We start from the raw sequence: 136138 nt of genomic DNA, 5'->3' as shown, positions 1-136138 counted from the left end.
CAGTTCATATTTAAAAGTTTTTATTAAAATATCTTGATTTATATATTTACAAAAAAAAGATACATCTTAAAGATTAAGTACAGGACGACAAATACTTAATCCATAGTCATCCTCCGATCGAGATTGCTCGTTGTATTGTATTAAATGTCGTTTCATCCGATATGGAGAGAGTATGGCAACACGTGATGGTCCCCACATTGTAAGGGAAACAAAGGCACACATTAAGGGACGGTTCCCGAGAAAATGTATGGCGAGGCATATTCTTTGGTGGGGAAGGTCACACCCTTTTGGGCTTGCTCACGATCGCATAGTCCAGCCCATTGTACTTGTGGTGATCCAATTCCGGGGCCTCGAGTTGTAGCTGCTGCTGCTGCTGTGGCTTCCGTAGTACCCCATACCCCATGTAGCTGTCATCAGCTAGACGACACGCTTGGGTGTCTGGATCTCCGACAATTTCATAGTCGTCACTGCGGGGTTTTGCAGCAGGAGGTGTGGGTGATTTAATTGGGATAACGGTCTTGTAGGTTGCTGATGCTTTACTATTACTACGGAAGAACTCCAAGCGATCGTAGTCACCTTCAGTGCAATCTGCCTCTGGACTGTGCACATCCGTAAGAGCAAGCGTCAATGCGGGTCGTGTAACTTTAGCAGTTGTTTTGACAAATTCAATTAAATCCTCCTCAGGTGTATGAATCTGTTCGGTATGCTTCACTTCATCAATACCAAGAGTACGCCAAGCATCGGTAATTGTCTCTATACTCTCGTAGTCACGTTCTGGTGCCTGTGGTGGCTTGGCATCCGCATTGGCAGCTTCGAGTGCGGGTTTTTCATGAAGGGGTAGTGCAATTGGTTCATAATTTGGTAAATTCCTCAATTTATCCTTGGACGGTTCTTCATGGGCTCCCGGTAGGGAAATAGTTAGCCCCTTTCGTGGGGGTTTATGTGGAATGTGTTTGAGAACTGATATGGAACTGCTTGTGGAGACGTTATTCAGGGAATCATTGGACGAGATGAAGCCACGAATTGATGCAAAGCTCTGATGAAGGGGTGATGTATCCGTATCTTGGGAAGACACCTGATTGGGTGATGGTGGTAGTGGACTACGGGAACCCGCTTCCATGGATAATACGGCACTCAATTGACTCTCACCACAATCCAAACTCGATACACTCTCCCCATTAATCAGCTTCTTCATGCACTTCATTTTGCTGGACATGCACCGAAAGATCTCCTGTGGTTTGGGGTGATCCAAGCGAAAGATACCTTCACCTGTTTCACAACTCCTTCCGGCTTCAAACATGAAATTCCCATCGCGATAGCCGTACTTCCGGATGAAACGATACGGCCACTTTGCAACAATCACCGTTTCATCCTCAAAGGAGCGCAGCTGTAGCTCAACTGTAGTCATGACCAAACGATAGGGTTTCATGGCGAGATTGCAGCGAATTGATGCATCTGACGGGATGAGTTTAACCGTGAAGACACCATCGCTGTACGAGGAACAATATAGATCGTTGTCTTCCTCAATGGCAGAACCACGATTAAGGCTGCAGGTTGATTTTTCCTTGAATGCCACCGTCTGCAGGGCAGATAGCCACTTCTTCAGTTCTTCCTCTCCATGCGTACCCACTGTCACATTCTCGGTTTTTGTAACAATGTGAATTAAATTGGCCGGCGGTGCTTCCGACGTGATCTTCACGCAATTCTCCAGTGTAACAATCCGCGGGTTTTTATCAGTCTCAGAATCAGCAATCTCCAATCGTTCAATCCCATTGCGGCTGGCTTTGAAGAGTAGACAATACTTGTGATTAGATGATTTCTGCAAAGGAAAATACAAATAAATACAATATTTGTACATAAGAAGCCAATTAGTATGGCAAAGATGCTAATTTGTGCAATTTTGACTTGACAAAAACCTTCTTTGAGATGCGATTCTTGGACTGTGCCTGAATTATCACAGATCCCGCACACACTGGAGCATCCACATCCATTTTTCCGCATGGAACGCCACTACCATTCCCTTCGTCAAGCACTTGCGCAAGAGATTAATCACAGAATTGGCACACAGGAAATTTATCAAATACTCTGAAGATTTTTATTGCAAAGAAATGCGTATTTCACGTATTTCACATTTCCTTTCTTTACTTGATATGTCAACAGGTTGTCACACCTGTCACATTTGACGTTTGTACCACTTGGCCGTATTTTTCATATTATTCCGTTACGTACACTGCTGAGAGATTTATTACAAGATGGTAGTGTAATTTCTTTCTGTGTATGTATCTACGAGATGGCTTGAAAAAAATACTTTTTTCTCACTCTGGCATTTTGTGCGGAAAAATTTAAATTTTAACGAACTGATTTTTTTTGTCTTTCCAAAAATGCGATTTTCTTATTTTTCTCTTAAATTTTTGAGCAGAAAACACAATTTTTGGGCTCATGGAGCACTTATGGTTACTCCGGGGACCCCGGGGAGCTCCTCCGTGCGGAATTTGGGGCCCGAGGAAATTTTGACGGTTGGAATTAAATATTCGAAATTTTTTAAATCCTTATCTTTATTTATATAGATTAAAATTAATTATTATATAGATAGAGTTCATTAATTCACCTGTGAATACGGGATGACTCAATAATTAAGTCAGAATCGTTCTAAAACCAATAGAACGTCCAGAAAAAACAAAAATGTCACCTTTATCAAATAATTTTTAAAGAAAAAAAAAAGAGAACGTAAAAGCTTTATTATGTACACATACATAGCTGAAAAGCTCCAGTTACCTATTTTTTTATCAAATTATTCTAGCAAAACATTAATTTTTAAATTAAAATTAATTCTTTGTAATTCCACAAGGAAGAAAAGAAGAAAATTGTTCTCCTTTTTGGTCAGGAATCCTTGGAAAAAAAACGAAAAAGCTTTATTATATAGACATACATAGCTTAAAAGCTCCAATAAAAAATACGATATTACCTATTTTTTTAATCCAGCAAAACGTTAATTTTAAAACAAAAATTAATTCAAATTTGTAGTTCCACAAGCAAGAAAAGAAGGAAAAATGTCCCCCCTTTTTGGCCAGGAATCCTTGTCTTCGATGTGTAGGGGGGAAAGTTGGAGAACATACTCCGGAGCTTCGGGGATTGAGGTTGCAGCATTAAAACGAGTTGTATGTGAGCAACAGCGCAGGGTTCGTGTCGCGACTCTTCTCATTCTCTTTTAAAGTCCACTTTCTCGGTGCATATTGCGCGAATATTGCATTTTCAAGTTTTAGTTCTCTCTCAGCCGTTGCGTTGTGATGATTTCTGTTGGGAAACGAATAAAATGTGACTTTGGGAGGCTCTCCTTTGCCAGTGTGTGCAAAAATTTTCTTTCTTCCATACATTTTTCCCATTTTGGCGAATGTGATGGGGGGCAGAGAAAATTTTAATTAATTGTGCTGAAAATCCCGACAGTTTTTTTTCGGGGGTTGTTGGAATAACTACAACGACTACGACGGTGCAGTGAGTGCGGGGAGGGAGGGTGGTTGAGAAAATGCTCTACTGGATTTCCGGTTGAAAGGAAATGGTAGTTCTGCTGCCTTTGTGAACTTACACTGAACTCTTTTTTTTCTTACCCCCAAAAAAGGTGAAAATTCTGGAAGAAAATCGAGAGAGAAAAAAGGGTTGAAAATTTCGTACAAGTTTTCCATGGGCTAGTGATTGAGTGAAATTGAATTTTCCTTCTGGATTCATCGTATATATAGTGTTGGATTTGTGTGTTGGTATTAAATGCAGAGTCAACGACAAAATGCATTTATAGGGAATATACATATATATATACATATGTACGTTCTTTTTTTCGCAATACACTCTACATCAATTATGTGCATAAAATACTTGGATTATTCATCGTCACCAAGCATTTGTGAGTGGCTATTGCATTGCCTTTTCTGGGTCTTTTTTTTCTATACTTCTTCTTCATCTGCTGACTACAAAAAAAAGTATTTTTATATGTAATGAATAGCAGGGAAAAAGTACATTTTATGTGAAGAAAATATATGTAAAAAAAGCTCGTTTTTTTTAAGTAAAAGAAAAGAACGTTGTGCGCGGAAAAAAGGAGAAAGAGAGAGAGAGAGAAAGGCCATATTTGTTGGAGAGATGTGATGGGTAAAAGTGCACTTGATCGGCAAACACCCAACAATGGATGCACCATGAAGTAAAATTTTGTGTGCGATGCGCCTTGATCCGAAAATGAGGCATACCACAAGCTCGTACATGGCATTTTAATAAAGAAATCTAGGGAAGATTTTATTAATAAATTTCGTGCGGTACACTAATATTAACATTTTACTTGTACTCACCATGCAGAAAATATATAATCGACGTCAATATTAAAAACGGCAACATTAAAATGAAACGTAGTTTTCAAACGGAGCCCCATTGCAACTACATACATACGCCAATATGCACTTTTCCTCGCGGGCGCCCTCTGTATGTGTCAGCATATCACAAAAGTTGCCTGTGTGTTAATTCCGCGAGATACAGATAATTATATTAGCGTTTTATTAATAAAATTCGCGAGAATGCAGGCACATCATTGAATATTTTCCCCATGTTCATGTCGCGTCTCCCATTGACATTCATACTTGCAATACTTTTTTGCAAATTGAACTATTTTAATTTTTCCTTTCCTATTATTTCAAGTCACATTTCCTTCCAATATATTACATACATAATGCACATATATATTGCATCTGATATGTTGAAGAGTTTCTCTCAATTGGGGAGACTGCAATTTGAGACAAAAACTCGTGCATTCGTCCTTGCAAACTAAATGTGTCAGGGACACATTTAAATCCATTTATACACAAATAGTGTCAGCATACAGATTAATATTCCAGCATAAAAATGGCATAAAGCACAAACAAACAAAAAATAAATAAATTTTTGAGAGAGAAAAAAGAGGGCAAATAATGCAAAAGATTCTTTTTTCCCCTTCACACAACACACACCTCTCGTAGATTTTTCATGTTCCTCTTGCTCTAAAAAAGAAAAATAATTAATTCATCTAATTTTTATTCAGCACCCAACTGTGTTGGGTTTATATAGCTCATTGTGCATCATGGCAAATTGCATTTAATATTGACGATGGTGCTCAAATGATTTCCTGTGCAAACTCCACCATCATTGCACAACTCCGTGGCATGAAAATACTCTTGAGAATGTGTGTAGGAGTGATGAATTTAAGCACCAGACTACGAACAATTTAGTGCTCTCTAGCTGTGTGTCTGATGGATGCAGGAGGGATTGCCGGAAAATTTTTGGAGGAAAAACTATTAGTGTCCAAATGTGCTACATAGATCTCTACGACCTTTTCTCCCAATAATGGATACACCTGCCGCCCCTAAAAGTGCACGAAGAAACTCCGCTGATTTTTTTTTTGTATTATTATTTTCTCAACATTTCTTCGCAGTGGATCCTTTTGGGACAAGAAAAAATACATATATAATAAAAGATGTGCTGGCTGCGGGAACAAGAGAGACTATGCAAGATGAGAGACTGTGTATTTGGGGGGGCAAGAAGGGAAGGATGGTGAAAAAAAAAAGAAGAGCAGCCCCATTCCTTCTTGTGATTTTTCTGCATCTTATGTGTGTCTTTTTCTGTGCGTCCGACGGCGAGGCTGCGAATGAAAAATAAACGTAAAAAAAAGCCTCCGGGCATCGAGCTGAAAGCGATAAAAATTGGCGGAGTGCGTGTGTGTGAATCCAATTGGGTAAGTGGATATAATTTGCTATTTTTGCAATACTGATTCATATATTATTGTGTCTGCGTCTGATAGCTCATCTGGGTCTTTGACCTTTCTCTCCCTCCGACCGCGAATAACTGACCATTCGCATGAAAGTGTGAAAAAGCACCACCGAACAGAGACAACTTTCCACGACACAAATCGATTTTCATTGTGAAAAGTCTCTCCTTTCGGATGCTTTCTGTTGCCTCACATGCTATCTCTGTTGCCGGGGAACAGAGATTGCAGCTCTCACCATCAACCATACATATGTATGTACATAGCTTTCTGCACACAACATTATATGTAGGTACGTCTCTCTGGTATAGGCGCAGAAAATGGGGAATGATCCATTCAGCAGTTGCAAGGAGATGCATAAATCTGCAGCAGTTGCTCCTTCTCAGGGGCTGCCCTTTCAATGGATAAATTTTGAACAATTGTGGGTGAAAGATCTTCCCGTCTCTCTCCTCAGTAATGCAAAAGCACAATCAAAAGCTTCCAATTGGAAAATTTTGAGAAAATTGTTTCTCCTCCATATATGTATATAATCACAAAATGCACGCATCTGCGTATATTTCGTGGGATTGGCAATGCAAGTAGTCTCTTCTCTGGGTTGCTCTCCTCAACCAACAACAGAAAGTCCCTGTGACTCCATCATTCTTTGCTTCATTCGCTCCCCAAAAAATCCATCTCTCTGTCTCTCCAAAAACCCTCTCACAGTGTTTCTCCTTCTTTCCCAGCCACGTTTATGCACAGAAGGTGTATATACCTACATATATATATATATATATAGACATGGGGTATATACCCGCTTGTAGTATATAAAGTACGAATCGATAAGAACTGTCTGTGTTACAGCCAGACAGCCAGATACATAATTCTGCACACTGTGCTTCACATATATATAAAGTGGCGGTATATGGCGAAAATATACATGCAGTATAGAAAATATGAATATATATACCTACTCATGTATATATAGGTATGCTTTATACACCATACTCTCATATATGGTGATGTTGGATGTGGACTTGTGCACTGAGTATGGCATTGTGTATACAGTCGTGCTCTCGTGGTAGGACCGTCGTCAAAATGACTTCTCCGCGGTAAAACGGCTTCAGAATGAAGTATTTTGCCTTCGCAGTGGGACAATTAGTACTATTGGAAAGGTAGGATACTAATTGTCCCACTGCGAAGGCAAAATTCCTCATTCTGAAGCCGTTTTACCGCGGAGAAGTCATTTTGACGACGGTCCTACCACGAGAGCACGACTGTATATGGAATGGAAAAAAAGGAACATTTGTGTTCTGCGGGATCTCTTTTAGCAATACTGCCGTGTGCTGCATATCGTCGGGGCACACACAAAATATTTGTGCATTTGCAGCTAAACTCCTTGCTGTCTTGCACCAATTTCCCGTCGCGGGGCAAGAGTTGAATAATCTCTTCAAGCACGCAGTTTTTTTTTTATTTATATTATACTTCCACCCCAATCTCAGTTTCTCCTGTATGCGCGATTGTGGGATTTAAGAGAACCAGAGAGAGAGAGAGAGAGGAGTGCGCGCTCTGAAGATTCATACATACATAATAGGGTGATCACTTCACCATGCAAGAGTCGCTCCAATTTCCCATCAATGTACACAACCTACCTACCTTTGGTGTCCCCCACGCACCTTTGTTCCCAGCTAAAAGCGTCTCCGCGAGGGCGACACCATTCTCTGCATGGCTACATTGTCCTTTTTCAATGCTACCTACCTCCTGTTTTTGGCAAATTACGCCAAATAGAGGAATTATATGGTATCCTTTTCTTTGTCCAAAATATTGATTGAATTTGGCTGATAAGTCAATCATTTTCTCTTCATATTTTGAATATTTTTTATAATTTGTATCTCTGGTTAATTAATGGGATTTTCATGAGTATCTGTAGTTCTAACACACCATGATTATGACTAATTTATTAATTCTTTCATATAGAATTTTTAATTCTAACTCAGAAGATTTACAGCAATTTGCAGAACAACATCCAGCAAATTTTCTTTTTACGTCAATTTATTGGAGCTTTCTTGGCGATTTTTGATTTATCAGAGGAAGATAGAGAAAGCTTTCATTTCCATTAAATTTCGTAGAGCGTAATGAATTACCTACGGGATGCAGATTCACCGAAAAGTTTACATTTCTTGCTACTGAATTCAATTGAAAACTATCCCTTTGGTCTGCAATTTGAATAGAGTTCGAATTAGATTTATTGGAAAGTCATTGTTTTAAACTAAAATTATTTGTAAAGTCATAAATTCATTAGAATTAGAATTATCATGTGATTTGCTGGCTTTTCTATATAGCAACACTAAGGAATTAATTTAAAGAAAAAGCTTTTCTGAATAAATGTGCTTTTACAATTTTCAAAATTAAGCATTGAAAAACATGGGAAATTACTGAATTTCTCTGCTCAATCAGTGCAATGCTTGATCTCTTAACTTGCCATTATATCATTCACATGGTGTCAGTGTTCTTATTACCTCCATATACATACTTTTCTTCCCATCCTATAGCCCACCATTCTTTACTAATTCTCGTGTATCCTTCTCTCTGTCCCATTGCACCCGTCGTCAATTCCGTGCACTGATGCTTTTTCTTGGATTCTTAAACTTTTGTTGCGGGCCCCCGGAAAACCGGTTTCCGGTCAATGTATTTAACCACCTTACCTGGGTGGATGCTGAGCTGTTGCGCGTCTCTCGCCAATCTCATGCCATCATCATAGTTGAGGCCAAATCCAAATGCGCGCAGAGTGCAAAATGCACCACAAGATGAAGAAAACCCGGGGAAGGTGGAGAGTGAGATTAGTTTGAGATTCACGATGACGATGTCTAATATCCACGAAAGCAGAGAGGTTGAAGAAATCATGCAAAAAAAAACCATACATAGAGCGCCTCACCTTTTGGTTTGGTTAATGGGATCGTGTGTATTTGTGCATCGGGGAATGTACGAAAAAAAAAACAAGAAGAAACCCCTTCGGGGTCGGTGAACTTTTAATTGTTGGCATAGGCATCAACAACAAAACATCATATATGTAATATATAATTTTTATTCGCGCACACCGAATATGTATGTACATAACAATAAACAAATGCATATAGGAGAAAAAGGAGCCAATTTCGGTAAAAAAAAATAGCACCCGTCGTCACATTGTACACATAAGTCATCAACTGTTTAATTTTAACAACTCGCCTGGCGCAAAACACTCATCCATTTTGCCACACTTTCATCTCACCACAAAAACCCATCGCGTATCATTTGGGCAAACCGAAATGATTATATTTTTGCAAACAAGTCATCATGCATTGTGCATTCTTCACTACATTACAATTACTTTCTCTTTGTTGGCAACTTCTTGGATTTCATTCAACTCTCGCAGAGAAATCAAGGAAATTGCACGACAATTAGAAATGCAATACTTAATTAATTGCACCAAATAGACAAAAGCAATTTAGATCCTCCTCTCTGTTCAAACTCCAACTTTAGCAGCTACTTAGTATACACTTTGTCTGCTTTAGTTGGTATACCACAATCGTGGCATACCAAGTATTGTAATCGTCGGAAAAACCGACCATCTCAGATCGGGCTCAAACTTGGTATGAGCACGTTTTAGACATCCCACATTACGAAAATGGTGGTGGAAAATTTTTGATCCGGCCGGCCTCTGCGCCAAACTTTACCTTATAACTCGAGAACAATAACAGATAGAGACTTCCGGTTTGAAGTTTTCTATAGAAATGTGGGTGTAAAATTTCATTTTTTTGCATTTTCAAAATCCAAGATGGCTGCCGTCCGCCATTTTGAACTACCGTTTACCACTTCCCTTATAGCTAGAAATCTGAAATTTTAGTATGTTGTAGAGCTCAGTGAGACGTTTTCATCAATAATTTATACTTGAAAATCGGTCAAGCGGTTTATCAAATATGGCGGCCTAATGCAAAAAGTGTTTTTTCGATATATCTCAAGAACGGCTTGACCTATTTGGACCATCTTGGTATCAAATGAAAGGTTTCAAGAAGCCCTACAATTATTTAGAACATTCCAAGTTCCAAAAACATCCGCAAGAGGCGCTAAAATCAAAAACAAAAATTGCCTAACTTTAAGGGGCAATATCTCCGAACATCTGTTATAGATTTCCTTTAAATTTTGATATATTGTAGCCTGACTCAATACCTATCATCAGTCCGAAAATGAAGAAAATCTATGTCTCCGTTTAGAAGATATAGCCATTTGAAAAATTCTTGAATTTGAAAAGTTCTAAGAGCCATATCTCTTGAACGGTCTGTCCGATTTTGCTCAATTTGGTATCAAATTAAAGGTTTTGCAAAACTCTATAACTTTCCGAAACATCAGAAACCTATAGAACCATTCCTTGTGGACAAAAAGTGCAAAAAACTGTTTTGGTAGAACAAAAATCCGCCATTTTGTGTTCTGGAGGTGACCTTGAAATGTATCGCAATATACATCAGATTATAGCTTATTTCAATAGCTTTCCATAACTAGTCAAGAAATTTCTGTAGGTCTAATAGAACTTAAGATATAAGCATTTTAATCTGACAAATTGCTAAATTTTACAAAAAATCGACTTTGCCTACTAATACTACTCACAAATTAAATTACAACGAATAGACTGACCCATCCGCGTTGTGGTATACCAACTCTAATAACTGGACGCGTTATGATTGACTTTTCAATGTAAGTAGTTGATTTACGAAATTTTATAAAACAGCTAGTACAATATAAATTTTCTTTATCGGTTAGAAATTCTTTAAAAAAAATACTTTTTATCATTAATAAATTCATAAAATATTAATTTTGGCTCGTGGTTACGTCACTATGAGGTTGAGCCTCAGAAAAATATTCTGAATCAGTCGAAAATTGTAAAATTATCCTCAAGTCAACCGCTTAACTCTTTTTTCATCATTACATTCATATTCATCTTTTATTTTCGCAAGAAGTAATTCCTAATTATGTAGGTAGATAGTACAGCATGTTCTTCACACCGTAATCGTTGTTTGAAAGAAATAGAAAATGGTTTAAAATTGATCCATGAGCTTTTCTTGTAAACTGATTTTTTTTAAAAAACCTTATGAATCTGGATCTTTACTTTCCTTTTTCAAATTCTTCATTGAAGCTTCTTAGAACTCTACTATTTTTTATTTGAATATTTTCAATGAAAGAAAAATAAAATATCATCATATCCTCAATTGTCCTAAAAGGGTTAAATTTTATGGTAAGAAATATATTACCAGCTCGGCTCTAGTAAGTTAAATTTCATTTTCTAAATTTCTGGATTTTCCTTTAAAAAATTCACATGAATATCAGGGAAATTCTGTTGAATTTTTCAACGAAAAAGCGGAAAATAAATTGAAATTAATTGAGGACTGAAATTAGCTAAAAAAAAAAGGATCGTGAGAAAAGAAGAAACTTGAGCTAATTAACTAACTTTGTAGTATTTTAATCATTTTGATCCACAGACAAAGTTAGATTTGTTTTTAAATAGGCTATACTGCTATAGGAAATTTGCTCCCCTGAAACTTTTGAAAACTTTCCTCAAGCTTTATCTGTCTCTATCAGTGTCGATCCTTCGTTATTAGCTAAGTAGCCTGTAAGAGCTGTTACTTTGTTCTCTAAGTCTTCATCCCATACAAATTACTTTTTAGATTTATTTCAACCTTGATTTCAAAAAGGAATTTATTTGTTAAATTATTTTATTTTGTACAATAAAAAGTAATCCACTTAATCCACCTAAAATGAAGCAACTAGAAGAAAATTCATTGAATAATGTTATGCTTAATTCCTTCTTGCAAGATCGCGCACCAATAAAATGCAAACTCGTTAAATTATGTTGAGACAATTGGATATGTTGTGTACTAAAGAAAAAATAAATAAAATCTATTTCTGGGTAATGAGATAAATAATGTAAATCTCATCTACATATAAAATTGGTATATAATTGGCTGATAATAATGTGTTCGACTGAACTATTGAAAAATAAATGGAAATATCATTCCCCCAATTTTTTTTCATATCACTCTTTCTCCTTTCTCCAGTGTAAATGTTTGCAAAAATATATCGTCGTGTTTTCTCACCCACCATATTTATTGTGCGAAAAATTGTTTGGCAACACTGTGTCAATGCATTATAGCCGTATATGTATGTTGTATTAATATATTTATATATAATTTTTTTTTATAATTATATATGTGGGTATACATGTATAAATAAATACTTGAGGATATCATGTGTGTGCAGAAATATGTTGTATATATTTCAATGCAAGCGTGTATATTCCTCATTCGTAGCGGAGAGAGCTCGCGCGTCCCGGCCACCAGTCGAACTTGCAAAGTTGACTAACCTTTTAAAATCCGAGCCATGCAGAGTAGCTGCAATTTCATACACATATACAACCATTCTTGTAGTCTCCCCCCAATACATGCTAATCTACCTCGTGTGGTGGCGAATTTGCAAAGAGAACGGACCCATTGTTAAGATGCTAAGCCTCGAAATTTCATCTTATCGCACCTTCATTGAGAATTTTCATTAATTTCTCTTGAATATAAAAGAAATTTAATATTTTTTTGATAAATAATACAGACAAAAAAGCTCCTGCGTGCTCTATATATAAAATTACACATAGCGAGAAAAAGCTTCTATATGTAGTACACACATATATAGAATTATTTGGTCAATGATGCAAATATTTCCATTTATTGTGCTGCTTTTAATGACACCGTATCGTTATCATTTGTTTCGCGAGAAATCATACTATATGCATATATTGCGCATGTGCTTCTCATGGAAAATCTTCATCGTGCACTTGTGTGAAATCCTACTACGAAAGCACTCCGTGAAAACTGCTGCACATACAAACGACCTGAAAATGTTTGCAAGGTGTGCGAAAATGTCCAAGATGTGTCACACAAAATTCCAATCAAAATCAATGTAAACGTGTTAGTTGAGTATTATTCAATTGCCAACAATAGCATAATTAATCATTTACCTCACAATCCATCCCCTCTTCCCCTTCGGTTACTACTGAAACGGCTGCAGCCATGTTAATCAAGAGAAGAGAAATAAATAAAAGAGTTTACCGGTTAATAGTTCTCTGAATAAAGATGTTTTTTATGGCAATTTACTATTAGTAAAGTTAGTAGCGTTGTGCTACTGTATTCAACATAAAAAGTTTTGAGAGAGCTTATTATTATAGTTTTGCTTATTATTATTACCTATTTGATAACTATAATTGCTCACCAACAAAATAATAATACTTATTATAAGTTTAGCATAGTTTAATTGACGAATAAATGTTTTACTAATGCAGGTAAATTATTGAAAAAAGAGGCAGCAGTGTAGCCACCAATCTATTCTTGTTAGAAAACAATTATGCAACTTAAACGATCCAAAATTGATTAAAAGGACGATTAAGGACGTTAGGAATATTAAATTTGTTTCTAATTTTTATTTATAGCTGTTTTATTAGAATTAACAGCTAATTCTGTCGATTTGTTTTTGAAAAACAAACGTATGTATAGTCTCATTTCATTGTAATTCTGTATTACTTGGGGCACGAATAAAATTATTATTATTAAATTATTATTATTATTGTAATAGAGAACAATTTATGAATTTAAAATTTGGAATATTTAAAAAAATTTATGCTTTTTATGCTTTTTATGTAGGTTCTAGAATATTTTCTCCAGTTTCCCTTAAATGACGAACTACATGAAAGATTTTTGTAGCAATAAATTGATTTTCAGAGGAATGGTAACAATTTTGAAAAACTTCGTTCTAAATATCCCTAGAAAAACTCTGAAAATTATTTTTAAAGTTCTTTTCAAACTCATAAAATAATTAATAATAAAATAGGGATGAAAGACATTTCCTTTTACTAAAACGCAAGAATAAATGTCGTCACCCTTGACCTTATATCATTCATCCAACAACTATTTTACCTTCAAATGAGAAAGAATTTATTTAGCCAATCGGAATCCATTACAAAACTCTTGACTAATTTTGCCATCTTCAAGAGCCATTCTTGGCACTTTTGTGTAGTTTAGGGAAGAAACTTCCAATACCGTGATGTTGCATTAATGGATGATTTCTTGTGTGCATCGAAATTCATCTATGAGAATGCGCGGAAGCTCTCTTAGAGTGTGGTATTAGTGCGATGGAGAGAAGGATGTAATGTGAAAAGGGAGCATGCACTTGAGATCATGATTGTATTTCAGAGGTATAAACTTTTGCATTCGCGCAATCGCAACGAATGGGGAATAAGAGAACGGAGGAAGCACACCTACGCGTGATCGTGAATGAAAATTATCTCTCTATGCAAAAGCTTCCCACACATTTGTTTAAATAAATATCCTATTGAGCTTTTCCTATACAAATTGTGTCGTGGTCAAGATCGCCCAAAACTTCCATCAAAAGTACCATCAGAAGAATTCCAAAAAGAAGCTTTGGTTGCTCTCTTTGTTAAATCCATTTTGAGAGTAAAATTTCAATTATATATTGCGGGATTCTTCATTGCATAATCTTCCCCTAGTTCTTTGTCTCCATAACCTTGTGCTTCAATTTCCCCCTTTTCAAATCAACATTGTGTGAGAAAATGAGTTAAATTCAGCCAAACACACATATGTGAATGTTATATGAGTACAAAATGTACCTACTGTCTTATTCTCTCTCATTCAGTCAATCAACAAAAGCATATTTTTGCAATATATATGTCTGAGACTGAGAAATTTTTATTATTTATTTCTGTACTTGTAGTTTTCTCAGTTGCTTTGGGAAAAAAATGCAAAAGAAAGTAAAAAGAGCACGAAATGCATGTTAATTGCTCAGAAAATTCTCTTCCACAGTAGAGACACACACCTCAGATTAAAACTCAAATATGTATCTACATATGTTGAAGGTGAAGTATAGCCAGTGGAGGCGACGGGTGAATAGAATTCTCCTGTCTTTTTGGATGTTTTCTATATTGTCTTGAGATCTTTTTCAACTGATTAATGTGCAAAATATTACTATTTAATTTCACATTAGAAGAAAATCGAGAAAATATTTTGATTTTTTCGTGTTGTTGACATAATTTGTTTTAGCTCAAAATTTTGGAAAAATTTAAATTAATTTATTTTAATTTAGAACAAATTGTTTCTATAAATTTACCCCCCTTCATTTCCCTTAAGATCTCTTGAGATTAATTTGAGATCTATTTTCCTATTTCTTTCGAGAGCATAAAAAGCATAAAAGTTCTTATTTAAAAAAGTCGTACAGGGTTGTTTAATGAAATAATTTTATAATTTTTAAACGAATTATTTAAATATTTGAAAACTCTTGCTCATTATCTTGATCTATTTATCAATAATTTCAATTTTAATTCATTGTGTAGGTGTGCTTATTAAAACTTTCAGTTCTTTTATAACTAAAAAAAAAGCAGGAGTTTGAAAGTTCTTTCAACTCCAATAAAACGGTCAGTGTGCAAACTTAAGCAAAAAAAAAGCCGTGAAGTAAGGAGGATGGTGGAGACTTGCAAATTCATTTCGCGATTTGATTGTGAATTCATCATTATGATCTTCATGAAGCTGTTTGGTTGATGGTGGGGACAAAAATCCGCATGTGTTGAAATTTTATTTATATCTCCACAACACATAGCTGGGGTATTTAAGTAAGATTTTGCGAATGAAACATGTGCAAAATACACATGGAAAAAAATTGATAGATACTTGTGTACACTATGTTCTTATTTTTCCACATATTGTATGTATAAAAAAACATATGATAATTTACAAAGATGTGCGATAATATTTTTATGTATTGGCAAAATTGATTTGAAGATTTTTTATGCTGACGAAGAGGAACAAAAAGAAGTATTATTTATTTTATTTATTCAATTCAAATTGATTCTATGTTGACACCTTTCAATATTTTTTTATGCCATTCTTTTCTCTCTCTTTCTCTTTCTTTGCAGATCCTATACGTGGCTTCACCATATGAATAGTTTTTCGTTAAAAAAATCATCAGGAGTGGAATGAAAATGTTCATCAAATGGAAATGTTTTCGGGCATTGAGGAAAAGCGCAGTGTTTTCATTTGCAGAAACCCGTAGATCCGAACTTGCGCTCTTGGTTAAATCTGCCCAAGAACGGATATACGGGAATCTGTCGATGTAAATCCTTCCCGGATTTTCACCTTAACTCTGGAATTATAAAAATAAATTATAATGATTAATTTTTAACAAAGTTTGAAACGTAAAAAGCGTAAAAATAATTCAGAATTTCTTTTAATTATGCTGCAATTTTCAGTTTTATCGCTTTGTCGCAATCAATTGAGTTGCAATTATTTAATTTATTATGTAATTGTATTCCTATCAATTTTCTCAATCAATTTTCCAAAAAATTCAGAGAGAATATACTTTTTAATTAATTTTAATTACCTTTCGTAGAATTTTGTATTTTTTTTCAAATTTTCCTTGACTTACATGGAAGATTGATTGCAGACTACATTGAGAAAATATCAGAAGAAAAATCAAAATTACAATGTATTTAATTTAGTTACCTTTATTAGGTATTAACTCTTTTTATTTACAAAAGCTCTAATTTGAGTCTCCTAATTTGAGGATCACCACACTGCCTATTTCACGCTGAGGTAGTAGGTTGTATAGTATTTACAATTAAAATTTACTATACAATCTGCTAACTTTCCGTGCGATGGTATTACTCAACGAACCTCCTCCAGATGCATTGTGGAAATTAAAAGAGAAAAAAAGCATCATGAATCAGCATAAAAATATATAAAAATTTGGAGATGAACTTATGGTTAGTATCAGCTGTTTCACCGTGTTTCTCCCTCTCTCTATTTCTTTGCAGATTTTTTTTTGCCAATGAATAGGAAAGTGGTCAATGATAGTGAGACATCGTTATCCAGTTGGCAAACATCACTGCTTGAAGAGCTTTCGCTCAGTGAATGGGAATAGCGCGACTAAAATAGCGTCATTGTACGTTGTTTGATGGAAAAAGTTTTCAAATAATTTTTCCAAAATTATTTTTAAAGCTTATTCTTGCTTATTAGGATTTGTTCTCTCAGTCAGTGTCTCCAAAAAATGGATTTATTGTGTGTGAAAAGCATTAATCTCTGTGGAAGCAATTTTTGTGCGAAGTAATTTGTGAAATTTGCAGAGAGAGTACACATTTCTGTGTATTGTAGAAGCAGTATTAGTGCCAAATGGTATGTATCGTGTGTATTGCATATTTACAATCTTTAATTTTAATTCAATTTCAACGTCTTTTGATTTTTTGTCCAACACACAAACGTATAAGTTTGCAAATTGAACAACTAATAAGCTGTGTCAGTTGGCAACTATATACTTCCGTGCACTCAAGCTCTTGATTTTTTGAGAAATTCCTCCTCTCTGGTTACCTTTCCTCACAAAGAAAGGAAGCTTTTACCTGTGATTTCTTTGTGTTTCTTTTAAGGGTAACATTTTGAGGTAATTAGTTAATTTATTTTAAGAAAGAAATCAAGCGAAGAATCTTTTCGTTTTCTTGAATTTTTCTTTCACTCACAAAACCTATACGTCCTATGTAAAATTAAACAAGTAACGGTAAGATGTATTTTAAGTGCACATGTAAAAAATTGTAAGCTATATATACGGAAAAAATATATATATCGACTTGATGTGTACCAAGTCAAGTATCTCTCGGTTGGCGCGAATTTCGTTCAATGAACTCCAAGGAAGCAGGGGCGCTGTGGGTGCGACAGAGACGCTGAAAAGTGAGAGAGGGTCAAGAGAATATTCACGAAAAATATATTCGCAAATTTTCTATATACCTATACTACTTATATATTATTCGCAAAGTCGTCACCGTGTTGGTGTTTGAGCGAATTGGTGGATTACTTTTTTCGCAAACGGTCCGCATGATTTTTGTGGTATTTTTGCGCAAAAAAACGAACGACGAGGAATGGAAAACGATACATATAGCGCGGATTGAGATGGTGTTTGCGCAAAAATCTTCAAATCAGTATTCATGGGTTGAGTAGGTATATCCAAAAAGGAGATGATATTGAGCTGAATGTTAACCCATAGTGGCGTCGACGGTATGTTTTATCTCTTCTGGATATATTTATTTATTTATTTTGACTTTGTGTCTTTTTTTTTAAACAATATTTTGTTAAAATTTAAAAGATTAGTTGTAAAAAAGTTATGAATTTTCATACGTAATTTATTTATTTGCTCTGAAGAATCCCTGGAAGAATCCGAAGAGCTTTCTTAACTTGTTTCCTGTATAAGATGTTCTTAAACTAATCTTAACATAGTTTTATCTTATACTTATGTTTTACCAATAAGACTGTTATTGTACTAAAGAAGATTATTAATTTTTTAAGCTAGCAATAATGGCGAACCCATGAAATTATTAGGTAAAGAAAATCATAAGAAAAAAATGAGAAATTCTAAATATTTTTTTCACTGCAGTGAGATCGAAAAATTAATTGAAAGAGACAAAAAACACATTTTCTGGCTTTTGTCAGAATTGATTGAAATGCAAACCTCAAAATAAATAAACTCCTTTCATAGAAATCTTCTCTCTTTTTGAATTATTTTAGATAGGGGAGACCGGGGTTAAAAAAGTCACTTAAGGGTTTAGAAAAAGCTCAAAATATCATATTTCCCAAATAGATAAAGCGAAATGTATAGCTCATTTCTTTAGGAAATTTACTGCCCTATAACTCTTTCTCAGATCATTTTGTTCTATCTAACAAGGCAATATTATATTTTAGGCTTTTTCCAAACCCTTAAGTGACTTTATTAGCCCCGCTCTCCCCTATATTTTTATTATGTTCATTCCGAGAATTTTATTTAAAAATTTATTAAAAAAAATTGTGATATAAAATGGAAAGCAGAACACAGCCAAACAACATTAATATTATATTTTATACACATCCTGTTTTGCTGTATCGACGAAGCTTTTAAAAGCTTGATAAAGTTGATAGTTTGAATGACTTTCATGGGATGGAAATCAATAGCTTTATAGCTTGAATTTTCTTCTTCGATTGAATTCAATTTTTTTTATTAATTTTATGAATTTTCCACTATTTCTTCAAAGTTTTTCCTTCCAATTTTCCCCCTATTTTTGCGGATCATTTAACTGCTTTAGCTGTGATAATCCTTGAACTAAAACGCTCTATAAATAAATATTTTTTTTTAGGTCAAATGCTTCATAATAAAACAAATTTTGAAACCTTATTTGTGATGGCAAAAAAAAAGGTAGAAAAATTGAGTTTAAAACTTGCAAAATAGTTCTTTGTTTTTCACCATTTGAGTGATGATTGTGAATGGAAATACGATGAGCACGAGGTGGGTGAGAGACCGTGGGCAATGCTCGAAATACTCTCAAACTCACCCCCATAACAAAAATTCTCCTAACTCGTGCCGAAAATACAGAACAGAAGGTTGGTATCGATTTTAAGCTTTCCACCCCATAGAGACACAACCTACCCCAAGCTCCTGACGTGCCGTATTTATTGCACTTTTACATTCTGGCGTCGTTCGTTTTGGGCTTTCATTGATTTTTCTGTCTCTTCCCTTGGAATTGTATTTATCAAGAATTCACAGATTTTGTAATTAAATGATTGAGACATTCTTTTTGAGAATTTTTGATAAGTTCTAGTGAGAATTAAAAGTAAAATCTTGTTGTATTCAAAAGATGTTGTAATTTTATTTATAGTAAAAAGAAAGATAGAGCTTTCTCTCATATAAAAGAAAATTAAAACAAAAAGCTCAATAAAAGTTCTAAGACATTCTAACTTTAGACTTTTTGTTGCAATTGATTAGCCCCTTGGTTGAAAACCCCGCCATAGAACAAACAAGAATCACATAAGCTATGAAATAAAAGAGCTTTTTCGTGTTGGATTCAGCCAAAAAGCATGCATTAATGTCTAAACGGATATTTTCTCATGCAAGAAAATTTATTTGGCTGTCCGTCAGACATTGGCGAGGTTCTTGTCTCCTTTCGGCTGTTCTGGAAAGTAAAGAAAAATCCATTTTCCTCTTCCTGTGATGCCCTCTCACCCCCACGCGCCCGGTCGTCGTCCACCCAAAGCCACGGAAGTCGTTTGCAACTGCTAATTCCCTGAGACCCTAACTTGTGACTATTTGTTAGAGTTTCACAAGTTTTGTTCTCCGGTATTGGCGGCAAACTTTCAGCAAAAATGCGTGTGGAGGATTTCGCGAAAAAAAGTGCGTGCTGTCTGGAATATAATTTTTTTTTTGATTTTTTTGCCAATCGGGAAGAATCAACAAAATTTGCGTACAAATTGCCAAAGTCGTGCAATAAATTCTTAATCTTTATTTGTGTCCACTCGGCGAATTTTTTTTTCGCAAGAAATCAGCAAAGTGAAGGAAGGAATAAAAAAAACGAGAAGTGACGATTACAATAAATTGGACATAAAAATAACGGCCAAATGGGTGAGGCAAGGAGTCAACGCAGGGTTCTTGATCTCAACGAGACGGACGCATGGTGATGGCACTTTTTTTTTGCCAACAAACGAGAGAACCCAACATGCGTGAGAAATGAACACCCAAATAGAAAACAATTCTATTCATCCCATATGAGGTTGTTCCTCCCAATGTGTGACAATAGGAGACCGTCTCTATGCACTATTCTGCATCGCACCCCATCAAGGCAATAAAGAATTCTTCGGGTGTCATTCTGGCGTCATGTTTGCATAGAAAATTCATTTACCAACCTAATGGATTCTTTTAGATGAATATCTTCAGTAGAAGGTAATTTCTTTTCAATTAAAAATAAACTAAAATATTGGGACTAATTCAGCGACCAAGAAATCCTTGAAATCTTTGAATTTTGTACTGAAATTTTAAGATTTCAAGCGAATTTCAAGGGTTTCTTGGTCACTGAATAAGGCCCATTAAAAATTATATTTAAAGTAATTTTATGATTTTTTATAGCATATTTATGACAGTTTTTCATGTTTTTATGCAAATACATTCTAAATAAAATATGAAAGAAGATTCTATTCAAAAGTTTGTGAGATTGGAATATTTCTCTGTTGCTTTAGTCCAGTGAAATTGAGCCTATTCGAGGAAAATTAATTTATTTCATTTAATCAATGTTTTATATAAATTTTTTTCAAAGAAATCTATCAATGCAAAAAAAAATAAAAAAAAATATGCCCAGAAATTAAAAAAAAATTTTTTGCGAAGTCTGATTTCACAAAAAAAAATGTCTAAGAAAGTCTATCATAAATTAAAATTCTTGAAATGTTGCTTTTGAATTTTTTTGTGAAAATTAAAACTTTTATGCAATTTTTATGCTTTCAAAGGACTCAAAGTGATCAAGAAAGATTTTCCGATCGTACCACATATTAGTACAAAAGAAAATTCTGAATTAATTATTACTTTCATGTATCTACAAAATTTTTAATGAATAAACAAATAAATAATTTAACCCTTTCGCGTCCACATGAAACATTAAAACATGAGCTCTTTTTATTGCAATACTTTTTATCTCGATGCTTTCAGGGGACTTTTCTCAATCAGAGAACGTCTTCTTGAGCTCTTTTGCGTGAATTTGATGCATTTATAACTTGGAAAAACAATTAAGTTCATAAATAATTGGAAAAATAAAATGTTTCACGTTTTGGTCAGCGTATGACACAAAAAACGCGAACGGATAAATAAAATGATAAACTAATTGTATTTGAAAAAAAATCATTTAAAGCCCGATTTTCTCTCTCTGGAAAAAAATTGACTTGAGAGTTTTTTCATAGCAGAAATAATACAAACTCTTCGTCTAAAAAAATAAAACTATTCTACCCCAGTTCTCCCTAAAAAATCCTTTTCTGCACAATCCCAAGAGGAGGAACGACGACAGTTTGAGAAGCAGCGCCTAGACAACGCGATAGAAGGTAACATTAGATGAGTTCCCGGAGAACACTTGGCACAATTTGATGCGCACAGAATTGCAAATAGACAAACCATACCCACCCTTCTACACTCCTCGCCAAATACATCTGCTGCTGCAAGGAGATTGTAAAAAAAAGGGGGTAAGTGAATAGAATTATTTGCATACTAGTTGCAGTTTTCTCATTATATTTCTCTCCTTAAGCTGACAAAATACATAATGCAGAGAAAAGAAAAAAAATCAAAGATCTGCGTTAGAAAATCATCGAGCCGGACAATAGAATAGACGAATAAATTTTTGCAGACCAGAATTTCTAGTTTCGCGACACGTTTTCTCGGTACAGCCGCGAATGGAGAAATTTAATTGCTGACCTCTACTCTGTCCATCGATGGGTGCAGTTTTGATTGGTGCACACATAGTACAGTCGCATTTCCTCTTCAGCACGCCGCGTCTGTGCCTGGAAGAAGACCGCCTCTTGGTGCCCGCATTTTGGGCACGCATGATCTTCCGTTCGCGGAAGCGTTGGGTCTGAGATCACATCAGGGACGATGTGTGTAAGTTCACTGTGGAAGACGTTAGATGTGTAAATTAGTCAAAGAAGCTATTCAGAAGCTTTTGCAGAGAGATTTTCTGTGTGCCTCAGGCGAAATTTTAGTATTCAAGTCATTATTTTTCAACTTGTTCATTAAGTTTAAACAACAGTAGACTTATGAGCCCTTTAAGCACCTCTTTGGGAGTAATTTTCGTTAACAAGATCATTAAATTACCTTCCCGGAATGTCCAGGAGCTCTTGTGAATTTTTTTTGTACATTTTCTAAAGATTTTGCAATTATTTCTGCCCTTCTACTGTTAATTTCTTTTAAGTCTATTAGTCTTCTTTAAATTAAAAAGAGACTACATTGAGATGATTTCCTGGACACAGAAACATCATCTTCTCTCTGAACTTCCGGTGTTTGTAGAAATTGCACAAACTTACTCAATTTCGTGCATAATCTTGTTGACATAGATACAATTGGAGTCTGCTACTTGCTTGTAGTCGCAATTCCGGCAGGCATATAGGAGGATTTTGTTGTCCTTATCCTCTTTAGGGTACAACATGTTGTTGCTGGAATTAACCGGAAAATTTGGGAAAATGTAAACAAACTTCTCAATGCAGACTTTATTGGGGAAAAACTCAACGTATATTGTTTCATTACTTACCATTCCTGGCAGAAACGGATTCCTACGAATCCTGGACCATCGTCGTGTGTATCGTAGCCGGACATTTCCGGGAAATCACATAAAATTGTTGATAAACAAAAAGGAGATTTTTGTTTGTTTGGAAGAGGAAAATGTTTGGTTATGTTTATCGTTTCACAGAGTTTCGCCCTTTGCTTTTTTCGCTGCAACTCGCTGTTCGCTAATTTTCGTCCATGCAGCGAAACGGCGAACAGGTGTAATAAAAGATTTTATTTTTGTATTTTATTTTATCAAATTATCCTGTAATATACAATAATTTTTGCCTTTTACCCTTCTATTTCAACAAATCCTTCAAATTAATTTCCTATTTAACAATAATTAATTTATTTCAACGACTATTTTGTATTCAAAACATTTATTACACCACTCTCGCGTAATTTATTATCCATTTGGCGGCAAATCAAAGCAATCGGCGTCTCGTGTTTGTCGCATTTCCTTGTGTTGTGAAAAATTTTGCAGAATTCCGAAGAATTTGTGGAAGAATGACCGAAATTGATTTAACCGCACTCACTGCGGCATTGACCAGTGATGCCGGAAGTGGTGTCTCCTTTGAGGATAAATCCAAAAACTGGGGAACAAAGGATGAAGGTATGAAGGCATCATGCATCGGCATGGTCAGACCTCTTCTCACAGCAAATCCTTTGTATTTGCAGCAAAGGAACTCACGGATGCCATTGATAAGTGCCCAAAGCTTGAGTACTTGAATCTGGCGGGGAATACATTGGGTGTGGAGGCAGCACAGGAGGTGGGGAAGGCCCTGAAGAAGCATCCGGAATTCCAGAGGGCACTGTGGAAGGATTCATTCACAGGACGGCTAAAGACCGAAATTCCAATTGCTCTGAAGGCCATGGGGAGGGGAATTATAGACGCTGGAGCACACCTAACTGTGTTCGATTGCAGTGACAACGCCCTGGGACCCAATGGCATGAAGGGTCTTGTGGAGTTGTTCAGCAGTTCTGCCTGCTTCTCTCTGCAGGAGTTGAAGCTTAACAACTGCGGTCTTGGTATTGATGGTGGCGAAATGCTGGCACGTGCCCTGACAGAGTGCCACCGGGCGAGTATTGAGGCGGGAACACCGATGAAGCTGAAGGTTTTTATTGCAGGACGCAATAGGCTGGAGAATAGGGGTGCTGAGGCTCTTGCGGGATTCTTCGCGAAGGTTAAGAGTCTCGAGGAGGTCACAATGCCCCAAAATGGGATCTACCACGTCGGTATTACAGCTCTCTCGGCGGCTTTGCGTGAGAATACCAACATGAAGATCCTCAATCTCAACGACAACACCATCGGGCATAAAGTAAGTCGAATAAACTTCCAAAAAAATAAGAAGTTTGTACTCAAAATTCTTTTTTTTTTTCGTGACAAATAGGGAGCTCTAGCTCTTGCTGATGCCATGTGCAACATGCAGGAACTCCGGGAGATCAATTTCGGTGATTGCCTCCTGAAGACACGCGGGGCTACGTTGCTGAGCGAAGTTTTGGGTGATCAGCACGAAGCACTGGAAGTTCTCAATCTCAGTAACAACGAAATCGGACCCGATGGTGGACTCTCCTTGGCCGCAGCCATGGCAAATAAGATAAATTTGCACACCCTGCAGTTGGATGGGAATCAATTTGGGCATGAATGCCGGGAGATGATTGCCGAAGAGCTGAGACGATTCAATTTGGAGAATGCTCTGGCATCAATGGAGGAGGATGATTCTGAGGGTGAGGAGGATGACTACGATGAGGGTGAGGATGAGTTGGAAGAGGAAGAAATCGACACGGAAGATTTGGAAGATGTGGAGGATGACGATGAGTGCGGGGATGATGATGATGAGGAGACGGATGAAGCTGCGGAGGATGGGAGGCAAAATCAACCAAATTTGGGACTCTTCGGTGCCCCCATTAAACCCCAAACAACCCCAATTGAGGCTTTCTGCCGGGCTGAAAAGCCCACGCTGGCCATGTTCAATGCCATCGAGGCCAAAGATCGCATTGCAGCCTTCCGGGAATACCTTAAAGATCTCCCTGGAGAATTTTATCTCGTCTACCTCGTTTTTGCCATTCTCAAGTGCTCAGCTCTGAGTCTTCTGTCCAAGGAGGCACTCTCGGTGTCTGATGCTCTCTTCGAGGATGCCCTGAAGTACGCTCAGGACAATTCTCAGGTGAATTCCGTGCGGAATTTCTTCCTTATTCAGCTCTGTCTTCTTCGGTGCGAAGATAAATCCTTCTGCCCCTCCTACGACATTAAAGCCTGTCGTGGGGCCCTTGAGAGCGCCATGAAGAAGGATTTCTTCCCTTCAGACCTCAGGGGTACTTTCCAATGTTTCCTGGATAAATTAGGGCACGAGTGAAGTTTTTCATTACACAATAAAAATTGAATTTGTGAGAAAAAAATCTTTTTCTTATTGTTCCCTTTGGACTGGGCTGAAGTTGGCCGGAAAGCAGCCCAAAAGGTTTGTGTCTCGACTAAGCCTTGTGGAACGTAAAGTTGTATCGTGTTGTCACTGCCAAAAACGCGGTTATAAAACTTAGAAATCACGTTTCTTGTTTGATAGTGACAGCGCGATATAATTTGACAAGGAGCAAATGAGAAAAAAAGCAACGGGTACAGCTTAATGATTTGTGTCTCGGCTAATTTGTGGAACATGTGGTACGTGAATCGGCTAAGTTAAGGGGCTATGTGGAATGTATCACGGATAAATTTGTGGAACTTGTGATGTGTGTTTCGACTAATTTTGTGAAAATATTGTATTATGTTGCTGCGAAGCGAACAAGGGGATGGTTTAACCTCAATTTATGTAAAACAAATTCACTTTTTGTTGAGAAAAATATGAGGAATTCTCGAATCTCGATCAATCTCAACTGATTCCCGAGAAACACTTTAACTTTTTTAATATATATTAATAAGTCGATTCGGATGATGATATAGGGATTAATCGAAAGCTAAATAAATGTAGTTTCGATTGCAAGTAAAATTTTGGAAATTAATCCCTTTGATCGGTATCGACGGATGTTTCACGAAAAGTACTGATTTCTCGGGGTTGCGCATCCCCCTGGTTGTGAATAAATGTGTGTGGAACTTAAAATGATGTGTCACAACTAAATTGCAAAGTTATGTGAACATTTAACCTTTGGAATGCGGAGCGGGGTCGTTGAACGACCCCAGCGCTATATTTCGTGCTATAACTCAATAAATATAAAAGACGAGGTAAATTGTCGCTTCGCTCCAATTTACCTCGCCCCGCTTCGCGGGGATTTGTTGCGCTTCGCGCAAATTTTAGAGGAAAATAAATTGTGATGGTTTGATTGAGGCCACTTATAAATCCCGGAGAAAAATTTCGGAAAGAGAAGAAATCATTTTCATACAACATTTCGCGCGCCAAATTCAAAAATTTGCAAAAACTGCATGAAATCTCTATGGGGGCTACCTGAAGGGGGGCTTTGGGGGGAAAATGAATACGGCCATCTGAAACCGCCTGTTATAAGGAGCCTCTGTACCAAATTTCATCGCGATTGGTCAAACGGTGTGGATTTGTATAGAAAAGTCGGAACGACGATTACCAACAAACAGACCTTTCTTTATTATATAGATAGCGTTCCCATCTTTTGGAAATAAGTTCCTTGGTTATCTGATGAGGTTGTGTAAAAATTTCAGCTCAATCCGACCACCACAAGAAAAGTTATTAAGAAAAATGTAGAAGAAGGGAATTCAAAAATTGGTGTAACGGTCATTCTGCGGAAAATTTCTTAGAGCATAAACAACATAAAACATAATTAGAAGCATGTTAATGTGCACAACAATAAAGAATATTCGAGAAATATTGCCATTTATCACATTACGGGAAGTGAGGGGAATGTGGGGAAGTAGTGAAAAAAAATAGCAGTTGCAGTCAACTTCGTGGCAAATTTCTCAAGAAGAAATTGTGAAAAATGAGTGAAAAATGTTTTTCCCTAATATCTCCTTCTAAGTATTTTAGGGTAGCGAATTTGTGGTGCAGGGTGCAAGAGGACTATATAAGGAATCTATAGGCACTAACCCGACAACTCCAGGTTGTATAGTTTGGGAGAAAATTGGCCTTCTTCTTGGGTCGTTCAATGACCCCACCTTCGCATTCTACGTAACTACCAAGGCCTCCGCATTCCAAAGGTTAAAAATCGAACAGAAATATTTTTAAAACAAAATTGTGTTTTTCTTTGAGAAATTGTGAGTTCCACATCTTTCTTCCGGGAATCCCAAGTGTAGGGTTTTGAAGGGCAAGGATCAAGCTATCCTCGAGCTATCCCATGCACCGTATGAGATGCGTCAATAAATTCGTATTGTCCTGTAAATGACTTACAAAGTTGATGCTCATTTAATACATGAAAAATATTGAATTAAGGGGTACGTCGGCTGCTTTTTGGCCAACTTCAACTCAGTTCTCTTACAGGGTGATCTTCAGGATCCATTTTGATGTATTTTCCAGTAAAATTAATAAATTAATTTAAAGTTTTTATGCGTAGAAAAGGTTTATTTACTTTATTAATTTTTTTTTCTACGTGAAAACAGTGAATTTCATTGCATATATAAGTATATTCTTCATATATCATGAGGAGGAGAACAGCGAAACGTCGAAAACACAACGCGATAATTATGATTACCTACCTAAATTTAGTTATTACTCCATCTATATTTATATATAATAAGAAAGGGATCGTCATTCCTTTATACACGACGCGAATAAATCAAGAGCTTATTTGAAGGGGGGGGGGGGGATGATTAAGCAGAGATGACTGAACTGAACGTGTTGCCTCTATATTGCGGGGGATGCTGGAGCTTCTTTTAGCTCTTCGAGGCGCTCCGCCAGACGATCGAGATTTGTCGTGGACATGCCAGTTATTGTGGCACATTCCTCATCTGTGATATCCTGCTTAGCTGTGACTGGATCGAAATCCTTAGCAATGAGCGTCATGGTTTCGTCTACGGTGACACCGCTGGATACGGAGCCACCACTGGCACCGGAATTGCTACTCGTTGCGGGGGAGTGCGCCGCCGAGGAGGGTGAGGACACCGATGAGGTGGTGCAGAGCTTAGAGACAAAGAACTTTGGTGTAATACGCCCCTCGTAGGTCCCGGAATCGGGGCTGGGGCAAATTGGTGATGGTGTCTGGCAGATGGGTGAGGAGCCACGACTCTCGAGGAACATCTTCTTGTGCGGTGGCGGTGAGCACGTGGAGCTACTGTCGTCGAGATCAAATTTACGCTTGACCGGATACAGCGTACTCGGCCGCATGGCATTGGGTGACATTGAGCGTCGCGTTGAGAATGTCCTACGGGTGGGACTGGGTGACATCACCTGATACCGTAGACCAGCACCACGACTCGTTGGTGATGGACTAGAGCAGCTGAGTGGACCGCCCGCGGGTAGGTTTACGTGCAGGGGATTTGTGAGGTCGTCATTCTACGTACAAAAAAAAGAGAGCAAAAGTTGATGGAATTTTCCATTGGAAGGTGGGTGAAAAGGATGCTACAGCAACTCACATCTCTACTCTTGAATGACCACCCCTCCGTGACTATCCGGAGATCTTCACAACTCTGAGACATCTGCATGGCGCAGTGAATCTCACGCTCGTGATTCACTTCCCGGCTGTTCATGTCTACGCACTCCTCCTGGCGCAGCTGGGAAACGCGTGGCGTTAATCGGGGCCCACTGGGGCTCATGGCACCGGCCAAGGGGCTATAACTAGCAGAATACCTTCGGGTGCGTGCAAATATATTTATGGCTGGAGATGGAGAGATCTCCCTGCAAAGAGGAAGCACAGAGCAAAAAAAAGATTCCAACGAATTTTTACAATTGAATTAACGTGCGAATTAAAGGATTTTCATGCTTCACAAGGTACCTGGAAGACGTGCTGGTGGCTTGGGTAGATGTCATTGTCTGTACGGCTGCGGGATTATTGATAAGGGGGGCACTGGAGCACCTTTTTAGTGTAGAGTCTCCATCCATGATTTTTTTTCTCAACCCAAAAGGAAGATTTCTTTCACACTGTCATGCAGTAAAATTAATTGGCATTTTCAACGGCCAAATCACCAAAATGAAAATTCTTTGTGGATTTTTTTGACTTTTCACTTCTTCTCCTGGCAATTTGCAGGGCAGCAACTTTGAAAATTCACAGGAAAATGGGTAAATTATCCCTTTTCCTTGACTAACTCTCGTTCTCACCGACCCCCTCTGTTTTGACACCTTGAGCGTGACAACTTGTGACAGAACTTTTGCTTCCTCGCGGCGAATTTCAACGGTCATTTTTTTTCAATGATTTCGCTGCGCATTTATGTTGAGTTTTTTCCATAAATTCTCAGTAAATTGCATCTGTTTTGCATGAAGATTTGTCAGTGAAGTGTTTTTCAACGTGTGTGCTGTGAAATGTCTTGCCGGAATACACCGCGTACCCCCAAAAATCCCCCAAATGCATCAACCCCGAAATCCACAAAGCCACCGAAGAGGTGCGATGTTTCAAATGGAAGCAGCACCGGAAAGCCCAATACGACCTTCACGAACGACGGTAGGAGTCCCAGGAAAAGGGTGCATCCGGTGACACCATCAAGGGATGCCTTTCAAACACCCACAGCCCCGCAGAAGCGTGAGAATCCGCAGTACTACTTCACACCGGATTGCTTCATGGATGTCTCTCTGAATGCAACGCCAAAGGTGCTCAAGAAGACCCCCAATGTCAAGGAAAGAGGGGCTGAGGAGAGTAATCTCACTGTTGCTGTTCGGGTGCGTCCAATGAATCCCCGTGAGTTGATCATGCCAGCTGTGCAGAGTATAATTGAGGTGAATGGGAATGAAGTGACGGTTCTGGCGGGGAAAACAGCCGATAATTCAGCAGGAATAACACGTGGATTCAACTATGATCACACATTCTGGTCATGCAATTCCGAGCATGAAAACTATGCCGATCAGAAGGTGATTTTTGACAAAATTGGAGCCCCACTCGTGGATAGAGCCTTTGAAGGATACAACGTTTGTCTCTTCGCCTACGGGCAGACTTCTTCCGGGAAGAGTTACAGCATGATGGGAATTGATACAGGTAAATTCAACGGATTCTTACTTCAAATAGTTTGATTGTCATCACACAGACACAGCTTAAGAGTACGATTCGCCGCGTAGCTTTCGACCGAGAGTTTGGCAGCTCTTGTAATCCGTGCTTCTCGGAGGTCGGGTTGTGGATTGATTTGAGGTCGGGGGCACTGTGTACTGGACGGGTCATGTTGACGGGACGTCCGCACTAAGCTCGCCATCAATATGGGCGCCATGGCGGAGGCCGAGGCGTTCAGGTTGGCTAAGGAGGGGCGCACCGGGCCAGGGGTGAAAACCAGCAGCCAAAAGTCCCCGTGGTCAGCAGTAGTGGGATCGCGTCCCGGAGTGAGCTCCCAGTATCAGCCTGATCAATAGAATCATACCATAATCTTTTTACCAACCCCTTGATGCTCCCTTTGACCTTTCTCACCATTTTTTCACGGATTTTCTCCCATTTTCCTCGATTTTTCCACATTTTCTTCAACCTCAATTATTTTTCCAGACAATTCCATTGCAATTGGAGCTAATTCGGAACTGGGAATCATTCCACGCTTTTGCCATGAACTCTTCAGACGTATTGAGGATATGAAGGACACAACACTAGCTCAGGTGGAGGTGAGCTACTTTGAGATCTACAATGAGAAGATTCACGACCTCCTGAGCGTCACCACCTGCCACAACACGAAGAATGTGTTAAAAGTACGTGAGCACCATATCTATGGACCCCATGTTCCGGATCTGTCTGCCCATCCGGTGGACTCGTACACAGCCCTGAAGAATTGGATGATTCTCGGGAATAGCCAACGTGCCACAGCAACAACAGGGATGAATGATAAGAGCTCCAGATCGCATTCAATCTTCACAATTGTTCTCAAACTCTGCGATAGAGGCACCGGCACAGCGGGCCAAACACGACGAAGTAAGATAAGTCTCGTGGATTTGGCAGGGAGTGAGAGGATGAGTCATACGGCGGATAATGGAGAAAGGCTCAAGGAGGGAATAAGCATCAACAGAAGCCTCCTGGCCCTTGGGAAGGTTATCAAAACTCTGGGAAATGCTGGTGAGAATCAAAAGCACGTTCCCTATCGAGATTCCGTGCTCACGTGGTTGCTCAAGGTAAGTTTATTTTCTTTTATGTATCATCTTAATCTTCAGAGAATTCCTTAATGGAAGACAAATTGGCCGGGGGAAGTTTTAGAAGCTTCTATTATAGCAGAAATTGATCTTTATTAGTGTTAGATTGGCGTAATTAAATACTTCCTCTTTTATCGAGGACTCATTAAAAGGTTATTCAGATAAGCAATAGATAGGTAGGTATGTTCAATTAGTTAATTAGAAGCATTATTAGAGACTTGAATTGTGAACTTTTAGCACAAATTGATGGGTTCATGAATTAATTGAATTTATATTTTATGTATTTTAATAATAAATTAACCAAAATGAATTTTATCACAGAGATAAGAATTTAAAGGAGGCTAGTCAATTTTATCCACAGTTTTAGAATTTTTCTTGTGGCTCTCAACGTCTCCTCTAAAATACTTCTATTAACTTACCTTCAACTCCAAATTCATCTCAAATTGTTAAAATTCAACAACAAAAAACCCTTTATTTCTGAAATTATTTATTCAACATTATTTTTATAAAAAAAAATATTTAATTTATGTTATCTTAATGCAAAAAGAAAATCATAAAATTCTCCAATTTGTGCTTGAAAAACAAAGCGATAAAGCCAGGTCTTTTATCATCCAGGGTAATCTGTCTGTTTAAGTTGACTCTCAATTCAATGTTTCTGATAGGAGGTTCATCCTCAGTGGGGATTTAATGGTTTTGTGATGTTTGCACTTGCACTCCTCAATGCACTTACATCCGCACTTTAATCTCGTGCCTCTCCTCTGTGTGTCTGCTGTGCGAATGTTTTTCTTCCTCTTTTAACGTGTTAGGATAAAGGAAATAATTTTTATAAAAGAATTGCTCATACCTGAACTTTTGTCCTTTGAGGAAGAACTTTGGGATGATTTGAAGAATTTAAACATCTCTCTGGTAGATTTCTTTGTTGCACTTCTTCACTTTAAGGAAGGGAATTAATAAATGAAATAAATGAAAGACAAGAGATTGTTTAAGCTGCACAAACAGTGAGGGTTCGTCATGGGGCTTCCGTTTCTGATAAAAATTGTGGTTTTCCACGCAGATTGGAAACCATAAACCAAAGTTAAGTTTGAGATTATTCCACGAGAGTTTATTATTCTCGAAGTTGGTTAGTTTATGTATTTGTTGAATTTCCTTCCAAAAGGATTAAAGAAATGCTTAATAAGAAATTTCTAACGGCAAAATATCAAATCTCTTCTTTTATAGCACAGAATGTGTCTTAGGTAAAAGATTTTATCCATGAATTGTAAGAAAAGATTTATTAAACTATTAAATGTAAGAGATAGAAGTCAAATTTAATGAATATTTACTCAAAGGTGTGAGATTTTCTTTTAGAATCTTATAGGAGACACATTTTGAGCCATAAAAGTTATATAAAACTGAATAAAATTAAAAGTAAAATTCGTTAGAAAAATTCATCAATTTTATACAAATCAAAAGAACATTCGTAGATTCTTTTTAAATCTCATCAAAGATTAATAAAAGATAGTAGGGGAGAGCGGGGTTAAAAAAGTCACTTAAGGGTTTAGAAAAAGCTCAAAATATCATATTTCCCAAACAGATAAAGCGAAATGTATAGCTCATTTCTTTAGGAAATTTACTGCCCTACAACTCTTTCTCAGATCATTTTGTTCTATCTAGCTAGGAAATATGATATTTTAGGCTTTTTCTAAACCCTTAAGTGACTTTATTAGCCCCGCCCTCCCCTATATTAATTTTACGGCGTGTATCCACCAGAGTGCTATAAAAAAATTCTACCATAATACAGAATCTTGGCTACTAACTTCTATCAAGAAAAACCCTTAAAGCGGAGAATCCTAAACAACTGAGCATCAAGAAGAGAATAAAAGATATTTTATTTTCTTAAGAAATCCCATTTTTATTTATTTAATTAAATTCTTGAAGATAATATTGAACTTTGTATACAAATTAAGTACAAATTAATAAATGTTTATTGTTTACAAGTTCTTAACATTTTCTTTTTAGCAAAATTCCAATCAACTTGTTTTCTTCTTCAATTCTTTCAGTCTTTCTTATAACAAAGGCAATTGATTTTGCTGGAAAGTTCAATAGGATGTTAATAACATTTTTTTTTAGTATAAAGTTTTATTTCTCATTTGCATTTAACATTAATATTTTAATTTAATAATCAATTTATGTTTAATTTTCTTATAAATACATTTTAGTTTTATTTTTTCTTTTAATTTTCTGTGTTTTTTTTGTTTGTAAATACGTACACAATATTAAATCTCCCTTATACACAGTATAATGAGCCAAATTTAAGTGAATATAATTTTTGTATCAAACAAAATGTAGAATTGGGCAGGAAGGAGGGAATATTTTCTTGTAGAATTTATTCCTCATGCTCATCCGCCTCGCAGATGGATTCCTTCTGCTGCCGATTCTCACGCTTACGCATGTAAGCAACTAGTGGACGTTTCTTTTGCTCTTTGCAAAATGGGCAAGATTCTTTGCGCACCTTATCTACCACTCCTTTATTACCACCAGCAGTACTCTTGCTGTGACCACCTGGAAGAGATAGAAACAAAGTAAATAAATAAATTGTGTTGTCTCTATGTAAATTTTATCTTCTAATCAGGCAGAACTTTCAAAGTGATTACATAAAAGTAAAAAAATAAATATTTCTCTCACATCTTATGTACTCTGAAAGAGGAAATATTTACGATTGTGGTAAAAAGATGGAAAAATTGAGTAATGTGGGTAATTTTTCTCTCTCTACATTGAGGGAAACCACAGAGTTGAAATAATTATGAGTATTTTGATAGCCTATGGCTTTTCTATGGGGTACATATTACCAATCAATCTTATCTCGCAGGTTGTTGAGCAACAATCTCATAAATTGAGTTTTTTCCTTCTCCTCGTAAACACTCCAGCATTAACTTGCGCAGAGCGACAGATAATAGAAGTTTTATATAATTTATCTCAACTATGTCAATTGGTTTGGTTTTCCTCAGTTTTAATTGCTTAATGCATTGGTTTTATCGCAACTTTGGCGTCTCATAAGTTGGAAAATCTATTTATAAATCTCAACAAGATGTATTTTGCAGTTGAATAATGTCTCTGTTTTTCTCGTTTCATTCGTTAAAAGGTTTTGTTTCTTCTGTTTTTAATGATCTTCTCTACAAATTAAATAAGGAATCCGAATGATCAGTAGAAAAATTATTCCTTTTTAGATGAAATAAAGGATATTTAATTTTGATAAGAAAACGAATTTATTTGAGTGAGAGAACTTTCCACTTTATCAGGAAGATGCGGGCCCTGATTGAAGTTTTATAGCAGCAGGGAAACCTTAGAAATAACCATTTTATGGCACCCTAGACACAACAGGTTCTATACAGAATTTTATCATAAACAACTTCCTTTACGTAAGAACAAGTTCTTTAAGATTTTGTTGAAATGGTTAAACTTTAAGAAACTTTTCCTGATTTTTTTTTACATTTTATTTTCAAAACTTTTTTAATAGACTTCCAAAGTTTTTATAGAACAAAATTTGTCTTGGCTATGGGGGTTTGGAAAAAGACTCACAAGTCAAGTTAAGTCGTTAACCTCTTTCAGATTTGGAAAGCCTAATTTAACATCTTAAAATAATCAAGAATCTTTCTTTTGAAATTAATTTATAAATCAAAGAAAAAGAAAAGTTAAATGTAAACACGAAATTTTTATCAGCTTTCAAGAAAAGTAAAGAATAAATAACTTTACACGTGCTTTTATGATTGTTCCTACGTGAATTCTCGTCTCTATGTCTATGAAATTTTTTTATGAATCCAGGAAAGGTTGTAAATCGTGGAACGCAATAAAAAAAAATGAAAATTCCCTCCTTTAACAGACTGATAAAGAAAAACTTGAGACGTTTCTGATAAATTAAAAGAATAAAAGAAAAACAATGAGTTCTTATCAGAATGAGCCACGAGGTTGGTTTTTATAGGTTGATTTTATAACAGCCGCATACACACAATTAAATCACTCTCACACCTCTGCCCGAAATAAACAACGCAATTTATTCTGCCTATTTCGCGGGTTGTTTCTCCTATAGAGATGTGTTGGAAAATCAACAAACTATGGAGCATTTTAGAGGATACTGGGGAGAAGTAGGGTACCAGGGGGGAAGGTACTATAGAGAGACGTGTACTATACTAACTTTTAGCCATGAGAGGCATCCGATTGTGTGCGAATGGAGTCCGAATGTTTGTATGGTTTTCACTCATAAATTGCGCGTTTTTTCTCATTCTCTGTGCTTCTCTTTTGACTTTCCTGTCCTCGGAGCTCGTCTTTTTTTTCACAGTGTACCCATGCCACGCCTGAAGAATGCAGTTCTCATTTTTCTTACGTAGAATGAGGAGGATAATTAGGGGGATGTTGTGGGTAGAAGGTAAATGCACTTTTGGCGCATTTGCATTGATCTATTTTTAAAACTTTAACTGCTTTTTATCTGCTCTTGTTTTGAGATATCACGTTACGTGAGCGACGAGAAATTAAATATGTATTTAAAAAAAATCCATCAAATGGAGTCCCCACAAGGTTGTCGCACAAAGAGAGATGATTTTATGATGGAAAAATGAGTGAAGGGAAAGGCGCTAAATGATTAGATGCTCACCTTGATTGTAGTAGGAATTGGCAGATGAGGATGCATTCGCGGTGGGCTTGAAGGATGACTCAAGGGTGCCATAGGGGAACTTCTCAAAATCCCTGTAGACTGGACTCCGCATTGAGGAGTAGCTCATGCAGTCACCCAAATATACATTGTAGACATCCATTTTTTATTCTTCTTTTTCACTTCTCGTACTCCCACACTTTGCTACAGTTTTTTTCTCTGCCCAATGGCGATGTTGTTAATTTTTTTTCTTCAATTTGTATTTTTGGTGGATATTTTTGTGAATCTCGTGCTTATTATTGTTACAATTTGCAGAGCATTTCTGGCTTTTCTTTCCGCTGTTTTTTTTCTTTGTATTTCCTCACGAAACTTTGTGGCTTTTCACACGTCTCCTTTTTTTTATTTGTCCACCAACTCTATACTTTCATTTTATAACAACCCAAAGGGAAGGTTGAATAAACTCACTGGCGTCTCTTGGATTTCTTACTAATATACTTGATTCACAAGTTGACCTCAATTCTTGTAGATATGTTAAAAATAAACCAAATTGGATAACTTCTTCAATACAAAACAGTTCAAAATTGAATGGAAGAATATAAAATTCTCAAAAAGATTTTTGGGCTCTCAAAGATAGGCTCAAACTACGTGCAAGTTGACACGTCTTTTCTCTTTCACGTTTGATGTGAAACTGAAATTTATTAATATAAAAGCCAAAAGAGAGAATGGAAGAACGAGGGTATTACTACACAACGTACCAACGTGTGTGTTGGTAAAAGACGCGCTTTATTTCCTCGACTCAAGCTCTGTGTTTGCAATATTCTTCTTAGTCGTGGTGTGGATTGTCCAATAAAAATGTACCTCCACCATTGAGCGAGATTATTTTATTGTGGATTTTATAACGCAAAAACGCAATTTGATATTGCACTCGTGTCTCGTGACTCAAAGCGGTGCTTAACCGTGTTTTTCGCAAATGCTCAGTTTTTTTTCTTTAAATCTATGATTATTTCAGTTCTGACGTTGTTGGGAGTTTTTTTTAAATTGCGTAGATTTTCTTATTTGTTTTGTAAATAAAATATAAGATTATAGTCTTTGATTGATAAGATTGTGGACGGTTAGATTAAGGGAGTTCTGATGAAGGTCTCAATCACGATCAAAGCGTCAACGGTAATATTTTTGAAATTGAACTGAATTTAAATAAATTATTGATTTAAGCTCTTTTTTGGTTTCTTTTAAGTTTATATTTGAGGATTTTTCTTCATTTGTTAACACATTCATTGAATTATTTTCTAATATTGTTTTTCAAACAATTTGATGCCTGATGAAGGATCATAATCACGATCAAAACGTCAATGAAAATATAATTTTAAAAAATAATGATGGAAACTGAGTTTTAAATTTTTTAATCTGTTTGTAATTATTTACAAAATCGCTTAAAATTTGGAAAATCTTTTAAAATAAAACGCTCAGAATTGCCCCAGTTTCCCCTAAACTTTACAATTGCATGGAAATGCATGGAAAATCGTGATCAGCGCAATTGCAAAGAAAACAAGCTTAAATGGATGAAAGGAAAAATTCTAATGAAAAAGAAAAAAAAACCTAACACTTATTTATAGCACTTAAAAAGAAACTTTAATTATAATTAAAATAAAATTGAGCTGATTTGTATTAATAATAAGATAATAAGGTATGACCGATACGACACTACACGTGCTTCACATTAATTAACAAAAAAAAAAACGGTTTATTTGTTAAAAAAATTGTAGACAATCTTTCTTTGTTAAGAAAAAATGTAATTTAAACATAAATTTTTAATTATTTTCTCCGCAATTTATGTTTTTTAAAGTTCTTTCCCAGGTTAATTTTATTTATCAAGCTTCCAAGTTTATTTTTAAACATATCAACGTCATTTAAAAAAAAATTAAGGTTCATTGACTAATTATTCTGTAACTAAAATGTAATTTACTTTTTATTCGACGCAGTTAAAGGAAATTTAGAATACAAAAAAATCGTGTGACGTGGAATGAATAACTTTTATTGCTTGAACTCGTTTTCTTTCTTGATAACTTATCACTTGTGCTTTTTTTCCTTTTTTATTATTCTGATTAACTACGGAGAATCCACGGAGGTAATAAAAAAATAACAAGAAAAAATCTAGAAATAGTCCTAAAATGGCGATGAAGTCTTGAAGAGGAAAAATAAAAATGTTTGCGATTAGATAGGAAATTGTGGGTGGTTTGTAAATCAAATGAGATCACAATGGCAAACATTTGAACCTTGCCAAATGGGAGGAAAAAAAAGTTTGAAGAAAAAAAAAGAAGAAAAAATGAGATTATTCGATGGATAAGTTATCGAAATAATCCAAGTAATTAAGATAAATTATTAAATTGTTTGCTAAAATGGGTATGAATAAAGGTTTTGTGGACCTTGTAGGAAAATCTTGGAGGAAATTCGAAGACTGTGATGTTGGCCACGATATCCCCAGCTAATATTCACCTTGAGGAGACCTTGGCCACATTGCGGTATGCCTGCCAGGCGCGTACTATTGTGAATCGCGTGAAGGTGAATGAGGATCCGCAGGATAAGGTTATTCGTGAGCTGAAGGGAGAGATTGAGTGCCTGCAGATGCGTGTGCAGGACTATGAGCGTCAGCAGAAGAGACAAGCTGTCACGGAGTCTGGAGCCATTCGGCATATTGTCATTGATGTGCAGAGCCCCCAAGATGGGCAGAAGCTCGAGAAACTCCGCACTGAGCTGGCGCAAACGAAGCAGGAATTGGCGAAATATCAAACACCTTGGGGGGATCGACTGCAGGAGGGGAAATCGATGCAAATGAAGGAAATGGAAAGTCTCAAGCGGAAGGGATTTTCCCTGGACACGGGAGTCTCACGCAAAGAGCCGTGTCTTGTGAATCTTGATCCGGATTGTAGTCTTTCGGGGACTTTGGTGTTTCGTCTTCCACCGGGTGTCGTTAAAATTGGCAGGAGTCATCCGACGTCAAATGATCAACCGGATATTGTCCTCGAGGGTCCCCTTGTGGCATTCAGTCATTGGTAAGTTTTTTTTTCATGCTTTTGAATTCATTTAAAACTCTCTTTGAGAGGAATTGACAAATCAATCCAATACTCACTGATAATTCTGCGAAAAAAAATGATAAAAAGCGTCAATTTAAGTGTCTCTGATAAGAGTCAAGTTGTGGTTGAAAATAATAAACTTTCACACAAGTTTGTGTAAAGAAGAAAAAAGAGAAACATCAACTCAAAAATATTATTGCAGCAAACGAATGAGTTCAGCAGAGATAAAGCAAAACAGAGCACGTAAAAAGTTTAGATTCAAGCGCAAGGAATTCTGTTTTTTTTAACAAAAAATGTTAAAAATATCCATTAAATTCCCTAAACCGTCCACGCATATTAAATGGTAAGAAATCCTTTAAAAATAAAACATTTAATGCCATTTTAATTGAACTATTAAGCAAAGTTACAAAACAACCCAAACAAACAGAACGTTTTATTAGTTGAATGTGTGCAGAAGTTGGGGCTTCCGCAAATACAAAATGACGTAGAGGTCAATGAAGTCTCAAAAAGGTGGCCCAATTAGCGTGTTTGTCGCTTTTTCTTCTTCTCAACAATCGCGTGAGAGAAAAAGAAAATTCTTCTTCCAATTGAATTAAATTGTAATAATTTGGAGAGAATCTTTCTATACAAATTTTCTGGATTTTAACGGTTAAAAAGACATTTTTTAAACAATTTTTTTCTATAATAATTAGGTTGTGCTTTGACTGAAATTATAATAAAGCAGAAAGTCCCTGAATACAATCAAAATTTGCTTCAAGTCAAACGAAATCCAAGGAAAAATTCACATAAAAGCCGAATTAACGTTACTCAGGCAAAAAAAATGAATTTATTAAGCGTATTTGACGAACTATAAGACACAGACAAATTTTTATTTTACAATTTTGAGGGGAAGAATATGTTTAAATAAAGAATTAAAGTTTGTTAGACAGAAGAAATTTATTTTTCTCGTTAAATTATGATTTTTATAATAGAAAAAAAATAAATCAATAAAAGAGACAGAAATGCTGAGAAAAATTTAGAAAAAAAAGCTTTTCGATTCATTTTTTTTAACCCTTTGACCCCACAAAATGTTCTTTTTATATATTTTTTTAAATATTTAAAAAAATAAAAAAATATCTTTTTCTTTTACTAAAATCAGATAATCCTTATTCATTTAAACTTCCTAATTAAAATATTTAATAAATCAATAAGGAGAAAGGCAGATGACCTCCCTTATCATTGATGATTAAAAATAATTTAGAATATTTTTTCTATCAAATATTCTATTTTGTTAAAACTCTGTATGGGAGGACGGATGAATTCTGGAGAAATTAACTTATCAGAAAACTTTTATTGATCTCTCAGAATTTTTGAAAAAAAGTTTTTACATCGATTTTAATAAAAATTTCTGCCTGCAGCTCAATAGAGAACAATGCGGGATGTCTCTCACTCAAGCCCATCTCCCAGGAGTCAGATACCTTCATCAATGGGCAGTTGATTGACAAGGAAATGCAGCTGCATCATGGTGATCGGGTGGTTATTGGTGGATCGCACTATTTTCGCGTTTCAAATCCCCTCGAGAGTGGGCGCCAGGGGGAGACTGTGTGGGACTTCCAGCAGGCACATCAGGAGATTCTGCGTGAGCAGGAACGACGTTTACGTGAGGAATTGGATGTGGTGAAGAGGAGTGCTGAGAAGGAGATGCGAGATGAGTTGGATAGGCTGAAGAGTGATGTGGAACGTCTTGAGCGGCGCAAGGATTACGTTGAAGCGGAATTGGAGGTTCTCAGGACATGTGCAACGGAGGCGGTGGAGGTGGTTGAGGAGCCGCCGAGTCGCTACAAGTCGAATATTCTGAATGATTTGGAGACAATTCTCACGCACCCGAGTCGCGAGAGTCTCCATGAGATTAAGATGCAGGTGAAGGAGGCAACACAGCGATGTCGGGATTTGGGGCTGGAGGATTATGCCTTCCGCCAGGGACAGGTTTGCGATGAATCCGGCGTTTCGAGGGCTATTGTCAATATCATTGATCGACGGAAGCGCCTTGTGGCTGATTGGCCACCAGCACGTCTTGAGGTGTGGCTGGAGATGATGCGTGAATCTGAGGTGGATCCATCGTGTCCCTTTGGCGTCCTGCCCGTGGAATGGAAATCCATTGAGAATGCCCTTGAGGGCAGCTTCAATGAGTCTCTCATGAATTCCAACAAGAGAATCTCGCTGAATTGGAGTGGATGCCTCGGGAGTAGGACACCACCTTCGCGCAAAAGTGACGGCGTTAAGCCCGTCCTGAGGAAATTCAATCCGTCGGCGCAAAAGAATCTCTTCCCAGACCTTCAGAGCACCCCAAAAGAGAACACTCCGCTCGCTGATCGTTCTCAGACACCCGGAGACTTTGCCACAAATGCCCGGAAGTACGTTAAGGATATCAATTTAGCCAGTAGCTGCCTCAGGAATCTCTGCCATGATGCTCAAATGTCCCGACGTGGTCGTCAAGTCTTTACGCTTATGGATGAAATGGATAAAATAACGTGCCAACTGATGCAGATGCTGAAAGAAGAGAATTCAGCGCACAAAACACCGCCAAAGACCCCCAAATCTGTGAGATTCTGCCTCGATTGATCACAGTTTCACCAGTTTCATTGAATTTTTGTGGAGATTTGTTCGAAAACTTAATGAAATTGCAGTCAAAATCAACTTATTGGAATTGATCAAAAATTAAAAATCAGAATTAGAAGTTCTCTGATTGGTTAAGAAACTCAAAAAGAGGATTCATTGGTGAATTCGATCAATTCTTAATTAACTTACTTACCTTGTAGAGCTTTGGGGGAAAGTCTATTTGAATTATTTGAATAAATTATATAGTGAAATATGACGCCAGTTTATAATTAAAAAAAAAAAGCCTTTATAACTAAAAATTTCTTCCAAATAAGTTTATCTAAAGTTGTGAATTATTTAAAAGGCTGCGAAATGGATTTTTGTAAAATCATTTCGAAATTGAATCTTTTGAAATAATAAAAAAAAATGTATTTTGTATACTGAAGTGCTAAATAAAATATAATTTTTGAAAAATAAAAAATATCTATTTAATTAAATTCAATTTTGGAGATTTTAGTTGCTGGAAACACAAAAACTAAATTTTCTTATAGAGATTGTGATTTAATCTTTGGGATTCTCGAATTCGACTGATTTTTAGATCAATTTCTTGAGCAATAGGATGGAAGAAAAATTGTTTTGTAAAGCAATTTTTATAGCACATTTTATGTGTCTCGGCTATAACGTTTAAAAGTATCTACTGATTTCTCAGAAATATAAAATTAACGATTATTATCAACAGAATATTGAAAAATTGTTTACTTTGCAAAAATAATTAAAAGATTTTATCTATTTGACTACATTTTTATAAAAATAAAATTTAAAATGTGTCTAGGCTAAATGGTCTAAAACACTTTTTTGCATTTTCTGGCTCTCCTGTTGATTTTAGAGCAAATCTGAATGGATTTTTGGGTCATCCCGTACCCGCAGGAACATCGAATCCATATTCTCTTTTAACTGAAAATTATACAAAATTACCCACGAAAAATTTTTGATTTATCTTACCTTAAACTAGTGCAGATGTCTAATTTTTAGACTAATTTGACAAATTTACAAATGTGTCTTGGATAACTGGTCTAAAATCCCAATAAATTTAGAGAAAAAAACAATTATTCTTTCACGTAATTTTAAGAAAAGGAAATAAATATTTTTTAAAGAATCGACCTCAATCAAATAGTTTTTCACACCAGAGGAAAAATTTGAAAAAAAAGTCTTCAATTCTCACATTTTATTGGCATTTTATGAAATAAGTGCTCATCACTTTTCTTTTACAAATATATTTTTATATTATACAAATAACTATAAGACTAGATTAAATAAACTTAAAGTAATAACATTGTTTTCACTAAAGCGTTTTTTTAACATAAATTTACGCCACGTGTTTTAATAAATTATTCCTTAATTTTTGTTTTCTAATAATTTTGCTTTTAATGTCTCAGTCACAAAAAAAATGAACACATTCTTTTCCCTTCTCACGCTTGAGAAAAGAAAGAATTTCAGTGAGATTATCCGTGTGTGAGGAGAAAGAAAAATGAGAGAAGATGAATGCGAAGAGCAAAAATAAGGAGTTTCACTGTACAATTTCAATGGGAACTAACTAATGCGTGGAAAAGTCCACGAGAGCAATTAGACGAAAGAAAAAATTTAACACCTAAAAACAATGGCCTAAAAAAATCATTTTCAACAATTTGGATGAATTTCTTTGAAAACAGAAAACGTCTTTTTCCCCTTTAAAATACTTTCTTCAGTATCCGCCGGAAACTTCCTGTTTTCTTTATCAATGGCTCCTCCCCTTGACTTGGATGACTATTTGTTCCATCCTGCCCATCCGCTCTGGCATTCAGTTCGGCTGTTCGGGAATTTTGGGCTTTCTGCTTAACTTTGTGATTGTTGCTCGTGGAATTTTGTTTAATTTCTTTGGGGGGCTTTTCCGCAGAATTGGAATGTTGACTCCTATTCCGGGATGTCTTGAAGAGAACTGGTGAGGAGAGACGTCGTGCAATTGTCTCCCTCAGCGGAAAGCTAATACTTCGGCTCTTTTCACTTCCCGCTGATGGAGATTCAATGTGATTTGTTTGGCTTTTGGGCAATTTTTTGCACTCAATACTCAATTCTAATTCACTACTTGTTAAATCCTCAACTGGGACATCGTCCTGACTCTGCTTCTCACTCAGTTCACTTGCATTTGAGCCACTAACCTCCTCAGCATCCCCACCACTAGTTGTCCCTTCCTCATGAACACTCTCATCCTCCTCCGTGATCTCCTCCACGCATCTTCGGGAACTTTTTGCATTTCCATCAGATGCTGCTTTTGTTGCACTACTGCTGAGCTCTTTTGCCTCCTTAGCCTCCTGACCTTCCTCAACAATGCCCTGAGAGCGTTTTATGCAATCCATGAGCATCTTACAGCGACGACTTATGCGCTGATAAGCTCTCGAGTAGAGATAAATGATGAGAATCTGCAGGCATGTAAAGCTGACGCCGAAAACAAAGCAGAATTTGCAAATTTTATCCATAATATCCTCACACTGCACACGCAGAGATTCATGTTGCGTCAACATAAATTCCTTTTTCTCATCAAATCGTCGACTTTGCTCCTCAATTGACACCAAAGCCTTTGCAAAGGACGACTGAAGTTCCTCAACTTGCTTCTTGTACCTCTTCGAGAGCTCCTCCAGATACTGCCCAGACAGGGACATGTTGCGTTCAAGAGCCTAAAACAAACAGAACATCGAGAAAATCTCAATTTTTATCATTCATCGAGGTTTTATGTACATTATGCAAAATGAAAAGAAATCATTGTAATTTGTTATTGAGGTTGCAATCGCTGAAAGAATAAAATTTCTTATCATAAACTCTCAAATTGAAGGATAAAGTGAAGGTATAGGGGAGACAAAGGTCATGAGGGAATAATTTTTCAATTTCTCTTCATTCTTTTAATTTAATTTCTCAAAAAAGGGAGAAAACTCAAAATTAAGGCAACAATTTTATTTATTTTTCAATATTTAATTTCTAAGACTTAAAAAATCAAATTATGGCACCTGAGACACAAACCAAAACTAACTGAAAACGAATTCTATACTTTGTGCTATAAAAATGTCTTCAAGCATTAAATCGAGATTTTTTGTTTGATTCTATCAAAAATCTTTTGATAGAAAGATCTTTAAAGAGCTCTGAAAAAGTAATTTTCCATTAAAAACATCTGTCAAAATCTTATAGGATTATTAAGGAATGTCTAGATAAGTTACATAAATTCTCAATTTTCTTGAAATTTTACGAAAAGGATTCTGAAACTATTCCTTTAATGGAATCTTTTCAATTTTTTTAAATAAAATTTTTTTTATGACATTTTTAACGAAAAAATCTGCATTAAAAAAATTAAATTATGGCATCTGAGACACAAACCAATGAATTAAAACGGTTTCTATCTTCTATGCTATAAATTTTTTTTAATTTTGTTTTTAAGATAACATACTTTATTCTCTACAAATCAATATTAAAAAAATGTTTTATCTTAATTAATTCCCCTGAACCTATCCTCCTCTATATAATCCACCTAATCCAAACAAATCTATAGCGTATTGTGGCGAAAATTAACACGGAACTTCTTGTACTCAATTTAGCTCCTGGAATGCTCTGGAATGTCTATTAAAACACACAAACAAATGATAAGGTGGCCCCATAAATCTTCATCTGTCTTCGCAAATCCCCCTCTCACTCTCAATGTTGGGATAGTATCAAAATTTTTCCATTGCCCCCCACCCCCTCTTATTATCAGAATTTTTCAAGCTTGTGGATTAATTTTAAATAATCATTCAACAAAAGAAATATTTGACAAACTTCACGTGTTTCAATAAATTAAAAGAAAAGCGGGAAAAACGTGTTTTTTTTTTTCTTTTCTTTACAAAATTGATCGATGTTTGTATTTCATCGTGAATTTGTAAATAATTAGCTGCTATCGGTTTATTTTCAAGGGGATTTCACTCTTTGGGTGTATTATCACAGAGAAATCGTTTTAATTTTTAAAAAAATTCCAGAAAGTGTTGTATTTATAAATAGAATTCGCGTTTCAAACACAATTTGATAAGAAAAGTAACTATATTAGGTACACATAAATGGTTGGAGTTGGATGGAAAATTATGTGCGCGAAAATGATAAGACCAATAAATTCATTTTTAAAAGAAACGAAAAAAAGAACTAACCTTGATACGATTTGATAGTCGAAGGAAGACACTTTCACTGTGAGCTGATGATTGCGTTGGGAGATTGTTCCCTGCATCGTTGTTCTGCGACGCTGTATCACCTCCATTTGTTGGGGTATCCTTACCATTCTCTTGCGGTTGCATTCCATGCGGGGGAATGGCCTTAGAATCTACTTGTTCGTGCTCATCCATCCCACTATCTGTGCTATTTTCATTAACTTGTGACACCACCTCATCAATTTGCTCACTTTGGACTAGATTATTGCCACCACCATTGGCAATTTCTGGAGGAACTTCCTCAGGAGAGGGATGAACACCATTTGAAGGAACATTCTCATGAGCTGTGACCTTACTTCCATCACCTCCTACTTGTGGAGATTCTTTCTTCGGTTTTTTACTCTCTTTTCTCTGGTGTGTGGATTGCTTCTTGCCATTGCTGTCTGATTTGTGTTTTTGATCACTTTTAGGCAGTTTCTCTTCCACTTCGGGCTTTAATTCATCTTTTGATGAATTCTAAAAGGATATTTTTGAATGAAAAAGATTCCTTTTAATTCAAAGGATGCATAGAATGGAATAAAAACACTTAAATAACTAATAAATATGCTGGTTATATACGAATTAAGAGCTCTTTAGAATTGTTTTTAGGTATTCTAACGTTTGAGATTAATTTTTTTAACGTTTGACGTTTCTAAGGGCGAAACAAAAAGTTTTTGTTTCAACAAAATTTTTGACGTTTCATTTCAAACATCTGATGCTTCTTATTTTAATGTTTGACGTTTCTTTTCTATCGTTTGACGTTTCTTTTATAATGTATGACGATCTTTTTCTAACGTTTAACGTTTTTATTCTAATTCTTTCTTCTGATGCTTCTTATTTTTACATTTAATGTTTCTTTTCTAACGTTCAATGCCTCTTTTCCAATGTTTGACAATTCTTCTCTACCGTTTGACGTTTTTTTCTCTAAATTTTACTGTTTATTTTCTTACTTTTGTTATTTCTTTTCAAACTTTCAACATTTCTTTCCTAATACCTTTTGCTTTTAATTCGAATGTTTAACATTTTTTTCCAACGTTTTTGATGATTCTTATCTTACGATTGAGGTTTTTTTTTTACTAATTGTTATGTTTATCATTCTTTAACATAATTTGAACATTAAAAAAAGTTTAGGATGATTCCAAAATTAATTAATAAAATTGAAATATTCGGTCCCATTCAGCGACCAAGAAATCCTTGAAATCTTTGAAATTTGTCCTGAAATTTCAACGATTTTAAGGGTCTTTTGGTCGCAGAATACGATCCATTAAAGAATATTTTTATTGAGATAACTGCCGCTTGACTGTCGACTAATTTTCCAACGTTCCGATTAAGTAATAATTATTCTAATTTAAAGTTAAAGCTTGCATTTTTTTTAAATCATTTTTATACTTTTGATTAAAAATTAATAATTAAAGATTAGAAAAAAAACATGGTTAGACTCAAATCAGACTTGCAATAGAGAGGCAGAATTTTTTAAGTAAGAACGTGTAAGAATATTGATCAACTTACCCCATTTGGGAGGATTGTACTCTCTTCCAGGGGAATCATCTTAATTTTATCACCATTCTGATCGAATTTCTCCGAACCAATTAGCCCCTTTTCCGTCTCAGGAATGGAACTCGTCACTGAATCATTCCAAATCTTCAGATTGGGATTCAATCCAATGTGATTCTCAACGGCAGCTGCTAAATTGCACAGTGCTATTAAGTATTTCCGCGGAAGAAGGTGGGAAAAGTAGTTGATTCTCTTTGGATTTACTTCCCCACCACCCTCTTGGAGGTCAACATCAATAAGATGCTGACATTCACTTGACCCGTAGACAATTTCTCGAACTCGCGGACGCTGAAGTAGCTCGAGCAAGAAGGTGTGCTTGCAATTCAGCATGGTTGTCACATCAGCCACCAATTCCCTGGAGCAATTTGCACAGTTTATCACGTAGGCAAATGTGAAGCAACCGTGGGGGGGTGTGAGGTGCATTTGGGTTTGTGCTGTGGCATTGGTGGCTGCTGAGGAATCACCCTTGCTTAGAACTTCCGCTGCCTTCTTGACGATCGACAACACAGCATCACTGGCTGATTTGAAAATGTTGTTTTTGGCATTATTCTTGGGGCTGTCGGGTGTCTCGAGATCACCCTCATCATCGAAGACCCCCTCACTGATCTCTGGGTGATTTTCCGCCGTTTCAAATGCCTCAAATTCCGACGTTCCGTAGACACGAAAAAGCGAAATGGGGCAAAAGTGTTCCTTGCTGTAGTGCGAATTAATCTCCACGCGTATGAATTTGCCAAAAACAAGCGGATGGAGGTTGTACTTTTGCACATTTCGCTCATCTTTGGCCGTAAATTGACCCACATTGAGCCATTCCCGCGTCGGGAAGCGATTACTCACGGAAACGCTAAAATCTCTCGGTGAGGATGAGTAAAGTTCAAAATTTGCCAGTTCAACGTTCTCCGCACGTATTGCCTCGCAGAGTTCCACAACAAACCATATTTTACTCGTACACGGACTCAGTAGATACTCATCCTTGGACGCCGAGAGGACGGAACTGGAACTCTCAGCCTCCGGATTGGCAATGATGATTTTTGCACCACAATCGGGTGATGCATAATTTTTGGCACGTACTTTCACTTTGAGCGCAGAGCTCTGATCTGTGGCATTTTTCTTCGTTGCCGATGAATTCGTTGCCTCCTTCTCCAGCTTCTTTTCCGCCTCCTCCATTTGCTTTTGCGTCCACTCCGAGAAGACGGGAATTATATTCTCCTCAAGGGGAATTTCCGGCAGCTCAAAGGGCTGCGTTGAGGGTATTCCAAGAGCCGGTTTCAAGTCTACCTTCACAAGAACCCCATCCCTTCCGGGGGTTTCATTGAGCACCCCCTGTGTTCCATCTACGTGGACACTGTCCCCCTCCTGCCCACCCACAACCTTCTGTGGCTCCTCAGTCGTTGCATTTGATGCTTCATCCTCCACCAAATGCAATTCAATGGTTTTCTCATACTCCTGCCTTAAATCAAGATCAACAATCTCCGATTTTTCTCCGTAGAATGATGATGAGTCTGTTGATGAATTACTAAATGAAAAAAAGACAGAGAAACAAGAACAACATTAAAATTTGTCTTGTTTTCATTTCGCAACAAAAATCTCGCTTAAATGGCGCCAATAAATGGTGACAAAACCAGAAAAGATCGAAACAACTTTAAACTAGATCACCTTTCAGCATTTTTCTCATTTTTCTCTGTAAGAAAAAAATTCCCCTTTGACCAGTTCTTTGACTCAAAATCAATTTTAAATTGTAAATAAATCTTTGATTTTTTTTTGTTAATCAACTAAAACTAATATTGAATAACGATCGAGTACAATCAAATATGTAGAAAAATGCTCAAATACCCAAAATATTATGAAAAAATGTTTAACTTTTCAAAGTTCAAGAGATATTTCTGCAATTTATCATCACATAAATAGGAGGAAAATAGATAAAATTTGAAATGTATAGAAAACAAATAAAAATAAAAGAAAGTCAATAATGTTATTCAATGTCTTTTAATTTTTATGAACATTTTATTCCATTTCTTTTTATTAATAATTTATTATAAAGTATGCAATATCTAGAACAGTCAAGTGGTAAAAAACTTTTATTTTCCCACATTATTTCATAACTACATAATACTCCAGAGAAATTGAAAACGATAAAAAGAAATGATTTAACAAATTCGAGGCCATTAAACGGCTAAAAGATTTAACTGATATTATTTTAATACGCCGTAATAAATCGAGGTGTAAAAATCATTTGACAGGTTTTACAATTACCCGGCTGTCAATGTTTTACACTAAACTTTAACCCTTTTGCGTTATTTGGGACATTTGGGGCATACGTTGACCCAAACATTTTACTTTCTCGATTTTGAATGAATTTATTTTTTTCTTTGGTTAGAAATACATCAAATTCATACAAAAGAGATTAAAGAAGACGTTTTCACTGAGAAAAATCCCTTGAAAGCATCTACAGAATAAATATCGTGATAGAAAGAGTGCATGTTTCAATGTTTTTATGTTTCACGAGGACCCGAAAAGGTTAAAAGATTTTCTTCTAGTTTCCCATCTTCTGAAGAAATTATAGTTTTATTGAGAGTTTTCTTTTTTTACGCCTTATAGAATTTTACAGGATTTATTGGCTATTCTTAATTGCAATCAATTAAACGTTTCATGACAATCAATGTCACTTAATTTTTGTACAGACGGAAAAAAGGATTAAATCGAATCCTTTTTGAGGTGAAAAAATACTTGAATTTTCCTTTATTTTGAACGTATTAAACACACGGTAAAAAAATGGTGTAGAAAATTATCAATGGTCCAACCGGGTAAACTTTTACTACACATCAATTTTTTACATGTCGCGTAGAAAACAATTCCGGTGTATTTTATCGATCTTCAATGTGTTAAACTATATCCAATTTTTATTCACAGATTTTATGACCAAACATTAATATTTCTTTTAATTAACTCAACAAGTTGGACGAGGAATTATTGAACTCACAAATAAAAATTGTTTCTATATAACCATTTATCACTTTCTCAAGCCGCGTGATAAATAGCTCTGGAGCCATGTTAATCAACTGAAAATACTGGGAAAGCCTGATGACAATTTGTCGCACTCAAAAAAATATTCTTATTTGACCCGAAAATTTGATTTTTATTCTTTCAGTGTGTGACAACTTCCTGGATGTGCAGATAAATAATTTATTTCTCGTGGAATTTACATAAAATATTATTTAATTTGAACGAATGTTGCAAAGCTGTTTACCATAGAATGGTGAGAATGATAAACTGCTCGAGGAGGGATACGAGCGACATTTAAAGTATTCCAAAGCACAATATGCGCGATCTTAATCACAGAAATAGTAACTCTATACTGTCGCACTTGTTCAATGTTGTACTCCACCAAAGCAGCAGCAGCAGCAACAACAAAAAACTACAGTGTGTGAAGTTTTTAGTTTAAAGAGTGAAGAAAAAAAATCTATTACAGCACAACACAAGTTTTTCCTTCCAAAGATGTTCTCAATCGCCTGTGTGCGCTGCACCACAATATGTGTATTGGATTTCGTAACAAGGTGTTGATTTGGGGGAGGAAAAATATTAAAATAAACTCTTTATTTTCACCCAACGTCACTCTTTAGCAAATCACTACGCACTTGTGGATTTCCTTAATATTTCTGCGACTAACTTGAAGGCAAAACGTTGACTTTGAAGTTTCAGTTTTTTTTATCAGTTCACATTTAGAACTTTTCGCCGCAGACACGCCAAATTTCCCGAAAGAATTTAATTTTCTCTAAAAAAAAGTAGCGACAGGTAACTATTTTGCATTATCACTGCTCTAATAGCTGGATTTATTTTTGCATTTACATATTAAAAACATTTCAAGGCAAGGTGTGCAAAAAATTAGGAAAATACATTCTGGATTAATTATCGGGTTGATGAAAATATTCTAGCATGTCGATTTAGCTGTTTTTTCTAGCTTCCTTTCAAAGGTTTTACTTAATGTTCTTAATGTATTTTTTTTTAATTTTATTAACCCTTTCAGGTCCGTGATCAATCTAGCGAGTTGATTGAACTAAAAATAATTTTTATTGGTTCCTTTGAGCTCAAATAAGACATTTTTAGTAAAAATTCCCAACTCAAAAATTTTCATTTTTTCGTCCTTCCTGACACCTTGGGAATGTCCTTTTGTGGTCATAAAATGATCAGGGATTGTAAAGACATAGTCTTGTACTAATTTGGACTCAATATTCATAAAATAACTATACAAAATAAAACATTTTCAAAATCGAGTGTTTGGGTCAGCGTATAACCCAATTGACTTTAAAGGGTTAAGTAAGAGTTTTTTTTTATCTTCTTGACGTTAGAAATTAAACAAACTGAATGAAACTCTTTCAAACATTTTAATTGTAAAAGAGTCTAAAAACAATAAGAAACTCCTAAAAAGGATTTTTATTATCTACTCGAAATTAGTGGCAAAAACTCAGCAAAAATTGATTAAAAAGGCAAAAAGTGACGTCATTATTCTATTTTTTAAAACTTTTTCAATGCATGATGCATAAAAATACTTTGTAAAAAATAATATCGATGAAGCATTTGCATGAATGCTTTATGGTGCTATGCTTATGCATTTTTAAGAGACAAAAAATTGATTATTTTTTTCATGCGGAATCGTATAAACTCCTTCAGTAGAAATGCCTCAATTAGGGGAGACCGGAGTTAAAAAAGTCACTTAAGGGTTTAGAAAAAGCTCAAAATATCACATTTCCCAAATAGATAAAGCGAAATGTATAGCTCATTTCTTTAAGAAAACTGCCCTAAAAATCTTTCTCAGATCATTTTGTTCTATCTAGCTAGGAAATATGATATTTTATGCTTTTTCCAAATCCTTAAGTGACTTTATTAGCCCCGCCTTCCCCTATACAGTCGTGCCTTGGCATAAGATAGTTTAGGATATACTCTTCACACTCATTATTTTCAATACGCGAGAGCAGTACATCCTAGACTATCTTATGCCAAGGCACGAGTGTATTCAATTTAATAGATCAATGAACAAAACAAGAATTTTCTATGTGACTTGTCTCATGTTATTGACAGTCTGCAGTGTGGGGAATTCACACCGCGATAAATCCAGCAATTGCCAATCGGCGGTGAGCACGTGGGTATCTACATAGCTGTACCCCGCGAGCATATGGCTTGCACACGCTTTTTTTGAGCAATTGCCTGGCGCTATTTCGTCATAAAAGCAATGGGAGCTCCATTAAAATCAAATAGAGTGGATTCTCCAAACAAAATAGCAGTTCAACTGTTAAAATTCTCTCCGTGGGAATTTTTCTTGATACGATTTGCAACAATGGGAGGAAATTGTGCAATCTCTGAGGCACCAAAAGGCACCCAAATACATCCTCTACAACAACATTAATTTTCGGTTTATGAAAAATCAATTGGAATTAAGTAGTGCCTTTAGTTTGTGGGGGCAGGCAATTAGTTGTGTCCCCGGAATGGGCGAGATTATTGATTTTCTCCGCGTTAATTCATAAATTATTTAGTTACCGCCTCTTGTCCACGGAAATTTCGGAGAATTATTCAATTTTAACCCTCTCGTGTGTTGAATTGAAATTACTTGTGAGGCATGAAATTCTGGGATTCTTTGTAAGTAGAGAATATTTCCTTCCTTACCCTTCTGCAGCAGATCGTGAAGGCTTCTCTAAAAATAGCAACTCCTTTATACTTGATGCATCTCTGAAGAAACTCCGAGACTGCGATGAACTATACTTGGAGATGAATTCACTGGATTTGTTCTCCTTTGTCCATTTGGCCAGAGAAGGGGCTTCTTTGGATGCTGCATCGCAAATGACGAGGCTGTGCAGTAAGAAAGGAGGAGGAAAACACAGACAGTTTGTTTTTAGTCAATTTTCACGCAGTTTAGGGGTTAATTTGTATGCGGACTTACCTCAAGACAATAGCGGCTAGTATAAATTTACACCACAAACAGGAAAATTTATTCTTCATGCTTATTTTTCACATTTTCCACACAGGATTCCTTTTGCGTAAAAGCACCACCAACTTCGTCATCAAAATGACTCAACTTAAGAGTGTCACTGATTACAGAGCATCGGCCCTGTGTTTGCTTCGGGCAAATCCCCACAAGATAATCCCAGAGCCTCACTGAATTCCTCTAAATCACTTCCGGGAGAGCACTTTTGATGGAATCCCCCAGAGGAATTTAGGTCAGGATTTTTACTAAATTTTCCCGCAGATGCGGCAAATTCTGACTTTTCCTCAATTTCTCTCTGACGTGGGATAGTTTTCGCCCCACAGAACTTCCCAGAGAACTCTCTGTGGCAATCTCAGAGGAGATTTAAGTACTTTTTGCTGGTATTTTTCTTGGCACAGCACTTCCGGACTTTTTGTTTACAACAAAATTCTTTATGGGAGTTCTGTCAAAAATTCTTACGATCGCGTAGTAACGGAATTTCACAATAATTTCCAACTTCCCGACACAATTGAACTCCCGCACTCAACCACACGTGCACCACGACTGAACTTTCTGTGGAAATTTCTATTTTCCCTTTGCTTTTTTATCAAAAATCACGCTGATTTGCAAAAATATTAAAAATATTCGCTTGTTGTGTTATCAGCGTACGTAAATGTTTGTGAATGAAAAATCAACGAAGGTGAACGAAAGATGAACGAAGGAGAAAAGGTTGGTTTTTTGAATATTCTCATCGAAGTGTTCGTTTTGTAACGGACTACTTTTCTGAGTTTGGGAGAATTAATATTTTTTTGCTAAAAAATGTTATTATAAAATAAAATAAGGCAGTTTTCCTGAATAGTTTGTTTTTCTTTTCATGAAATTTTTCTTCAGGATCACATAAATCTTAAGCGTAGATCCAAAAGAGGCATTTAAGGATAATTCTAGAGAGATTATAAATGAATTTATTAAGTATGCTCTTTAATACAAGTCCCCATTCGCATTTTAATCGCAACAATTTCTCGATTTATCTCATCAAAACGCCTCAAGATTTCCTCTTCCATCTTATCCAATTTCTCCCCCAAGTTCGTTGAATGATTCCTCCTGTCGTCATCTGGGTCAACCTGCAGGGCAATCGGGGGTGGTGTTGATCGGGGATTTCGACAAAATATCCTCGAATTATCCGAGATGGTTTTTGGGCGAGGATTTGTGGAATTTTGCGTTGTATTCTTCCTCAATTGTACGTGATTGAGTTTATCCGCAATTGACTCTTTGAACATGTTGTAGTTTTGGTAGTTTCTCTTCCGCTTAATACTCTGATTCCTATCACGTCTTTCAGCTACTAATTTATATATTGAAAGCATAAGATCTTTGGGAAGCTGCAAAACAAGAGGAATTTTTGAAAAATCTTCTGAAGGATCTAAAGGAAAACGGGGCACATACTCTTTTCTCTCTAGGATCATTTGGTTTAATGCAAAACTGCAGGTGCCACCGTGATGTCCGGAGGAGGGCACTTCGTTGGCATATTGCAAGGATCCTTGGTGGGAGTTTAATGAGTAGCTTGGAGAAGAAGAGACTTTCGAGACGTGAAACAAGTTCAGCTTGTCGTGAGAGACGATCCAACCCGGCAGAAGCTTGCAATCCCTGAATATCACTTACAGCGAGACCTACCAGGAGATTCGTAAGGATCACCGTGACAAGGAGGACAAATGCAAGGAACATTGCATGGGATGTCACAGGGTAATTCAGTGGTTCGTCTCTGTAGAAGATATCCTCAAATTCCAGCTCTCCCGCCATCATTGTTATAGTTTTCAGGAAAGCCCTTAAAAGGAATTTTTAATTTTTTATCTCATGTTTAATTGAAGGAAGCATAAAGAGCCCCAACAACATACCATGGAACTGTGTTAAAGGCAGGATAACCAACGAAGAGAACATCAAAACTTAGGCTAAATGCAATGAGAAGGCAACAATATGCTAAGAGGAACTTGGAAAAGTTTACAGCAACTTTTGTGAACATTTGCACGTAGAGGCCAAAAATTGGGAATCTTCCCACAAGCATCATCAGTTCCACCCACACAAGAAATATTGCAACAGCTGCCATGTGATGTTGCCATTTGGGTACAAGTCGAAGATCCTCAGAGAGCAGAGCTTGAGGTGTCTGAAAGCAAATTGACGAGAATTGTTTAAAAAACTTCAAAGGAAATCATTAAAAATTAATCCTTTACTCACAGCACAGAGAAAGGCTCCTAGAATTATGGTCCATTGCAACCAATTCTCCCAGTACTTGACGTAGGAGCTAAATCCGTGGGCCATTTGAAAGAGTTCCTTTGCCAAGAGAAGACAATTGAGGATGAGCACCAAATATCCAATGGGTACAGCATACGAGGGAATATTGCAGTTAATATTGCTGCTACTGACGGTTGCAGCAGTATCCACAGGGCAGTTCTTCGTATAAACCCCCAGAACGTAGAGGGTAAAGAGGAGGACGAAGATTGAATGAAAAAATAAACTGAAGAGGAAAAACTTTCGAATACGTCGCCATTTGAGGAAGAGAAAAGTCTCACAGAGAGGATGCTTGAGGATACGCTTCTGCCCAACTTCAATGAATGCCAACAGGAGTTCCGTCTCTCCGCGCTCATTGTTGGGCACAAGGAGTCTAAAATCCAGCTTTATCTCACAATCAACATCACCAATTTCATGCTCATTCACCTTAATTGAGCTATCGAGCTTTGATATGTACTTCGGGATGACTTCTGGAGTACGACGAACAATGAATGAGAGTGCGCTCACGCCTCCATTCGTACGGGATGTTATGTCTGCGCCGTGCTCTGAAAAAAAAAAAGAACGAAAACAAGAAATTAATCCAACTGGCGGCTGTTTGATCATTTATGCATACCAATGAGCATGTTAACGCAAGAACTGAATTCATTGAGAGCGGCTATGTGAAGTGGTGTGTAGCCATAGTTGTCGGGGCGATTAACATCAACACCCGCACGAAGAAGCATCTTGGCGCAATCCCATGATTTGTTGTCTTTTACAATTGCCGCATGAAGGGCTGTCCTGCCGTCCTTATAAACTGTATGAACATCAGCACCACGCTTCAGAAGGAGCTCCAATGTTGCTGTAGCCTGACTCAGACAAGCAAGAATCAGCGGTGTCTGATCCAGGTGATTTCTCACGTCAATCTTTGCCCCAGCATCCAGCAGCAATCGCACGCATTCAGTGTAATCATCTTCAGCTACAAGATGCAGTGCTGTGAGACGTCTCTTCCCAAACTGCGATCTAACATCAGCACCATGATCCAAAAGGAGTTTCATACACTTGTCGTACCCTAAGCTGGCAGCTACATGCAATGGGGTTTCCGTGTAAACTTGCGGGGTATTGGGATTGGCGCCATATTGCAGTAGCATTTGAACACAGTGCACATGATTCCTCTCAACAGCATAGTGCAAAGCTGATCTTCTCTCAATTCCTGCATTCAATTGAGCACCGTTGCGCAGTAGAAGTTGAATACATTCAGCACTACCAGCGCTGGAATTAAAATTGAAGATTTAACGTTATAAAAAATCCGAAAAGTTCAGTTAAAATTTAAATTCAGCGAAATTTTTGAAAGAATCTGGAAAGAGACGCCATTTTGGAACACACAGCGTGGTGAATTAAATGCTTGAAATATTTGTGAATTAATTAACGTGTTTTTGTTGAGATAAAGATCACAAAGAATGGAAAAGCAGATTTAGATGATTTTTAGGATATTTAGGCATGTTTTAGGAGGAAAAATTTCTAGTTTCGTATTCATTTTTGGATGAAAAAAAAAAAACATGGCGTCAGGGCACAATCGTTTTGAATGATTGGAAGAAATTTTTCAAAGAGCCAACCTACCTTGCAGCACAATGAAGTGGTGTAGCTTTCATACTTTCATCCCAATGATGTGCCTTCGCGCCATGCCGCAACAGGACTTTTGTCGTGAAGAAATCTCCTCGGGAGCAGGATAAATGAAGTGGAGTACGTCCTTTGAGGTCAGTGGCATTTGGGTCAGCATTAAACTCATTCAGCAGGGACACCACACAACTCGGGCGTTGATGCCACACAGCCAGCAACAAAGCAGTATTAACATCACGCTGAATGTGGGCTAAACCATCTAAATCGCCGCAATCAATTAATTCGTAGATTTTTTCCGAGTTTGGCAAATTCTTGAGGGAATTGTCAATTTCACACGATTGCCAGATCTCCTGTTCACATGGGGTGTGATGCTGCCGATTTGGTATGCTGGACAGATCAACTGTTCCACCTTCAACGCTACTCTCACTTGAGATGCTCTTATTGTCCTCCTCCTCCGCATCGATGGTGTCCTGATTCTTTTGATTCCACTTTAAATCATTTTCCTACATTAATTATGTATTATGCGTAAACATTATGTTGGTATTTAATTGTATATGTGTTAGCATAAGAGATTGTTACTTACAATGATTGAAAATCTCACTGAATCCATTTTTTATCTTTTTTTTTACACAAAATGTATTTATTTAATTATTTATTTCTTTTACGCGGATTAAGCTAAAGGTATCTTTTTACATTTAATCTGTTATTTGCATCCTTTGTCCATAAATAGCATAAATCTTTAAAAATTCTCCATCAATGCAATTGCAAAATTTTTTAATCTTCTTCATTTTATAGTTAGAAAAAAATTGCCAAAATGATCCCAAAAAACTCTTAAATAATTTATTGATAAAATTGAAAGAAAATAAACACGGAATACTTAAAAGAAATAATCTCTCCCAGCATCAAGTATCAGTGAAAAGGCGATAAATTGTACGGAAATTGAACATAAAACATGGGGAAATGTGAATAAAAAATTCTTTTACTGCAATATTATTGTTTATATCTCAAACACGAGATTCGTTGGTACAAATACAGTGAACAAGACGAAAAAAAATCGTGTTGATATGCTTACTGTAGTGTACTATAATTAACCCCCGTGCCTCATTAATGTGTGCTTCGAATAATATTGATCTTGTGGTCTTGTGGCTAATTTCTGTGCACAACATGTAAAAAAAATTGTAGGTGATCGTGGCTATATGGAAACATAAGTATATGATGAAAAACAATTGAGATAAAGCGTGTAAAATGGAAGTTTTTTTTTCTTTCATTTAGCTTTGTTATGCTCTAGAAATGTTTATCAGCCTCCATGCATGATAGCAGGAAATACAATCCCCGTTGCTGGTTAAACTTTCTTTGCTAATTGATAGTGTAATATTGATTGGGAAAAAAAGAAGTTAGCATGATCAGTCGTTGCGCCCTTATTCCGGCACAAGATATTTATTCAAATGAATCTTTTTGCATTTTGCGGTGTATAAACTTTGTGCATAAATCATAAAATTCGCGGCGCGATGATGGAGTGAATTAATCATGCTGCACTCCTATAATAAAATCTGCGTGAGTTTTTATTCGTTTAAAATTCTGCTAAGTTGTTGCATCTGCTTCTCTTAAAGTTTTGAGAATTTCATTCAATTTTAGGAATTAAAAAAATTTAAAGTAATAAAAAAAAATCATAGGTTTCATTAAAGGACGTTATGCACAATATATGGAAAATTCATTATGTTTTATTTTAAATAGTTAGAATAATCTATAAATTCTCTCTTGAAAAGTCGTAAAGAATTAAATGGAAATTTCATTTATTCTATAAAATTCTTCCAAACAAATTTTCTCATTTTCTCAGGTGTCATTAACCCACTGAGGATCACAGAGAACTTCTCAATATAGTTGCAAATGTATAAAATTCTCAAGACTTTGTATACAACCAATGCAATGTACACAAATTGAAAAGTGCGGAGCTTTGGAAGAATCTGTGAACTTGGAAAGTGTGGCACGGATCTTATTTTGGCATTTTTCTTCTTATAATTTTATTTTAAGAACAAAGATCCAAATAGTAATTTTTTTTCCTATTGCATCTCAATAAACAGCACGTTTTTTGTTGATTGGTATTCAGGTGAATCACACACACACACCTTCAACAATTTCTTCAATTTTCTTTTAGAACAAACACTTTTTTTTCCTTTTAATTGTTTATTTTAAATCACCAATAAAGTTATTTATTTTTATGAGAACACTCCAAAATAAAAATAAATTTTAATTCCAGATCGATGAGCTCATCCTACAACACTGTGTCCTTCTTAATTAGACATGGATTTATTTTAAGTAATTAATACTCTGTGTGAATTTAATGTAAAGCACGCATAATTAATTCACTACACGCATATTCTCATAAATCATTGATAAAAATTCACAATTTTTTAACTGAAAATTGTTCACAAATTGTTTTTTTTCTTGGAATGTGTTCTTTTAATAAATTTCAATACTATTTATGGTGAATGAATAATATAAGAAAAAGTAACGAGAGAACGATCTCAATTTAAATTGCGTCCACTTCGATGGGTTGATGATCACAGACTGAAGGAAAAATTCACACTTAAGTGATGAACGTATTCGTAGGAAAATTTAAAATATACAGAAGTAAAATGTTTATAGCATGTTTATTCGAGATTCCCCGCGAATATCGTACTCATTTAGATCTGCTTTTCTTTCTCCAACATGAATTTTCTGTAGGTGATCTAAATGGACGGTGGTATGAATGTATTTTTCGCGATTCCTTCTTACTTCTATCGTATTCTTGTAAGGCCGCAGCTATTAGTTGTGGTTTTACTGTTTTGTTCAATCGCGTTCTCATCGCAGCCACAACATCATTATGCAAACTATTTGTGCATGATGTGAGCATAAAAAATCAGTTGTTTTCTTAAATTTAATTTATTTAATTTTTCTTAATTATAAAGTGTTCCAGAGGCATGATCTCATTTTTTTTCTTAATTTATAAACTGTATTCAGAAGAAATTTAACATTAACCCATTTCTGCCAGATCTTTGATTTTTTTTTGTTAAATTTTAAAGAATCTTCCAATCGTTTTGATTTAAATTCTAAGGTTTGGCGTTTCTTTTCTAACGTTAAAAGTTTTATTTTCAAGCATTTAACATTTTTTTCTCAATACTTGATTCATTTTCTAACGATCTACATTTCTTTCTTTCAAACGACGTTTATTTTCAACTGTTTGAATTTTTTTTCTAACGTGTGGTAATCTTTTTTCAAAGTTTATGTAGTTAATTATTCTTCATACGATTATTTTAATTTAAAATTAATTAAAAGGTGAGTCAATATGTCCGTTAGGAGCTTTATCAATTTTCCTAACGTTGCCTGACAAACCTCTGACGAATGGGTAGTCCGTCAGTACACAACAAATGCCGCTGGTCCCACCGGGGAGGGCGTTTTCATGATCTGTCATCAAAACACACATACAAGCTCAAGTTTCAATAAATCGCATCAACTTAAAAACTTTAAGCGTGGATTTTCCCGAATTTCCCTGTTTTTCGTGCCACACATTCCAAAATGCATTCCAAAAGTGCCTTCCTTATTGTTTGTGCAACAATCCTCCTTGCCGTGTGTGTGCAGCAGGGTAAGAAAGCCTCCCATTTGGGGGCAGGATAAACTTTCCCTGCATTTGATGCATTTTTTGTTTGAGGAAAATACAATTTCCTCTCTGTGTCACCGGAAATTGGTATAAACAATTGCCTTTGATGTCTTTTCAGGTCTTTCGATAAAGTGCTGGGAATGCCGGTCGGATGAGGATCCCAAGTGTGGTGATCCATTCGACAATAGCACACTCTCAATCACCGACTGTGCTCAGTCACTACCATTGGAACACCTTCCTGGGGTCAGAGCAACAATGTGCAGGAAGATCCGGCAGAAAGGTAAATTGCACATTCATTGAGATCTTTTGTGAGGAGTTCTCTTTTCTTTGAATTTAAAAGTTATTCTTCGTTGCAGCTCAAGGGAAGTGGAGGTACTTCAGGAGCTGTGCCTACATGGGAGAACCCGGAATTGAGGGTGATGAACGATTCTGCCTCATGAGGACAGGAACATACAACATCTTCCTTGAGTATTGTACGTGCAACAGCAAGGATGGCTGCAATACAGCTGCTCTACCACGTCTTGGAGGCGCCACAGCTTCTGCCTTGTTCCTCGTGCCACTCCTAGCCTGGAGGTTTGGGTAATGATGATTCATTAATTGCAAGTTAATTTGTACAAGAAACGGGGTGCTCTCATTGCGTTCATTTAGTTAGGACTTATACATTTGCACGATGAGGGACTAATTTTGAAATTTTGGGATTCGTTGTTTTTAGTGTTTCAGTTGGGTTGAAATTAGAGTAAATCCATAGGTCGCTGGTTCGACTCCGGCTTAAATAACCAAAATTTTCTCGAAAACGTTCTAAAATCCGCGGATTTTACTTTTTATTTACGGAAAAAAAAACCTTTTTGAGTCTGTCTCCTTCAACATATTTGACAGTTCTAATTCTCACCGCCAAAATGCTTCATTTTCACCACCCGAATTCACCACTTCTTCTCTGGGTGGTAAATTAAAGTTAATTTCGTACCAATTTCCAGAAGATTTTCTTTATTTTATTTTCTGCGTTTTATCAATGATAAAAATGTTTTTTTTCTATTTCTAAAAATTCTGATAAATATTTCAATCAATACTTAATTAGTTTTAGAGTTTACATTGAATAAAAAAAAATATGGTCCTCTTGGCCATTTTTTTAACTCCCAAAATTTCAAAATTATCTCATTGAAAATTTCTTCATAGAAAATCAAAAGCAACATATTCCTTAAACATTAATAAGGAAGATCTTGGGGCTGAAAGATATGGTTCAATAGTTTTGAAAACTTAAGAAATTTTCCTATTTATTCTAAAGTGAGTTTTGGATTTTTATTTAGATTTAATCACGTAATTGTCTGGTGGATTAGTTGGTTAAAGCTCCATCTTTATCCTTCCAAATAACCAGGTGAAGTGAGATTGATTCTTGATTCACAGATTATCTAAAAAATTATTAAATAGTAAAAGTATTTGGACGATTCCTCAAAATTTTATTGGACCATTTCTTATCTCAGCTAACAGAGTCTCTTTGCACCATTTTATGTTGTTGTGTTCATGTAAATTTTGTTGGAGAGCACCCTAAGTAATTAAGAATCTAGCGCATAATATGTAGTGCCTTCTTGCAAAGCGCACCTTACTCCATGAGAATCTCATGAAATTCTTTACTATAATACAAAATGAGTAAACCAACCGTCCAATTTTGTACTTCCATATCAAATTTTTGAGGATAGAAGTCAGAAAGAGAGAAAATGCTGACATTTTTTTCTGTAATTATTTTTAATAGTGAGATTTTGGTATGTCAAAAGCAGTTTTACATACAATATAATTAATATAAATTTTTAAATTGATTTTTATTTGTTTTGGAAAAGACGTATTTTTTCTTGTGTGAAGCTCTGAATCTACTTTTTACCATTGCGCCGTCGTGCATTGCCACGGCAGTAGTGAACTGCATCGAGGAAATGCATTTTCCATCCATTTTCGGGGATATTTTCATGACAAAGGGGGCACCTTACGGTTCCAGGTGGTAATTCCATGCAGTACTCCTCGAGAAGGTGCAACTGGTACAGCTCAATGTGGACGGCTTCGGTGCACCTCTTGCAAATCACGTAACTCTCCTTTGCCTCACATTCATCTGCAAAACGAAGAGATTTGTTTGGAATCCTCAAAGAGAATTTTTATTTTAGCAAATTCTACTTATTAGATGATGTGTGTAAGCAGATACTTCCAGGACGCACTGGCACTGTGGGCATTTCATGAGAATCGGACAAGTCTTCCAGTAGTGTTTATCAAGTTGTGTTCCATCTTTTCCACAAACCCAATCACAGAAGGAACATTGCCTAAATTAAGAAAGAAAATTCTTTAAAAATCATCCCAAAAATTCTTAAAAGAAATTTATTAGTTTACACTGTATCTTTGCATCCATTTTTATCTCCATTCGCCATTCCTGGCAGGGATGTCTTTAGCTCTTCCATATCCCATGATTCCCCAAAGGCACCCTCCTCCTCGTCAGCAGCATCATCCCGCATAGACTCGAGCATTTGATTGCGCCTTGCCTTGTCGATTTTGTCGAATTCCGTGAAAAGCTGCCGGTACAGCAAATTGCGTCGCGTAATATCATCATCTGGGGGTAGTTGTTTGCGTATGAGGCGCGGATTGATGCGGTAGACTTGCAGTAGGACCCTCTCGGCTACTTTGCGAACTGGTTCGGACGGGTGATGAATACCGGAGCAGCCACATTCAGTGAGGGAGCGGCACGTAAGACCACTCTGCTTGTCTGTGCTGATACCCTGACTGAGTACCAGCTGCTCCAGCATTTGGATGCGACTCAGTGCCAGCCGGGGATGGGTGCCTGATCCCACAGGACGTGATAGGGCAGGTGCTACGAGATTCTGCTGACGTACTTCGGCACATGAAGCAATACTGAGAATGGTGTGCTGCGCCAGGGTGTGAATACGCGGTGAGGGATCCCCACTCTTGGCCAGAAGTTCAGGGAGAAGGCGATCAACGCATCGTGACACCTCATTGGCGGAAATACGCTGGGGGATGAAGTCCACAAAGAGAGCCCTCACTGTTTCAGCTGCTTGACTGAAGACGGAAAAGACGGCATCGCGAACGGCACGATAGAGGAGAAGTGTTGAGCTCCTGGCCACTTTATTCGGTCCAATTGTTCCATCAATCACAGTGGGATTCTTCAGGATATTCCTCAAGCGCACGAGACCCTCCTCACGATCCTGAAACTGCTTCGAATAGAAGAGTTCCACCTAAGAGACAAAAATTAATGCTATAAAGGTTCCGTTTCGTGGTAGCACAGGGCAGCCTCACCAATTCCGTGCCAAAGACAAGAAGAGGAAGAGCAGCTTGACGCTTCTCACGGTCATTCATAACTTTGAATCTGCCACGACTGTTCGCCTCGACTTCCACGGTGGATTGGCATTCCCTTAAAAATTCATTAGTTTGTGAACTGAAATTTAACATTACGAAGAAATGGCATCACATCGAGAAACACAAATCACACAAAAGGTCACATCTTACGTCCTGAGCGTCGGTAGAGTTCGCTCCTCGTAGTCCTCGTAGCTATTCCTGGGTGCACTCTTATTCCTCCGCCGCATTGATCCCGTATTTGTGGGTGAATTGCGACTGGGGCTTCGACCAATTTTGCTGAGTTGCGGTGAGAAGTACGACTCATCCTGCTTCCCAGCATCACTGCTCTTCGGATGCGGTGGCTTTGGGCTGTGTTGCTGCTCTTTCGGGTCACTCAGGAGGAGTGTTGCCACCTCTTGGAGACTCATTGGTGACGGAAGGATTGGCTTGGAAATATAAATTGGGGACACGAGATCATTTTCCGGCAACTGCCCACCCTTTTCCAGCAACTTCTCAACTTCCAACTGCCCAAAAACGGCATTTCGGTACAGCTCAATTTGTTCCTTGCGTAGGCGTGCCGTTGAGAAATCCTCCTGAGTTACGGCTTGTCTCTTTGCAAGGGCATACCTCCCAAGACGTTCTCCGGCACTCCGGAGGGCACTCATGCATAATTTAAGCTTCCTGGCGTACTCAAATCTTTCCTCTGAAATTAAATAAATTATTCTCAAGGGGAATTTATCTGGCAACATAATGGAATTTTTTAATCGAATATTTATTAGAATTCTACGAATATTCTTTGATATTTTAGTTAAAGTATATAATTTTGAAGAGAATCATAAGATTTTTTAACTCTTGAAAACTATTCCGAATATTTGTGCATGGAAATACGAATATTTAAACATTTTTTATCCAGATAAATGGCCCTTGGTGATTTATGTATATTGAAGGAAGAATATTCTGTAAATCTTGGCATGTATCCGGCAATTAAATGCTTTTTATGGTCTACACCCTCCCTCAACATACTTCAATGTACATTAAAATGTTACATTCAGAGGTGAAGTCTTTTTTGTTGCGTCTTTTGAAATTCATCCAACAATCGATTAACTTCTTATAGGCAAAATCTCTGAATAATCTCTTTAAAAATTCTTCAGAAAAAAAATTCAAAAATCCTCTTAAATCTCTCTTTAAAAAATACCTTAAAAAGGATTTTTTAAATAAGAAAATCTACAAAAGAAAAATTAAATTATCCTCACCAATCACTGCACGACCCTTTTTAGCTTCTAATTCCCTCACAACGTCACAAATGGTCTCTTCCACGTACATGGAGAAGGAAAGGCAATCACAGATGGAAGCCAGAGTTTCGGGAGCACCAGCTGGACCAGGTGCTTCATCCTCTGATTCCATCCCCAGGACATTAATGCCAATCAATGCAACCTGATGAGCATGATTGAGATCATTGCTGTAGGGTGCTCCCATGCGGAGCTTCATGTGTGTCCCCATGCGGGGATTCACAGTGACACTCTGCAGCTCCCTGGACTTGTACTGTGATGCTGAATTATCCGACAGTGCAATGAAGCCCAGGTACTCAAAGTTCTGACTCGATGGCGTTGTGGGGGAGTCCTTTGGGGCATTGTGGAGCCACAGCTCAATGCGATCGGCTTGTTTGGATCAATAAAAAAATAATTAATTAATTTTATATTGGAAAAATGATAAGAATTGCAAGAAAACTCCAAGGAAAAACGTACGAATCATAAATTGATGCCCCAGCACCTGGATGCGACACACTCGTGCTGGATGATGGAATTTCAGGATAATCTCCTGGGGGTTAACCTTTGAATTTGCACTTGAATGCCATCCCTGAACTGTAGGTCCGTGGCTATTTAGCTCACTTGCCGGAAAATTGGGGTCCTCATCTGCATGCGGGGGTGGGAAGCTTATAAATCATTTTGCGAGCAATTTTTTTTCACCTGCCTACCTGTGGCAAAAATTACACTAAAAGGTATCTTCCTAGCCATCTTCTCACACCACAGAACTATATCACAGAATTATGCCGGAGGCAGAGAACGGATTTTAGCCTGAATATGTGGCATGAAGAGGTGAAAAGGTGGAAAATGAAAATTTCCACACGGGGTGGTTGTGCACCACGAAGATCTATTTTATCGATTTTGGTTTCACAACCTGGTCTGTCAGGACAATACGATGAGTTTGCGCACACTTTGCAGGAACTTCCTTGTCCTGACATCGCCGTGAAAAATAAAATCTCATTTCTTTTTTTTAAGTTTCCTTGTAGGATTTATTGGAAAGTTTCTTTATAGATTAAGAGAAAATTTTATGTTGTAGCAAAGAGATAGAGGAGATTCTTTGCAAATTGAAAGATCTCCGTTCCACCCAGCTTGGATTGTCCATAGACACGATCCACAAAGGTGATGGGAACTTCGCCAATTGTAAAGTTGTTCTGTCGCGCCCTGATGAGCATTTCCATCTGAAACACATAACCCTTCGATACGCACTGGGAGATTAATTTGGTCAGCACCTCCTTCCTGTACAGCCGAAATGATCCCGTGAGATCAGAGGCACCTGGGCGCAGGAGAACTTGCGACAGATAATTTGCACCACGAGAGATGAGCTTCCGCTTGAAATCCCACCCGTAGACACCTCCATTTGGACGGTAGCGTGTCCCAGAGACAATGTCCAGATTCTCTCGTTGCTGCAACTCAATGAATTGTGGAATGAATTTTGGCTGAAAGAGAGAGAAGTTTCTTTGAATCCTTGAGCATCCCGGCAATTCCCCAATCACACGATTTGCTTACGTGATGACTCAAATCTGCATCCAGAATCAAGATAAAATTCCCGGTTGCGTGTTTGATTCCGTGAATGTATGCCGTTCCCAATCCCAGCTTCTTCTCACGCGGCCGCAGAACAATTCTCTTCTCCCCGTAGATCTTCTGCAGATCCTTGGCCACCTCCAAAGTGCCATCCGGACTTCCATCGTCAATCACAATGATTTCGTAATCGTATTTACTAAAAAAAATAAGAAAATAGAGACGTGTCACTTAACCCTACTTTCTTCCTTTTAATTTCTCTTTTTTATGCTCTCACTTTATGCTCATATGCTTCACAATTAACCAGATGATTATGGGGAGATTGTCCTTCTCGTTGTATGTTGGAAGAAGAATAGAATATTTATCGTCCGGCATTTTTTTATTTTAGGAGAAAAATAATTCTAATTCTAAAAAATTGGACGAAAGCAAAAAACCAAAATAAACTGATTGTAGCGCCACACAACAATAAACGGCGACCTTCAGAAACTTTTAACGACGGCCAAAATAATAAAATTTTGAATTTAACGAACTGTTTTTTTTTGGTTTTCGATAAAATATGTGATTTCTTTGTTTTTCCGCTAATTTTTTGGCACAAAACACACGTTTGGGGCTGCTGGAGTACTTACGGGTGCTTCGGAGTCCCCAGGGAGCTCCTCCGTGCGAAAGAACGTTATGCACGAGGTTCAGTGTAAGTCCCCCGCATGTAACCAAAATTGGCTTTTAAATTATTGTAGGGGATCATTAAAGATTCAAAATAAGCGTGGTCATTTCCCGGAAAAGCGCTGGGAAACCTACGAATTTTCCGGTTTTTGGTGTAACCTATATTGATTTATTTCTCAATTTCTATCAATTGTAGAATATTGCGATTGGTGTCAAATGAAAGCTATATCAATGCTTAATATTATATATTAAAACCATTTTCCAAAATGCACAAGAAGGTGAAAATTCGGAAAGATTTTCCGAACACGCATTTTTCTTTCGCCTCCCATTTCCACAATATTGCATGGGACCACCTGGAACATCCCTCATTTTGTAGCTTTTTTTATCCCCTTTCATTTGGTATAGCACTTGCTGGGGAAATCTGCTGGGAAAACTGTTTTTTTTTTTTAGTGATTTTCAATGTTGGAAAAACTCACTATTCGAAGGCTGCAATGTTATACAATGTCATAACATTGTATAACATTGTATTGCATTGTTAAATCGGCTAAGTCGGTGTGAGCTCCGGTATAACATTGCAGCCTTCGAATAGTGAGTTTTTCCAACATTGAAAATCACTAAAAAAAAAAAAAAACAGTTTTCCCAGCAGATTTCCCCAGCAAGTGCTATACCAAATGAAAGGGGATTAAAAAAGCTACAAAATGAGGGATGTTCCAGGTGGTCCCATGCAATATTGTGGAAATGGGAGGCGAAAGAAAAATGCGTGTTCGGAAAATCTTTCCGAATTTTCACCTTCTTGTGCATTTTGGAAAATGGTTTTAATATATAATATTAAGCATTGATATAGCTTTCATTTGACACCAATCGCAATATTCTACAATTGATAGAAATTGAGAAATAAATCAATATAGGTTACACCAAAAACCGGAAAATTCGTAGGTTTCCCAGCGCTTTTCCGGGAAATGACCACGCTTATTTTGAATCTTTAATGATCCCCTACAATAATTTAAAAGCCAATTTTGGTTACATGCGGGGGACTTACACTATGCCTCGTGCATAACATTCTTTGGGGCCCGCGGAAATTTTGACGGTTGGGGATTTTACACGCACTTTTTTTTCCCGGAAATGCATTTTCGCGAACTTTTGGTATTTTTGATGCCAATCGACGCGGCGTCGCTTCCTGATTGCAAAAACTTACTTCCGGCCGGAAAATTCGGCGGAAAACGCGAGAAAATTAAGAAAAACTAAAAGTGTGAGGGAGACGGATAGCGGGGAAATGCATCCGTCTTATTTTCTCTTCAATAAATGTACAAAAAAGGGTGCCAAATTCAAAAAGTAGTCAAAAAAGCATGAAAATTATATGGGGGCGCTACAAAGGGGGGCTCTGGGGGAAAAATGAACGTCGTTGGTGAAAACCGTCTGATATAAGGAGTCTATGTACCAAATGTCATCGTGATCGGACAAACGGTGTAGTAATGCAAAGCTGAAAAGGAACGAAATCCTTTCTTTAATTTAATAGAAATAGAAATAGAAAATAGGAAATGGGAAAATAAAACTGTGATCTGAACGCCACGAATAATGTATAAAGTGAGAATTGAACATTTTGTGCAAAATGGCATTTGGAGAAATAAAAAAAAGGAAAAAGATGAAAAGGGAGAAAATTAGAATATGTGAGTACTCACGTAATATGAAAAACTTTTATTCACGTAATTTTGCAAATTGCTCGTAATATTTTTTCCATAAAGTTTATTAAAATGTTGCACCCTTTTTAATAGGATGGAGCAATACAAAAACGCGAAATTGTCTGAAAACATGCAATACAGGGGGAAAATGGGGGAAAAATTGTGTCCATGTTTATTAAGAATATTTCATATTTTGCCTTGGAGGAGAACCATCCACACACAACCTCCCCCACCCCATCCACTACACAGTATATATCCTCGAAAAAGTGCTTTTAATGTATCTTGTCCTCAATTTTGCGATAAATATGTTTTCTATATGAATGGATGTTGTGTGTTAAGGAGAAAGGCGGGAATTTGAGAATCCATTTATTTTCTGCCTTTCAGTGAATTTTCTCGTTTTTTTTTCGCGTGTATCGCTCTTCAAATATCCAAAGTGTGCATTAAATGAGATTGATTGATCGCCTCTATATCCCTGTCGTGTGTATCTGGGTGTCCAGCATTACTGTCCGCTCATCCATCTCTTCCTCATCATCTATTTTTGGTTGAAGAAATCAATAAAAGTCGATGACAGGCTGGCCCCCCGATTGCCAAAATTCAGCGAGGTCCATATGGAGGTACTCATGGGGGCATTTGTGGACAAAAGGGTGTATGTGTAGACCATCCAGAGCAACCAATTCAAATTCAATCCGCTTTTACTCATTAATCATTTATTGTCGACAGCTTTCACTTTTCCAAACCCCATTTATACCCACACCGTGTGAGGGCTCCTCTTGAACCTCATCACTTTACTAGTTTATTTTCTTTCAACAGGAAGTCATTTATTGATAAAATTTCATTTTAATGATTTCTCAATTTATTTGAATTTCGGAAAAAAATAGAATAAAAATTATTAGTAAACTTTCGTGATTAATTGATCAATTAATTAATTTATAATTAAAATAATTTTGCCAGAATATTTGCGGTGGTGGACTGTGGAGTAAATTAATATTTCAATTTTTGGACAAATTGCTGGCATATATTTTATTCATTAATCTACTTTATTTGATACAAATCATTATAGCGAATTAGCACAAATTATAGTAATTTGTAAAAAAAATCCCACTTTGAGTATTTCCTGACAATTAAAATGCTTTTTTTCACATCAGCGTGGGGTCCTTGTTTAATCCATTTGTAGGGTAAAATGGCAAAAGTGAAATAAAACAAATTATGAGACTATAATACGCACATAATATTGCTATTAAATATTTAATTTGCAATCACGTCTATTTTCAAAATGGTAACTCATAAATTATTTTTGCTCCATTTAGTAATATGATAGTAAAGCTCATACGGATATTTAATTACGAGATAATTCAGCCTTAATGCGCATTGTGATGAAAATTTAATAAATTCTCCTGATCTGCCTTTATTGTATGTAATACAATATGTAATACATTCTACATAATTTTTGTAGATTAAATTAAACCAGTAAGCTGACCAGTTACAAGAGCAATCTTTCTTTCTTTGAAAAGGGATGAAAGGGAAATGGATTGAAATATTAAACAAATAGGAGTTTCTCTAATTAAAATTTTCCAAGAAAATTCAATCTTTCTTTTACCAATATCGTGTGCGCGACAGATTAATTTTATGCCATGCTTCTTTTTAAACATTAAACATTAAAAAAAAAAGATAAATGAATTATCAATAAAATGTTGTAGAATTTATTGCCAGGGATTTAAAAAAAAATCCATTTTACGCGTATACAGGCATCTTTAGGCATAAACTCATACATCCCTCAATTTATTCTAATGGATTTTATGTCACAAATAAATGTGCCAAAGAGATGCAATGTTGAATCTACATAAAAACATCATCTGCAAATTAAATGTAAAATTTTGATGAGTTTCTAAATTTGGCCAATTTGGTGTTAAGAGCGTTGAGAGATAAAATCTGGGAAATCCCTGCCCAAAATGTGCTGCTATATATTGTTTCTTTATCCATCACGAAGTATTTTAATGGATTCAATAAAGGCGTACAATATGATACACTCTAGCGCCATTTTATAATTTTCTCCAAACTTTAATATTTTAGTTAGTGTTGACAATGGCAAAGTCGAAGATTAAATTTAGAGGATTTTAATCAAGCGAGCACATAGGGATGGTGGATAGGCATGGAATTGAGAATGTTTGAAAGGGACGTTTTTCCAATTATATGAGAATGTTGGCTCTTGAGATTAAAACTAATACATTTCTCGGAAAATAGAAATTCCTTTTTTTTTCAAAATGTTTAACAGAAAATGAGAAAATGTTGAAATGAGAAAGAAATTCTGTCTCTTTGACTACTTAAACTATTCTTAAATTGAAAATAAAATAAATTCCTTTAAATTTCCTTTAAAACAGATCCCAAAAACAGCAACATATCATAATCCTTCAGGGGAAAATTTCATGGAACTTTGACTTTAAGCCGAAAGCTCCCTTTTATCCTATCGCAACGTATTAGTGAGTATAAGCATCCTTTTGCGAGGGATTTCTCTCATTAGCCCCAATAAAATGAACAAAAAAAAGTGAACGTACGCATGCAGTGGACTCAACATTTCTCTCTATATCTTCATACAACGTCCAACTATATATACATATATTTGTGCGTACATATATAGCACATACGTCATTCCAAAGTTGGCAGGAAAGCTCAAATTAAATAGGGGTTGTTAAGATGATTATCACGTAATTGGAAAAATTAAGCACATCTCGTAAAATATTCATGGGGTGTGTGTGTGTGAGGTAATACGACGCATGAATTTGTGGATGAGGGTTGGTTAAATGAGAAATCAATTCAGTCGATTTTGCTGATTTTCCTCCTGATAATTCAATTTAATTTTATTTCGTGCGCTCCTCGACAATATCTTTCCATCATTCAAACAGGTGGCAGGAAAATGCTCTATTGCGAATGGGAAGACGACTCTTATCAGGAATGCGTGAACATTTATTATTCGCACGAATCCATTCACGATGGAGCGCACAAAAAGTGGTGAAGAAGTTGGAGGTGTAGTCTCTTTGGTATTTTCCCCCCAAAAAATTTTTTTTCACCCAACAAAATGGTATGGGAGGAGCTTTAGAGAGAAGAGATATGTATATAAACTTGAAGCGCATTTAGGAGCATTGAAAAAGTTTTATTCGGTTCCAGGTGTGCAAATCTCGTGGTGGGAAAAAAATAAATAAAAAAAATTAATTAATTCCCTCCCACATAGAAATGTGTGGTGGTTGGGTTATACCCTAAAATACAAAATTGGATGAGAAAGTTTAGTTTTTGGCGAGGAGAACACGTAGAAAATATATCCTCTCGGTTGGCTCACGATTAGATGAAAAGAAATTTTAATTAATCCAACCCCAGATATCTTTGTCGTCGACAAGCCCTCATAAGCACACTTTAATGGGAGTTACCTCTCCGTATCTTTATTGTACCAAAAAACCCACCACATCCACCTAACTCTCTGGGAAGTGAGCAATTCTACTTTATACGACGAGAGCTAACTTCTCCATTTCCACGTGATTCACATCATACATATGCATAGGATGGCATCGAAGAGACAATTTGCTCATCCGGGAAATTCGATGGAAATTTCAAATGGGTTATGTATAATAGATTTGGCATTGAGAAATGCATGTGAAACTATGGCTATGTGAAATGGAACAGGTGCGACATAACTGTTTGGAAATGATTAAAATATATATATCCATCCTGTGACAAGTGTTAGGACATGGGACTATATATGTTAGAATTATATACTTACATATCGTTTAAATGGGAGAATAACTTTTTCTATACGGAAATGTTTTACCAATTGGAAATTCCAAATCACCAGACTTTTCTTCACTCTGTGTGTAACTTCACCCTGATTTATTTTCTTCACGATAGAGACTTTCTTCTCTCTCTTTTTCTAAGAAACTTGATTTAAACTTTTCGACTTTATTGTAGGAAAATCTACAAAGAAGTCTTTGAGGGAGAAAATCTTCCTAAAAAGTTACATTTAAGATTACAAAATGAAAAAAAAATAAATAAATTTGATTTTCATGGAAAACATTGTAGAAAATTGCAACACTTTTACAGTTTCTTTCTCTTTTGGTAAAATTCTATATCGTAAAAGGGAATGTTTTCTATAATTAAATATTCCACATTCTTATGCTCGTTGTAACCTATATTTTGTAACGTGTAAAAAGACAAGGATGGGGGGAAACCTCTTTCTTGGTTTTACATTTTCTCTGTGAATTTAGGAGTTTTAGTTTATATATCCTTGGGGTTAAATTTGCACAATAAAACTCCAGGGACATATTTGCAGAGGTGTGAAAAGCGTTAATTCTTCAATGGTATGTGCGGTATCACCTGAGGATAATTTCACGAAGATTCCAAGATAAACTTGGAAAGTGCAGAATTTTCTCACCTTTGCTCACAAATGCAGAAGCTTCCTGCTGGGAAACACAAAGGAATATTAATTTCCCATAAGCTTCTCTTTCATGAAAAAGCTCATCTTTTCGTCATTTCTGCAGCATATATTTTTGCACATCAAGGATTTCATTGGGAAATGAGGAAATGTGCAGGATATATTTTTGGTACATATGTATGTGAAGTTATTCTTCATTTTCAAGTGGAAAAGTTTTTCGATCAGAAAATTATGTTTTTCATTTGAGGTGATTTTTCTATTTGATCAGCAGAACCTTAATTCAGTCAGCAAAATGTTTCATTTGATCAGAAGAGTTTGAGATTTCACCAGAAATTTTTTTTGATCTTGGAAAACGTATAGAATTGAATATTCCTTTGCAATAATAATATTTCCTGACCAAATGATTTATTTTCTGACTAAAAGATGAAACCAATTTGAAAGAGTATTTGCGATGATGAAAATGAAAGCTGTATAATATTCCAAAATCCATAAAATTTTTTTTCTTGGCTTTTCTTTTAAATTAAAAATGGCATATCTGGTTTTATAAGATTTTTTTTTATAATTTCACATGAATAATATTGCAAAACTTTCCCATTCGATATCCAATAACAAATTTAAAATTTTCCTTTTATCAAATTAAATTATAAATCTCTTCGTGCTTGGTGAATCTGTAGCATATATAGCCAAATATATCTGTATGAAGAAAGGACTACGAAAGGGAAAGGAAAAGTGGAACCTTCAGTTGTTGGACGGATATTAAATTATAGTTAAACTTTGTTATAGATGATTGTTTGAATTCTCAATTACTTTCTAAACTGATGAATCCGTTTCACTTTCCTTTTGTGATTCACCCGACAATCTTGTTTTTTTATTTTGGGACTTTCGTGGTTTCTTTCCGCACGTTTTGACGAATGAATTGCTTTCGGAAGTTTCCTTATGGTTTTCAATACGTGTGTGGTCCATAATATTGATTTCCAAGAGGCCTGCCGTTGAAATGGGACCACCATGCGCTATGTATTCGAGGATTGTAAATATTTGGGAAAGTCTTATAAAGAACGCCCAATGTGTGTGCTGGGAAAAGGGAGAGGATATGCTAATGAGAATGATTAGCAAACAATGTCCTTTTCTTGGCCGATTAAATGAGATTTCGCAAGGATTTATTGCGCCTCACTCTTAACAAATGATTTTTCGGTGAAATTTGTACGGCCACCCATAGCTTTTGGGTGGAACCATTCATTTCTAATTCCATTTCGTCTTGTTCTCTCTTTGCCCTACTTTATTTGCCATAAGGCGATTCTATTAAAGTACATATACCACCATGAACACAGAGCGAATAATGATGAGCTTTTTTAGGAAGAAAATTTCAGGATAACTTTTTATAGTGAAGATGACAAAAAACAAAGCATAAGATTCAGAATCAAAATGCGTATCTGTTGCACTTTTTGTCACTTTGATGGATACTGCGTGTCTCACCTAACCATTCTTATTTCTTTTTTTTTCTTCAACTTAAGAACATCCATCAATCTCTGTCTCAGCATGTGCTGCCACAGTAAAGCGCGATATGTAAGCTCGAAAATTATTATCTATGACATTTATTATCTTCTTTTCACAACCATCCAACATTATATCACCCCAGAGAGGCAAGGAGCATGACTTCTGTCTCAATGGCTAATTACTTTAATTTTGCACAAAATACTAATAATCTTATGGATTTAATGCTTCAGAAATTTTGTGAAAATTAACACAATGAAATTAAAGTTTATTAAGTAAGTTTCTTATGCAGTAACTTTGGCTGAGTACCTTAATATATGCAGCGAAGAAAATTATTTGTATCTAACACTGTATGAGAGGAAAGTGTGGAAATGACAGCTAAATTGTTAAGAATATTTTTGCAGAATACTTTGGGAATTATAATTGGTAATCTCACAATGCAAGGACGAAAATTTTACTCGTATGTTACCTTTTCAAAGCGAAATGAAAGACTTTAAAATAAAATATAAATAAAATAAATTTTAAAGTCTTTTATTTCGCTTTGAAAAGGAAACTTAATAAAATTACCTTTGTTCTAAATTTTATTTCACAAAAAATACTAAATATCCACGTATTTTCATGACATTATTCAAGAGTAAAATTTTCGTCCTTGCATTGTGAGATTATCAATTATAATTCCCAAAGTATTTTGCAAAAATATTCTTAACAATTTAGCTGTCATTTCCACACTTTCCTCTCATACAATGTTAGATACAAATAATTTTCTTCGCTGCATATATTAAAGTGCTCAGCCAAAATTTCTGCATTCATGAAAAAGCGCATACCTATGCTTATTCAATTAGGGGTGAATGTGAATTCACAAAAAGCCTTCAAATTATATTGTGGTGTACAGCCATTAAACTTAACTCCAAACTTGGGGGCAAAAGAGGAAACTAATAGTTCAAAGTTTTTATTTTAAAGAATAAATTTGAGAGAAAAATGTCAGTTATTCTTTAACGAGACTTTCTCAAACCTCAGGGCAGGTGGAAGAAAATTCAACTTTCAGTATAATGTTTAAAACATACAGAATTTGAGATTTTTGCACCTGTAGGTCACTTTTAATGATTTTCATAATCACGGGGTATCATGTTAAATCTTTAAGTTTGAATTGCATGAATAATGCAATATTTTCCTATAAGCATTGCGGATTATTTTTGTACAAAAATGTATTTGAACATATAATATTCTGCTAGTACATATGTATGTATTTATGTAATATGTACGTACATAGACGAGGATTTTTCGTGTGCAGCGCAAAAAGAGGGAGAAATATTCGCATAAAACTTGATTTAAAAGTCTGAAAGTAAAAGTTTAGCCATCAGTGTTACAAAACTTAAATAAACCATCTCACGGGGGAACTGACTTGAAAGTTTTTTGTAAAATATGTAAGTTTCTATAATGTACTGTAGAATATGCATCCATGTAGATAAGAAAAGATTCCACATTTTTTGGGGAAAGTTTTTGCAGGTTTTTTTTCTTTATTTAGGGAATTCTTTTAATTGAAGGGGTGAGTTTGAAAAGGGTATCACTCTATTATGCATAATAATTTAAATTTATGTTGTTTTGGAATATTTTGTGCATAAAATACATATTTATTTATATGGGTACATAGCTATAAGTTGTATCTTCCTATAATCTTCAATTTACGAATGCAGTAACACGCCGTATAAAGGTCAAATAAAGTGTAAATTGGGTGTGAAAGTTCGACAGGGTAGCAATTTTCTCGATTGTGCCTATATAGAGAAATATCATTAACAATAAAATTTATGATTTTTGTTTCACCACACACCGGAATATCAAACCAATGGGAAAACATTTATTTTAAGGTATTCTTCCCAATTTCGCTTCGCAGTATTAAACCCAAACCGCACGATTTAGGAGGTCATTCAGTATAAGCTTTTATCACGAGAATTATTCAGGTCAAGAGAGCCAAGTGGTATTGTCAATCCCCTGAAAATCCCAGTTGAATCACGAGCTTAACACCGATATATATTTTTTCCCCACAATTATCTGCACTTCCTGACTCCATGAGCACGTGTGAATGAATTCTGTCGAAGATTGTGAAAAATCAATTTCTTAAAATTTTCCGTGTGAAAGTTTTTAATTTATTTAATTCACTCACTGCAAAAAGCTCTTCTCAGCTTTCCGTAGTGAGGAAGTTTCCTGTTGAATTTTACAATTTTCAGCCATTTCAGCTATCTCCGTGTGATCTCAATGTGATATAAATTGTTTAATTTCCCCTTTTGAAAGTTGGTTCAATGAGGGAAATTAAAATTCAATACAATACTTTATATTACATTGAAAATACTCGAGGGGATAAAAGGATAACTTTTTAAGTTCTGCAACAGTTGCAATTGCTTTCCACGTATACATAGCTAAAATGGTAATCATGAACTTATATGGGCTATAATGAATTTCCATTGCAAGGCACAAATGGTAACGATTTGAATCAGAATATATGAAGCAGAAAGCAATTTCTGTTGTCGTTGTATAAACACACTAATCTGCAACGGAAATCTGACTCTTTGGTGTATGAACTCTTCACAAACCATATCCCAATGTTACATTGTGCGGAAACTGAAAGTGCACACTGCTAAATGCGTCACATTTACCTCCTGCAGGAGTGCAAAGAGAAAGTCAAATACCACAGTTTAATAACATAATACTATTTATTAAATAACCATGAAGTGTTTCTGCTTAATATTTATTTTGTATTTTAATACATCAAAAAGGGAATTTATTTTAAATTTATTAAAATTTTATTTTACGATTTAGGCCCAGTCTTGATCTAGGATCTAGTTTCTAGATTTTTAATAAACACCTCATTATTTTTTTCTTTTAATTTCATTTAGCATTATTATGTTTTTTTTTGTTTCATAACAAACATAATGCAATAAATGGACGTAATATAGAACATTTAGCTATCGCATGGAGAAAAACATTCTAAATGTGAAAATGGGTATCATGGGAGTAACCTTAGGGTATACAGGAATTCCCAATTTATTTATCAAGTCTTTTTCTTTCTCTTGTTAGCCAAAGATGAGAAGTAAAACATCGAGTCCATCGTGGGGTATTTTGTGTGAAAACTTAATGACTCATGGTTAGATACACAAGTCCCAATGGTCATAAAGTCCAAGTACAACAAAGGTACAGGGAAGCTAGGACGACCTGTTATGAAGTTATGAACTTTGGGCTCTCTTCATTTCCAATTGACTTACATATATTACAGCTATTTGTAATCTTCATTGAACCACCTAGTAGAGAATTATTCCAGAGTTAGTTTATAGGGAATAGAAATGTTGTAAAGATGCACCCGGAATGGAAGTTTACAACTTTGGGAATCTCTGTGGTCTGTGTACCAATTAATTCGGAATATATAACACGATGATTCTAAGCCTGATCTGAAAATACCATAGCAATGAATCCAAATTCTCTCTCAACGATAGGAAAAATTTATATAAGTAAAACAACACTTTAAAGAAAAATAAGAAGGAAATTCAATAGGTTACAAAAAAGCGATAAAAAAGCTTCTAAATAATTGCTATTCGACAGCATGTCCAAGATTTCCAATATCAACACATGATGGATGGATGGGAGGAAATTGTGATGGTGTTTTCGATACGCAAAGAACCCATTTGCGCAACCAAGTGCATCAAATTTTCATAGCAATATTGAGTATAAATTCCCATGTCATCGTCTCATATTCACCTCATCATGACCAAGGGTAGTGTGTACTCTGGGGTAGCAACAGTTCGTTTTTTTTACTCATCTCCTTAAGAATGTTATTTCGCTTGTATTGATATTGCTATCAAATACGATGCATTGAGTGGAAATGGTGATGCGCAAAAACTTCCGTGGAGATGATGATGATCCCATTTGCAATACACCCCCATTCTTGCCCTCATTCATCCATTTGAGACGAAGTAAAAGGGCGTCGTGAATGGGATGGAGGAAGAGTAATAAAATATACTATACGTCATAGTAACTAAAATTAATGTTTGCGTAATTTATAATATTAAGTAAAAGGAAAAACATCTTAAATTCATTTTCATAACATCGAAAATATTTTAGAATATTTCCTTCAAAGGATAATAATTCCTTAAATGGCTGATGGTAAATTTCTCTCTTAATCATCACAAAATGTTACTAGCTTTCATGAAAAAAAAGAATTTTCAATTAGCCTGAAATTAATTTATTTTTAATTTAAATCTTCACAACTGAAAATTGGCAGAAAATTTCTAATAGAAAAAATAGCGTTTTTGCACTTGAAGATTCTCAAAAAGTTTCCCTTGAAATAAAATTCTTCTAAAGTTTTTTTTTAAAAACAAATAATCAACCTTCTGAATTAAAACAATAATGGTTAAATTGTGTGTCTTCTAAATACATAGATACATAAAACTATAAATACATAATATGCCCACAAACAAGGCTGCTAAACCAAATCGAATCCGTGAAACTCTCATATAAATCCTCTATATAGGTATGTAGTTCACGTTCACAGCACATAGGACATTCCAAATGAAATACCTTTTAGGAATAGATTAGCATGTGCCAAGTGAGTAATTCAGTGTGCATTTAGTGTTTCCATCAGAGGAGTAATAGGACGTAATTGTGTGAAATATATATAGGTGTAGGTTGTAGTTGAATGTGATACGAAGCGAAAACTTGGAAATGTAATCGAAATATTTATATAGGTTTGTATTGAAGTGGAGGAATCGGAGGAATTGAGACAAGAGCGTATGGCGGAGCTTTTGACTGTCTAAAATGGGAAATTGTTATGTAGAAAATCTTTCTCCATATATGTGTGCTTTTATGGAAACATGGATGGCGAATATTTGACAAAAAAAATGTAAGAAATATATACGGCTCAGATGGTTCACCATCTCACATGTGGATGGGGCCAATGAAAAGTGTGTGGTGTCACCAAATTAAATCACATTTCCATTCATCCCAGACTATGCTGGTGACATGCTTCAATGTAAGATGTTGGGCTTTTTCCCATGATATCCCTCTCTCATGGCTCCTTTTCTTTGTATTGTCATACACGACATTTTTATCGATTTCATCTTTTTCTCGTTTCAAGCGAATTGTTTGCGGAAAAATGGTGTTAGACTTTTGCGCCAATTTATTCTGGATATGTTACTGAAATATTGTGACACTGATAAATTGATACATACGCAATCTACAATACATTTTTCTCAAACAACCTCCCCTTCTCCCCCCGCGCGACATATATTCTTTAAGAAGCAGCAACAATCCATCTAATATGAGTATGGATTGATAATCCTGATGGTGCTACGAGGAAAGCTGTGTGGTTGTTGTGGAGAAAATGTGCTTCATTTTCTATTCTTCCGTCTTCTTTTTATGGATAAGATATCTGTTGCAAACACATTGTGTTATATTGATTAATGTGAACCGCGGGTAAAAGTAAGTAAAGCAAGAATCTTCCATTTTCGGAGGGATTTTGTGCAAAGGGTCAAAGTGGATTTGTATGTAAAATGACTAATTAATAGTTCCTCCGCATCAAATTACATATTGTGCAGTTTTGTGTAAAGTTCATTATTAATGTGTCTCCCCTATATTATGTATCTTACATAGAAGCACTCTGACTTTGACTTTAACATTATTATCATACTATACATGAGAAATTTGAATGTTTCAAACGACATTGTAGATTAACTTCTTGAGATGCAGATGAGAATGACAAATTCTTCAATAAATTGTACATATGTATGATATATCTATAGAATCATCCTTCCTACATATGTACATTGAGACTCTGCAAATGTCGTATTTACTTAAGAAATCCCATTAGACACTTGTAGAAACTACAGACAAAACTACTAATTGTACAAAATGTGCATGTAAAATGTTTTTAGACTCTTAATCATTTTTCCAGAAATTTTCTTAAGGAGTGTTGGAAGAACAATAGTGAGTTTTGGGATTCTCTTCTTCAACTCATAACAGAACTTTGCAAAATATCTAAATTCAATTGGATTATTTCACTTTGGAGTTTCATTAAATTCTTAAATAATTTTTCTTGTTTTAATAAAAAACAATTACTTGAAAATTTTATGAAAACTTTATTTTATGTAGGTATATGTAAGAAACTATCCTATAAATTTAATAAATTCTGAGTATTTAGTGAGGTTCCCTTAAGCAAGTGCGTGGTACTGATACGCAAAAAGTGGTGGAAGTACGTTATGGGGAAATTTCCCGCGAATTGATTGAACAGAAAATTCATTGCAAGGCACTGATAAGAAGTTAATTGTGTGGTAAAATACATAATTTGACAGCTTCTATAATAAATGCTTCATACTACATATTTTTGTACCCCTGAAGAGCATGATAAAATAAATCATAAACCATCTACTAATGAGGCGCAAAAGAGAGCAACAATTTGTAATTTCTTTAAAAAAAAATATACCTTATGTATTCAAAAAGCAATGAGTTGATTTTTACCTTAACCAGGGGCTGTGAGTAAATGCTTCTCAGCGTGGTAAATCATGGTTCCGTGTGCGACACAAGGTAGGATTATTATATGTGAAGAGTCGCGCCATGGTAGATTGCTTCCTGTACGTGCTCCAATCTTCATTGTATATAGCAGGAAGTGATAAAATCGGATTGAACTCGTAACAAATTGGACACTGAGTATGTCAATACGATTGCTTTTTTGTATTGAAAAGTGAAGAAATAAAATCTTCATTTTTTTAAAGGTTTTTTTCCTCATCGTGCTGCTCTTTTGTATTTGATAAGCTGTCGTGCTTTTCTTTCATTTTATCCCTCATCTACACTATTGATTTTTCTCTCGACGAGACAAACGCTTCTCTTTTGCTTTTGGGTGACGCGAGAGATGTGAAATGTTGCGGAAAAGTCGGGTGAAAATTGATGGTCGCCTCGTAATTAAATATCCGGAATGAGAATGTGATTATTGCCACAAGTTTTTATCACATTTCACTTATTCCTTCTTTATTTTCCACTAAAGAGAAATGTGGTTCATTGAAATTCATGGTAATGGGTTTCGTCCTTAATGATCTGACACTTTTTATCCCATCTCTGTTGCAGTTTTATAGGAAGAACGAAATGGTACGTGCTGTGGTAAAAGAATAATCTTATGTTAGCGATGGGTCATTAACCATGCTTATGCTAGAATACTACATATAATACACATATATATACAAACACATATGGGTACCTAAGTAATTCAATCTGACTCTCGCATAGTCACATGAATAGAATACAATAAGTATGCATATGTATATAGTCTCAAAGTAATTTGCCTTTTTAAGGACGAGGTAATGGAGCGAGGATATGTAGACGGAGTTATGTAACCAATTATGATTAATATAATCAAAGGGAAGTTATCCGATTACATTTTGAGGTTTCTGAGATTTTCCTGAATGACCATTGTCTGAGGAAGTATTGTTGAATGCCCTTTCCACGTGAATTTTCACGTTATTTTTCAATTAAATAAAAATTCCTAAGATTTTAAAAAGTAAATTGAAAGCATTTCAATGTTAATCTAAAAATCTTCTCAATCTCAACAAATTTCTTCAAACTTGCGGTTTTCTTAAAATCTAATTTAAAATGAACAAAATTAAATAAAAGCTCTAAAGCTCTAAAGCTCTCAAACTTCTTTTCATTTCCAAATCCAATAATTCGAATGATTTTGTGAAATTGGATAATCGCGTTTCAATATTCAAGGTTCAAATCATTTTTCTAGGTCAGAATTTTCTTCAGTATATACTTTCAGTTAGCGAGAAAAAGCGGGAAAAGCGGAAAAGCTCAATAGGAGAAGTTGCACAAATATTCTGTTCATGTTTGGCTTCAAGTGGTAAACTTCTTCAGTGCAAATGGGCCTTCAATATGGTCACTCTTTATAAGCTACCATCGAATGGGAAGCTAAAGTTCGACAAGTTGGCATAGTGGTTGACCGACAGCAAACAGATTGCCAAATTTCATGGCAAGTATCAAGTCAATAACAGTCAATTAGGTCGGATATATAACACCACATTGATATCGAATGCCACTGAAAGCGATTCGTTTCTCTATGACCCTGTCAATTTAGCTTACACCCCCCTATCTTCCCCATCTTTGAGAAATTCTTTCCACTACACTCGTTTACTAATATATTATTTAATAGGTTATTCCTTTCCTGTAGTTTTCAATTTCAGAGAACACGAGAGAAAGTTCCCAGAATATTTTCACTTGATATTCACCTTAAAGTTGAAAAGTGAAAATTTTCAGAGCGAATAAATTTCATCTCAAAAGGCTTATCATAAGTCGACGTCTGCTGGTCAATGTACCATGAACTTACACATTGGCATAATTTTACTTAGCTTTAACCACGCCATAGTGCAAAAGTCCCTCTAATTAAGTTAAAAATGGCCTTGTACTGACGAGAGTACCAACACTTTGTCATCAGACACTCACTGTAAACTCAATTAGTTCTTTATGGCTTTTGACCCTTTTAACTCAGAGTTCATGTGCAGACCGTCAATGACTTTATCACTTGATCCTTAATGGAATCGTCGTTGGAGCTGCTCTCGCCAGATTCAGCTGAAAGCTGCATGCTATATACAATGTTGAATTGTGTGATGCTTTTTTCTTCTTTTTTTTTACTTTAATATGGAACACTCTCGTACATATTCTCTGCATGCTTCTACATCCTGAAATATCTATTTTTGAATCCCACCACCCCTCTCTTTGTCCTTGCACTCATTACGTGTTGGTGTTTGTTTAAAATTGTGCTCCCAAATGGAATACACACTTGCGGGCATTTATGGTGGGATATGTCTTTCAATTAGTCAGAGCTTTGAGTGGTGGTGGAAAGAGAAAAAGAACTTAATGAAGTCAGCACTTTTCATGGTGCTCTACGCGAGGGGTGCGAGCATCTATGGAAAATGTGAACGATGACGAGAGAATCATGCGAGGGGAGGGAGGTTGGCATGAGTGGCGTAAAGTACTTTGGCGGGTAAAACAAGCGGATAAAATAAAATCATTAAATTCAAACCTTTTTATATCCCATTAACTGGCAAAAAAAAAATCTTTTTTTAATGGAATGATATTTCTGCATAAAATGTTGTTGTAGCAAATTGAACATGGGTACCTCCCATGCCTTGTGCTTCCTGCATTCTGTGAGAAAAATCATCATAATCATATTACAAGCCACTTAATTCATTCATAGGGTGATTTTTCTATCACTGAATAATACATCCCTTATATTCAAACAAATTTATTCAGCTTGAATAATAAAAGTGATGAGTAATGAAAAAAAGCACGGCATTTCTTTGCGAACACAGATTTTTGTTTTGTGAAGTATGTCTTGCATTATATACACGACGAGGGGTTCCGGAATAACCATATTGTACATATTACACACAATAAGATTTCACACTTGGAAAAAACTAAAGCCGACTGCCTAGCCCTTGGGAAAATTGCGCAATTTCTTAAAAGAAATTAGAGGAAAAATAGAACATTAATGCTTTCTGCAAAGGTATTTCTTTAGAAATTCATTACAACGGGGATTTTGAAGGTTTTTAATCTCAGTTTTTGAATTAAAAAAAAATCTTAAGACTCTGAAAAATAAATTGAAACTATCACAGTATTAGTCTAAATCCTAATAGTTTTTTTTTGCTTTCTTCCAACGTATAGTTCGCTCAAAATTTGACCTCAAAAGTTCTTTCATTTTCTTCAAAATAATAATAATAACCATCCCTATGTATAAAGTATTCAATAAGAAGCTTTAGGGAGTATATGTAGATAGTAAATAAATAGTTCCATACCTTCGAGCAGCAGTGTTTTACTAACAAAAAGCATTTCATTTCGTGACTAGAAGAGAAGCTCCCAGTGAAGCATGAGATGCTGAAGCGAGTAAATCCGCCATCAGTCTTCTTTATAAGTCTGTAATACTAGTATATGAAATAAATGCTCACAGAAACACCCTAAATTCTAGTCACAACCGTAAAAAATCTACTGCTACTTGCAATATGTATTTTTATCACTCTTTCATAGGTCACATGTCACAGAGAATTTTCCTCAAAATATCATACCTCACATGTGTCACACAATCTACCCCTTCACAGAAACTTTTGTGCCACATGAGATGGAAGGAGAAGATAAACTTATACATATCAGTAAAAGATATTATATATTGATGATATGCGGTACTATCTACCTACATAGCTACATATATAATATCTTTGAAACTACAAAAGAAAAACTATTGGATTGATCTCTAAATGGAGAAAGGGGGGGGGGGGGCAAAAGTTGGAACTGAAGAGAATTGTGGGAGGAAAATGGCGACACGCTAAAATGTATTGGAGCCAGCATAATATTGTAAGAGGATAAGAAGGGACAAGAAGTTCTAAACCGATTTTAGGTATCACAGCGTGTTATATGTATGTTTGGGCTTGACCAATCAACTTTTACCAATTTAAGAAAAGTTTCTATAGTACGTGTGTGTGTGTACTTTTCTCCTTGAGAGTCAGAAAACTTAATGAAAGCTCTGAAACCTTCAAAAGTTTTACAGCAATCACAAGAAAGGGTATATGTTTATTTTTATTTTCTCACCAAGTCCTCTTTAGAAAGAAATGGGATATCATCAACTTTGATATTTGATACTTTGAGAGAAATTGAAGGGAAATTGTGTTGAAAATTTAGGTGGATCATCTGAGATAAGAAGCTTATTCATATATATTTAATTTTTAGTTACTCAATAAAACTTTTTGATATTTAGATAAATACAATGCAGCAGCTCTGTTACAAACTTCTTCTTTAATGTTTGAACATTACAAGCATGACTGAAGATGAGCTTTTTCCCCTGCTAAATTAACTTCATTTAAACTACTCATACTTAATTTCTTTACAGGTTAAAGTACAAAAAATAGAGGTTACTGATCCATTAATGAAATTAAAGAAAAACATTTACAGTTTTGTTTGCAAATTTTAGTTGCAAAAATTTTTGATTGTTATGCCTAATTTAATTTTAGTGCTCCGTGTTTTCTCAGCTCATGGTTTAATTTGAAATTCAGGAAAAAAAACATAAATTTACAATCTATTTTTGCACTGTGGTATTTTTAAGCTCCAACATGAATGTGAGAGTATGCACATGGTTCTAAACAAAGATTTTTTTCACTTCTAAATTGCAACTGTAACGTTGTTAGTAGCTCTTCTCGCAGACGTTCAGCATGTTCGAAAGAATCTTTATAAACTTTTTAATATGTTTTTTTTTCTTACCAAAAGTTAATGATTTCGCCTTCAATTGGAAAATTGGTATTTTTTCCAACGTTTCCAGCTCATTAAACGAAAATTTTCAAAGATCATCTCAAACTAAAATTCTTCCACAAAATAGAAAGTTTTCATTAAATGAAAAAATAGGTCATGTTTTGTATTTTTTGTCCCTTAAAATAGTATACTAAATCATATTTTAAACACCATTAATCACATCAAAGAGTAAATTAATTAGTGTGCACAAACAATTCTAGGCTATCAAATAAGGGAATATTGGTGTGAGAGTTTACATCAAAGAACTAATGTTTTAGTTATATATGAGTCCACACGATACAAAATATAATGCGATTGCATGGCACGTACGTATGTGTAATTGTAGTCAATTGATGGAAATTATGTAAGGTGTTTTGTAGTCTATAAATAGTTGTATGTATATATGTGGAATTTCCAATAATTTTCACCACCACGCCAAAAGACAAAATCTGCTTTGAGTCTCAGTGGGGCTTTAATAGTGCGTATCTAGAGTTAAAATAAACATTTGATGATGAGAAAGTCGAGTACATGAGCAGCTGCCTAAAGGCATTTTCAGCCGTTTAAATGGTGATTCAGTGATTTTCGGATTTTATAGTGATACGGTTGGTTGCTTATGCTTACTCCTTTTGTAATTAAATTCAACAAGCATTTCGCCACAGCGACACCCAATCCTCTGACATTCATTGCCCAAGTGGAGAGTTATTTTACCACCAAGAACTCGCAAGCACCACATGCATGTGACTACACAGGGTGATTCTGTATATTTTCTACTACCCCTATAGCTGTGTGAAGATTTATGTTTTATAAAAATTATTTTATATATAACGTTGAGACACTTTAAAAAAATTTTCCTTGTGATTTTCATACAGAGCAGTGTTAAAGAGAGAAGACTCCGTGCTCCATCTGTGGATATTCTTGCTGGCAATGTGCCACTAGATTTTGCCTAATATCGTTATAACAATTGTTCACAAGTTGATTTTGGGTGATTGTTGTGTTTCCAACAACATTAGCTCCGATTGTGCTTTCTCTTTGCTCAGTGTGTGACTATTAAAGTGATTTCTTCATTTTGTTTATCGTCTGAAACAGGGTGATATATTGAGACTTTCTCGAGCATTTTGGGATTTGTGGAAATACCTACAATTACATACATATATATTTTTCTGACATCAAGAACCGCAGAAGGTGAGACTGAGGAAGCATGGACAAAAGACTACTGAGGCAGAACAGATGTGAGTATGATGCTAAAACCATATTATAAAATATTTTTGTTGTTGGAATATATTTTGGGGGGTTTTTCCAGTGCGAGAGTCTCTCACAAGGGAGTGGTGGTGGCTTTTCTCTCACATTGTATGGCATTTTCCCCTCTTTTGGCTGTGAATTTCCCATCACGACTGTGCAAAAATTATCCACAAAACTCTCTTGAGGGAGGGAAAATTCCTTCGCAATGTCACTATCACTATACTCCTCAAAATTCTCAGAACAGTGCTGTGCAGTCCTCCCAGCAATTACGACGTACTTTTGCTTCTGTGGCGCGTATTTTCCGAATTTATAACAAGCATCGCCCTATGGACTTTGTTTAATTTTCAAGAACCACATTTTAGTTTTGTTTACAAATTCCCTCTGCAAATTGAGACGTTTCAAGTGATTGTGCATTCGTGAAATTGGATTAATTATAGCAAAAGTGCGCAACGGAAAGCACTGAGAGAAAATTTTGCCATCATGACGTTGTGATAAAGTAAAAGAAAAATGTGTAAAAGTGCGTAATGTGATTTGTAGGAGTGTTTAGAAACTTTGACTCAACTTAATGCAATAAATTGTCCAATGCGTAAAAAAAGTAACGAGCGAAAAGGAGAAAATTCCCAAAGGGAGAAAGAAAAATAACAACTAAAAAAAAAGAACGCAAAGAAGGTCTCAAAAAAGGTGCCAGAATTTGGTAAACTTCCTCTGATAATGACTGAATCTCAAGACTTTACCCGCCTAGCAGCTATTAAAAGCTAAAATCTGGTAAGTGATATTTGGAAAATTAACACCTCTCACCCATACGCAATGAATAAATAAACAAGCACGAAAGAGTTTGAAATTGATAGTGTTTCTCAAGTGAAATTATGTATTCAATTGTTATGTGATGTGGTACTAAATAAAGCTCTCCACCAAAGCACCTCAGCGACTGATCCTTTCACTTTGTACGCCTCTATTTTTCAAAACTTCCTAGAGTGAGAATAAACACACACCCTCACACATAGTCTGTCGGAGAGCATATTTATATGAAAACCCCAAAAGTTGTTTTTCATTCCAATTGAGCGTCAAAAGAATTTTTCAATCTCAACTTTTCACCAAGGCTACCTTTTCTCGAGCAATTTACCACACATTTTGCCCAGACGTAAAGAAATGACTTTCTCACTGTTGAGTGGTAAAAGTTGTAAAATTGCTTAAGAAGAGTAAAAAAAACCGAGTCTTTTGAACACACCGCAGAAACATTTTTTTTCTCCAAACTTTCACTCTTCTTGTAACATAAAAAAAAACTTTTCTCAATTGAAAGAAAAATAGGTTGAATTTTCTCACATTTTCTGTGTTGTTCAAGAAATGTGAATGTGTGGTAAACCTTAAAAATAGTAATACTTGTGAAATATTTGAGCCATCAGCAAGGACGTTTTAGGCATTATCATACCATTTGCCTATACGTGGGACCCTCATTGTTTTGTATAGAAGCATGAAAATTTCAGTCACCTACCATGTGTGAGGAGAATGTTGAAAAAGTTTTCTTAAAAAAAAAAAAAAAAATAAAACAGGGTTAGGAAGTTTGATGAAAATATATGCGGTTCAGGTGTTACCTTTCTCCCATTAAAGGGGCATCATGCTGAATAGAAAGCTGCCTCGGAGAATCATCTGTTTCTTCCACTTTAATGCCTTCAACCTTCGATCCCTCAATGTACAATCCCTCTCTTACCATAATATCATCAGAAATAGTACACTTACCATCCAAAGAGAGACCATCTTGTCACACAGACATCACTCCCTTATCATGAACTGCTCGAAAGGAAAAAAGGTTCATTCGAAAAAGTGGAAACGATTATTGATAAGATGAAATTCATTTACTAGATCCACTTCTTTTAGTGGAAGAGTCGTGAAATATTATTCAGCATTAAATTATTAGGATTTTTAAAATACTTTCAATTTATTACACACAATACGTAACACAGAGAAATTAAGGAATAAGGTGTAATTTAATAAAATAAAATTAATAAATTAGTTGACCAGAGAGCGTACTCATGGAATTATTGGGGCAAAATACCTTTAATCGTAAACGAGATTACCCCTATGGCTCCTTTAAGAATAAAAATATAAGCGTAAGAAAGAAATTAAAATAATGGTAGAACGTTTTGGTTTCTCTACTAGTGACAAATTCACAGACTCTGGTAAAATTCTATCCAAGTTTCCTAATTTTAGTTGCTGCCATAATTGACAGAGATCGTGTCAGGCAACATATCCTAAAACATGAAACGTTAATTTTATTACGTGGATTTAATATATAAATACAACTGCTTTCTCTTGAGGTTCCTATATTAATCATACATCATGGGGGTGGTTTTCTTGCAAAACAACAGCATCATGCCTGTATTTGACATTAAGGTTTATAAATGAAAGCTCTCCTTTTATTTTAATTCTAAATAGAATCTCATGATACCACAAGAAAAACACCCAGCTTCTATTTGATCCAACTTTGATTAATGATTTATTTGTATAGTATCAAAGGGAGGCTTCTCCCGTAATTAATTCCATGGAAATTTTATACATAAAAAAAGATTTTTCTCCATGTTATAAGGGAAAACTCTTCATCGTTCATTGCATGCTAATGCGAGGGTGGTATAGTACCATACAAAATAAATGGATGGGATTTTGAGAGGAAAAAGCACATGGCATTTGTGCTTTTGATGGTGAAAAAAATAAAGAAATCAATTTCAGGTTTTCCTCTCCAGGCCTCACTTAATTAGTTTCAATTAATTACTTTTCCATGCCGTTAAGCACTGATCATGTGCCGAAGCAATTTCCATGTCGTCGAGAGGCTTCATATCCCGCGTGGATGCGGTAATTGAAGTCAAAAATGTTTTCATCATCATTGTTATTATCGATCTTATCAATATTTGTACGCGGTACAGGGTGTCGATTTAGAGAGGTGACTTTAATGTTCAATTAACGCGCACTTCCTCCGTCCTTTCTATCCATTTCCGTGTACACATCCTGTGTAATTTAGCTTAAATCTTAACCGGATATACCGATGAATTCTTTAAAGTATTTTTTGAAATTTTATTTTATCATGATCTAGGGTTGTCGATTCACAAGCAATATTCGTGAAATTTAATTTATGACTCCAAAAATTCTTCTTTCTATCGCGCAATATTCGACTTTTATGGTTATAAAAAGTTTTTATATGTTTTTTATTCAGTCAGCGTAAACAGTGCAATCTTGCCAAATGTATTAAAATTAAGTACTGTATGGACATATTTTCCGCTTGATACTTGTTTTGCATTTATTATTGTTTTTGCTATATCTCGGATTTTGCGAGAGAAATATTTTTATCGAATTTTTCTTAATATTCCGTTTCAATTTTTTTAAAGGAAATTTTCAGAAAAAAAATCACAGGCATTAATTTAATAAAATATGGAACAGGCTAGACAAATACCTAGTCAATTTGAATAAAATTCTAAATTCTAAATAGAACAAATTTTCTTGTAATTTTATCGTCACAAAAAAAAAGAATTTTCCCAAAAAGAAACTTTCTACCACAAATTTTCAATGTTTAAGTCCAATTGGACAACTTTGGAGGTATCACAGATACACAGAAGTTGTATACGTATAAAGCACAGCTAATAATGTAAAACTCCCATCCCTAAATATGTATGTTCAACAGGTAGATAATCCATAAAGCGCTTTATTCTATATTTTTGAAATATGGCTACTTAATTATAATTATTGTTATTAGTGTTTCGTGGTTTGGATGAGCACCTACACTTTACAAAAGACATCCGTGTTGGAATAGTTCTTGGGTATATATTTTGATAATTTCATTTTTGCGTGTTCCTCGTTTATGAGAGGCTATGTTGCAAACAAAATATCGATATTTTTTGGCCCAGCAGTTAAAAGTTTTAATTCTGAAGCCTGAATTTTCTTATATATTTTTAAATATTTTTAGCTGATTTTTTTTTTAATTTAAAAATCGGGAAAGATTAAGAAGAATTACAAACGTAGCTATTTGAAAAATTTTAATAAATTATCCTTAGTCCTTTTTCACTCGAAAGAATAGAAAAATAATAAATTTAAGAACATTCAGTGACAAATAGAGGAATATTTGATTAAATCACTCCTTAATTCCCAATCCCAAATCTTGTGTACCACTTAAAGTTTATTAATAATTAACAATTGTACATGATGGCTATTTGTGTCTTTGATGCAAAGTTGTAGATTAGCACTGGGGCCCACTGTAAAGCTTAACTAAAAGACATGATGTGGCGTCCCAGGGATGGATACATTCAAATCTTTATCCACATGAAACTAATCCTTAGAATAATTTCTGGCAAATTTCCTCCGATTTAGAATCATTATCCTATTTCATTGAATTTGCCCAGGGGTGGGGTAGGGTGGGAGCACAAGGCTCATATTTAGTTTAGACATAATCCTTACGTTTCTTTTTTGTGTGATGATACTGAATGGCTTTTTGCTCTCTGCACCATTACTAATCCTTTTCATTTATTCTCTGTCTCGTTAACAGATACGAATTGTAATATCTAACTCTAGACCTTCGTACTACAATAAAAAAAGTAAAAGCACGCGCACACTGACACGCACTACCAGCAACTACTTAAGGTTGTGGGTGGAGAATGAGCTTTTGAATAAATCACACCATTAGGAAGAGCAAAAAAAAAGAGAGACGAGCGACGAGAGAAGTTTGTGAGTCATCGTTGTCGGAGTAATCATTTGTGGAGCTGGAGAAAGGAAAATGTGGAAATGGTAGTTTTTTCGGGTGGAGGAGAGAGAAGCAATACCTCCCCCCGTGTACTACATATACACTGTGGACTGTGTGTCTAAATTTAGATACAAATCGATATTTCAGTAAATAAATAAAGTTTGATCCTCCTCATCTGCGGGAGATATCAGAATAAAGTGATTAGATATGCAAATAGTTCTTGTGCAACAATGGCCGGTCCGCATTCGCAAAGACCCATCAATGTGTACGCGACGGAAATGGCTGAGGTGTCATCGCGTACCCCATTGCATCAGGCCCCGGAGGCCGGACGTGGAGTGGCCGTCGAAGTGGCTGAAACAACGGGAATTGGAAGACGTGCGGAAGATGGCAATGATGTCACGGAGCCCCCCATAAATGCAATAGTGACAAGAGGTTCCTCCAAGGAGGAAGCCGATGTTGAAGGCACCACTAAGCGAAGAAGAAATAAGCACAGGCCTCTTCTCAGGCGCCTCTTCAACTATGTTAAGAATACTCTAATAGGAACCAAGTCTTCAGCTGATGGTAATAGAATATTGATGAATATTTCTTTTTTTTATTTCTTCTTCTGACTTTCATCATTATTGCTTTTGATTTATTACCAATTTAGGCGTACTTGTATAATATTTTTTTCAAGATTTTCCTTTTTCCAAGAAATTGAAGGAAAATGGGGTAATGGTGGTGTTATTCGTATTGTGGGGATATATAGGACGTTCTTAAAATTATATAGGAAGGAGAAAAAATGAAAAATTCATTTTCACAAAATTAAGGACATCGCCACTAATTAATTAGTTTAATTTAAATTCAATATAATCTACCCTATTCAGTGTTTTAATATTTGCACAGTCAATCACAATTTTCTGAATTTTGCGTGAATGGCAATATTTTTTTATTTACAAAATTATATATATTTTGACTTTTAAATGACAAAACTTTTAATTATGTTTGTTATTGTGAGTATAGGTATGTAAATATCATATCTCCATTTTCTATTAATTCAATAGATATTGATTTAGAAGAGCTTGAACTGCCACCCCGATACAGACCTGAGTCCATAAGTGCCCTATGCCAAATAACACGATTCAACGAGGCCGAAATCAAGAGGATTTATCGGGGCTTCAAGGCCGAATGTCCTTCCGGAGTCGTTCGAGAGGACACCTTCAAGCTTATCTACTCACAATTCTTCACGCAAAGTGGTTTGGGTGAGTTTTATGCTTAGATGAAGAACACTTAATTTATTCATTTTCTTCGGGGTGGGCTGTTGCGGTGGTTCGATAGACTTTTAGTTGTGGGGGTGGGGTTGGGGAGGAAGGAAACCGAGGAAAAAATAAGATGATGAAGTAAAAAAGGAAACACTTGGTGGCTCCGTGTGGAAAAAATAATCGCGATAATAATAAAGAAAATATTACACTCAGATGTGTCTTCCGCAGACACAGCAAAATATATAATTCCGGACACGGATATTTTTAGGGGAGCACAAACAATAAAGTAACGTTATTCCTAAAGATGTCTCTATGTATATACGCTAAATATAGCAACATAGTGCTATATACACTCATTTTCATTCAATGGGATTCAATGGGGTTCACTCCAAGGTGGGCGAAATGTTGGGGCGGAATTTGTATGGGTATATTTTGTATCATTTGAGAGTACAAAATTTTCTTATATTACATTTTGTCATCGAGAAAACAAATGGGTACCACAAAGAATTTCTTACCAACTTTATTGTGAGTTGTTGATGAAGAATAATTCTGAATGTTTCCAATTGTTTTAATTCAACTTACAGACATAACGTTTATATGTATGTACGTACATAAATACATGTAATTGCAATAAACATAAAAGTTTTGTTCATTTCTCAATAAGAATAATATGCCTGCCTACATACATAATCGTTGAATTTCCTTCGTGTATATTTTCTTCATGAAATAAAAATATTTCTTAAGAATTTCTTAAGCAATAAATTCATTATGAGGCTTAGTCTTCTTACAATTGAAGAGGACAGTCTATAATTGCCCAAGGAAATCTCAAAAGGTCTTTTTATTAAAAAGAAATATCAAATAAAGCCCAAAGATAGCAATTTATTAGTCAAAATATCACAAGAAGGCACGAAAATAGTCTCTTCTTATTTTCTTTCAACAATGCCGTCCTTTTCATGACATAAAATTTCATTAGACATGAAATCAACTACATAAATTCCACAATTTTGCAATACATGGTGGGAAACTCATGAATTTAAATAGAAACTCTGGAATAGAATTGTTATAAAAAAAGTAGCATAAATCAATATGTAATTCACAATATATATATAAAGGAATGGTGAGAAGAAAATTATGTATTATAATATTCAGATCGTAAATTTTCTCTCAAAAGAAGACGTGGGGGCCTTATATTGAACGTGGTTGAGAGTGATAAAAGGACAACTTTATTTATGTTTAAAATATACAATTTCTTTAGATAGATTTATCGGGTCGTTCATTTTCATTTTTCTCTATATGAGTGTTTAGAGGAATATAGAACATTCTTCCTTTTCAATTTAGTATAAAATATCGGAAAAATTAAAGTAGAAAGCGGCTAGTTTTGTGGCATAGCTCCGTGTGAGAGAGATTATTCTGCGGAGGAATTTAGTTTGCATTGCAGAGGGGGTGTGGCGGATAAATCCAATAGAATTTTCACTTTTGAGTGGATTAAATGGAAACACGAAGAAGAAAAGGAATGTAGAAACGGCATAGAACGTACTTTTTCACAGGAAATTCAAATATGTTCAGCAACATGGAATTTTATTTTCTGGAGAGCATTGGGAAAATTTTTTTTTTGAAAAGTTTTCGAAATTCTAGAATATTTTTTTTTTCGAATGAAAAGTTTTTACCACATTTTCTAACTCAAATTACATTTTTTATTTGTTTTTTTTTCCTAAGTAGCCAACAGTGGACCATATGCTCACTACGTGTTCAACACGCTAGATCAGGACAATAGTGGCATCATTAATTTTGAGGTAAATACAATGAAACATTTTTATAATAAATATATTCAAAACGTTCTAAATTATGAATTAAAGTGAAAGCTTTGTTTTTTTTTTAAATTGAAATTTCCCTAATGTTTTTACTTGTTTAGAATAGAATAAATTCTATTTTTAATATGAATAAAACCACAAAGAAAATGAGATGGTTTTGCTGTTCTTTTTACGATCTTTTTGAAGTCAATAATCCCTAGAGATTAATATATCGATTTTGAAGATTAAGTCTAACCTTCAATTTATTTTCTGTGATCTTGAGAATTTTTATTCACTGAATTTAATAATTCTCAGAACTGAAATGAAAATTCAACAATAACCTACCACTCTTCCGACATACATATCATGAAAGCAATGTAGGCTAAAAGGGCTGAAGGTATATCTTGCAAGAACCTACTTACATAGAAAATTTAGATGAATAGCGCTTCTTGAAAAGCAAATAATGTTCGCACGGTAAAAAGCAAAGAGATGTAAAGGGATGTTAAGGGGGAGTAGTGATGACGGAGTAGAAAATCTTAAGAGGTAGGAGTCGGTAAAATTTATTATATTTTATTATAATGTTTAATTTTAATTTACAAAGCTCAATACCAGGAATGAAAAGTCAGATATTCAGGTTAAATGTTTGGGAAAAAGCGTAAAATTTTCCACACAGTTCATTGTTCATTCAACCTTATGCTCAATTCCTGTACAATTGGGTACGTTTGAGATGGAGAACAAGTAGTGAAGGTATATAAGAGAAACCTTCAGCAACAGAGTCTTCTCATACATCACTATCACTACTTATATACATGCCCTGACACCTCTGATATAAATCGAAATTCTGAGGTGAAGATATGCAGATTATCACGTAGATTTGTGGCATTTCTTATGGTCTGCTTTCACAGACAAACTAAGCCAGAGGCAGGGCTCTTTTGTGTGCTGAATATCTCCCAGACACGATGTTTTTCTTCTCCCAGAGGTCTTCATATTGTTTTTTGAGCAAAAGGCCTGAATGTAAATTTCTTCCCCTGCAGACGTATAGTTTAATTTCGTGAATGCAGAAATTTCAAATAAAACTTAGACAAACAACTAATGCTCGATTTGACCTATATAGACAATTCTAAGGGGAGAGAGCATGAATAAATTTTCCTTGTGAAAATAATATATAAAAAAAAGAATCTTCTTGTATTTTTTTTTCTCACAAAATCAACTTTACTCTATCACAATCCTTTCCCTACAGCTTAAAAGCTTTTCATAGTTAAGGAAGATCCCTGTTCTGCAAATATTTGTAAAGATGCTTCAACATTTTATGTGTATAGCTTCAAAAGGGGTTTCAGCATACACACACACACACATAGAGGTGAAAATAGTTTGGTGCAAAAAGAACTTGGAGATTGTGGGAAAAGCGGATTGATGCTCGCTTTTATAGTGTCACACAGTATACTCATACACACGTTATGGTGTTATTTTGCAAACGCGTTCAATTCACCAATGTGACCCGAAGGAGTATGGCAAAAGGGGCTACTTTTACCATGGGAATGGGCTAAAGAAAAATTGTGCAATTCGTTTTCACTAACACCTTTATCGTTCTCTGCTGTGCTGTAGCAGCTTAAATGGAGACATATTCCAGATTGCCAGGAGGATTTACCATTCGTTCTTTCTCCACCACGTTGGTTCATCCTTTTTGCCTTAGCTCTGCCTTGTGCTATATTGCACGAATAAACGTGATCCCTGGCTATTTGACACTGACTACAATCCACAAGACTTTTTTCGCGCCACTCTGTGTGTATATCTTCCCCCAACGCCATCCACTTAATGCTACCACTGAGAATTTAAACCATTCTCACCCTGTGGCACAATGACGCTACATACATATATATGGGGATTGTCTGTGTATATAGATGATTGAAGATAAATTTTATTATTTCAGGATTTTATACAAACACTGTCGATTCTATCTCGGGGCTCGTTAGAGGAGAAATTGACGTGGACATTTGCATTGTATGACATAAATGGCGATGGGTATGTGACCAAAGAGGAGATGACCGACATCGTAACAGCGATTTACGATATGGTTGAACTAGCACCAACGGAAACGCGTGCTATTGAGGAGCACATAAAGACCAAGGTAGATTCTCTCTTTCAGGTAAGCCACTACATGATAAGAGATTACAATATATATGTATGATTATGTACTGTTTTGGATGTCCTTTTACCTATAGGGGGTGTCTTACTAATGTTTCCCAAAAATTCAATGTTAATGTTTTCTAAATTCTTTTCCTTTGTAAATGTTTATTCGCTTTGTTCTTTAATCTAACGAATTTTAGAGCTTTAAAGGAAAGTCAGAGCTTTTTTCTTTTACATTTAAAGCTTAAAGCCTCTACGGAAAATATGAATAAAAATAATTATTTGCTCGAAATTCTTTTTCCTAAAAGTCTTTAACAATCCTGCACAGTAATATTTTTGTGAAGAATTTTGCTAATGTGTTGCCCCTTATTTTTGCTAAAGTCCCCATGAGTCTCCACTCTGTGAGCTCTTCATCCCCTGGATTGGGCACGTGTGTGTAGAAAAGTAGTAATAATTGATTTTCTTTCACTTTCATCCCCTATTCGCTTAGAAAATGGATACAAATCGAGATGGGGTCGTTACGTTAGAGGAATTTATCGATTGTTGTCGCAACGATGAGGTCATCTCGAATTCGATGACAATTTTCGATGCCATCGTATTATGACGTTACCAATTAAATTAAGAGCGATATATTTTAGTTTAGATATACCATACTGTATTTAGAAGAAAAAAATGAGAATTTTTTTGAATGTAAAAGCCAATGTACTCAAAATATTTCTAAAAATTAGTAAATTGAAAAAAAAAGTAATAAATACCTAAATTCTGATGTAATTGAAACGAAGTGTGTTTCCCCCCAATTTGCAAACCAAATCAAATTTCTAAAAAATTCTGATGAAATGAAAACTTTTCAAAATTCAATCTCTCACTTAAAATTATCATGTTACTATCGTCGTTTGCATTAGTACTTGTCGTAAATGAAATTCCAACCAATTTATTCGACAATGCGCTGATCTAGACGACGATATGAATTATATATAAAACTTCTGTGATATTGCAAATGACTTTGAGATGAAAGGATCTTTAAAAAAAAACTTCAATGTTAATTGTAGGAAAATCTACTGAAAATATAAAACTCTGTTGCAGGATGATTGTATTTTTGGTATAAATAAATAGAGACCACTTCTGTGTATTCTCTGATAATGGTTATACCTTCACCTGTTATATAGGCTCTCTTTTTAGGAAAAACAAAATGAAAATTATGAACACATGAAAACTTCTAACTGTTAATTATATATTTAGAAAATGAACAATGAACTTGTTAGGACAAATAAAGTATTTCCTCTTCCCATATTCTTCAAATACAGTAAATAACAAATAATTAAAAATGAAAATATCGAAGAAATCTAATAAATTAAATGTCAACTTTTCTCTTCTTCCTCTTCTTTTAAATATGATGAACAAAAAAAATGTAAAAGATAGGAAATCTTGTTAAATGTGAAAAATTATGTGTGAAAATGTAGGAAATTGTACGAAAATATATAAATTTTACAGTATAATCTCAATCTTAAAATTTTATTCCATTTTACGAATATCTCAGGCATTTTCTCAGCCATTTTCTCAGCGAGGTTTTCTGATTATGAGTGAGTTTGGTTTGGAAAAGATTCGCTATATATAGAAAAATCTCTCATACAGAGCTTTTATTAATAAATTACCCAGCATGATCCCAATAAATAGTGCTGTGAGAGAAAAGGGAGTATATTACTCACCTACAGGGACATAATTACTCTGCAAATATAACACGAAGAATGTGGCGATGTTTCTGTGTCATACATTCATTGTAGTATATCCTTCAAAATAATGATTCATCCTCACTAAGAAATCCCAAAGATAAATATGGAGAGAATGAAATAGAATTTACTCTCAATTCTATATAATTAAAAAAAAATTCCCTTCATTGAATTTTCCACACAAATACTCCACAAAACCTTTGCAATCTCTTCCGCTGCATTTACTATATTTATTTCACTTCCTCACTGCACAAACGACACTCACTCCATGTGAAATATCCATTTGCCACACAAATGTGTTTCAAACCTAATATTATGAATTGTTAAAAGGGCACTTTACCAGCACAGCGCAATCCCAAATGCTTTTTTTTTTTTATCAAATATCAGAATTTCTTCACTGCAGATTCAATTTCAATTCAAAAAGGGGTGCGGCAGTTGTTTGCCTCAAACATCATTTAACTTTTAAGTGATTTCTGCAAGGGTGCTTTTACTTCTGTGTAGAGAATAAAAAGAATTTTCCTAGAATCCCGTGCATTTTCTCATAAAGAGAATCAATTTCCTCCAAGTCGCGTTGTAAAAGCCGCACACTACCTATTACGCTCAATGTTATTATGGTGTCAAAATAAAAATTTGATTTATTCTGATAAGTATATTATTCGTTCAATTCGTTATAAAAGTATATGTTGGTTATTCGAAAATAAATCCGGAAATGAATTTCTATATTTATATATTTGTATACATATGTATATGTAAGTATTGTTATATACAATTTTGTGACCCAGTTGGAAAGTGAGAAAATGCTGATTACCGAATTTTTTGTTTTATTATTCTCGTCTGATGTACAGTAGTGCCTCGCACTATTATTTATTTAATTGTCTTTTTAATTTTTATTTAAAAAGATTTTTCGCGACACGCCGGAAACTACTAACAAGCTCTTGATCTAATTAATTTTCCCCATTTCCAGGGTCTTAAATATCGATAAAAAGAGAAACTTTTAATAATATAAATGAACGTAATTTTTTGAGACATCACTGTATGTGTTTTTTATGGGATTCTAAAGTATTTGCATAAAGGATATTTCGCACAGGAAGTCTCCTAATATGGTGTCTGTCCACATTAAATTATTAGAACAAAGTATGAACCAAAATTTCTCCACAGAACTTAATTAACTTTTCTCCTAAGGGGGATAAAAGTGGGTCAAATTTTTAGCAATTTTTTATCTCTTTTTTGTTCTGGACAAAGTGTAATTTATCAAAATAAATTAGTCTAAAGTTGGAAAGGCGCTCATCAAGAAAATTGTGTGGCCTTTAAAAAAATAAAATATTTTTTTATCAAGGGATTCTTCCAAAGACAAAACTCAGAGAAGTTTTATTAAAAATTTAGTTATTTAAAATTTTCAGTATTCTCCTTGAATATCAAGTGATAATCTCCTTTAGTTATATATTTTATAGGACCCTATAATACAATTCCTCAATAAATATTAATTTATATCAGTATGCTAACATTATGATATTTCTCCCCAATGCGATATTGAACAATAACGACGGTTTCTTTTATTTCTCACTATGAAAAATTTCCAATAATGTACATCTGTTTCCATTGCAATAAAGGCCGTAAGTGCTGGAAATTTTGTAGCCATTTCTCACCACCATTGCGGTATACAAGCAAAGACCATGGGGAAGAGCTTTCCCCAAGAATTGATTTGATTGAAAATGAAGGGATTCGCAGGTGCTCAAGCTCTGTTGATGCTTTCATGGATTATTATTGGGTTGTTTTTAGCGTTGGTAATAGTCACGATGTGTACATAAGGTTCAACATAAAGGAAGGAAAAAATGAAAAATTGAGATTGTAGCTCAACTAGAAGCATGACGGATTTATTTAAGTGTGAACTATGGCACTCTCTTTCCCCTTTTAGCTGTTTTTCTTGCATGATGTCCTGGTGGGATTGTTGGAGCACAAATTTTCTTGGATGCACATCATATAGTGACGCGGAAACACCGGAAATGGCAAGTAGCTTCTGGTGGGGATATAGGACTTTCTTTCCTCGTGTGCGGCAAATATTGTGGGCCTGTCGCTTCTCCTCTCGCAACAGTGTCGTCATTTTGACGGCTCGTCAATCATATTTTATGTCATGCCTCGTGTTATATTCTACTAAATCCATTCATTTACACTCTATGAAGCAACACGAAGTCTTCATATCTGTGTACATAGCTTATGCGGGAGAAAATTGTATGAAATAGCGGAAAGTGCTTATCTCCAAGGAAAGCAATGTTATTCAGTACAATTTTACTTACGTCGAAACATAATTTCCTTACACTGTTGTAAAGTATATATATATGTAGATTGACGACTTTATGAAAACTTTTGGGTTAATCCCATTAATTTAAATTGGATCAAGCTGTGACGAGAAAAATTTTCCTTCCTATGTGATTTCCTTTAATGGAAAATTGTAAATTTGCAAGGCATGCCCGGGCAGCTGTTTTTATGGGAAAAAATGTCATTTATCCATTTTATTTTCATTCAAGTATGTACCTTAAATAATCAAATTAATTATTCGTGTAAAGCGAATGTTTTAATTTACACATACATATATCTATTTAAATGGCTGTAAACATTTTAAATTATTCACTACGAATGATATAAAAAAATTGTCGTGGAAATATGTTTTTAAATAAGTACTTCTAAAAGTACGTGACTTTTCAGATTAATTCATAAAAAAGTAGGTATATAATAAATTATAAATAAAAAAACTGACAAACAACATTCAATTTTCCAAATTGTTTTTCTTACTTAATGAATTTACAAAACCCCTTCTCTGCCTTTTTGCAACATCACAAAAACTCCATCAGTACTCAATTACTTGAAATATAATTAAAACTCAACACATAAATTTCAAATAGCCCAGTAAAACATTCAATATTTCATATACATTTGTTCAACGTAATTGCATTTGTTGGCCCAAAATGGGAATTGAACTGATTTCATCAATTGTTAAAGTCACGTTCAAAAATGGAAGTCCAATTACACCACCAAAACCCCTTCATTATTTATTTTCTTGTTTTCAGATAAATGAATTTTTCTGCAAACATTGGTTTACCAACAACAACAAAAAATCCTTCTCATCTGAGTTTACTTTTATGGCGCAATTTCTGCCATTCTTAGTACGTGGACGACATAACTTTGATATGAAATTCAACCATTATTAGTATGCAGAAGAGGGAAAAATTCGAAAAAAAACGTCATTTTATGATACTATACGTTTTTATGTCACATGCTAAAAAATTACAGATGAATTTACTACATATATAGTTTCATTTTGCAGAGAAAAAAATTAATAAAAATATAATAGAGTATGTAAATTATATAAATGGTGTCAAGAGAGCTTTTGCATACGCGAAGCGATAAAAAATAAATACTAAAATATTAATTTGAAAAATAATTTCTAAAAATGTTTCGAAAGCAGAAAATGCAGTGCAGATAGTTAAATCTTTTTATGACTCATAACATATAATCAAAATCTAAAAAATTGTGAAAATTGTTTCCAATTTGGGACAATATTTGACCCAATATTCTCATTGAAGGGGTTAATGTTGGCGCAAACGATGCAAATCAAGTCACAAAATCTAATAAATCCTAAACCAAAGGAGTGTTGTATGAATTATACGGTGGGGAAGCAGAAATAAATCTGAATATGGGCGCACACACTACATGTGTGGGGAGGGTTAATCTGTTGGAGTCACCATGCGAGGCCGTAGTTCAAAGGAGAGAAATATTGGGTAAGGCATCAATTTACTGTTGATGTTTGCAGTGTTAGACACATGCACCATTTCGCTGCAGATCAATTGAACAAACTTTACACAAGTTTTGCTGCATTGGTTTCGTATTACATACCATTTATATGTAGAGACATTTTACCCACACCACCCCCTTACGAATTCCACGACATTCCATCGTATGGCCAATGCATACAGTAAGTTAGTTATGTATATGCTATAGAAAACATAGATGACTTTTGTAACATATTTTCATGTATGAAGTTATGTGAATTTGATTGCATACTCTTTTGTGATGCAGAAATGTTGATTTTCAACCCGGGGTTTTTGCCTATAAAATTTATTTCCGCACTCCAACGTGATGGTATACCATCGTGCTATATGGGAAGTTTTTAATAGCAAAACGCAGAGTTGCGAAAGACCCAAAACTATACAACGTGTGATGGACTAGAATCAGCATAGGCGCAAGGAATATTTGGAATTTTTTGAATGGCATACAATTTTCAATTTAGCCCCCTTCCCCCTTGCCATATCACGTGAGAAGCAAAAGAAAAACGACGTGTGAGGGGGTAAAAGAACGTTGCTATGCAACACCCAAAAAAACGGATGAAGCGGGAAGCTATTTTGAGAGTCACTGTCCTTACAACAGGAGGGCCTTCAATGTTGCCAAGTTTGTTTGCCAAAGATGGTTCCCTTTCAGCTTGCTGATTAAAAGGTGGTGGTGAAGTTTCTTCTTCAATGAAAAAGAAAATGATGCACCCTTTAAGATGAGAAGAAGAAGAAAAAATATATATGTATATCGCATCATGGAATTGTGAAGAACATAGCAGATGGACTGTGGGTTACGTTCCATTCTTCATTCACGCAAGAAAATACGCATACCACATGCAAAGAATATTTTTATTGAATTTCACTTTCCTATATAGTATTCCATCACATTCTTCCATCTCTCTGCAATTCAAGATGACCTATATATTAAGTTGTGGTATAAAGCTTTCGCCTCCCTTGTACCCACCTCGTTTGAGCGGGATGCGAGAGCAGGGTTGCCTTTTCTGAAAATTCTGAGGCAAGAAAAACATCATGCGCACATTCAGCTTAGGAGATACACGCCATACCACCACCTACAGTCAACGACAAATGATTTTGAACGTCAACCCATGCTCGCATTGAAATATGAGCTTTATTGGCGTTCATTGTAATTTTAGTTGCAGTACGATGTATACGTAAGAAGAAATTTAATCTTCAACATTGTCCGGACGGAGATATTCAGTGTTGAAGCTCCCTTTCACCGAATATAAATTCAGAGTGACAGTGACATCATTGTATCCACAATGTAAACATGTAGGAACTATATACATACATACAATGAATTTGAAATGGAGACTTTTTCAATGAAAATTTTTATTGTGTATCTATATAATTCCTCGTATTGCGAAAGATTAGCATTGTTTTCAAGTCTGTATTGTACTCATAAAGAGAGCCAACTCGATCATTTTTTTTAATATATTCAACCACACATACATATTTTAAATTTCCATGAAAAACACTTTATCGCACATAAAAAGCTTTATAGTGAACCCAGTGAATTGCATAAACTATTTACATAATGTAAGTATTAATATATTTTTTATTCTATGAATTTAATATAAGTAAGAATTCTTTTCTAAATAGATATTTTCACGTTTAAGATTAAAATATCTTCTAAAAGTTATGTTCAATATTCGCTTTCTTCATATTCCTGACATTATTTACTTACAAGCGTACATACTTAATATTTACTTATTTACTTAATATACATAACACACGTATACATACAAAAGGTATGTTTTCCAGATTTGTACTTTAGTTTGAATATTTTTTTATGGGACTGTTTTTCGGAGATAAAGTACCAAATGTTCCCTTTTCCTTTTGTCTTTCGTCAGAGATGCTCGACATTGAAATATTTCTGAGCATCTCTACCAGACGTATACGCGACAGATAGGTACCACACTTTAATGCAAATGAAGTAAAAGAGTTTCTCAAATTATTATTATGAAATTATACCAATATGTTTCTTTATGTACAATACTCTGAAGTAATTCCCATAGATAGGGAAGACTAGGGCGAAGGTAGTATTAAATAAAAAAAAGGCGTGTATTTTTTTAAAGAGTCTAATTTTGTGAAAATATCTCTTCGGGGTAGTTTTGAGCTTATCTTGTATTTCAAAGTTTGTCATAAATCATAAAATTTTGGGGAAAATGGGGAAATAATTTAATCAAGAGTATCCCCAATAGCCCCGGGCTACCCTATTAAGCTTCAATAAATTATTTCACTTTATCCCCAGTTGAAAGATTTAAATTAGGCGCCTGCTTTCAACAGCAATACGAGGAAAGTTTAACAAAGTTTTCCAAGACAATGCATAGCATTTAGGTAACTGTGATAGTTATGGAGAGACAAAAGAATATATATGAGAATAGAACCAGAGAATATATTGTGTAAAAAAGGTTTTCTAGAGACTCCTTTAATTTTTAAGCCCTTCTCAGTGAGTCCTCAAGGTACGTTACATGAAATTTGCATAAAAAAAAATGAAATTCAAAAGAAAAAGCTCGTTATGTTGCTGAAGCAAGTGCTATCAAAGGTATTTCTTGTTCATGTCAAAGGTATTTCCATGGCAAATAATTTTGCAATTTTTGAGGTCTTGCCTCTTTGGATGCATAATGAGATGAATTCAAATGGAATTTTCCTTCTTTATTTAAATTTCACCGTAACGTGCATCATCAATGGAAGTTTTTGAGCTTTTATGTCCGACAACTTGAACATTTTGTACGTATATAGTTGCATCAAAAGCAATTCACTTTGCTGGTTGAAAAAGAATGCCTTTCTCTTGTATTGTATCGTACTAAGCTAGATGTGGTTTTACAAAAAGTCATCCAATTTATCATATCTATATAGTTAGACGAGGTAAATTGTCGCTTCGCTCCAATTTACCTCGCCCCGCTTCGCGGGGAATTCTTGCGCTTCGCGCAAATTTTAGAGGGAGAAAGGAATTGTGATGAATTGAAATATATTTAATGGAAGATTTATTCGTTGGTAAAAACCGTCTGGTATCAGTAGTCTCTGTACCAAATTTCATCACGATCGGACCAACGGTGTAGAAATGCATAGCTGAACAGACACCATATTTTAGAGAGACCTTTCTTTATTATATAGATGGGCCACGCAAAAACCTCCAACAGATATTTCAAATGGAAAAAGTGAATTTCACACAACATTTATGGCGCCGAATTCAAAAAGTAGTCAAAAAAGCGTGATTTTTATATGGGGGCTATGTGAAGGGGGGCTCTGGGGGGAAAATGAATGCCGTTGGTAGAAACCGCCTGGTATCAGTAGTCTCTGTACCAAATTTCATCACGATCGGACCAACGGTGTAGAAATGCATAGCTGAACAGACACCATATTTTAGAGAGACCTTTCTTTATTATATAGATTTCTGCTTTAGTAACAACATGAGTCTTGGGATGATGTGAAATTCAAAAAGAAGGAATTTTTTGAGTAAATGAGTTATGAAAGAGATCATGAAATCACATAAATTACCTACAAGATTCTATATAAATCCTATTTTTCTGCTATAATTTGTTTATTCAAATTCAAGCTGAAAACATCGTCGCGTCTTTCTGTTAATTTATTAATTCTGAAGAATTTCTCAACACGAAATGAAGCTTGAATGGAATTTCACTGAATAGCCAAGAAGGAAAATGTCTCTTGGGTTGATTGAAGTATAGGTAGGTATACAAAAAAATATTATTTGATGTCTTTGGTAATATTATGAATTTCTAAATGGCACCAAAAGGGTCGATCCTCGACGTGAGGTGTAAGATGAAGTGGTGTTTTCCAATTCAACAGAAGAAAATACGATAAAAAATAATCCCTTCATATTTTATGAACAAGAGTCTCTTTTTCCACATCGATAGGCACATCTCCAATTTCTTTGGTTCCTTTTATGCTCAAAAAAATACAAAGATAAATATATATATAAATTAAATATAGCATGGATGGAACAGTATAAAGCGAAAGAACGGTAAGTAAAACTTACGGGCTGTGATTCTTTCTTTGTCAGTGAAATGTGAAATTGACTGAAAATTGAGGATGGGCAAATTTTGAGGAAGGATTTCTCGCGCACCGAATCACAGCCAACGCTCAGAAATTTTGTGAAAAGTCTTAATCGTGGGCGTTGGCTGTGATTCGGTACGCGAGAAATCCTTCCTCAAAATTTGCCCATCCTCAATTTTCAGTCAATTTCACATTTCACTGACAAAGAAAGAATCACAGCCCGTAAGTTTTACTTACCGTTCTTTCGCTTTATACTGTTCCATCCATGCTATATTTAATTTATATATATATTTATCTTTGTATTTTTATATGTATATACAATGTATATATCTATGCATTTATATATATTTAATTTAATTTTATATGTGTATATATAAAACGCCCCGCTTCGCGGGGCGTTGGTCATGCAACTCAAGATATGTCATGTTAAATTTAGAACGCGATATCTCCGGAACGGCTACATAGATTTTCTTCATTTTTGGCATGATGAAAGATATTATAGCCAATTATAACATATCAAAATATGAAGCAATTCTATAAAGCGGTGCTCGAGATATTCATCGAAAACTTATCGAAAATTTTGTTTTCGATTTTAGCGCCACTTGCGGTCATTTTTTGAACTTGCGATGTTCCGAGCAGTTGTAGGGCTCGTTAATATCTTTCATTTGAGCCCGAGTTGATCAAAATCGGTCAAGCCGTTCTCGAGTTATGACCGATTTTCGATGAAAAATTGTGACGGCCATATTGGCTAAACGGCTTGACCGATTTTCAAAAATGAGGTATCGTTGGAAAGGTCTTAATGGCCCCTACAACATATCAAAATTTCAGACCTCTAGCTAAAATAGGGGCTGAGATATAGCGAAAACAAAATTTGACAGTTATTCAAAATGGCGGACGCGGGGGTGGGGGGTTGGATTTGACTTCATAATCGGATGTCTTCCACCTGATATATGAACTTTGCCGTTGACCGCAAGTCTCTATCTATTACCGTTCTCTCGCAATTCAGCGTTGTACTCCGGCCGGCCGGCCGGCCGGCCGGCCGGACGGACGGACGGACCAATTTTTGGCGCATACGTTTTTTGGAATGTGGGGACCCTAATTCGTGGTCATCCCAAGTTTGAGCCCGATCTGACGACTTTGCATTTTAGAGTGTACACAGAAGCTGTGCTTCTTTGAAGAAAGAATCACAGCTAAAAAAGAGAGAAAAAAAAATAAGAGAGAAGAAAAGACCACTGGCCTATGTAGTACAAGAAAACAAAAATGTGGAACACTTTTCCATTAACGTAAATTCTATATGTTTATGAGTTTCATGTGTTGCAGACATATTTGGAAAATGTTACAGCGTCTGTGTATTAAATTAAGTGCGACGGGTATGTAAGAGAAATCTCCTGAATTAATAAAGAAACATTTTCTTGCTTTCATTTATGGAAAACTGAAAAAGGTGTAAACTCCATGGAGCACCCTTGCTTTATGTATGTGTCTTATGCACGCTATGTATGTACATATGTATGTATGTAATGTACAAAAAATATACAAACTTTGCAAAATATTTTCATCCTCATATTCGAATTTGAGGGAAAATAGACAAGATATTATACGTTAATATTCGCTCTCACAGATGGAAAATTCAAACAATGTTGGGGAAGCTTAATGCCGATTGAAGGAGAAAAACATGTCTATTTTTGAACTTGGATATTCTATAAATAGGTTACGGCAAATAAATCGTATGGATCATTTTATTCCAGGTACGACAAGGATTTCTATAAATAAATATACCTCAATGTGGAAATTTGAAAGAAACTTTCTATTGATTCTCACCTAGGAGCGTGAAGGAAACATGGGTTGTTCTTTTCCAGAAAATAAAGGCTTCAATACGTTGCGTTTAAGAGGAAAGAAGAAATGGCAATTGTCACTCGTCTTCAAGATTAACTTTGATTAAAAGCTTTCTTTAGGAGCTGTTGTAGGAAAAATCAGATTTTTTTGTAGTAATTTATGCCGTTGTTTTGGAAACTTTTTTAAAGTGTTCAAGAGAAGTCTTTGAGAATCTTTGAAACTGAAACATAAAATTTTCCAACATTCCATACATGTAATATGTATGCCATTTATGCTCAGTGGATCTGGGTTAGACATATATAAAGTAAGTGTAAGTGAAGTCAGTTCAATTTTACCTCAAATGATTACCCCGTCGTAGATTTGAATTGAAAATACTTCAGAAAATTGAGGGTAAAGTCTCATTTCGTGCTGACATGAATGATTCCTTGTGGTTGATTGTTTCAATCGTAGCTGTGTGCTATATAAATCATGCATTTTATGGTTGAACAAATAGAAAAGTTGAAAGCATAAGCTCAAACTTTCTAATGGTTATATCTGACAAAAATAGCGCATTTATATATCTGTCATTGCTATGTCAAGTACCTAGATATTCTATCAAGTATGAAGTGTTGGTATTGCAAAACTATACAAATATTTTCTCACGATGATATTCTGAGGTAGAGAAAAAAAAACATTAAAAATGTTTTCACAGTTCATCCATGCTTGCACCTTATTACAGAATTTTTATGAGGAGCATTTTGCACGTAGATGAGAGTGTTTTTGCTGCAATTATTGTAATGGAAATTTCTCTATGCTATCTGGAAATAACATTGGAAGGAAAATGGGTGGATAAAGGTGAAAAAGGCAACGAGGGATTTTTTTTTTAACAAAAATAAACTTACTGAAAAGCAGACAAATGTGGCATGAAACATTAAATCGATTTTCTGTTATGAAATATGATGACTTCTGGGTGGATATATCACTGCATATTTTCTTCGTGGCTTATACTTTTGAGGATTCTATATGTACAATTCACTCACAACACAAATATGAAAGAAATCTTATATTATATAAAAATGTACGTCACTTTTTCTTTGGCACTCGACACGTACATATGTATATACATTCATATGTATTACGTATTATGTACAAACCTATATAATATAATAAAGAGTTACTTGAGTCAAAAGTACCAACTGAGGAAGGGAAGCCCTAGAGAGGATAGCTGGGAATGGAGAGTCACAGTATGGGAAGAAATATGCTGAAATGAATATTTTATAGTATTGTATGAGCATAAGGGAGATTATGATGTGAAAGCTCCTTCTAAGCTCACATTTTTGATTTATCGCATAAGTGGAAGTTGCACTCATCGCAATGTTACCCCCATATCGATTTATAGCTCATGACACTACATAAAGGTGATTCTTCAGCAACTTTGCATGCTACCCATTTTTCTTTTCGCATAACTTCACGGAAATTGCTATGAGGGTTTCATAATTAAATTTGTGGTGTTACACAAAAGGAAATGATTTTTCACAGCTCTTCGCATTTTTCTTATATTTTGTACAACAGTATCCAAACAGAAGAAAATTCCATCCGGACATTCTTCTAGCTGTGTCGTTTAATTAAGTTTTTTTTGTTGTTGTACTTGGAAGAAGAATATTTGAAACAATTTCTCAAAAGTATGTTTTTAGTTGAATTTACTCATTTCAATTTATCTTAAGATTAAACATAAATTCGTTGCATTAATCATAAACTATAAATGGTTACACAAATTTAGATTTATACACAAATGGTACACCATTCATAAGAGTCTGTTATCTATTTGGGAACAATTATAAATGTTTCTTCCCGTATGTAATTTCATTTATTTCGTATTAGTATCAAAAGGAAAGGAATCATTTATCAAATTGTATACACAGAAATGCTTGACAGAATATAATGTAGAAATATGAACAAGAATTTAGTATGGGTAACAAATTGTTGTGCCATGAGATTATAACTTTATGAGTGCATTTAATGTGATATATACATTCAAAACTTATCTCCATGGATGTTGAAAAATAAGCATAATTGCACAAGGTGTACGGAAGTTATATGCGCTGATGAATTTATCAAAATTCATAATTGTTATTTTATTTAATTCTCAGTAAAGTTAATCTCAAATCTGCAGTATATATCATCTTACAAAATGAAGTAAAGTCATTGTAGAAAACAAGTAGATAATGTGTTATGTTTATGAAATTAATGTGAGCTCATAACACTCCCTTAAAGTATTGTAAACGTTGGTTCCACTTAGAATAGAGAGAGAGAGAGAGAGAGAAATGTATTTTTAGTAGTTTGTATATTTTGAAAGGTTATCCTTTTCAATGTAGATAGAAAGCATTTAGGAGTGTAAAATAACCAGGTCAGTTGCAAAGTATGTAGTAAAAATATATGTAGTAAAGCGTATATCAAATACTGGTAGTATTCATAAAATATAATTCTGAAAGCAATAGAAACAAGGCATCCATACAAATCTGTTATTTTTTTTATTTCCTCTTGGTCATAAAAAACAAGATCCAGCAGCCTTTATAACATGGTACTCCTATATCTACATACGTACATAAATAAATTTTGATCAAACAATATCAACTTTGGTCATTTGGTAATTTGTTTTCGTTTATTTGTAAATAATCTAATAAAAATTGAAAATTTTTTTATGGGGGGTGTCAGAATTATATGTTCCGTTTTTAAAGAAAAGCATATAGGTAATGATTTGCTCGTATTTTGAAATTTAATAGTTTTTCATTTTTTGTTGAACTTTAATTTTAATAAAAATAATAAAATCTAGATAAAATTAAAAACAGAAAATGTTGAAAAAGGTAAGTAAAACAACTCATTAAGTTAATGTTAATTATGTATGTTGAGGTATTAGAGTCCACGTAGGAATTGTCGTGATAATGTTGAGGAGGATGTATGAAGTGGTGCCGCTTATTAAATTTATAGGCCATATATGAAAAGCAAAGAAGATAAGCAGTATAATTTATTCCCCATCGCGTTTTTAATACATACATATATATTACCCATTCACATATATTGTGGGTGAATTTATTATAAACACAGCGCAAGGACGAAAACGAAGGAAGTGATAAGAGAAAGAATGAGAAACAACTACCTACCATATGTAGCACACAGATGCTTTTAATGTAATAAATTTTTCACCGACATTTCAGTGAAAATCGAATCCCTTTTATATGATAAATTCTGTATTTTATTCCTCTTTTTCGCTCCCCAGACAGCACTCCGCAATTGATATTTTCGATTTTCTTTTACACCAAAAATGCGTTGTAATACCCTCCTTTTACTTCGCATGAAATATATGATATAGACTGTATGTGTTATAAATACATAAGCTATTATTTAAGGTATAGATTTGTGAAGAAATATTACCTACATTATAAAATTAAGATAGGTTTATTATTCTATTTCCGCCTATTCGTGAACATAAAACAATAACGTTAGTTCTCTAAAATAGAATTTTTCATCTAGCAAAAATGAACTTTAATGACAGTTTAGATACAAACCAAAAAAGGACATTTTTCCTTTAAAATAATATATATAGCCGCAAGGGTATTCAAGAAATTTTTTCCATGTTTTTCTTATCACATTTTGGCTAAAAACGTTAAAGAAATTTGAATTTTCATAATTATTTTCTCTTAGAGCTCTTAGAAGGTGAAGTTATGTGAAATTGATTGAAATTAACGAGGTATATAGAGTTGCATTTTCGATCTTGCCTTTAATAAGAGTTTCCTATTGCATATTCCGCTGAATTGTGACGGTGAGTAACGCCTCCTGTCCTTAATCACTATTATATAACGCCTGTGACACTCCATGTCTTTAGTTTTGCCAGTAAACTTACAAAGTACATAGCTGAGGAGTGGTGGAAAGTAGATGAGAGCACCTCGAGGCAATGAGGAGGTGAGAGAGCTCCATCCGAAAGTCAAAACTTGTGGTATCTGAGTATTATTTCCCAAGGAAGTTTAATCTATCGTTGTGCCACTGTATATGAAAGCTTTGGAGTGAAAACCATCTTATTATATCAGATTAGCACATATATAGCTCTATACATATATGTACTTTCAAACAAATATGGATATGAAGGAGAAACAGTGGAATGGTGAAGTGGTAAGTAAATCGAATACATTATATCAAAATCTCTCTCATCCACATAAAACGCTTCCAGGACTATGTTCTGTTCGTTATGTAAGCTTCGTATCTATATCATAACAATAGGTCAAAATCGTTGAAATATTTGTGCTGATTGTGCCAATTGAATTGTACGGAAGCTGTGAGCATTGGCTTTCTCATAAAGAATTAAATTAGAATGTTTAAAATTTATTTGAATTTAAAGATTGAAAATTGTGATATTCAAATTGCTTTAGAAATTGGTACAATATAAATAGCAATATCTGTGAAAATCGATAGAGTAATAATTTGTTTAACAACGAGATTTTGCTGCAATTTTAATTAACACTTCCTGTTTTTTAAGAGATTTTAGACTCAAAAGAAAGAGCGACAATAACGTATAATTAACCCTAGTGGATGCTATTTTAGCTATTTAAATTGTAATTTTTCCAACCATTTCCAGGAAAATTTTCACGATTTTCTACGCCAAATTGATCTAATTTTAGAAATCTCATAAAAAATGATAATTTATGGCCATTCTCTCGGAAAATTTATTGATCTGAAACATTTTGAAAAACTCAAAACAATCCCTCTCCTTGATTTTTGATTTTTAATGAATATTTAAACTTTTAAAATTATTTCCAAAGTTTTTCAACATGGATTTTTTTGTGCAGAGCTTTCAAAAAAAAAAAAGTTGAAATACTTTTTGAGCACATTTGAGAAGATTCGTTTTTGCTTCTTTCTTATGTGGTGTTCTTAAGTTTCAATATGTTATTTTGTGGAAATGTATCGTCACTGAGAGGCGATAAAAGAGAAACCTTGAGGGTGACGTTGGAGAAAACTCCACACCAGAGAGGAAACTTTCCACGAGAAACCAATTGGCGGGAGTGCGGTTGTGGTCGTGGCCGGAAGATTGGGGGTGAGTGCGAGAAGGAGAAGAGGTTATGGGGGTACAACTGATGGAAAATTATTAATAACAAAGTGGGATAGGGTGGTCAGCCCCACAAAGGAGCCACACAATTGGTTCGTAAGTGAAGTACTACTACAGCCTGGGCAATGTGAGTCGAAATATAAAGATATGACAAATGATTCTTTCGTAATGGACCACCGAATACGCTGTATTTTGTTCATTTTTATTGTTCGACTTGTACCAAGCTGTGGGGGAGGGTAATAGTGGAGTGAACATTACATCCACACTTAACTGTTTTTGGGTAGACGAGAGAGAGACCTAATTTCCTGGATAGAGCCTCAAAATATGGAATGAGGGGGACTCCTTGAGAGGAATTCTGTGCACTGCGCTGATATGATGTGGGAATACACATTTATTAAATTTAGTGACTTCCATAGGCTACAATAAAAATAATTTATACCTCTTCTCCGGGAAAATTAGACCAATTTTAGGCACCCCATCCCCCATGAGAATATTATCCCTCTATGTTATCTTCCATTATTCGCAGGTATTTATACTTCCGATATATATCGCTCAAGGGAGTAACCCAAGAATTTCATTAGCACCTTTCGGGGATCTTTCGTCCGGAAGTTTTGTGAGATTATATGGACAAGAGAAATGCTTTATTTTTGGGGTTAATACATAGCAAGTTAATAAATGAAATATAATTGGAAGAATTTGTACCTTCAAAGTATATATTTTAACTAATTAATTGTGTGACATGGCATTCATTTTAAAACCATTATGCACGAATGCTTTTAATACTTTTTAAATTTAAAATTTTAGTTAAATTAGTCTTTTTTTTTCACAGAAAATATTTCAATGAAAATAGCAGCTATAACTTTAAAGACTTAAATTAAATCTGACATAAATTATACCCATAGGTGGAATATCTTGAGATCATATTAATATCTACAAATAAATTATTCAGAGAACTAAATCAATAAATCTATGGGATAATATGCTATGTATTATTTTCAACTACATAATCAATTTATCACATAATCGTCAATTATAATAAATTCAGCATAATGGGTCCCGTTCTTAAGATCATTTCTTTAACGAGAACATTCCAGTAATTTTCTATGATTGAAATAGTCATAAACTTACAGCAGGATACGGCGAGCGATAGAATGTACTTTTTATTGGAGCAATTTGTTATTTCCTGCAAGTATAATGGAAAATTTAATTACCATATTATGTACTGCAGAATATTATACAATCGTATGCATGAAAGCTTCTATTACGGGGTAATAATATGATGGTTATTTCACAGCAACATTGTCAAGCGTTATAATTTCAAATTAAGTAGATATTTATCAAACTATATTAAACACACTCAATATTTAAATTTATGTGCAATATATTATTTTCTAAACATGTAATTTAAACTCGTAGATTTACTACAATCGCATTTGGAGGGAGAGACACATAGTTAACCCTTTCGAGCCAGAATTTAAATTAATTTTTTCGTATTTTGAAATTCTTTAGGAAGGAAATAAAGACCAAAGAAGACATTTTGAAGGAAAAGAGCGATTTTTTCAATTCTTCTCTATTTCATACAGACTCGAAAGGGTTAAAATACGATTATTTCTCTTATATTTGAGTAATAATAGGATTTATATTTGTGCATGCATTTTCATCATACAATACAAAATCGCAAATTTCTGCATTTCTTTCTCACTTGCATTACAGAAAAGATTTACATTTCAGTGACTTTTCTATGTGTAATTTTATTTTCAAAGAAAAATAATGGAATTTTCCACATTGTACCATAATTCCTTTTTCGTTGTTAAAATTTATCTTTTCTCTACCTTAATGGTCCTCGTATTTGCATCAGAGAGAAAGTTTCTTGGTTTGGTGTCTATGTGGGAAGATGTGTCGGTGGGAAAAGCATGGAAATTGAGTGAAAATTTCTCTGTTCTGAATTTCTTTTGTTAGCCCCAGTTATTCTTTATCCATGGTAAAGCTTTCTTTGCTAGATATATAGATATTCCAACCAGATCGTGATTGAAACCTTGAATGTTCATAATATTGTTCAAATATATAAATCTGCAAGGGAAAAATGCAAATATGTGAGAGAATTTTCCAACATTACATTTCCAATAGAGTTGGTTTTGATAGAAAAAAATGGTAGATTTGCAGAAGGATAAGCGCCTGGTGAGAGAGATAGACTGGCTGTTAAATCAAATCCAATTTCTTTGGTCTATTTATAAAATATTCTTTTCTTTGTGGATATTTTGCTTATTCATGAATGAATGTTCGATTGACTCAATATTTGTATTTTGTGAGAATTCCAGAATGAATTTTCAGAATGAATTTAGTCAGAGGCTTTACCGATTAGGCAAAAGGGAATAAAGACAAATTAATATAATATCAGGGTTGTGATTTGTGCCTTTAATTAACGTGTCATTTGAGAGAAGTACATGTAGTTCATGGCTTAACCATTGTACTGAAAATAAAAGGAGTGTGAAATCTGTCCAAATATTGGTAATTTTCATTATTACTATTCTCCACTCCTTCAGTGAGAAATCCTTGGCTTATATATCAAGTACCTACTATATCATCAAGTACTGTACTATCGAAATATGGCAGTCGATAGTAAGGACGTGATTGGAATGCATAATTGTTGTTCATTTCAATCACAACATTGATACATATTTACATATATATGTACGTTATATATATCACAGCATGCCATACACTCAATTGATACTATTTCCTATTTGAAGAGACATTCTTGCAACAATGGCTCAAAGGAAACACTTTCCCCATCGGCGTCACTCCTTTTTATTGTCCTTTCAACAGAATGAGAGTACATACAATTTGAGCTTCTCAATGGTGGTATTTAACACGGCAGCTTCTATCACCTTAGGGCAAATAACCATAAATCACATTTACGGCTATATTTCCACTTTGGTTTTTTTCCTTTCTTCACGTGATTTCACACATTTCGATTCATATTGATCCATGCTCACTGATAAGAAAAATTACAATGTCAAATGGGAAAGTCATTGACAATGCGCAGATGTTAAATTAGAATTAAGAAATGGTCGTGATAATTAAAAAAAAAAACTATTAGAATTTATTTGAAGAATTAGAACATTTCTGACATTTTTGCACCTTGGCGGAAATCTCTAAAGCTTAAACATAAAAGAAAGTTAGAATAAAGAAAATAATTCAATGAATAGAAATAAAGCAACGACAAAAAAGCCTTAAGAACGACATTCTAAGAAAGAGATAATCCCTTTGAATTTCTTATGTTCTTTCTTAAGCATCCCCATTTGAGTTTACAGTCTGCAATTAAAATTCTTAAAAGGCACGTTGGATACCCACTAATATAATAGACTGCACTCCGCAGGGCATTATAATTCTGCATGTTTGACTCTCTGTATCTTCTGTGTTTTTTTTGTCTGTAGGAAATGAGACGCAAGATATTTTTAGAACAATGTTGAAGTCACAATAGCATGAAAATACTTTCATCTCCGGTGCACTTTGAAAGCTCAAACGAGGGTTGCAAGTAAACAAAAACTTATATATGCAAGAGAACAGCCTCGAGGGTTCATGTTAATGACTAATATTTTCTACGATGATGATGTATTCTTCATGGCTATATACATACTATATGAAGAAGTATATATAACGCATAAAATCCACATAGAACTTTTCCGGTGTGGCCTCTTAAATTGAAAATGTTTTAATGAGCTTTTCTTTTTTGCAATTCAGAGGAAAAAAATAGTAATGAGAAGAAAAATGAATTTCTTTTCCATCGTATTTCTCCTTGATCCTTACTCACTTGAAAGACTCAAGGCATATAAATGTAATTATGCAAATCTCTTTTAGGCTCTTTTATGAATGGAATATCTCATTGGAATTGTAAAGCAAACCCCGTGGAAAATTAGTTGGTTACAGTAAGTGTGCGGAATAATTATTCCGCACAAAGTTGTAAAAAAGAAACGTAGATTTTAGGAGCTTTTTATGCTTTATGTGGCACTTTCAGTTTTTTCCCAATAAAGCACAAAACAACTTACTTTTATGTAGCAAATCCCACCAGAGCGCGCGAATAGGCAGCATTGATTTCTTCAGGCACAAATTTAACTCTCAATTCGTACAAATTTGTGTAGCATCAATGGAGGCGCCTGGTGTCGCAGGGAAGGTTATTTAAATGTTAAAAAACTGCTTTCATTGATTTTTGGTTGCGGAGTATATGTAAGTTAGATAGCGCGCTATCTGACATTGGCAGGCACCTCCCTAGGGATGGTTCAGTGGTGTGGAAGGCACTTCGTTACCATGCATTTTGAAAGTGGTTGAAAAATTCTGTTATATAGATATTGCGATTCGAATTGCCATGTCATGTATATACATAGTTTCCTAGGCATTCAACATTCTTTAAATAGAATACAATAAGATTACGATTCCTTTTCATCCTCTTTTCGGGAGGGGACTTCATTGATTTAAGCATAAGTGAATTGTTCCAATCAAAAGTGATCTTTATTCATGTTACATAAAGCTTCTATTTATATACCTATAGCTCGTCTCTTTTATCTACATAAACCAATATTTCTGATAAAATTCAAGTGAGTTCAATGGTACTCTTCAATTGAATTGAAATTGAAAGAGAGGAAAATTGGGGCTTTCAGTAATGAGTACACTACCCTCTAAAAGTTTCAGTGAGTGAGCGTAAATTGAGGATTTTTTCACGCTGGATTAAAGGCTTAGAAATTGTATTGCCTTCAAAATGGTGATGTTTTGTAAAAGTTTAAAACTATAATTGAAACTTCCCATTAACTGTGCGAAACGAGCTTTTACAGAAATACTTACATATTACTAGAATTTCAACCATATAGGGAAGGCTAAGGATATTTAGAAAACTGGAAAAATTAAACTTCAACGGTCTCGTTTTTCATTGAGATAATATCAGAGTCATCTAAATAAGAGAAAATAATGAATAAAAAAATAAATTGAACTATTCAAGAATTTAACTCCATACTCCGGGCTACATAAATTCTATCTTATCTAAATTGACTGATTCTCCCCATGTCTCCCACATTGAGTCGTGTAATTCGAGTGCCAAAAGTGTTTTATACAAAATGTGAACTTGTGACAAAGTATGAATCCATGTAAGACCTAGATAATGCATTCAAAAGCCGGGGGCTAATTTAATTAAAGTTCTACCGTGTTACGTAATATGTAAGAATCTACCATGTTGTATGGCATTAGAGCGCATTTATTTATATAATTTCACCCCCTTATATGTATAAAGGTAGTGAATTTTCCGAGGAATTTGTGGGAATTTCATATAGTTCCATGTCATGGGAAATGGTGGTTTATATGATGTTTAGAAGCAGGTGTTTGACAAACAATACATCTACATAAAATAATATGCATTGCATATTTGCTTTGTGAATATTTTGGTTTGTTGTGTCAATATTGATAATTTCCATCTTGATTTTACTTAAGAATTCCCCACAAATAAATACTGAGAAATTGAAAGAAAATACTAAAGCTTACAGAGTGAATTTATAGCAAATCTTTTAAAGTTCCAAATTTGATCACACACAAAAAAAATTAGAATAGTTTTATGTGGTTGAATGCGCTTAGCTCTACGTACATATATAGGGAAAATATGACAAACTTTCCATTTCAACCTGGTACATCGTGAGAAGCAATGCCAAACATTTTGCTGGTGAACTTCCAAAAGGGTTCTTCGAAGAATTCTTTGGGAATTCTTCCTTTTTTTCGGTGAACGTAAAAGTAGCACACATCTGGCCAAAGTATAGGAATAAATCACTCGGCTGCGGGCGGAATCTCCAAAGGAGAACACCTGTTGCAATTTCTGCATAAAGTCCCTCAAACTATTAAATTGGTGCACGTTTTGTACTCTGCAAGGTATTCCCAATGTCTAAGCAGGAAAGGAAGAAAAAAAATCCTCCGCTTCACTGCAGGAGAAAATGTCTAATGTTGTTTGCAGATATGCTCTTGCTGGATGTTCATGTTGAGTGTCATTCAGTGAAGTGTTAATTCGTTTTTGATTAACATGCACCGCACATTTGCATTAATTCTACGGAGAATTTATGGTGCAAAATCATTGAAACCATCACAGTTGAGTAAATTTCCTAGCAAGTTGTCTGCATTTAACCCACCCCAAATATGTGCTAATGCAATAAATTATCATGGCTAAATGTCAATCAAGTCACGATGACCGAGAATTGAATTACGAAATGTGCATAATTAGTGAATTTTTGTCGCAGTGACCATCATCATCAACACTGTGGATCTAAATTGTGTTTCATCGAATCTAACAGCATTTAGATTTGGTACACCATTCATCTACCCCAAAAGCTCTAAAATTGTTCACTTGGAAATTTGGGAAATTTTGTGGTAGAATTATACATACAATACATATGTACATGTATGTGTATTTAATTGTAGAATGTGATTATTGATCAATTTGTCCAATTTATGCCAATTAGTAATTTGTTAAATTGTGTTTTGTAATTTAAATGTGAAGTTTGATTTTATTTAACTAAATAATTTAACAAACAATGTAATGAATTATGTGCTTTAATGCTTAGGAAGGATGAGGGGAGTGAGAAGAGAATGCTTTTAAGGATTCACACCTCTTTCTATGAAAATTTTAATAGAGTTGGTTCTAAAACCGCGTTGGAATGCATCCGATTATTATCTCCGAAATGCTGGAGAATTTGCAGTTTAATGTTCTAAGGGGTTGTGGATGAATTCCGGTGGATTTTGGTGATTAGTTGGCAAGCTGGGTAAATATATATTTTCCCGCGCAGGGATAATGCAATCAACAGTTGATTAAAAATTCGAAAAAAAGAACCCAGTAGTATTCCCACTCATACACAAAATACCAACTAATCATAACGTAATATTTCCAATTTACCTACGATAATAAATCACATTGTCAAGTTTATCCATTGGCTAAAATGTAAAATAAATAAATACACCAAGTGGATTTATGCAAAATTGCAAAGGATTTTATCACTGGCTCACGCAAATTTAATACAACAATGTCTATCCTTTCAACAGCCGTAAATTTTAATCCCATCGCGGGTAAAGTAAATGAATAATAGCATGATAAGAAGCCTTGTCCTGGAGAATCATGCTATCTTGTTGTCCTCCTTCTCACATTGTCACCCATTTCATTAGTTTGCCCATGGTGCGGGTTTCTTCTGCGAATCAGATAAACTTTATAAAATATATAACATTGTGGATGGTTTATAGCTATGTGGTGTAAGTCTCGTAAAAATATCTCTAAGCGAGGTCTTGTATCTCTTGCGAAAATTGGCACTTGAATTAGTCACATTGTATTATTTGGCCATTCATCGCATTTAAAATACATTAAGGCTTTTACGAATTGTCGGTCGTTGAGTGTGAAAATTCTCAAATTTAACGATCCCTCGTCAAATACTCAAATCCACATGATCAACAATGCTTCTTGTCTATTTAAATTTTCTTCTCTAAGAAGAACATTGAAGATCTTTGAGTGAGATACGCAGTGTTTTCCATGAAAATACAAGTATAAAGGGGGAATGATGCCAATTTGAAAATTGGATAAAATAAAATAGCAATAAAAACACAAATCACAGAGAAACTTTTTTCGCTGTTTAATTGGCAATTTTCATGGAAATTTTTGATTTATTTCTGCCAAGAAAATATATTGAATTCAATCAAATTAGCCGTTTATATTATGTATATTTTGTACATAAAGTTTCATTGGTTTGTACATAATTGTATGTATATAACAATAAGCAAAGATTCATCATGCCTGAAGGAAGCCATTTAAAATTTCGTCATAAATAACTTAGAACTCCCTATGATTGCATTGAAGGCCGCATGGAGTTATTAATAAAATACTATACAGATCAAAATGCGATCACTCATAAAACTAATAACCACATGTATGTTATATTATTAAAATATATACACAACAAATCTAAATATTATTCATATTCATCATATCAAACAGTGTTCTCACACTCGAAAAAGTATCTTTCCAAAAATAAAACATTTATACAGCGGCTTCTTCGTCAAAATCATCAAGCGAAGGAATGGGCCAGTTTTCAATTGTATTTTTAGTGAAAATGTTGCTCTTCCAAATTTCACTCATTCAGTGAAGAAAGAGGTTGACGTTTCTATTCCTTTTGTGTTGTGTGTGTATATAATTAAAATCTTAATTGAGCGTTAATTTGCCAATTGGTTCCTTTTGCAATACATTACCCAATTGTGCTTGAATTGCTTCATTACCATGACTTGAGTGCGAATGGATCAAATTAATGTACATACATAAATACTTTGGATAAAAGAAAAAAATCAAATTTCAAAGTGAAGAAATTCGTACGTTTTGGAAGAAAAGTGACGACGGATTTGATTGAGAACCGTTCAACGTCTCTAAAGAAATTGACTAATTATTGACCTTTTGACTCGACGTCTCAAAGTGTTGAAGTGGTTGGAGTATTATTATATACATTTTTGTATATAATAAGAAAACTTGCCACGAGGAAATTTCCTAAAGTGCTTAAAAATAATTAGAAAGGCGGACCGACACGAATACTGATCTTTCGTTTTGTCAATTTGGGGCACGATTAGTAAGTCATGTCGTTCTGTGAGACACACATCTTTTCAAAGAGGAAATGGGCGGGAAAATATCGAGTAATCAAGTGAATCTGTAATATTTAACAAATAATGGCTCACTCAACTCTTGGTACATCCGGTAGGCAAGAAGTAAAATATACTTTTCCTGATAAAATCTTACAATTTGAGTGAGTTTTCCGTAGAGAAGTGTGTTTTCAGTGCTATAGTGGCTCTCAAAAATGTCTGAGTTCCCGATAAAATAGTGTGGGTGGAAGAGTTTCTCAATTCAACAGACTTCTCATGCCTTTTCTCATGACAATCACATAAAATTTCTCTGCGTCTTCTTAATACGTAATAATATTATACATATAGGCACAGCGTGCCGTATTATATTATGTTTTTCTACATATTATACTTTATTTATTATTGTTACCTAAAATTTATTACACTCGTATTTATTTAAATTAATGATTCAAATCATTGATTCGATTCAAAATCAAATTAATTATTCCTTCTTGGCAAAAAAAGCATCTTTAATATTTTTTTCTCACTTGAATTTTTCTTTATTTTTAAATAATCATTATTAGCTGATGCCAAAATTCCTTAAATTCATGCACAGTGTTTTATTTTAGTTAAAGCACAAAGGAAAGAAAAGAAAGTCAAATGAAAGAAAATTTCCACCAACGCAAATGAATATAAGTTACTATATTTAATACAATGTGAATATATTTTGCCTAATTACAACAGATTGTAATCAAAATGTCTTTACAAGAATGGCGGTTATACACCATTTCATTAAAAGTACAAATTTTTTCTGTTTAATATTCATAAAGCGTTGTGTTTTGGGATATTAGGAAATTTACGATAACACGCGGAAATTTTTTCTCATTGCCTCAAATTTTCCTCTTTTTTTAGGGAAATATTTTTTTTTTGGGAAAATCCTTTAAAGCTTAAAAAGAAGTAATATGCTCTATTTACGTAATTTGTTTAAGAACGTTTTGCTCTTTAAATTCTAATTTTGAGCAAGTTATTTCTATTTTGCAATTAAGATAAATACCAAAAGAGTCAATCTTTGTGAATAATGGTGAAAATATGTGATGAGAACAATATGTATTTCGTCTATGTCATGAAAATGCATTTCTCATTGCTGAAAAGTTGGATTACACTGTATCCGCCCATTCAGTTTATGTTGTGGAAGTCGTCACAATTTCTATGGAGAAAGAATATGTACTGGCAAATGTCCAAGAACTGACGTGACTGCATGTTAATTTTTGTCAATAGCCGTATAAACACTCACTTTCGATGGAAATGATTTTGAATTTTTGCCGATGTGGCTAAATGGAGACGTATTGGCGCAAAAGAATGAATCCATAAACTATGTTGTTTTTTTTTCTTCAATTGTTTAGACTAAAATGAGCAATGAGAGGCATTTTGAACATAACATTTGAAACAAATTTGTAGGAAGTGGCAGAGGCTCTGGTCCTCTGTACATATCAGTCGAGGGACTGACGGTGGTGAATCAGGTTGCTAAGACGCGTGACGAAGAGCATCAGCGGAGGGTGTGTTCGTGCCCAAAAGTCAGATTTATTTTGTGTTTCCTGAAAAAAGGTCAGTTTCCTGTCAGCCGTGTCGCACTTTAATTTTCCTAATGGAACACACTGTGGGCACGTTAAAAAACACAAAATCTTCTCATTAATTAAGTTCTTATATAAATGGTCATTTTACGGATTTACCAGCGTGGACCCGTTTCTGTGGCATTAACATGTCTGAGGAAGGAGAAGATGCTCAAGATACGTACGAATGTAAGTAGAAAAAAAATGAAGAAAAGTATAATCTATTCAAATTATCTTTGCACTAAAGCTCCAGCTATTTATTTATGTAATCAATAAATAAACTGCGGTAGAATTTACTCAGACAATCAGTTAAAACTTATTATTCTTGTTTTTAGAGATTTCAATGATTTAATTGAGTAATGGATAAAGTTGCACCCACATCCCATCAACCCGAAGGAGCTTTAATGCAAAGTTACATTGAATAGAGAATATATTTTGTTTAATTAACTAATACGAGAATCTTTGTAAATTACATTTCGTTCTTATCTTACAATTTTTTAGAATAATTTTAATGGAAAAGAAAAGCTTACTAATGACTAAAAGCTTTCGTTTGCTAAGATGTGTTTCTTCGTCAAAAAAGCTCAACTTCTATTAGAGAATGAGTTTTTTTATGTGTATTTTTCGTTGCATTATATAATTTTAACTTGAATATGAGAAAAACTATTGGCATTCCTCCCATTTCCCGCATTTAATCTGAAAATTGAAAGGATTTAGATAAAAACAATCCACCATAGTTTTATATATAGAATTGTTTGTAATCTACAAAATTTTACTAGAAAACAAGCTCAAAAACATGAAAAGGAGCAAGATATATTCTAGTCCTTTTCAGTGCTTTTCATTCTTCAAACATTAATCCATCCATCGTTGCATTTTATTCCAATATTTGGTCTGCATTCGCCATTATATTGAAGGCTTCCTTATATAAATATTTGATTCAGCGAAAATTCAAGAAAAAAAAAGAGTAGGTATAAATGGAAGACATATACCGATGTTCAGAACACATAAAATATTGAAGGCTCTTTTAAAATATTTCTTTAATTCCCTGAATGGATACGCTCTTATTGACTATATCAATCCTTTCAAATAGAGACTGAGTAATTTTGAAAATGCATATTTCAATGTATTTCATTTTCAAAACCCTTGAACTTATATATCTTGTTATAAGGCAAACTTAGAGAGGAGAGCTTTTTTTTAATCTATTAAAATATTTAAAAAAAAAATCAATCTAAAAGTCTGCAAAGAAGAATAAAACTTAAAGAATTAATAATAAATATCTCAAACTTCCATAGAATAATTCAACTTTGTGAAAATTCAATGAGATTTATGAAAGCTTTATTCAAAGTTTATCTATAAGTGTTGCAGAGGTTGAATATATTATTGAGGTACTTGCAGTTTATTTCTCAAAGTATTTAGAATTCGATTTAATCTGAAACTTTTGGTGAAAAATTTCTAAAATTAGGAAAAACAACTTCATGAAACTAAAGTCACATTGTTTTAAATTTGACCTTTAATACTCTAAAGAGGGTGTAAAAATACATTTCCCATAAGCTTTCGTAAGCTCGGAGGGACATTAAAACGAAGAATACGAGAAAAAAAAACGAAGAATACGCACCTTCATTTAAATGATCTTGGAGAAAGGTTTTAAACATAACAATTTGTATAGGATAAAGAATTTGATGACCTTTATTGCCGATATTTTCGGTCGAATAGCCACATTGCGGAAAATTTCCCACAATCCACGATGATGTCACAAATTTTGCACCTTTTCTCCTTTGGAAATTTGCGGTTTCAACGGCATGGTGATAAAATTAAATAACCTGCTTCCAGTTAGAATATTGAGATAGAATTTATTTATATATTTCCATCTCCCACCACTTCCAGTGTATACCCATGGAACGTTGTATAGTGCAAACCTTCTCATAGCGCGCAGATTCTGTGAGAGCATGAGAGAGCGGAAGCTCCGTCGTAAATCGCAAGCTTTCGTGCTGAGCTCCCTAAATGCTATATGTATCTATTCGGCGCACTCACGAGAAAACTGAGTATGCTTTTCACCATCATCCCCGTCGTTATAGCTGGTGGAGGCGCATATGCATACATATATATATTTTTGGGGGGACCTTTTCCTAGCTGTGCTTAAAAACTCTTTCTCACAACTTTCCCTTCCAACCATGAGGAGTATCTCCTCCAAATGGATCCGGATCCATATCACAAACTTCCAGCGTCTGCAGTCGTTTTCATGAGCCTGGATGGATGTGACGTGAACCATTGAGTGTGTTGTACGGAAAATTCTACGTGTAGACTCAATCGCAGGGCTAAAGGCGGTGAAACAACACTATACACAGCCAATGGAACCCCCTAAAGAGTCCTTGTGAAATTTTCCATTGAAAATTGTGAACTTTACACATATTTTTCCTTTTGTATGTATCACGAAATAAATTGTCAGAGTTCTGTATCAATTTTAATTAACCCCAAATGAGTTTTCTCAATTTTCTTTTGGCAAATTGAGCGTGAAAACAATTCCTTTTTGCTGGTAAAACATTCACTATTTTATTTAATGCTCATTATTAAGTGCTGTAATTTACCATATAAAGTGCTTATTTATTATATTAGGGAAGTTTTAATCTCAATTTTATTGCATTCCACATAAAAGGAACAACAATTTCACTGTGATTGTCATTCGCAAATTTTCCCTTTTCGTGACTGACAGTGCGTGGTGAGAAAATTGCGTGCAGTAGGAAATTATTGTAAACAATTTACAAATTTTGTAACAAAAAAAAATCAATACAAAATTAATGGGGAGATTTTTTGTGGGTGGCTGAGTAAAATTTATAAAATACAACATGCTGAAACTGCTGAATCACTTTACAATCTAAAAAAGTTGTAGCAATTCCTCTTCAAATAATTGCATTTGCCACAGAAACACCCAATTTCCTGGCTATATATCGGGAGAGGGTTTTTTTTTACTATAAGTGCAAATAGTGCTGTCAAGTGCATATGGGACTCTTTTTCGGTTACGAATAGTGCAGAAAGTGAAAAGTGGTTTAGGGGGAAAAAGTGAATCCAACAGCGGAAATGAACTGACAACTTGGACAAAAAACCATGAACCATGATAAAATGGTATGTTTTGGGGTATTTAGCAATTTCCGCGTGTAAGAAAAAAATACATCACAAAAAATTCCATCACCCATGTGTCATGGTATCCTAAAAAGAAGATTGAGAAGGACGAAAGAAACGAGAAAAACCATCCATAAATATGACATCCAATTTTCACCCAAAAAGACACACTCATACACACATGCTTCAGCCCCTGAAAATGTTTATCATAGAAAGAAGATGAAAATTTTATAAATATATTCTATCACCTCTCTATATACGTTCGTGCGGCTCCTTCTTACTTTTTCCCCGGTAGTCAAGCACCCTCCAAGGAGGTATCATCTTTAAATTATTATAACACACCACACGCACATTTGTGAGCACTGCACCCATAAAATGATTATATTCCAGTACACAGAGGCATAGCCTCGAAAAAAAAATTGAAATTGATGCTAATTCTATGAAAATATAATCCACACCGATGGAGTTTTATGCATTTTAATACCGCATGGCTCGGGTATACTTGTTGAAGATATTTTACATTATCCATTTTAAAACGTACATAACATACACCTCCTACCCTATCCTCATGAATATTAGTAGTTTGTGGAATCCTTTTGAGTGCGGACATGACTGTGCAAAGGACTCATTAGGGTATAGCTTTGTTTCCGCTGATTGCATACAAATCGATAGCGTACCTGCCATTTTAACACTTGCAATACAATCTTAATGGACCAATTAATTACGTCGCGCATAATAATAGAATCGAATTTTCTGAATGGGCTTCAGAATGAGGTGAAAATCGATTGAAAATTTAAATTCTTCACCATCTGATGCACAATGGAGGTTTGGAAAATGTAATTTCAAATTATATTTTGTTTTGTCTGTACAGTGATGATTCGTTGTATTATTTCAATTAATTTTCTTTGTATAAATCGTAATTAGAATTTTTCCGCGGGGATGAAAATGTGATTTAAAAAACGATTATTTTCAAAAATATTTTCATTTGATGAGTTATAAGCCATTTTTTTGGGGGAGTGAAAAAGAATTGTAAGATTAGGATTGAAAATAAATTCTTTTATACTGAAACGACCTCTTAGTTTCAATTTGGTTTAACTCACAGTTAATTCAACAACACTCCCGATAAATTTAAAATCATTATTTATGCAACTAAGGGTTGAAAGAAAATTCTATTAAGCCCCACTGTACAGCATAAATGCACAATAAAACGATATATAGGCGCGCTATGTATTATTGTCTCATCGCAATAACTTTAAATTGCATACACGTATACACATTTTATAACTAAAAGTTTAATGGACTGGTGAAAACACACAAACCCCACGTAATGCTCAACCATTAGTATAAAGAGAATACTTGATAAAATTTAATAAGTGAGTTGAAGGAGGAATAGCAAATTCAAAACCGGTGCGGGTCACGAAAGCTCTTCAGTTCAAATGGCTCAAAGGCAACAAACATTTGAAAACATTGCACTGTGAGTCATGTTACAAAATACACTCGAAGCTCTTGTCGGACATTGCTGATAATGGAAACTGCGGTTGGCGGACTTTGGCCACCGAAGCGGATAAATAGGAGAAAATTATTTCAACTGAAGGAGATTTTGCTCTAAGCCATACAACGTGGTATTGCAACGGGGTTATGCTCAGGAGATGAGAGAAAAACGTAGGGGAGACCGGGGTTAAAAAAGTCACTTAAGGGTTTAGAAAAAGCTCAAAATATTATATTTCCCAAACAGATAAAGCGAAATGTTTAGCTCATTTCTTTAGGAAAATTACTGCCCTACAACTCTTTCTCGGATCATTTTATTCTATCTAGCTAGGAAATATGATATTTTAAGCTTTTTCCAAACCCTTAAGTGACTTTATTAGCCCCGGTCTCCCCTACTGCAAAAAAAAACAGAGAATCCTTCTGTATTATGTACCTATATGTAGTGAAAGTGGGCGGTGATAATTAGTCGAGAATACTATATATAGAGTGCATGAATATGTTATTAAAATTCTTTCCTGGAATAAAATGTTAAGGGCAATATTTTAGGCACTATTTGGACGATATCATTGGCTATCGGTGATATTATTAATCATTGAAAATTCATGTAGAAGAATTAAAAGCTTTTACCTAAATATCAAAACAAATGATAAATAATTCCGTCGAAAATAAAATATTTCTTTCAAATAGAATTCAATGAATTTTTAATTTATTTTTGGTTATGGGCACTTGGAATAGAATTCGTTTCGGTTTTAACTTTTCCATTTCCAATTTTAGATGTTTTTTTTTGTTGCAAAATTAGCTTCCGTAAAAGTTTAGCTTTCCACTACAAACCATCATTTTATTTCCCATTTTCCCTTTTGGCTATTCTTTAAACTTGTACGGCAATTGGAATGTATTTCTTAAAGTGCCCCCGTATGGCAAAGTGTTTCCTTGCACGCAACAATCAACGAATTAAATTTCCCGTGAAATCCCACTGTATTACACTCACTAAAGCTTCTAATTAATCAAACATCACTCTGACCTACAATCTGATTTGAGTTTGACACTGAAAATGCCACTGTAAATGACTCTTTTAGGACTTTTATTTAATTATATATTATTTTTATGCTTTTCTTGCGGAAACGTCATGCATGTTGAGCAATAAACGTGAGGGAGTCTCGTGTAGGGTGATTTTGGAATAAAAAAAATGGAAATTAGTGAGAATTTTCTTATTATTCTCACGAGACAAGATTCCAAAAAATTATTTACAAAAAATCTCTAAAAGAAAAAGTAGTGAAATGGTGTGAAAGTTTCTATTTTCACTTCTCTGGGTTAAATAAAAAATACTGCACTACACCAAGAAACGTTGTATTAGGTATATAGTACCCACATTACATAGTACGTATGTTTGTTATTATTGTTTGGCATCGTAACACCCCCTAATTGTATCATATTTCACGATTTTTGTGAAGGAGACGAACACACAAAATTACCGAATTTACGAAATGAAGAAGTCATTTTGATTATGAGCCAGTCTTTTTTTTTTGCTTTCGCTCCCTCAATATTATGTTGTTAATTTGGCGAAATATCCAGATGGAGCCAAATGGAACAGTGTGTCCATAAAAAAAGTATATTATTTACCCATTTTAAATAAATGGAGGAAGCTGTACGTAATTAGACATTCCATTTGAAAGTTTTCGTGCGGGATCTCCATTTCCCATGCCCTGAAAAATAATAATAAGTTCCTGTGAGGAAAGCTACCGCAGTGCAAAAAAAGGGATGAATGTGAGAATCCCAAAGTGAGTATGGGGGGAGCAAATGAGCTCACACAGTGGTGGAATAAATTAAATAAAAAAACAAATAAGAGGTTAAAACTCTCTAACGCAAAGCCAGAATATCTCGCTTGGTTTTTGGGGGTGGCCCCGCAGTCTTGTTGAAATGTGCGGGGCTAATGTTTGCTGAGGGTCTCAAATCGTCAGAACAAACGAAACACCCATTGTCGACAGTGTCGAAATTAATTTAATCACCATTGACGGAAAAGGGGTTGAGCTGTGTGAACGCGCCGAGTGATTAGCGTATATCTCTGAAGCACGTTACTACGGGGGGTCACGAATGAAGCGATGACAGAGAGAATGACTAAATTCCATTCCGGAAGTGCGTCACAAGCACTTTGTTCTGTCAATGTTGCATAATTTAAAATGAAAGCTCCAATACTATATACAGTGGGACCCCAGTACAACGACCACTTGGTTATACTACTCTCGCGCATTGAAAATAATGAGTGTGAAGAGTACATCCAAGCGGTCGTTGTACTGGGGTCCCACTGTAGTATGAAAAGTTCAAAGAGAATCATGTAAAAGATAAATGTGCGTTAAAAGTTTATTTTCTAATCATGAAACATTTTCAACGAATAAAATAGATTGAAAAATTTTAATGAAATCTTCTTAGAAGACGTGTGGGGGTAAGGGGGGTACGAATCATAGCCAAAATATAGCGACATTAGGCGACATGAGACAATTATGCTATCGTTGCTGAATTTTAATTTTGGCATTGGAAATTTTTAACTTGGACCAAGTACAAAATGTCTCCAGTAAAATTAACTACATACGACACATTTTATTGCGACCTTTAATGCATAAATATTTAATTTAAAAGACATGCATCTTTTCCCTTCTGATTTTTCTTTTATTATAAAGTAACCTTATGGCGTAATATTCTCATTTATTAATATTATTTTGTATCTCATTCTTACTTGAGTGGATATATTTCACGGAATAAAAATAATTTTCCTATTACGACGTCCCATGTAATCTGCAATAATGGGCACATAAAATTGTATATATTACTATATATATTATTTTATTTTATTTATGTATAAGACGCACATATTTATTGATGAAATATGATCTGATTATGGATGGTGCGCGGAGTGAATTGGGGTCGAGGCCCTTGTTTGTAGCAAATGAGACTGAAATCTTTCTACATGAGATATATCTCTTCTGGACAATTGAACCTCATAATGTGCATCATCATTCCTGTTTTACTATTTTCGGGGAGAGAAGTCAAAAAAGAATCCTCATTGTTAGAATTTTTATACAAGAAATTTGCTGACAGTAACACATCGATATATTCTTGCAGGAATAACCTCTTGGCGAAAGAATGTGCCGAAATAAAGGGACATTCTCTTACGTTTACTAATAAAAGAAAACCATCAACATCTTGGCATTCTTCTTGTGGGATCTCACCCATTGTACAAAAATGTCCTGCCTCCGTCGCTTTGGTGTAATTAAATCCTGGAGAAAAGTTTTTGGAAACATTTAATTCCACACACTGCTGAGTCGTGAAAATGTCTCTTCAGGCCTACAAAACAACCCTCCTCGTCCACCCCACTCCCCTCAAGGGATATAATTTATTCTTAGCGGAATGTTGTACAAAATGAGTGGAACTAAGGAGAAATTAAGCACCTCTTTTTCTTATATTAGCACTTACTTTCTCACATCAGCGCACCCACTTTCCCTCCACTATATGTGTACAATATATTACCGAAGGGAACCCAAAGTGAGCTTTCGCAATGAAAATTTTCGCAAAATGAGCAGAAAAAATACATTTTAATGGCAAGGAAAATATCCATTCTTTATACGAAGTACGTGTTTGGGGAAGATACAAAAAATTATTATGTTGTTTTATATTTATTTATTAAGACATAGCTCGTGCAAAAAATATCTCACCTTATAAAGCATTTAATGGGATGTTTCAGGATAAAAAATTGTATGTAAGAGGACACAGAGCGTGTTTACTTCACTATACTTATTAATTCACATTGGAATTAGTTTTAAGATGAAAATATTCTTACATTCTTGTATCAAATACTCATTTTTTTCTTGTTTATCCATTAGACCTCTTTAATGATTAAACTCCATTAGAGGGGAACTTTCAAGACCTACATATTTGATTTCAGTCACTTCCCCATATTGTAGATTGTTATTATGGTATGAATTATTCATTTTATATTCACAAAAAAAACTTTTTGGGTCAATGAGAAAGTCAAACTAATCTTAATGACACAAAAACAATTAAAATAAATATTTAAGTAAAACAATAATAAAATAACATTTAAGCTATCAATTCTCTAAGACTTTCAATGATAAAAAATTGAATTCCTAATCCCCAGAAGTCCATTTAATTTAGTAAATCCAGCTTTTAAAGTTCACCAACAAAAGAGATTTTCTACATGCAACGTGTGTTTCTGAAAGAGCGAAAGTATAGAGGATTCAAACTTTTTCAATCATCGTATGAATGTATGCAAGGAAAAGGAGTGAAAATTCATTTTGGGATGAAGTGAACTTTGGAGGAAATAAATCAGTTGGTAGTGAAAGGGTATTTAATACAGATTTGTTCGCTTTTCCACATGGGAATTGGCAGTTTTTTTTTAATCATCGAGAATTCCCTGGCATTTGTATCCAAAGTCAAAACTATGGAATAAAATTTTATCAATTTAAGCGGATTATTCTGTGAATGGAACACCAAATTGCGCAATTTTCAAATGGATGCACTTCCACACACTCACAATATGGTGTGATATTTCTCTCCAATATATTTGTTTCGTTTTAGCAGGTATTATTTACTACAATATTTTAAATCCCTTATCCCCACAAGTTTTCATGCAAATATACAATTTTCGATACTTTTTTTGTGTGTGTGTGGTACTGATATGAAATACAATGTCATTTAATACTATTCTCTAGCACCCTAGCACCCACTCTTCCTATACCGATTTTTTTTTCAACAATGTATTGGCAAAATTTCTATTTGTTAAGCTTAGCTTTAACAATGTAAAATGTGACTGTTACTATTGCTAAATAAGTCCAATAACTCCAAAATATTCTCACTGACGTACACAATTAAAATTTTGCAGTCGTATGAATATTTTTGTGATTTTCCACATCAACTTTAGGTAAAATGAAAAGTTTTAAAACTCCATAAAATAAATTAAAAGTATCTTCACATTGGTCTGAATCTTCACAATCTTATTCACTTTCTTAAGACTTGTAGTTTCCTTAAAACTTGACTTTAAAAGTTCTTTTCTTTTTGTGAAAATTTCTGAATTCTCTCTCAAGTAACACTTAAAAAATATATAATATTGATTAAATAATATAGAGAAATATCTTGAGAATGGTTATATTATTCACGCCTTGAACTATTGCCGCAATATTAAATTATATGTTGTCGTGCCACCCTTAAGTTTTTCAATGGCGTACCAGGTTCCCCAGCCATCAAATGTCGTTGCTATGGTTTCAGCATCGTTGGGTCGTTTAATACATAGCACAAGTGCCAATCTTGAAGACTGAAGAGAATTCTTCCTCTCCATTATAGCACGGTGCAATGGTATAGTACTTAAGAAATGCTTCATATTCGCGATTAAAAGGCAAAGAAGAAAAATCCAATTCATTAAGATTCGTGTCATCTCCCTCGCAGGATATACCTTTTGTAGTCTTCTTGATTTTTGATATGTCACGCAGTGCAATTTTCTCAATAAAGAACGGAACATGGAATGATATTTTTAATAAGTAGTTCTTGAGCTTTTTTTTGTTAGTTCTTGTTTTAGGATAATACTGTGATGCAAACTATTGCAATATCGACTCAGAATGAAAATTGGAGAATATTGTTGACAGCAGTGCTCAACTTTATTGATCTTTTGCTTCAAAACTCTTATTTTTAATTTATTTTTTATTATATATTTTTTATCATTTGTATTTAGTCATAAAATCAATAAGAAAGAGAAAAAATATGACCAGTTTATTGAAAAAAGAAAATAATTTCCTAGTAGTAGTAAAAATAGTAAATCTCTGCTAAATCACCATATTTCTCGACCCTCAATTTATTTACAGTTGAATAGACAAAGAAAATTTCCATTTTCCATTCAACCAAAATCCTGCAAAAGAGAAAAAAGCTTTTACAAGGATATGGTAGGAGCTTTTATATGGTACACGGTTGGAAAAACTTAACATTGAATTGAGTAGAATAGCAGGAAGTTTATCTTTCTTGTGCGTTTATATACATTTTTTTTTATCAAAAATCTAAAGGTATGCCTGCCTAAAATGTATTTTGTGTGATAATATCTCTTTAGGAAATCCCCTTCCTACTCCAATAAACTGGTGATAGTAGAAGGAAGTCATATATTGAGCTTACATTTTGATATAATCGTAAAGTTTTCCGTGTGAAGCACACAAAAATAACGACAAGAAGAAGAAAAGAAAACCCCATACAAGTTTTCCATACAAAGCACTCACACCCTTGTCACACACAGGTTGAGGTGAAAACTGATGAGATAGTGTCGGGAGAAGTGAGAGAGAGAGTCTTTGCATACCTCTATCCATCATTCAGTTTGATTTACAGCTGTGAAAGCTTTATAAATTGTGAGTTAACAGCAATTCAACAAGCTTAGTTAAATAAATGGAAGATATTCATCTTATCTCTGTATCGTTATCAGCATTGGAAAATATTTAGCAGCTTTTCTTGGGATTTATTGGACATTTAGAATTTCAATTGTTTCATTTCTTTTTGGGGTTGATTGGAAATGATTCTATATTATAAATTTTCATTGATCTATTGCCCGTTTAGAGCATGATGCGGGTCTTTTATGTAGCTTTCATAGACCTCTCTGTGTAGCTTTGATATGTTCTAAATGAGCCACTATTGCAATCATATATAGTCTCCCGCCAAAAATAAAACAAAGGCAATTGAAAAAATAACTTTTTGTCTCAATATTTTGTCGATGATTTTTTTGGAAGCTTCATACATATACATCCTTTTTTCAGAACTATCAGGATGATCAAAGTTAGACAGAAGGTTGATTTTTAGCATGCAATCAAAGAGAAAAAATCGCATTTTTAATGGCTTTTCAATAAAATTAAATTCTACCAATTTAACATTAACATTTTTTAATTACTCTGCACCCTGTTATTTTTATCCTAAATTCAAATTATCCTACTTCACCCCTGTTTATTTTATTTCACACATACATATGTATGTTATTAATATTTCCGGTTGAACAATCGATTCGCTCCAGGTGAAAATATCCAAATTATTTTACAAATTACCTAACGCCGCATTATAAATGGCATTCATTAAATTTCAATGAAATGTAGCAATATTTTTTGCAAATGGAAAGTAAACAGATGACCACATAATTTTTCACATGCTGTACAATTAATACACCATCATGGAGTTATTAATCATTTACATAGTGTTTTTATCATTGACCCGCTTGCCACTGAACTGTGTGACCAAGTGAACTTTTACCCATCATCCTTTTTATCCTCTTCACGACCTTTGCTTGTAGTTTTAAATTTGCGAGTTATTTATGGTTCTTCATCATCCC

The 136138-nt window shown here is 34.8% G+C and overlaps 12 protein-coding genes and 1 long non-coding RNA gene across 15 annotated transcripts in view; 5 read left to right on the top strand and 8 right to left on the bottom strand.

The window, feature by feature from the left end:
* Window positions 1-3: 3 nt before the first annotated feature.
* Window positions 4-2169, bottom strand: LOC129788846 (docking protein 3). The gene is made up of 2 exons (XM_055825232.1): window positions 1917-2169; window positions 4-1819 (listed from the first exon to the last, which is right to left on the bottom strand). Exons 1-2 carry the CDS (start codon window positions 1989-1991, stop codon window positions 278-280), a joined length of 1617 nt encoding a protein of 538 aa, XP_055681207.1. The 5' UTR covers window positions 1992-2169; the 3' UTR covers window positions 4-277.
* Window positions 2170-21863: 19694 nt separating this feature from the next.
* On the bottom strand, window positions 21864-23050 carry LOC129788845 (DNA-directed RNA polymerase II subunit RPB9). The gene is made up of 3 exons (XM_055825230.1): window positions 22899-23050; window positions 22675-22803; window positions 21864-22261 (listed from the first exon to the last, which is right to left on the bottom strand). The coding sequence occupies exons 1-3, from the start codon at window positions 22961-22963 to the stop codon at window positions 22072-22074; spliced, it is 384 nt and encodes a 127-aa protein (XP_055681205.1). The 5' UTR covers window positions 22964-23050; the 3' UTR covers window positions 21864-22071.
* Window positions 23051-23297: 247 nt separating this feature from the next.
* On the top strand, window positions 23298-25312 carry LOC129788844 (ran GTPase-activating protein). Its single transcript, XM_055825229.1, has 3 exons — window positions 23298-23525; window positions 23591-24231; window positions 24304-25312. The coding sequence occupies exons 1-3, from the start codon at window positions 23420-23422 to the stop codon at window positions 25267-25269; spliced, it is 1713 nt and encodes a 570-aa protein (XP_055681204.1). The 5' UTR covers window positions 23298-23419; the 3' UTR covers window positions 25270-25312.
* Window positions 25313-27405: 2093 nt separating this feature from the next.
* LOC129788840 (P2R1A-PPP2R2A-interacting phosphatase regulator 1) lies at window positions 27406-29160 on the bottom strand. Its single transcript, XM_055825227.1, has 3 exons — window positions 28796-29160; window positions 28437-28698; window positions 27406-28356 (listed from the first exon to the last, which is right to left on the bottom strand). The coding sequence occupies exons 1-3, from the start codon at window positions 28900-28902 to the stop codon at window positions 27709-27711; spliced, it is 1017 nt and encodes a 338-aa protein (XP_055681202.1). The 5' UTR covers window positions 28903-29160; the 3' UTR covers window positions 27406-27708.
* A 10-nt stretch (window positions 29161-29170) lies between these two features.
* LOC129788839 (kinesin-like protein KIF14) lies at window positions 29171-41863 on the top strand. Its single transcript, XM_055825226.1, has 4 exons — window positions 29171-29986; window positions 30479-31092; window positions 38165-38784; window positions 40203-41863. The coding sequence occupies exons 1-4, from the start codon at window positions 29320-29322 to the stop codon at window positions 41404-41406; spliced, it is 3105 nt and encodes a 1034-aa protein (XP_055681201.1). The 5' UTR covers window positions 29171-29319; the 3' UTR covers window positions 41407-41863.
* On the bottom strand, window positions 31581-32326 carry LOC129788843 (uncharacterized). The gene is made up of 2 exons (XR_008750401.1): window positions 31955-32326; window positions 31581-31876 (listed from the first exon to the last, which is right to left on the bottom strand). It is a non-coding gene; the product is annotated as an uncharacterized LOC129788843 (long non-coding RNA).
* On the bottom strand, window positions 32976-36514 carry LOC129788842 (uncharacterized). Its single transcript, XM_055825228.1, has 2 exons — window positions 35738-36514; window positions 32976-33651 (listed from the first exon to the last, which is right to left on the bottom strand). The coding sequence occupies exons 1-2, from the start codon at window positions 35895-35897 to the stop codon at window positions 33476-33478; spliced, it is 336 nt and encodes a 111-aa protein (XP_055681203.1). The 5' UTR covers window positions 35898-36514; the 3' UTR covers window positions 32976-33475.
* Window positions 41864-42592: 729 nt separating the features above from the next.
* On the bottom strand, window positions 42593-59565 carry LOC129788375 (uncharacterized). Its single transcript, XM_055824350.1, has 11 exons — window positions 57584-59565; window positions 57001-57503; window positions 56018-56652; window positions 55351-55949; window positions 55014-55279; window positions 54565-54943; window positions 54100-54500; window positions 52827-53009; window positions 47127-48684; window positions 45582-46094; window positions 42593-44093 (listed from the first exon to the last, which is right to left on the bottom strand). Exons 1-11 carry the CDS (start codon window positions 57608-57610, stop codon window positions 43110-43112), a joined length of 6048 nt encoding a protein of 2015 aa, XP_055680325.1. The 5' UTR covers window positions 57611-59565; the 3' UTR covers window positions 42593-43109.
* Window positions 59566-60439: 874 nt separating this feature from the next.
* On the top strand, window positions 60440-62444 carry LOC129788838 (uncharacterized). The gene is made up of 3 exons (XM_055825225.1): window positions 60440-60622; window positions 60756-60917; window positions 60994-62444. The coding sequence occupies exons 1-3, from the start codon at window positions 60556-60558 to the stop codon at window positions 61218-61220; spliced, it is 456 nt and encodes a 151-aa protein (XP_055681200.1). The 5' UTR covers window positions 60440-60555; the 3' UTR covers window positions 61221-62444.
* LOC129788837 (centrosomal protein of 104 kDa) lies at window positions 62359-66128 on the bottom strand. Of its 2 annotated transcripts, none has more exons than XM_055825224.1 (8): window positions 65937-66128; window positions 65707-65874; window positions 65215-65619; window positions 64133-64664; window positions 63923-64037; window positions 63005-63861; window positions 62795-62937; window positions 62359-62732 (listed from the first exon to the last, which is right to left on the bottom strand). In XM_055825224.1, the coding sequence occupies exons 1-8, from the start codon at window positions 65974-65976 to the stop codon at window positions 62500-62502; spliced, it is 2493 nt and encodes an 830-aa protein (XP_055681199.1). In that variant the 5' UTR covers window positions 65977-66128; the 3' UTR covers window positions 62359-62499. The 2 variants fall into 2 exon arrangements, with proteins under 2 accessions (XP_055681199.1, XP_055681198.1); XM_055825223.1 differs by having other exon boundaries at window positions 63923-64061; window positions 65937-66115.
* A 97-nt stretch (window positions 66129-66225) lies between these two features.
* LOC129788836 (dolichol-phosphate mannosyltransferase subunit 1) lies at window positions 66226-67250 on the bottom strand. The gene is made up of 3 exons (XM_055825222.1): window positions 67061-67250; window positions 66772-66982; window positions 66226-66701 (listed from the first exon to the last, which is right to left on the bottom strand). The coding sequence occupies exons 1-3, from the start codon at window positions 67156-67158 to the stop codon at window positions 66291-66293; spliced, it is 720 nt and encodes a 239-aa protein (XP_055681197.1). The 5' UTR covers window positions 67159-67250; the 3' UTR covers window positions 66226-66290.
* Window positions 67251-87729: 20479 nt separating this feature from the next.
* Window positions 87730-98953, top strand: LOC129788835 (Kv channel-interacting protein 4-like). Its single transcript, XM_055825221.1, has 6 exons — window positions 87730-88338; window positions 92102-92857; window positions 93337-93534; window positions 95254-95327; window positions 97255-97470; window positions 97942-98953. The coding sequence occupies exons 2-6, from the start codon at window positions 92527-92529 to the stop codon at window positions 98053-98055; spliced, it is 933 nt and encodes a 310-aa protein (XP_055681196.1). The 5' UTR covers window positions 87730-88338; window positions 92102-92526; the 3' UTR covers window positions 98056-98953.
* A 23648-nt stretch (window positions 98954-122601) lies between these two features.
* Window positions 122602-136138, top strand: part of LOC129788834 (Kv channel-interacting protein 1-like) — a 50182-nt gene continuing 36645 nt past the window's right edge. Inside the window, exons 1-3 of one of the 2 annotated variants that reach the window (XM_055825219.1) lie at window positions 122602-122702; window positions 124025-124171; window positions 124300-124365. In XM_055825219.1, the coding sequence (XP_055681194.1) occupies window positions 122675-122702; window positions 124025-124171; window positions 124300-124365 (241 nt within the window). In that variant the 5' untranslated portion in view covers window positions 122602-122674. Of the gene's footprint in view, window positions 122703-124024; window positions 124172-124299; window positions 124366-126402; window positions 127294-136138 lie in introns of those variants that run through there. The other variant, XM_055825218.1, reaches the window with a different exon arrangement.

This window comes from Lutzomyia longipalpis, chromosome 2 (assembly GCF_024334085.1).
Source record: "Lutzomyia longipalpis isolate SR_M1_2022 chromosome 2, ASM2433408v1".
NCBI lineage: Eukaryota > Metazoa > Arthropoda > Insecta > Diptera > Psychodidae > Lutzomyia > Lutzomyia longipalpis.
Note: the sequence above shows the minus strand (reverse complement) of the source record. Positions and strands in the feature narration are given on the sequence as shown.

Excerpts from the sequence above, each read along its gene's own strand:
- LOC129788840 (XM_055825227.1), bottom strand. The coding sequence starts at position 28,902 with ATGGATGGAGACTCTACACTAAAAAGGTGCTCCAGTGCCCCCCTTATC. Across the intron at positions 28,699-28,795 it reads GCCACCAGCACGTCTTCCAG|GGAGATCTCTCCATCTCCAG; the intron begins GTACCTTGTGAA and ends TCCTCTTTGCAG. Across the intron at positions 28,357-28,436 it reads GGTCATTCAAGAGTAGAGAT|AATGACGACCTCACAAATCC; the intron begins GTGAGTTGCTGT and ends TTTTGTACGTAG.
- LOC129788837 (XM_055825223.1), bottom strand. The coding sequence starts at position 65,976 with ATGGCTAGGAAGATACCTTTTAGTGTAATTTTTGCCACAG. Across the intron at positions 65,875-65,936 it reads TAGTGTAATTTTTGCCACAG|ATGAGGACCCCAATTTTCCG; the intron begins GTAGGCAGGTGA and ends CCCCGCATGCAG. Across the intron at positions 62,733-62,794 it reads TTACACACATCATCTAATAA|ATGAATGTGAGGCAAAGGAG; the intron begins GTAGAATTTGCT and ends TTCGTTTTGCAG.
- LOC129788375 (XM_055824350.1), bottom strand. The coding sequence starts at position 57,610 with ATGGATTCAGTGAGATTTTCAATCATT. Across the intron at positions 55,280-55,350 it reads TAGGAGCCTTTCTCTGTGCT|ACACCTCAAGCTCTGCTCTC; the intron begins GTGAGTAAAGGA and ends ATTTGCTTTCAG. Across the intron at positions 54,501-54,564 it reads ATGATCCTAGAGAGAAAAGA|CTTCCCAAAGATCTTATGCT; the intron begins GTATGTGCCCCG and ends CTTGTTTTGCAG.
- LOC129788846 (XM_055825232.1), bottom strand. The coding sequence starts at position 1,991 with ATGGATGTGGATGCTCCAGTGTGTGCGGGATCTGTGATAATTCAGGCA. Across the intron at positions 1,820-1,916 it reads AGAATCGCATCTCAAAGAAG|AAATCATCTAATCACAAGTA; the intron begins GTTTTTGTCAAG and ends TTTCCTTTGCAG.
- LOC129788844 (XM_055825229.1), top strand. The coding sequence starts at position 23,420 with ATGACCGAAATTGATTTAACCGCACTCACTGCGGCATTGACCAGTGAT. Across the intron at positions 23,526-23,590 it reads CTGGGGAACAAAGGATGAAG|CAAAGGAACTCACGGATGCC; the intron begins GTATGAAGGCAT and ends TTGTATTTGCAG. Across the intron at positions 24,232-24,303 it reads ACAACACCATCGGGCATAAA|GGAGCTCTAGCTCTTGCTGA; the intron begins GTAAGTCGAATA and ends CGTGACAAATAG.
- LOC129788835 (XM_055825221.1), top strand. The coding sequence starts at position 92,527 with ATGGCCGGTCCGCATTCGCAAAGACCCATCAATGTGTACGCGACGGAA. Across the intron at positions 95,328-97,254 it reads GTGGCATCATTAATTTTGAG|GATTTTATACAAACACTGTC; the intron begins GTAAATACAATG and ends TTATTATTTCAG. Across the intron at positions 97,471-97,941 it reads AGGTAGATTCTCTCTTTCAG|AAAATGGATACAAATCGAGA; the intron begins GTAAGCCACTAC and ends CTATTCGCTTAG.
- LOC129788845 (XM_055825230.1), bottom strand. The coding sequence starts at position 22,963 with ATGTCCGGCTACGATACACACGACGATGGTCCAGGATTCGTAGGAATC. Across the intron at positions 22,804-22,898 it reads ATCCGTTTCTGCCAGGAATG|CAACAACATGTTGTACCCTA; the intron begins GTAAGTAATGAA and ends GGTTAATTCCAG. Across the intron at positions 22,262-22,674 it reads AAGATTATGCACGAAATTGA|TGAACTTACACACATCGTCC; the intron begins GTAAGTTTGTGC and ends CGTCTTCCACAG.
- LOC129788836 (XM_055825222.1), bottom strand. The coding sequence starts at position 67,158 with ATGCCGGACGATAAATATTCTATTCTTCTTCCAACATACAACGAGAAG. Across the intron at positions 66,983-67,060 it reads GTGAAGCATATGAGCATAAA|TAAATACGATTACGAAATCA; the intron begins GTGAGAGCATAA and ends TATTTTTTTTAG. Across the intron at positions 66,702-66,771 it reads ATGCAGATTTGAGTCATCAC|CCAAAATTCATTCCACAATT; the intron begins GTAAGCAAATCG and ends TCTCTCTTTCAG.
- LOC129788839 (XM_055825226.1), top strand. The coding sequence starts at position 29,320 with ATGTCTTGCCGGAATACACCGCGTACCCCCAAAAATCCCCCAAATGCA. Across the intron at positions 31,093-38,164 it reads TGCTCACGTGGTTGCTCAAG|GAAAATCTTGGAGGAAATTC; the intron begins GTAAGTTTATTT and ends TGGACCTTGTAG. Across the intron at positions 38,785-40,202 it reads CTTGTGGCATTCAGTCATTG|CTCAATAGAGAACAATGCGG; the intron begins GTAAGTTTTTTT and ends TTCTGCCTGCAG.
- LOC129788842 (XM_055825228.1), bottom strand. The coding sequence starts at position 35,897 with ATGGATGTCTACAATGTATATTTGGGTGACTGCATGAGCTACTCCTCA. Across the intron at positions 33,652-35,737 it reads CAATTCCTACTACAATCAAG|GTGGTCACAGCAAGAGTACT; the intron begins GTGAGCATCTAA and ends TATCTCTTCCAG.
- LOC129788838 (XM_055825225.1), top strand. The coding sequence starts at position 60,556 with ATGCATTCCAAAAGTGCCTTCCTTATTGTTTGTGCAACAATCCTCCTT. Across the intron at positions 60,623-60,755 it reads TGCCGTGTGTGTGCAGCAGG|GTCTTTCGATAAAGTGCTGG; the intron begins GTAAGAAAGCCT and ends ATGTCTTTTCAG. Across the intron at positions 60,918-60,993 it reads CAGGAAGATCCGGCAGAAAG|CTCAAGGGAAGTGGAGGTAC; the intron begins GTAAATTGCACA and ends TCTTCGTTGCAG.